Source organism: Prionailurus bengalensis, chromosome E1, assembly GCF_016509475.1.
Source record: "Prionailurus bengalensis isolate Pbe53 chromosome E1, Fcat_Pben_1.1_paternal_pri, whole genome shotgun sequence".
Taxonomy (NCBI): domain Eukaryota; kingdom Metazoa; phylum Chordata; class Mammalia; order Carnivora; family Felidae; genus Prionailurus; species Prionailurus bengalensis.
The window spans coordinates 39,901,362-40,038,328 of record NC_057347.1 but is presented as its reverse complement, the minus strand read 5'-3'; the positions used below and the strand labels follow the sequence as shown (position 1 = coordinate 40,038,328).

The window sequence follows — 136,967 nt, the reverse complement described above, 5'->3', positions numbered from 1 at the left end:
CTGCGCTTCTCTCCCTGGGCACCTCCCCTTCTCCCTTATCTGGTTACTCTGATTTCTCAGCTTCTCTGCTAAAAAGAAAAGACGATTCAATAAAGTTTCCTGCCTTTCTGCATATGTATTTTTGACTCTGGCCTGATTTCTGAGGGCAGGACCTGCCGAGGCCCTGATTTGGGGTGACAGGTGGGCGGGTACCGTTGGGCCAAGTGGCTTACCCCAACAAGGCCTGGCCCAGGCAGCTCCCAGCTGGGCAGGACACGAGGCACCTGGGCCAACCATCAGGGCACAGACACGGGGGAAATGGGTGGCTCATGGGCCACGGTGCTCAGCAAACACGGACAAATGCAACAAACTGGAGACACGCGAGGCCACGTGAGCCAGTTCAACACCCTATAGGCTAGAAGGTGGCAACCGGACACTAATAGAGTCAGGGGACGGGGAGATTCGGGAAAGAGGTCCAGAGGGCTCTGGGGAGGGCTTCGAGGGCCAGTGTTCCCTTGCAGAGAAACAGAAGGGGCAGGAGACACTGGGGCTGGTTTGGGGAGGAGACCCAGGACAGTTACCCCAAGCCCAACCTGCTGCCTCCCCCCTTTCTGCAAGGCGTTTCCTTTTAAGATGATGGACATCCGGACCTGCAGTTCCCCTCTACCCACTCCAAGGTCCTGCCATGCCAACCCGCTCAATGAATTGGCCGCATGACTCAATGGGTGACCTCAATCTGAGCTGACTTTCCTCCCCAATTCCCCTCTGCACTCCTGTGTCCCCACCTCTCTCCATGTCACAGCTCTGATTTGCAGCCTCCTCTTGCTGGGCGCGCTCCTTACATGGAGTCTGGTCCTCTGGATTCTGGCATGAGCATGCTTCTCTTTATTCTTCCAACCCTCCCCTTGGCTCATCTGGGACATGTCCACGGTCACGATTGCCAATACGTTCTGATGGCACTCCAGTGAAGCCCCTCTCCTCTAGTCCAGACCCTCATGCCCGCTGCGTCCTCTAAACCACTGTCCGAAGGAGCACCCTTCATGCTCCCAGATCTGTGTCATCCTGGTCCCCCATCCCAGAGGCTCCGGAGGCCCAAGTCAGGAGCCCAGGAGTCACCTTGGCCTGCTCTCTCCCTGACTGCCCTCCCAAGTCCATCCTGTGGATGCTGGTAGCTTGTGATGTCCTCACAGCCGGCCTCCCTGGCCTCCCTGCCTCCAGTTTGAGCTTCCCCTGCATCCTTGCTCCACACTCAATTGGGGATGATTCCTGGGAATGGGAAGTCTTCCTCCTGGCCTAGTGATGCTTCCGTGGCTCCCCTGGCCACTGAAGAAAACCTGGACTCCTCCCTGGCAGAGGCTGCCACTGTCTGGCCTCTTCCTGCCTGTCTCTGGCCCTGAATTCTACAATCGCCCCCTCTCACACCTTGAGGTCCTGTTATTGCAAACTGGTCTTGGTGACCCAGTCATGTGACTGGGAGCCTTGGGCCCTTGTTCAATGAATGACCTCAGTCTGTGGTGACCTTCCTCCTCGCTTTCCCTCTGCGTCCCCACATTTGTGTTATTGGAAGCTACCAGGTGTTTCTTTTCTGCGTTTATTTATTTTTGCAGCGGGGGAGGGGCAGAGAAAGAGGGGAAGGGGGGGCAGACGATCCGAAGCAGGCTCCACGCCGACAGCAGAGAGCCCTCTGTGGGGCTCGACCCCGCAAACCGCGAGATCGTGACCTGAGCCGAAGTCAGACACTTAACTAAACTGAGCCACCCGCGTGTCCTGAGACTACCGGGTTTTTATTCACCGTTCAGACTGAGATGCACACCCCCTCCCCTGTGGCACCCGGACAGTGTGGGGTGCATTTAGGTGTGTGTGTGTCTGCGCCTGCCTAGCCCGGTGTTGACCACGTGCTTGGGAGGGTGGGGCTGCCTTTCTCTCCCTGGACCAGCCTACCTACCGCTGGGGCACTGCTGTGGGCTCAGGTGGCTGGCTTAGTCCTACAAACATCACTCACATGCGGCCCACCCAGCTGACTAAGCCAGAGCATTCCAGATTCCTCCCCTCTCCCCCCACCACTGCAGAACGGGCTGGACTTAATTCTAGCTCACATGCCCAGGTCCGTGTGGTCCACGTGGAGCCATGAAATGAGCTGGACCCTGGGCCTGGTGGGGGCTCTGGTCGGGGACCCTTTCACCCAGGCGTCAGGGAGGCCATCGAAGCCGGACTCACACAAGGGCCTCTGTGGCCCTGTCGGGAGTCCCAGGGAAGCCAGACAGGGAAGCCCAGGAGGGGCCGTCAAAGCCAACCCAGGAGCCTTTCTGAACCGGGAGAAGGTGGTCACCTCGGTAGTGTGGTGTGCGGGCTGGGAATCCGCCCTTTCCATCCAGGACTCAGTTTTTCCCCCCTGTCATCTGTAGGGGGCGGCCATTTGAGGGAGGGCAGCTTTGAGGGAGGCCTGCAGGGTTGGTATTTCCCTCCCCCAGTTCGCTAGGTGCCCACGCCCACCCCAGGCCCACACCCCTGCTTCCCAGGGCTGCGGTCACGAGCGTGTGGCTAATCACATGTGAATGCCAGAGGTGCCAAATCAGACGGGGTAAAAACAAAGGGGAAAGCGACCGTGTGTCTAGTGCCTGACTCTTTACGGAGCTCCTTTGCATTATTTCATTTTTGTCACAATCCCATGCGTCGGCACCATCGTGCCCATTTTACACGTCTAAAGACTGAGGCCCAGGCTGCTGAAGTGACCTGCCTATCGACAGAGCTGGCATCCATGTTCCAATGTGCTTTCCGAGACTGTGGTTGGCCTTTTGTCAAAGTCAAGCGTTCGGCTCCGGGCCTCTAGGGAAAGAAACGAGGCTCTCTTCTAAGCCCCAATGCTTAGGGGATAGAGGCGGCAACCATGCGATGCTCCTGTGGCGTCCCGTGCCTCAGAGCTAGTCAGGCTCCCGAGGCAAGCACCTCCATACGGTAGGTGCTGCACAAAGTTGGCTAATTTCTGTGCTGCCTCTGTGCCCTCTTCCTCCTCACCCTCGGCAAAAGTGCCTCCCTCTCTTTCAGGCTCCGCCCCATGGACGGGGCAGTCAACTTCTGCCCTCCCTGATGGGGGTGCGTGTCCTGTCTGGGCCCTGCAGGGGGCAGGCTCACCCCAGAAAGCAGATCAGTTCCTCTCGGCCACCTGCTGGGACCCAGGGCGGAGGGACAGAGCCCTAGACCTGATCCTACCTGGGTCCGGTGTCCACACCAGGCCTTGGCCAGTCCCCGGCCTCGTGTTGGGCAGCTGGGCACCCTGGTGAACGGGGCACGGCTGAGCCCCGAGACTCCTCGGGTGCCTGTTGTCTTTCTGTTTGGGGTGGTAACCTTTGAGGGTCCACAAAAGACTCAGAGTGTGAGATGAAGGTGCCTGGGGCTTTCTGGGAAGGGGAGGCTCACGGTCCCTCCTAAGGGGAGCTTGAGGGAAGAGAAGGGAGGGATGTCACGCGAAGGCTGTGGTCAACGGCGTGTGATGATGCGCTGTTCCGGCTTTCCCGAGTCAGCCGCTGGGGCCCTTCCTCTCTCGCTGCCTGGGTCAGCGTGCATCTCGGGGCTGCCTGGGGACCTGCCTCCTATTGGATGGTGTTCCTGGGGCTTAGTGGCTGGAGTGGGGCAGGGTATGCGAGTGGCACGCCTTTGAGCAGCTCCTCTGGGGGGTCCAGCACGAGCCGAGCACACATCAGACTCCATTCTGCAGAGTTTGGGAAGGATCAGGTTGCTGGGTGGGTCCTCAGACCCACACAGGCCCCTGTTGCGGGTGGGGAGGGGGGCGGGGGAGTTGGCCAAGAGCTGGTATTCACTCTTCTGGCCCATTTTTATGAACGGCCGTGATGACTCTGTGGCTTCTTTCAACCAAGGATCTCAGCCTAGTTTGCAAGCGGAATCCACAGTATAAAGCCGAGTTAATTACAATCTGGAGCCCACAGTGCTTTGCAGACACGCTGTTGTCAGTAGGAAGTACTGAGACCGAGTGCACACCAGGCCCTGTAAATGCGGACGATGGAACTCAATTAAACAGGGCGTTTGGGAAATTTGCTTTGTAGTTCAGTTAAGTGGTACCTGAATCCAGTGGACGCGGGAGGCTGAGGTACCGCTTCTTTCTCCCACTGGGCCTGGCTCCGCGTCTCCCACAAACCACAGGTTCTCCAGGCACTTGAGGGAAAGCAGTGACAGCTCTGGAATTTTCCATAAAAGCTGGGTGGGGGGAGTTAGGGGCTGAGTGGATCCGAGCAGGAGGCCCTGGACTCTTCCAGATGGGAGCTGTCAGCCGACGCAGCTGTGCAGGAAGAGCTGGCTGTAGGTGAGGGAAGTGGGTCCTGGGATGCAGGAACAGAGCCTGGTGACAGAGAACTGTGGAGAGGTATGGCCGCGGACTGGGGTCGGGGTGGCTCTCTGGGCCTCCCCCAAAGCAAGGGTAGTTTGGAGCAGAATCCAGAAGCCCCGGGCGATTGCCAAATGACACCCGAGGGGGAGAGGAAGTACCTTTGTGTTTTGGGGGGAATGAGAGTTCTGAGGGAGTTCTGGAGCTGGTGAGGTGGGGGTTTCAAGTCCTGATCTGGGTGGGGCCCAGGCCCAGTGGGGATTCGGGGCCATACAAGGAGCAGCATGCTGGGAAGCCATGTCCCCGGGAGCCCGGTAGAGGCCTGGGTCCTCAGGAGGAGCCACTTCCCGGAGCCGTGGCCTACTCGTCAGCTCTCCTGAGGTCCCAGGGCATGGGCTCCTGGTCCTATGGAGGGGCAGCCGGGGAGTGGGGAGAGACAACCTCCCCCATGTTCAATCAGTGTGTGTCCAGACTGTCCTGAGCCTGGCTAGGGCCGGATGGCAGCCTTGCCCAGTTAATGTGGAACCACAGACAGACAGTGAATGATTTCAAGTACAAGTATGTCCCAATATCGTATGCAGTTTTGTTTGCTAATAAAATCTGGCAGCCCTGCCCTTAGCCGGTCTGGGAACAGCTCTGAGTCTCTTCCAGTCAAGACTAAAAAAGGCGCAACGTTTCTCTGATTCTTTGGATAAATCGAATTGGTGGCTCAAAATGTCTTAATTGAAAGATTCCCCCCCTCCCATAATGCTTCCGTCAACTTCGTGTACCTGTTACTGCACGTCTGTACTAGAATCTCACAGCTGGCAGCAGAGTTGGCCTGGGGTTTTGATGTGGTTATTTGGCACAGAAATTTCTGGGAGGGGCCGGGAATCCCGGGTGCTTTGCCGCTGGAGTAAATTGAAAAAGCAGTTGTGTGGGGGGAAGAAATGGAGGTCAGTGTGGGTGTCCCCGTTTCTGGGTGGGTGGGTGGGGTCTAAAAAGGTGAAGACTTTGGATCAGCATGTCCTAGGTGCCTCTTAGAGTGAGAAATTCTGCAGGACCCGTGTGTATGGGTGTCAAAGATCAAACAGGTACCAGGGAAACCAGGAAGCTCAAGCTTAAGCTGAGAGAGAGAGAGAGAGAGAGAGAGAGACAGAGACAGAGACAGAGAGAGATTGTATTTCTTGAGTGACCTTTTTCCTTTTGTGCCCTTTTGTGGAGACCTGGCTTCCCCATGGTCCATGGTCTGCTTCCTCCAATGACTTTGGGGCTCCATGTGATGGCGGAGGCTGGCTTCTAACTATAGCACCAGCACCGAGAAACAGGAAAAGAGGGACCCTGCTTTCCTCCTCGGGCCCACTGTGACAGGCCGTTCCCAGTCCCTTCTATGTTGAAGGGAATGATCAGCTGGGCAGCAGACTCATGCTTGATTTCTTGGGTCTTCGCCCACGGAGAACCTTGGCTTTCAGATGGAAGCTCATTTGAGAACAGATACCCCTTCTTCTTCTTCTTCTTCTTCTTCTTCAACCAAAAAAGGATCCACAAACCCAGTGGCTGATTTTGAACTTGGTGGCCTTCCAAGGTGGGCTTGGGAAAAGCCAGGACATTTTATGTTCCTACAGCAGCACCTCCCCTCCTCCCCTTGACCCTGAAGCTGGGGCCATGGTGGGCAGAGAGCATCCTGTCAGCTCTGTAGCCCTAAAGCCAGCACCGGTGCTGGCAGGAAGTGGGGTAGCTTTTGGAAGGTGCTAGCTTCTCGTCAGAGGCCAGAGGGTCCTGGTCTAGGGGGCTCCTGCTGCTCTTTGATCAGCTGTCTTTCTTGCACAGCTGGGCTGCATCCCATGAAACCAGGGTGAGTGATTTGAGCCCCTGGATACAGCATTTGGTTGGAGCTTAGGCTATATGGGTTCTAAGAACAGTTTTGATCTCTCAAATCTGTGACACCAGTTCCTGTTCATCAAGCATGTTTACTTCTCACAATCCTGTGACTGTGGTTCCTCCTGGAAAAACTGAGGCTCAGAGTGGCTGAGTAGCTTCAACTACCCAGGTCTGCCTGAGTTCAGGCCCCAGGCCCCTGTGGGCCAGCCTGAGACCCTCTGAGCCCCTTCTTTGGCAAAGCCGTGTCCCTGGCTCAGTTGGCCAGAGACGTCATTTCAGCCTGGACGTGCTGGGGTGTCGGCTCAACATCCTGGTGACTCTGTACCTCCAAATGGGGGCTTCTGGGGAACAGCCCCAGGAGGTGGGTTCATGTGGCCTCTGCCTACCAGGGCAGGCCCCGAGGAAGCCCATGCCTTTGCTCTGGTGGAGGCGTGGAAGCAAAGGGTGGCCTGAGGTCCAAGAGGGTTTGCAAAAACAAAAACAAAAAAACAACAAGAAAACTCAATCATGTCATAAGCTGGAATCTCTGTAACTCCTCTCCATTCTTTTATCCTCCAGGCTAGTGGCAAAGAAGCAGGATGGTGGCTGTGGGCGGTGGTGAATGAGTCACGGACACGTGCAGGTGACTCCTGGCCCCCTCCACAGGAAATGCCTAGGCCTCAAATCCTATAATGTCTGAGATGGAAGAGGGCCTCAAGCTTGCCTTGTCTGGGCACTTCCTGTTCAGGTTGGGGCTCTGGGGCCCGGAATGGACGGGGGTCACTTGGGAAGTTTGGGGCAGAGCTTGGCTTGGAGTCCAGGCCCCTGACCCTTAGCCCAGTGTATTGTATTGTATTGTATTGTATTGTATTGTATTTATTTATTTTTGTAAAGTTTATTTATTTATTTTGAGGAGAGAGAGAGAAAGCAAGAGAGCAGGAGCAGGGGAAGGGCAGAGAGAAGGAGAGAGAGAATACCAAGCAGGCTCCACACCATCAATGCAGAGCCCAATATAGGGCTTGAGCTCATGAACCACGAGATCATGACCTGAGCTGAAACCAAGAGTCAGACGCTTAACCGACTGAGCCACCCAGGCGCTCCTTTAGATTAATGTTAGAAAGAATGGTCTTGAAATGGACTCTATTTTGAAATAAAACCTGATGAATGGGCACTCCTGGTTTACTTGATGCCGAACAGGGGGGATTTTCTCTAAGGCTGGGGCGCCATGGGGAGTGGGGTGGGCAGATCCCTGGGGCTGTGTTGGGAGACGAGTGGCTCTGTGAGTCCTGGGTTCTCTTCCCTGATGCAGGCAGTGCATCTGTTCCGCATGGGCCTCACTTCCATCCTGTCATGGCCCGGCTTCTAGGTGGAAGAGAGCAGAGCAATTCCTCCCGTGAAGCCCCCTCCACACTTCCCTCCGAGGGGTGGCCTTGCAGTTTGCAACATGGAGAAAGACAGAGGACCAAGCGCGACCAAAAGCCCTTCTCTGACCCGCTTGTCACCCGCTTCAGGAGAGGTACGTGCCTCTCCTCATAGCCTGGGAGACACCTGCCTGGACTCTGGCCCTTGGCGGCCACCCTGATGCACAGGCTGGGAGCGATGGGAACAGAGCATCAGACACCTGCCCACTCGGTTGCCCTGAAGGAAACCTGGAATCATCTTCAGATATGGATCGTTCAGCGGAGGGGTGAAAAAACCCAGAAACTTCAGATGCTTGGCAGCCAGAGGCCCCGGAGAAGAGCCGTGCCAGGCCTTGGAAGGGCTGCCCTTGGAAGAGCACGCTGTGTCCCACATAAGGTAAGTTGAAGCATGGGTGCTTTAGGGACTTGCCTGAGTGGGCCCCACAGTGACAGCCAGACTCTGCGTGAGTTGTCCTAGAAATCAGAGGGGGGCATTTATGGGAGGTCTGTTCAGAGCCCCTGTCCTGATGGTCAGTGGTTGTCAACTGGGGAGGGGGTTTGGCCTCCCAGGGGATATTTGGCAGTGTCTGGGGATATCTCAGATTGCCACAACTGGGGGAGGGGGTTGCTACTGGCATCTGGTGATAGAATCCAGGGACGCTGCTGACATTTTACGATGTACCGGAAGCCTCCCCGCCCATAAGGAATTATGTAGTCTACGATGTCAGTGCTGAGGTTGAGAAACCCCAGGGACAGCCCCATCCTAGCCTCTGCTGGAAGACGGGGCTGCTGTGAGGACCTGGTTCCGTGGAATCCAGAGCTCTGGGGGCCTAATGTCCCCCTTTCCGCTCCCGGTGGGGGGGGGGGCACTGTCAGGCACCCTGTCGAGGTGTCTGCCAAAGTGGGTGAGGCATGGGCATCACAGCCAACCCTCCTGAGTAATTTCGGAGAGAAGCTTATAAAGCGTTTTAAGAGGTTGCTAAATTACAACTTCAGTATCACATAAATGCTTCCATAAACGCCAGCCTTGCAAACCAAGTCTGTGTGGGAGAAGAGTGAGCGGGTCGCCTGAGCCTTGGGAAATCCCACTTTGTGAGGCGGCAGACGGAGTTTACTTTTGGTGGTTAAATTCTCAGGTGCTCCTCCCAGCTTGCTTAATTATCTGGCGGTGCTTTGTTTATTCTCATTTTTTCCTTCCCTGTCCAACGCGTCTGCATTGACCATCTCCTGTCGTCTGCACTGAGCCGTCTCTCAGGGCCTAGGGGGACGGTGGAGGCTGCCCAGGGTCCTGATTCTACTCTCCCAGGTTCAGAGACCTGCGGGTCACAAAGGACACTGCCCTCCAGGGCAGCCCCTTGGAGGGCTCACACGCGCGATCCTTTGCCGGCCACAGCCACAAACCATCATCAAAGACTGTCCTGTGTAAGCAGTGTTTCTAGAGCGCACAGGGGTTTTCAAAATACCCTTACCTCTGTTCTCGACTCTTCTCATATCTGTGGGAAGCAGGCAGGGCAGGCTGATGACCTGCACTGTCCTGATGAGGACACTGAAGTACACCACAGTCATGTGCTCACATCGCAGGACCGATTATCCGCAGAGCCATCATTTGGACCTAGGTCTCTGGGTCCCAGATTCTGGGTGCCTGCACTTGACCTTGGTTGTGTGAGAGAAGCGGCGGGAACACAGGAGTACAGGATTTGGGGTCTGGGAGACCTGGTCTCCGTTCCAAGCTCTGTCACTCGCTGCCATGTCACCATCGGTGCCATGGAGACAGGACCGGCTGCCTCCCAGGATTGTTGTGTGGTGTAAATGAAGTGACTACGGGTCCTGAACACAGCAGCTCCGGGAATTGTCCTTCCCTTTTAGCCGTCCCAGGGGCCCAGGCGCAGGGGAGCACCTGTGAGGCCGGGGAAGTGGACAGGGGGTGACAAGCGGACAGACTGGGCTGCTCCGGGGAAGGCACGCAGAGAGAGCAGGAACCAAATGTCATTTGTGAGGCCACTCCCGATTTATGGGATCTGGTGCAAAGACTTTGAAGACGCAATAAAATTCATATTCTGACAGGAAATGACAACACACGAGAGTCCTGACTTAGCAAACAAAATTCAAATTTTTTTTTTTTTTAATTTTTTACAAGCTAAGGAATTCTGGATGGGTAGCAAAAAAATCACATTCTGATGAGATTAGCTTTCTGGAATAGGAATAGGCTTTCCCAAGAGAAACACGCCAACACCCCATGGAGACTGTATATAAACACCCCAGAGAGGCCTTGAGAGTCTAGAACCTGAGCTCCTTGCTTCACTGTGACCTGCCTCTGCTAGGATCATGGCCACCCAGGTCTGCTCCCCGGTCTTCTCCTCTGGGTCTGTCAAGGGCCTGTGTGGCACGGCAGGCGGCATCTCTCGGGTGTCCTCCGTCCGCTCTGTGGGCTCCTGCAGGGTCCCCAGTCTTGCTGGTGCTGTGGGGTCTGCCTCCTCCATCAGGCTGGGCCTCTCCAGCCTCGGGAGCTGCTTGCCCGGCTCCTACCTGGCCGCTGGCTGCTACCCCTCTGGCTTTGTTGGGAGCGGGGGCTGGTTCTGCGAAGGCGCCTTCAATGGCAACGAGAAGGAGACCATGCAGTTCCTGAACGACCGCCTGGCCAGCTACCTGGAGAAGGTGCGCCAGCTGGAGCGGGAGAACGCGGAGCTGGAGACCAGGATCCGGGAGTGGTATGAGTCTCAGATCCCGTACATCTGCCCAGACTACCAGTCGTATTTCAAGACCATCGAGGACCTCCAGCAGAAGGTAATGGGGACCTGGCCCCTCCCCAGCATCCCCAGCCCTGGGTGGGAGTGGGGTGGTGGTGGGGTGGGGAAGGTCCTGTCTCATTCCAAGGGACTACAGACGGATGAGAATTCTTAGGACCTCTTAGGGAATTCTCTGTTCAGGGCAAGATTTTCTCTGGGGGTTCTGGTTTTCTGGGGTGGGGGCGGGGGGGAGAGACCCAGACCTCTCTGTGAGTCTCTTGCTAAGTGCATCTATGCCAGCCATCCCTCTCCTCCCCTGGCTGTCTTAGCTATAGGAAGGGCAATAACATGTACCCAGCCTCTACCAAATGCAGGCACAGCGCCTGATGCTTTCCCATCTGTTAGATTACTTGTTCCTCACCTTGGAGAGATGGGTGTTACCGGGCCCATTTAACAGAGGCAGAAGTTAAGTATCCGGGAGGTTCAGCGAACTTGCCCGAGATCGCACAGCCTGTGAGTGGGAGATGCAGAATCTGAATCCGGGTTGGCTTGGATCTTTGCACCTCAGCCTGAGGCCTCCCGCCGTGCCGTTCTGGGGCCTACTTCTAGTGATGCCCTTCCTGGGACTGATGCTCTTTCCATGTCTGGGCTCAGGGCTCAGGACTCGGGGCTGGGCGTGCTGAAGGTGCCGGTGGTACTTAGAAGCATGCCTTCTGTGAGCTGGGCCTTTCCTAGCTCCCGGGACGCCCCTTGTTCCCCAGATCCTGCTGACCAAGGCTGAGAACGCCAGGCTAGTCCTGCAGATTGACAACGCCAAGCTGGCTGCCGACGACTTCCGGACCAAGTGAGTGGGCCTCATCGGGGAAGGTCCGTTGTGCCTTCCTTCGCCTCTGCCCCCCGGCCATGGGAGCTGGGGAGGTGGGAGTGAGGCCAGACCGAACCGTAAGTGGGAATACGGCACAGGCCCTGGATCCCTTCCGGGTCAAAGGAAAGGCCCAGCGTGCTGCTGACCCCAAATCAGCCACCGCAGCTGACGGAGGGCGGGGGACCCTGCCTGTGCGTGGCTCCTTCGCTGCAGACCCAGCAGGGTTGTGTGTGTGTGTGTGCAGGTACGAGACGGAGCTGTCCATGCGGCAGCTGGTGGAGGCCGACACCAACGGCCTGCGCAGGATCCTGGACGAGCTGACCCTGTGCAAGGCCGACCTGGAGGCCCAGGTGGAGTCCCTGAAGGAGGAGCTGCTGTGTCTCAAGAAGAACCACGAGGAGGTGAGGCTCGTGTCGTGCGACTTTCCGGAGTTTCCCACCCGGCAGGGAGCCCCCGGTGACCCTTGGGGCTAACAACTGTGACAGCTACCCCCCCAGGAGCTCCGGCTGACATTTGTTGACATCACACTGTGTGCCCGGAGCTGTTTGAAACACTTTGCATTTTGTTCTCGCTTCATTTCGTCCTCACAATGATCCCATTTTACGGATGAGAAAAGCGAGGCACGGAGGGGTTCAGTCACGTGCCTAAGGTCACACAGATCCCACACTCCTGCCCATGACACTAGATCTCCCTCTGGATGCTAGCGCCTGATAACATTTATTCTATTTGCCTGACGTTTGCCTCATGTCACCCTACCCTCCCAAATCCCCAGAGGAGGCAGGTGTATGCCCGTGAGGCGACCGAGGCTCAGAGAAGTTGATATGCTAACGTTACCCAGCCGGCAGCTGCGGGAGGAGGGTTTGAACCCAGCCACTGGAACCCTCAATCCGGCACCCTTTTCCCAACCGTGTGCCATCCTGCCTCCCCTCTGCAGGAAGTCAACACACTCCGTTGCCAACTCGGGGACCGACTGAACGTGGAGGTGGATGCCGCCCCCCCGGTGGATCTCAACAAGATTCTGGATGATATGAGATGCCAGTATGAGGCCCTGGTGGAGAATAACCGTCGAGACGTGGAGGCCTGGTTCAACACCCAGGTGGGGCTGGGGCCGCTGGGCTGGGGCGGCAGGGGGCGGGCACCAGCTCCCGGGGCAGGGGGTTCCCCTTTAAAGTAGCTTCACTTGGTCTGACCATGCTCTGGGCCCTCAGACCGAGGAGCTGAACCAGCAGGTGATGTCCAGCTCGGAGCAGCTGCAGTGTTGCCAGACGGAGATCATCGAGCTGAGACGCACGGTCAGCGCCCTGGAGATCGAGCTGCAGGCCCAGCACAGCATGGTGGGTGGCTTCTGCCCCAGCCACTGGCCACAGCTCCTGGCAAAGCCCTGACCCCCCCAGCCTCAGCGTGCGGGCTCATGATGGGGCGTGATCACACAGGATATGCACATACCCAGGGCTACAGGGTCTCTGGTTGGGACTCCCTTCCACTGGCAGCTCTTCCTCTTTCCCCTTCCAGAGGAACTCCCTGGAATCCACCCTGGCGGAGACCGAGGCGCGCTACAGCTCCCAGCTGGCCCAGATGCAGTGCCTGATCAGCAACGTGGAGTCCCAGCTGGCCGAGATCCGCTGTGACCTGGAGCGGCAGAACCAGGAGTACCAGGTGCTGCTGGACGTCAAGGCCCGGCTGGAGTCGGAGATCGCCACCTACCGCCGCCTGCTGGAGGGCGAGGACTGCAAGTGAGTGGCTGTGAGCCCCAGAGAGCCAGGCGTGGGGACAGGGCTCCCGGGGCCCAGCCCTCAGTGCCTCAGAGAGGGTGTCAGTCTGCAGTGGGTGACTGCGATTGATCCAAAACCTCTCCCTTGAGATCCCTTCTTGTCCCAGCTTGGTCATTACAGGGGCACAAACCGCACCCCCCTCCCCCCCACAGTGCCTTCCCACCATGGTGCTTAGCTGGGAGTTCCTCGTCTTCCCCCCTGCAGCCCTTGGGGGGTTTCAGAGGCACCGAAGCCATCGGTTGTTGTCATCCTAAACCTGTACTCTATCCCCTAAATCCGCTTAACATGAATCTCAGTCCCAGGCCCCGATGCCAAATGCACTCTGATATGATTTCATTTCCTCAGGCTGCCTGCCCACCCTTGTGCCACGGAATGCAAGCCTTCCGTTAGGGTACCTTACGTCTCGACTGTGCCCTGTGCTCCGGCTGTGCCCTGCGGCCCGGCTCCCCAGGTCAGCACCCAGATCCGCACCATCACCGAGGAGATCAGAGACGGGAAGGTCGTCTCCTCCAGGGAGCACCTGCAGCCCTGCCCACTGTAGCCAGCCCCCCGGAGGGACACCCCTGTGGCTCCTGGCTCTAAATGACCCCCCCTCCATTCCCTAGAGGGGCTCCCCGCTCAGCAGATTTTTTTTCTACCAAAATGACTTCTTATATTGTGTTTCTGGACTTAACTGCTTTTATGCAAAACTAGGTTCCCCTGGAATTCTACCCAATAAAGTGTGTTCTCTTGGCATTGCAAACGTGACTCTGTCTATTCTTATGAGGTTAGTTAGTGGGGATGTTTGGTCAAGGGTCACAGTAAAGTTGTGGGCTTTGGTTTCACGTCTGTCTTCTCTGGGTCTGAGTGGTAGGAAGTGACAGGGTGATTAAAGATATTTAATAACGGGGACACCTCATGCCCTGGCTCATGAAAACAGACACCCACCCAATCCAGACAGGCACAGCCATTACCCACAGCTTCAGCCCTGCCCATGGCTACCCACCTGGTGGCCCTGCAAAGGCTCCCAAGCCAGCCCTCCTTGGTCACCCTGCCTGGATCTGGTGGTCCCTGTCCTTCCCTTTAGCTTCTCCTCCTTAGTCCAGCTTCCACCGACCTGTTGGCCCACCCTCAGGCCTAATACTGGTGCCAGTTTGGGAGAGGGACCAACCAGGGAGAGGCAAATGGCAGACAGCCAGCCTGGGCAGACCACTTCGGGGAGGGGAGCTGGAAGATGAAGGCAGGAGGGCCAGGTGAGCCTCTGTCCCCAGACCTGGATACAGGGCTGAATGAAGGGCAACAGGAACAGTGAAGTGTGGGGGGTGAAACACAGAGCAGGTGGGAGGGAACCTCTCTGTGGGGCAGAGGTCAGAGTGCCCCAAAGTCTACTGGCTGAGCTCTGCCCTTCCGGGCATCCAGCCTAATGGTGCCGGGCCCTGGACGCCACTCTGGTCAGAGACGCATGGCCTGTGAGAAGTCGGAGGGCCCCATGTCTTCTTTGCCCCCCTGATTTATTCTTTAGTTGAGAAGACAGGCCCAGAGTGGACAGTGACTTTCCTTAGGCCACACAGCAGTGAGTGGCAGAGAAGAGGCCATCGTCCAGCTATTCTGATTCTGACTCTGGTCCTCTTCCCAGCGCATAGTGTCTCTTCCCACCTCCACCCAACCGGAATCATTGCTACCTACTGGTCAGGCCCCGCTTCCCCCGGTACTCCATGCTCCTGCTCTGGGGGCTGATGTCTGCCACTCCCTGCTCTGGCCTGAGGCTCTGGAGACGGTGGGCCGCAGGGTGTGCACAGAGCACATCCCAGCCCTGCTTGCTGGTGTGTGGAGACGGCCAGGGAGCGGGAGGTGGACTGAGCCCTCTGTTCTGGCCACCGCTCGAGCTGCCCTGCTATTGCAGGCAGACAGACCACACCGGGTTGTGTATCCTGGCAAATAATCACACTGTCAGCGCCTCACTCTGTCATACAGCGTGTCCCCTTTATGTGCGCCCTCTACAGCTTATGGGGTGCACTCACAGCCTTGTCTCAGGCACTCAGACTGCCCTGTGTGGCTGTAGGTGCTTTCTTTTCTTCTTTTTGTAAAGTTTATTTGTTTATTTTGAGAGAGAGAGAGAGAGAGAGAGAGAGAACACGAGTGGGTGAGGGACAGAGAGAGAGAGAGAGAGGGAGAGACAGAATCCCAAGCAGTCTCCACCCTCAGTGAAGGGCCTAATGCGGGCTCAATCCCCCAACCACATGATCATGACCTGAGCGGAAATCAAGAGTCAGTCACTGGGGCACCTGGGGGGCTCAGTCGGTTAAGCGTCCGACTTTGGCTCAGGTCATGATCTCACGATTGGTGAATTCGAGCCCCGTGTTGGGCTTTGTGCTGACAGCTCAGAGCCTGGGGCCTGCTTCGGATTCTGTGTCTCTGTCTCTCTCTGCCCCTCCCCTGCTCACGCTCTGTCTCTCTCTCTCTCTCTCTCTCTCTCTCAAAATTAAACATTAAAAAAAAAAAAGAGTCAGTCGCTTAACTGACTGAGCCACTGTAGGCACTTTCTTTATGTAGCGTTGTCTAGCTGTTTATGACATTTCAGAGCATCAGGGCGCCTGGGTGGTTCAGTCCAAGAGTGTAACACAGAGATACTGCTGAGTTTCCAGCTGCCAGCCTGTCCTATGGATCTCAGATTTGCAAGCCTCTCCACAACTACGTGAGTCCATATATATATATATATATATACATTTTTTTTTTCTTTCCATCCTATTGGTTCTGTTTCTCTGGAGAAACCTGACTGATAACACCCGTTAAGCGTCGGACTTGGACTCAGGTCATTATCTCGAGTTGGTGGGTTCAAGCCCTGCGTTGGGCTCGGTGCTGACAGCTCAGAGCCTGGAGCCTACTTCGTATTCTGTGTCTCCCTCTCTCTCTGCTCCTCCCCCGCTTGGGCTCTGTCTCTTTCTCTCTCTCTCCAAAATAAATAAACATTAAAAAAATTAAAAAAAAGAAAGAAATTGCAGAGTATCTGCACTGGTTAAGGAACCCCTCCTATCCTCGACCTCACACCCACACTTAACTGGGTTCCAGTTTAAATCACTAACTGCTGTGGAAACCAGAACTCAGCACTTTTGCTCAGCACTGCTGGGGACCGGCACCGGCACAGTAAAGGGCAGACAGGACACCCTTGCAGGCCTTTTGACTCCTATGTCATTGCTCTTTTTTGACACCAAGGGAGAGATGATATCACACATTACATTTTATCAAATTCCTCCAGAGTGAACATAATCCTTTATTTCAAGGTGGTTCTCATCTTGTTTATACTTGCAGAGCTGCTATCTGGCTATCTTTCTCATGCTCCAATCAATTAATCAACCAACACCTCATGCATGAAAAAAGTGCTAATGCAGGGGAACATCCAGGGAGAAGAGGGGGTGCGGGGGAAGCAGCTGGATCAAACGGTGGGTCACGGGCCCTCCAGTCCTCAAGAAGCTGATGGTCCAGCTGGGGAGACAGCCGCCTGCGCTCCATGCAGCACCAGGCATGGCGGGTGTGGGTGTGGGGCAGGCTCTCGGGTTCTCAGGATGGGGAGAGGTCATTGAGAGCTGGGGGCTTAGGGGAGATTTGGAATTAATGGAAGCTTTGAAGGATGGGCAGAGCCGGAAGGAGGAGGGCAAAGGTATTTTAAAGTATGGCCAAGTGCACCCACGGCACGTTCTGGGGACAGCACAGACCCTACCTTGGCGGGGTGCACAGGTCCTGTCCGAAAAGTAATTAGGATACTTACTAACAAGATTGGTTCTTGCTGATAAGGCGTTCTAGGTCATGATTTCGTTTTAGTAAAAAGAATGCTGAGGAAGAATGGAAATAGAGCAGAATGACTTAGAGGCTACTTCATAGCTTTAAAAATATTACTTATATGTCTTATAAAATTATCTAAAAAAACGTATCAAGAATTTTTAGCCGCAGAATAGGCTTATGGGCCTGTCTCCCTTTGGCAGAATGGCTTTTGGCCCAGAGAACACTTTGTTAGTGTTAGTGTTAGTGTTAGCTCCCTACACAGAGCTGCCCAATCTCTGAGCCTCAGTTTTCCCGTCTATAACAGTACGGATAGTAAGTCTGACTTTGGAAGTGTTTTTTTCCCTCCCAGCTCCCTACCCACTTTTTTCCCCCTCCCTTCCTTATCCCCCCTGCCCCCCTTTTTAATGTTCCTTTTCTCTCAAAATCCTTTCCTTTCTTTCTCACTTAGCACAACTTACCATGGGCCAAGCATTCATTCACTCATTCATTCATTCATTCATTCTTCCTTTCATTTATTCTTTCATTCTGAGACATCTGGGATCCTAGCTCCATGCTTGAACTATAGAGATTTCAAAAGAAGGAGGAGGTCTGTCCTTGCCCCCAAAACAGTCTCCCTGGGAAGACACGGCTCAAACACGAGACAATTGGAGGGTATCAGTGAAGGGAGGGCCAGCAGATCAACCACGAGTCACTGCCATGGGCGTTCAGAGCCAGGAGGGCAAAGCTGGGCTGGAGCGGGGTAGGCTTCTGAAACATTCCAAGTCTCAGTTTACTCATCTCCTAAATGGGGGATACTGGCGATGCCAATCTCTTGAGACTGTTGTGAGCAATGAACGAGAGAATGCTTGGAGAGAGCTCAGCATGGGGCCTGGCAGGAACTAAGTGCCATCAGCCTTGCCTTTAACAGGGCTGTGTCGGGGAGGCAAACCCGTTCCGGGCAGCACAGGTGTGGAGCCCTTTCTAGGAACCCATGTGACCGCCCCCCCCCCCCCCCCCCCCCCCTGCAAGGGTCACAGGTATAAACAGCGTGGGGCTTCCCAGGCCTTTGTTGCTGTGGCTTCTCTGGGCCCTGTGGATCCAGGATGGCCCTTGAGCCCAGAGCACAGGAGGCTTAGCAAGGCTGGGGTGGAGCCCTGTGCTCACATGGATGGGAGATCCGAACACCAGAGGAGGCTCATCCAGGCTCTTAGCTCAGCCGCGTCCTTTGCACTGAGGCATGGATTTCCAGGGAGGAGAAGGTGAGGCAGCCAACTGGCCCTGGAACTGTGCTGGGCGGGTGCTGGTCACACCAGGCTCCTGGGTGTGGGAAGGGCATGGTGACTCATGAGAGTTCTATATCTGAGGGCCCCCAAACGCACGCACCTGGCCTATGGGATGGTGGCCTAGGTGCTCAGAGCCCATCTACACTCCCTAGTGACAGCTTCTTAGCGTTGTCAGTCTGAGCACAGCAAGACTCCGCCCATCACAGCGGTTGGCGTTCCCGAGCACTTCCCGTGAGCAGGTGCTGTTTCTGCTTTTTAATCCTCAGAGCAGCCCTAGGAAGTAGGTGTTGTTATCTTCTTGCCACTTTACAGAGGAGGAAACAGAGAGAGGTGGGGAGAAATTCAAGCACACGGTTGGTACATGTTGGGACTGGGATTGGAACCCGCAGAGTTCACATGCTTCTGAGCTGCTTCTCCTGGGACACCAGAGGCTATTGGTCATCCCCTTGTGGAGCCCACACTATTCGTTCTTTCTGTCCTTTGCAGAGCCCAGCCGTACCTGGCAGCCCGGGAAGGGTTCCCAGCAGAGGCAGAGGCGGGTGGTGTGGTGGAGAGGGCATCTTGGCTCTGACGGTCACTAGGTGGTGGCACTTTGGCAAGCTCTTATCATCCCTGGGTCTTGGGTTCCTCAGCTCTGAGGTGGGGATGACAAGCCTGGGCTCACAGGGCAACATGGGGGTGAAGCGAGACCATGTACCGGGAAGGCTGCTGGCGCTCAGCTCACGGCCGTTCTCCCGATGGGAAGGTGAAACATGTCTCCAGAAGAGTCGGCAGGGCCCCGAACTACAGGGCAGACTGGAAGGCAAATCCCACAGGGCTCCGCCTGCCCTCTGGCTCGGCTCCCAGACCCTCTCCCAGGCCTCACTTGCTTGGCAGATGGGACGTTCTGGAAAAATACACTCCACCCCTAGTCAAGCTTTCTGGACATCAGTTCAGAAAGCTCCTGCAGCAGAGATAAAACTCTGAAGATCCGACTGTGTCTTCTGACGAGGTCTGTGAATCATGTCTCCATTCTCCCCCTCAGTCCCGAGGCAGCCAGAAAGAAAGGCTTCTCCACTTTTTGGCCGGGGTGTGGGAAGACATACCTTCCTACACATGGTAAGTGTGACCATGGACAGGCGCTCAGTAGGCTGACCTCTAGTTGTTTTGGCTGATGGTAGGGCTATACAACTGGCCATATTTCCTGGTGAGGGAGGGAGTGGGGGTCTCACCCCAAGGCTCTGCTCTGTCTGGGGTGACCAACTCTCCCATTTTGCAGGGGACTGACGGGTTCTCAGAGATATGGGGCTTTTAGTACTAAATCGAGAACAGTCCTGAGGAAACTGGGATAGTTGGTCACCATTGCCACATTTCTGGGCCATTCTAGAGCCTTCTGTGTCTCCTTGGGCACGAGGTCTTTGTTCCTGCAACAGCCGGGCTTGCTTTTCCAACATCCAGGGGCCAACCCAGAGGCCTCCTCTACTTCCTTGGGCCCATAAAAGGAGATAATGCTGGAGAAAGTCAAGATCGTGGCTGTGGGTTCCCACACCTCCTAAGGCGGAGGCTGATGAGGTCTGGGCTCGGATGACAGGCCCCTTTGAAGAACTGACGGATACTTGGTGTTCCCGGCAACACGGGGCGGAGGAGACGTCTCGTCGTGGCCACCAGTTCAACGGGGCTCCCGATTTACGAGGCCGGAAAACGTTCACGGGAAGCTAAATAACAGGGTAATGAGGGGTTCTTCTAGAAAGTGGTATTAACTTTAATGAGGAGAAAACCCTTTGTAAAGGCCAACGCCCACTGGGGCAGAGATATAAACGCGGGGTGAAGGGCTGCTTGTCCACACTGGGGGGGCGCCTGGCCTCGAAGACCGATCGCTCGTGTCTGGGCGGCTGAGGTCAATGGCTTCCAAGTGCCTGAAGGCCAGCTTCTCTTCGGGGTCTCTCAAGGGCCCGGGAGGGGCCGGCGGGGGCTCCGCTCGCGTGTCCGCAATGTACTCCAGTGGCTCCTGCAAGCTCCCCAGCCTCTCCCCCGGGGCCCGGAGCTTCTCTGCGTGCTCCGTGGGGCTGGGCCGGAGCGGCTGCAGGGCGGCCAGCTGCCTGCCCGCTCTCTGCCTCCCGTACGGAGGCTTTGCCACCAGCTCCAGCGTGGGCGGGGGCTGGTTCGGGGAAGGCGTCCTCGCCGGCAGCGAGAAGGAGACCATGCAGTCCCTGAATGACCGCCTGGCCAGCTACCTGGAGAAGGTGCGCCAGCTGGAGCGGGACAACGCCAGCCTGGAGAGCCGCATCCGGGAGTGGTGTGAGCAGCAGGTGCCCTACCTGTGCCCCGACTACCAGTCCTACTTCCGGACCATCGAGGAGCTCCAGAAGAAGGTGAGACGTCCAGAGTGGCTTTGGCTGCCCGGGAGTCTGCTGTCACCAGCACTGGACGGGGAAGCCAGCGCAGCTGTGGCGGTAGCCCTGCTCCCACGGGGTACTTGAGAGAGGTCGCAGGGCATGTTCACATCTGTGGCCTCATTTGCTCCTCCCCGTCATCTGATGAGAGAGGTATCGTTAGCCCATTTTACAGAAGAGAACAACTGAAGCCGAGGCTGGTTAAGTGACTTATTCTGGGTGGTCCAGCGGGCAGTTGGTGGAGCCAGAGTTTGAACGCAGGCTCTGTGAACTGACGGACTGTGTAACCTTTGCTAGCACGGCCTACCTCTTTGAGTTTTAATTTCTTCTTCTTTTTTTTTTTTTTTTTTTTTTTTTAAGGTGAGGGGCTTGGACTTGATTTGTTTGGTGCACATCAGGTTTTCTATAAAGAACTCAGGGAAGAAAGGGCCCGTCAGATGTTTCCTTCTTGCCCAGCCCACATCCCCTGAAAGTCCCAGCTGCTTCCTGGGAGGGACCATTTGTGACCAAGGAATCACAGAGTACGCTGTTGTTCATGACCCGCCCTGAGCTCCCAGTGGTCTGGAGACAGGAAGACAAGAGGCAGCCACCACGCCAGTCTTTGCTGGAGCCTTTCCCCATCTGCCCCTGTCCAAGCCAGGTTACGGGTCTCAGAGGCTGCCGAGGCTTCCTTCTCTGACCCCCTCTGCGTGCCCGTAATAAGCCTTCAAGGAGCCTCAGCTGCCCGGAGTCCCGGGATGGCTGACTCCCTCCAGAGGTGGCCCTTGGCAGCTTTGGGGAGCTCCAGCTGACAGAATGTCCTTCCTTGCCCTGATGTCACTTCTCTATTGCCCCAGACCCTGTGCACCAAGGCAGAGAACGCCAGGCTCGTGGTGCAGATCGACAACGCCAAGCTGGCCGCAGACGACTTCAGAACCAAGTGAGTGTTCTGCTGGCTCCTCAGCTGGGGGCTGGTAGAAATGGACATGGGTGAGGCCAGGACTCAGGGTTTTGGCGGCACTAAAGTCGCTGAGGCATTAAGATGGGACACACAGAACCAGGCCAGCCTGGGGTGGGATCTGACTTGGACATAAAAGGAGACGTAGCTTCAGGCACCCTGTTATGCGCCTGCCAGGTACGAGACGGAGCTGTCCATGCGGCAGCTGGTGGAGTCAGACATGAACGGCCTGCGCAGGATCCTGGACGATCTGACCCTGTGCAAGGCCGACCTGGAGGCCCAGGTGGAGTCCCTGAAGGAGGAGCTGCTATGCCTCAAGAAGAACCACGAGGAGGTGAGCACAGGGGAGGAGGTGGGCAGGTGGGCATGGGGAAGAACGTGCACATCGGGAGCAGGTAGGCACAGGGGAGGAGGGTGAGCGAGGCAGCCAGCTGGGAAAGTTAGTGCTGACCCTGATCTGTGCCACAGGAAGTGAACTCACTTCGGTGCCAGCTTGGTGACCGGCTCAATGTCGAGGTGGACGCTGCCCCGCCTGTTGACCTGAACCGTGTTCTGGATGAGATGAGATGCCAGTATGAGACCCTGGTGGAGAATAACCGCCGTGATGCTGAAGAATGGTTCAACACCCAGGTACGTGCCTGGAAACAGTCAGTGCAACGGAGACACAAGGTGGGTCAAACAGAATTGACCTTGGGGCTCTGAACGAAGAAGCTGAGTCTGAGCCCCAGCTCTGTTTCGACCTCACTATGCACGTTGGGCAGGTTGCTGTCCTCTAAGCAATAATGTCCTCAGGGACGTTACTGAAATGGGGATGAAATGAAGGGGATGGACTGGTGTTCTGGAAGGTCCTTCTTGGCTCATGATTCTGTGTGGCCTCTGTAGACCTCTTCATGAAGCTGAGTCCCGACGTTCCTGACCAGGTCCTATGTGTGTATGTTTCAGACGGAGGAGCTGAACCAGCAGGTGGTGTCCAGCTCGGAGCAGCTGCAGTCCTGCCAGGCGGAGATCATCGAGCTGAGACGCACGGTCAACGCCCTGGAGATCGAGCTGCAGGCCCAGCAGAGCATGGTGAGCCCGGGCCTTGAGCAAGGCTGCTGGGGGACCAAACCCAGCAGCACATGAGCCCCCTGGGCTTCCATGCTCTGAACACACAGGCAGGCTCCAGGGGTTCAAGGTCTTAAGCATCAGGGACTTTCTGTGTAGAGGGAATGAGGTCCTAGCCCCCATTCACAAATGTCCCAGAGGTAAAACACAGGAGACCTATAGCAACCGACATGTCCTGGCAGCAGCTCTTGTAGATTCATTCTGAGCAATTGTCAGTTACTCGGAGGTGTTGTTAATAGGGGAGCTACTCTCCAGATCAGGGGGGCTACGGGGGCTCATTGGCTACCTCAAATGAGATGCCCAGTGGTGGTGCATCCTGGCTCAAAGTGATTCCCTGCTCCTTCTTGGACCTCCCACCTTTGTCTTCCCTCCCCAATCCTTGTCCTCACAGAGAGATGCTTTGGAATCCACCCTGGCGGAGACCGAGGCACGCTACAGCTCCCAGCTGGCCCAGATGCAGTGCCTGATCAGCAACGTGGAGGCCCAGTTGGCTGAGATCCGGGCTGACCTGGAGCGGCAGAACCAGGAGTACCAGGTGCTGCTGGACGTGCGGGCCCGGCTGGAGGGCGAGATCAACACATACCGGGGCCTGCTGGAGAGCGAGGACTGCAAGTGAGTGGCGCCGCAGGCTCCCCCGTCTTCCGAATGCGGTCTGCAAAATCTGGGGAGACGGCACGGTGCCTGGGAAGGGCCCGGTATTTGGAGGCAGGAGCCCTGGGGCTTTAGTTCTGGTCTTATTATAAACTCATCACGTGACCCTGGCAAGTCCTTTTTCTCTCTGGGACTCTGTCTCCCCATTGATAAAACCGGGGGGTAGGACTAGGTGATTTTTAAGGTGCTCTGAGTTACTGAAAACAGGAACTGGGAAATCATAGTAATCGGAACTTTTTCTTCCTCTTAGGCTGCCCTGTAACCCGTGTGCTCCTGACCACTCGCCTTCCAAGGCCTGCCTCCCCTGTCTTCCTGCGGCCCCCTGTGGTCCGGGCGCTGTCCGCACAACCTGCAGCCCCCGCCCCATCTGTGTGCCCTGCCCGGGGGGCCGGTTCTGAGAGTGACTGGCCATTGTCTCCAGGGCTTAGGCTTGGCCTCTTTTCAACCCTAACCCTAAAACCCAATCCCCTCTCTCTGTGCGGAGCCCAGGGCCCTGGGGCCTGGCCCTGAGCGGTCTCACTGCAAATACATGCCTCAAAGTCTCTCAAAGCCTGTCATTAAGGCTGGTCACCCCCGAAAGCCTCAACTCCTCATCATTTCAATGGGTGCCAGCCAGGCTCTGTGTTCTCAGGCTGCCTCCTGGGTCAGGTTTTCCTTCTGGGCGCTCTTTTAGTGGGTTCTGAAATACAATAGAGGGCTTGTGTGGGCAGAATAATAAAGTGCATTTGCTTTGGCTCTCGACGCCTGACTGGCACCACGTTGGTATCGTTGTTTTGTGTCTCTGCTGGGTGAAGAGGGCTGACCCCTGGGCTGACAAATAGGGCTGTTTGACCATGTATGACCCTGGGGATGACAGGGCCCCTGTGACCCTGTTTGGGGTGGATAAGGGTGTACAGTGGGGTTTCTTGCTCAGCTGCTCTGCCTTCCTGATGAAGAAGATGCTTCTCCAAGGTTCTGATGTGGTGACCCGTGTTACCAGCCCCTTCCCACTACCCTTCTTAGTCTATTCAGGAGACTACATCCCAGAGGAGGGAGGATAAAGCCAAGGCCAGTGCGGTGTGAAGCATCTTAGGCTGCTTTTCATTTCATGTCTGGCGTTCTCATAAGAGCAGCAACATGTAAATCCCGCACCCAGGGGACTTTCGTTTCTTTCTTCCGCTGCAGAACTTTCCCACAGCCCCCCCGGTCCAGCAAGCACCCTAAAAACCCACACCCCATTAAAAGCAGGAGATGGGAGAGTGAGCCCGCCTTTGTGACTTCCACCCACGATTTAGAGATTCTTGTCCATAAGAGGCTCATCATGTGCTGTGTGCCTTTGGAACCTGTTACCACACGCAGCACCTTTGGGCCTCAGAGCATTTCCGCATGGCAGTGGGCCCTCCCAGCATCTTGGCCCAAAGGCTCTCATTTATGTCCAGACCAGGTAAATTCCAAGCTCCGTGGATCCCAATGGGAAATGGAGACGAAGGTAAAACTTTCTCAGGCAGAAAGGAAGGCCGGTTTCTCCAGACAGCCCTGTGCTATTCATAAGATGCCAACAGCACCACTATGAAATGTTAGCGACGTTTAGAGAGTTGTAATAGCACGGGAGGTGGAGAACTGATTGGGGAAAGATGCTGACGAAGGTGGGCCTGAGACCCCCACCTCTTAAGAGGGCCTGGTATAATTCATCCTGATTCTACTTCAGAGTTATCCCCTCTTTTTTTTAAATTTTTTAAAAAATATTTGTTTCAGAGAGAGAGAGAGAGAGAGAGAGCAGGGGAGGGGCAGAGAGAGAGGGAGACACAGAATCTGAAGCAGGCTCCAGGCTCTGAGCTGTCAGCACAGAGCCCGATGTGGGGCCTGAACTCACAAACTGTGAATCATGGCCTGAGCTGAAGTCAGATGCTCAACCGACTGAGCCACCCAGGTGCCCCTAGAGTCGCCCCTTTCTAACCCCCTGTAAAGGAGGGCCCGGGGCTTTGGTGTCTCCCAGCCCCCTGACTCCTGGAATCCTGACCACCCCCATGTTGGCCTTCTTGGAACACCTTGGCTGCTTTTGTTGAGGCTCAGCCCCCCGAAGAGGCTGATGGTCCCGTGATCATTCAGTTTATTCAACACGTCTTTACTGGGTGCCTCCCTGGGCTGGACAGTGTGTCAGGTGCCAGGAGCAGGACTGACCCTCGTCAGAGGGAGGCCTTGGGATGGGAAAGCAAGGGCACCCACTCCCTGCCTCAGTGGCAGGATGAGGCCCGGCGAAGGGGCCTTGGCGTTAGTGTGATGAAATTGGGCTCTGAACGTGGAGTCAGACTGACCTGGGGTTCATATCCCGACCCCGCCACTTACCGCCAGTGGGAGCTTTGGCACAGGGCAGCCCCTTGCCGAGCCTCAGTTTCCTCATCAGTAAAACAGAGGCCACGACACTTACTGTACTATAAGGTCCGTCCTGCTTTGCCGAGCCTTTGCCGGGCCTTGGAAAACGGCTCGTGTTGTTGACTGTCTATGCTAGCTGGAGGCCTGGATCGCTGTGAGGGTGGGCGTCTACATTCTCCCTGCCCGGAGTTTCATTTCTGAGCTTTTGTTCCAAGCAGCAACGCCTAGCAGCCGAGGTGGAGAGGCAGATCCATGACTTATTATTTTTTCTGACTCGGAAGAAAGTCGGGCATAGGGGAGCCACAGTTAGCAAGCAATGCGTGGGCGCTGTCTCGAGCGCACAGGCTCCAGGTAACTCCGTTTACCATCAGCCACACGTCCTCTTTAGGACATTCCTTGTGGTACAAACCCCTTCCAAACCCATCTGAATTCCCCTCCCCAGATGGAGAGAACCAGATCCTGCGTAGCCTTGCCACTTACTATTATTTATTTATTCCTTATTATTAGTTACTTCAACTTTGAATATAATGCTGAATCCATTAGGTCAGAGATTCTCAACGTTGGCCGCACATTGCAATGACCTGGGGGGCATAAGGGATGTGTGGTCTGACCCCCAGCTATCCTGACTTAGTTGGTCTGGGATATGGCCTGGTGTTGGGATATTAGAAAGCTCCCCGAGTGGGGCGCCTGGGTGGCGCAGTCGGTTAAGCGTCCGACTTCAGCCAGGTCACGATCTCGCGGTCCGTGAGTTCGAGCCCCGCGTCAGGCTCTGGGCTGATGGCTCGGAGCCTGGAGCCTGTTTCCGATTCTGTGTCTCCCTCTCTCTCTGCCCCTCCCCCGTTCATGCTCTGTCTCTCTCTGTCCCAAAAATAAATAAACGTTAAAAAAAAAAAATTAAAAAAAAAAAAACAACAAAAAAAAGAAAGCTCCCCGAGTGATTCTGGGGTGCAGCCAGGATTGAGGGCTCCTCCATTAACGGGAGGGCCTTTTGGCAAAGCAGTTGGGAGCTCAGGGCAGCTCTGACGTCACCCTGAGGGCTAGCGGATTCCTGAACTGTACTTTTTTGACTATTCCTCAGCTCCGACTTTACTCTCTCCTTTAATTTCAAACACCCGCACTGAAGTTTAAATTTCAGTTCCCATAGTTTTAATTTCAAAGAGTTATGTTTTTGCTGTTCTCTGTTCCTCTTCCATAACACTGTCTCAAGACTGCCATTTTTATCCCTGAGGTTATTAAAAAACATACACACACGTACGTATGTATTAATAGATTGTCTTAAATTCTGCCTTGCCTCAGTCTCCCCCAGTTTCCTCTTCAGCAATTTGTTTGTTGGCTTGTTTTGTTTTGTCTCTCTTTGCGATGCTGGAAACTTCTCTCAAACGTCTGGTGATCCTTCCGCTTATATTTGAAGACATGACACTAAAAAGCTGATGGAAAGTGCTGTGTGTATGGGCGGGTTGGCAAACCGGCTTTTTTTTTTTTTAAGTTTATATATTTATTTTGAGAGAGAGAGGCAGAGAAAGAGAGAGAGAGAGAGAGAGGCAGAGGGAGACGGAGGGAGAGAATCCGAAGCAGGCTCCGCACAGTCAGCGGAGAGCCCAATGTGGGGCTTGAACCCATGAACGGTGAGATCATGACCAAAACTGGGTCAGAGGTCCAAGCAACTGAGCCACCCAGGTGCCCCCAAACTGGCTTGTTGGATGGTAGAGCTACCTAAATTCAGCTTTTATAATCTTTTGTCTGGAATCATTCTGGTTTTTCAAAGAATGGAGACAGTCTTGGGCCAGACCCCTGCATGCATCCCACCTACCTTTATTTATTTATTTTTTTAATGTTTATTTATTTTTGAGAGAGAGCGAGCAAGAGTGTGAGCAGTGGAGGGGCAGAGACAGAGGGAGAGCTCTGTCAGCACAGAGCCCGACGCGGGGCTCGATCTTACAAACAGTGAGATCGTGACCCGAGCTGAAATCAAGAGTCAGACGCTTAACTGACTAAACCACCCAGGCGCCCCCAGGAATTGCATTTCTAACATGTTCCTGAGCGATGCTGATGCTGCTGGTCTGGAGGCCACATTTTGAGAGCCACTGCTATACTTTATTACAATAATAATTTTTTACAGTTTTTCTGGATGAGGATTAAGTGGGCAAATTAATGCCAAGCACCCAGCACAGCGCCTGGTATTTGCATAGATTCAATAAATGCTAGTTATGATTTTGAAGACTGGTCCAATGCGCCTCATTCCATTTGGTTGGTATCGCCATCATACCTCCTCCCATCTGATGCTACTGTCTTCTCTAAATAGCTCATCCAGACAAAGGACCTGGAATTGATGGTTGGTGCAGGAATTCTAGCTGAGAGATGATTTAGTCTAACCCTTTCGATATGCATGAGGAAATGGAAACCCAGAGAGGTAAAGCAATTTTCCCGAGGTCACACAGTAAATTAGAAGGTAACATCTCTATCTTTTTTTTAAAAACTCAAGAATTCTAGGGGCGCCTGGGTGGCGCAGTTGGTTAAGCGTCCGACTTCAGCCAGGTCACGATCTCGCGGTCCGTGAGTTCGAGCCCCGCGTCAGGCTCTGGGCTGATGGCTCAGAGCCTGGAGCCTGTTTCCGATTCTGTGTCTCCCTCTCTCTCTGCCCCTCCCCCGTTCATGCTCTGTCTCTCCTGTCCCAAAAATAAATAAACGTTGAAAAAAAAATTTAAAAACTCAAGAATTCTTCTTTTTATTTGAAGACTTTTTAAAACCGAATTGTCAGCCTTGTTTCTTGCCTTCCTCCCATAGACCAAAGCCGTTCTTGCCTATTTATTGGTGCGTATTGCAGCCAGATCACTGGCTCTATGTAGCATTCTCGATCTTGACTTCTCTCAAGCAACAGATTTCAGGGAACAGGGCTGAGTGGCATTTTCCCTTCCCTACCCTTTCGCCAATACTTCTAGAAATATATGAAAGAAAAAGACAAGCACTCACACCCCAGTGTTATATTGAGGATTAATGAATAAAAAGTGGCCATGTAACACCCATAGGTTAAACGTGAAGTGTCTGAGCCCACGGGTATCGCAGGCAGGACAGGAAACCACTGGTCTTGCCTGTCGCTTTCTTAAGGAATACCCGAGGCTTCTATAATTGGAGACGCCTGCTCCAGTCCCCTGGCTTAGCTCACACCAGGGCCGCAGGGTGCCACTTCTCCAGGGAGCTGATTCACACTGCCTCCCATCTCTGAGGTCCCGCGGGGAGCCCTGCGTTGTAGAAAGCGAAAGTAGAGCCTGTTCCAGCCTGTCCACCCCTGTCCTTTTAACAGTCATGAACTCTCGACATCTCTGTCTATGGGGGCGGTGATTCACGAAGGGAAGATCCAGAGATGCTCAAGATAGAGCGTCTGCCCCACCGGGATGATCACGACACTTTCCCGAGAGCGGGATCCCCACGTCTCTCTTTCTTAGTAGCATCCAGCTGAAAAGATGCCCCTGATTCTTAGGCTTTCTGTCTGGGTCTCAGGTTCTGTCTGGATCTCTCTTCCCTGAGATCACTTCTCCCCCTAGGTAGGGCGGTGATGCAGCTTTAGAAGGCTCTGAGGTTCTGTTTCCCAGCTCCTTCGATTTATAGCACTGCCAGTATCGGTGAAACTTCTGGCACCCACACATTTCCTCCTTAAGGGGCAGGCCTCTTCCCACAGGGAATGCTCTCATTAAAAGGAAGAGCTACCCCACGGAACTGCGGCCCTTTCTCAGGGCCCGAGCGGGCGGGGGCGCAGCGGGCATTGGCGGCACAGGGCCAGGTGCTGTGGTGTCCGGGTGGCCCCGCCCGGGTAATGAGGGCCCAAGCCCACAGCCGATCCTTTGAAGATGTGTCCTGAAGCTCTCCCCTGGTGATCAATGACAGGAGCCCAGAGTCCTGCTTTAGCCAAATGACTAGCTTAGCCTCTTTTACAAGGAAAGGAGTTCCTTTTTGGAAACCAAATTATAAATTAATTAGCAGCTTCCTCTGGGGCTGTGTATAAACATCCACACCACCCCATGGTGACTTTCTAGCGTGAGCCCCCTCATTCCAGGGGTATAAAAAGGCCCGAGCAGGATGGGGTCTGTGGACACCGACAATCCAGGTAGCTGTCGCTGCAAAGGGGCCTCCCTGACATGGTATCCAACTGCTCACCAGCTTCCATCAAGAGCTGCCCGCGGCCCCCCTCTGTCTGCTCCAGCAGCATGAGCTGCCGGCCCGAGCTGTGCCTCGGTTACGTCTGCCAGCCCATGACATACGTGCCTTCTGTCTGCACGCCCACCACCTACCGGCCAGCCAGCTGCCTCTCCAAGACCTACCTATCCAGCTCCTGCTGGCCCAGCAGCTGCCGGCCAGCCAGTGGTATCGCCAGTTCCATGGGCACCTGCAGCTGGTACTGTGAAGGGACGTTCAATGGCAACGAGAAGGAGACCATGCAGTTCCTGAACGACCGCCTGGCCAACTACCTGGAGAAGGTGCGCCAGCTGGAGCGGGAGAACGCGGAGCTGGAGAGCAAGATCCAAGAGGCCTGCCAGTCTCAAGTGCCCACCCTGTGTCCTGACTACCAGTCTTATTTCAGGACCATCGAGGAGCTCCAGCAGAAGGTGAGGGCAAACGGTGAAAGGACTCACCGGGAAGGCAACCGGAAGGCCTGGAGCTCCAGAGTTGAATCTCATTAGCTTATTAAGCCTCATTCAGGGGAAAGAGACTTCCCCAGGGCATAGGACTGTCTCACAGTTTGAGGGCTCAGCTAGAGTCCTTAACATGGAAAGAGGTCTGGGATCTAGACTCAGTTCTACCACTTTGTGGCTTTGGGAGGGGGGCCTTCCCTTCCCTAGGCCCCAGTGTCCTCATCGGTAAACTGGTTGTAGTAATGGTTCGCACCTAAGGGGTCTGTCCAGAGGATTCCATGAGTTGATGCACGTGAAGTGTTTAACACAGCCTCTGGCACACGGTGAGTTTTTAGTCAATGTTAGCGCTTGTTAAGGATCTGCCTGTTTCACGAAGGACTTCGGACTTAACGACGTTTCCTTCCACGTTGTTCACTGCGACCAAAGTGGGGCGTTTGGATTTATGAAGAACCTAGGGGCTTCAAATATAAATCCTAGTAGTTCTCCAAGGACTAGCAGTTCACCAAATATTCCCCAGAGTCCCAGAGAAGAGGGGCTCCTGCAGGGATGGTCACCAGGCTGCTGAGTCCCTTCAGCCACCAGCTTTTCCTCTGGGCTCTTTTTCCTTCTTATTCTGAACGCACCCCCTCTTGTGCCTTGGCCCCCAGGTTCTGTGCACCAAGGCAGAGAACGCCAGGATGGTCGTGCACATCGATAACGCCAAGCTGGCCGCCGATGACTTTAGGACCAAGTGAGTCTGGCCCGGGGATGGTGGGGTACCCCCTCTCCCCCCCCCACCTCCCCGCACATCTTTGGGGGCAGCTCTCCGTGAGTTTCAGGGAGGGTTGGAAAAGTGCCAGTAGCTGCGGGTCTTCCCTGAGTGCTGTATTCAGTTTCAGCCCTCGGTTGCTGACCCTGTCCCTGTGCAGGTACGAGACGGAACTGGCCATGCGGCAGCTGGTGGAGGCCGACACCAACGGCCTGCGCAGGATCCTGGACGAGCTGACCCTGTGCAAGGCCGACCTGGAGGCCCAGGTGGAGTCCCTGAAGGAGGAGCTGCTGTGCCTCAAGAAGAACCACGAGGAGGTGAGCCCTAAAATCAAGCTGACGTGGCCCCGGGAAGCGGAATGGGAAGCACGTGAGGTTTTGGGTTGGACAGACTTGGGTTGAAATTCCCAGGCTTGCTGTGTGCTGTTTCTGTGACTTGCCCAACTCACTGAACCTTTCTGAGCCTCCTCACCTGTAAAACGGAGCAGCGCGATGACACGGGGCTACTGCAAGCATTCCATGAGGTCATGGGTGTGAAACACCCGTCACTTGCTCCCTGCTCAGAAATGCAAGCAACCTTCTCTTCTGCATTTCCTGGTCTTGTGTGACTGCCAGATGCTTGTGTTTTTCTCATGAGAATCACTTTCTGGGGGCAGAGTGGTGCCTGAGGCCCAGAGGGGGTTGTGTTCCAGAGCTCACATGGAATGGCCTGTCCCTCTCCGGAAGGCTCGGCCGCTGGGGCTCTTCCAAGGGAGAGTCAACTGCAGTGTTTTTCTTTCTTCTGACCCCATCCTGTCCTTCTTTGCTCCTGTTTGCATATAATATACTTAATCCAAAATCCATCGGTCGACACTTTATTTTCTGACCTTCCTCCTCATCTCCGGCACGTCCGCGGAGGGAGATCGCTCCCGCCTGGGCACCTGTGTGCTGCATAGACCACCGGACCTCTGGTGCCACGCCCCCCACCCTCCACCTTCTCTGCGTTGACTCTCAACCTCTTGAGTTGGGATTTGAAAGAGCAAGTGCCTCTGAATCCTGGCTGGGTTTCCTTAGGCTTAAATGCAAAGTAACAATCAGTCACCATGTACTCACTGGGTGCCCTAAGGTGCCTGACTCATCCTACTTAAATCAGAGAACTGGGAACGGCACCAAGAGGCCACTAATGAGGCATTATCGCACACTCGGGCAGCTTCTGAGACAACTTTCTCTCTTTGGCAGCCAAGCCTGGGGAGGCGTCTGCTCTCACTCAGGCCTTGAACCAAGTGAAGCCAGGCTCCTGTTGTCCTCCCTCCCAGACGAACACAGGCCGGGAGGGTGGCTGGGAATACGGGGGCATGGGTTTCCCATTCTGGCCCGAGGAGATCAGACAAACCCTGGCATTGATCTTGGCTTCTGCCAAAGTGACAGGAAGTGTGATGGAGCCCTGCCGCCATCATGGGAACATCCGGTCGGAGCTGGAAGACCACAAGCTTCCGCAGAGTGGACGGCAAGCCTCAAGGGGCCCCTCTAACATAGACATCCTAGCATCTTTCGTCCCACCATTTTGTGTCTCCCTGGGGTGGTGAGTGGGATCACGTGACCTCACACTCGTGCCTTTTCAGGAAGTCAGTGCCCTCCGGTGCCAGCTGGGGGACCGCCTTAATATCGAGGTCGACGCTGCACCGCCCGTGGACCTGAACAGGATGCTGGAGGAGATGCGGTGTCAGTATGAGACTGTGGTGGAGACCAACCTCAGGGACGTGGAGGAATGGTTCAACATGCAGGTGGGCCTCTCGCAGGTGGGCCGGCCTCCCTAGGGTCCCTGAGAAGGCTCTCCTGCCCTTCTCCTGTCTCCCCCTTTGCAGATGGAGGAGCTCAATCAGCAGGTGGCCACGAGCTCCGAGCAGCTTCAGAGCTACCAGTCGGACATCATCGATCTGAGACGAACGGTCAACACGCTGGAGATCGAGCTGCAGGCCCAGCACAGCCTGGTGGGTGCCGCCGGGTGGTCTCTGGATCCCAGGCGGCAAATGCGCTTAGGTGCCGGCATCCAGGCGGGGGGAGGGGGCCCCGATTCAGCCACCACGGACGTTTGCCCAGCTGACCTCTCCTAGGCTGAGGTTGCTCCCAAGACCCATCCCAGAGATCAAAGGGGCTTGTCTCAACCCTGACATGGGTTAGGTGGACAACTGTCAAACACAACTCCCCAGGAAGGCGTGTTCTCTGCTTGGTCTGAACCTTCTAAACGCAGGCTTCCTACTGGAGTTTTAAAAACTCCCCATGCTTAGTTCCTCTCTGGATGAGTGAAATCAGAGTCTCTGGAGGTGGGGGCCGGGCACAAGGATCTTTTAAAGGCGCTCATGTGACTTCAAAGCACAGCCAGGGCTGAAGGCCACAGATCTTGACGATGCTGTCGGGGAGGAGCCTGGGGAACCTCAGATCCAAAGTCTGAAGCCAGACCGAGGCTGAAGAAGGAATAAGGGGTTTAGGGTCACGGGGACCTGGGTTCACATCCCAGTCTGTTACCTGCCAGCTGCTTAAGCTTGAACAAGTCATTCAACCTTCCTGGGCCTCAGTTTCCACAGTGACTTAGGTAGGGAGGGGGTCATTCCCAACCCCAAAGAGAGACCTGGCTTTTCTTGGTTCTTTCTGAACCAGGAGAATAGGTCTGCTCCTCAGCTACTGTGTCTTTCCTTTTGCCGTAGAGGGACTCTCTCGAAAACACCCTGGCGGAGACCGAGGCGCGCTACAGCTCCCAGCTGGCCCAGATGCAGTGCCTGATCAGCAACGTGGAGGCCCAGCTGGCCGAGATCCGCTGTGACCTGGAGCGGCAGAACCAGGAGTACCAGGTGCTGCTGGACGTGCGGGCCCGGCTGGAGGGCGAGATCAACACGTACCGGGGCCTGCTGGAGAGCGAGGACTGCAAGTGAGTGGGCCCAGCTGAGGCTGTACACATGGGTGCAAACATGGGTTTGGAGAAGGCTATAGGAGGCTCTAGGAGAAGGCTACAAGGGCTTACCCAGGAGATAGAGCCCTGTCGTGATTAAGAAGCAGTTAGGAAGCTGGTATGGTCCAAAGAAAGTCAGGCAGGTGTTCATGCTGCCATCCCAAACCTGGCCCACTGGAGGCCACTGTGTTCCTTCCCAAGTCAGCAAACTCCTTCCAAGGGCTTCCCATGTACCCGGTGCCATTAGGGATGTGGAGACAGATGATGACGAGGCATCTGCTCTCAGGTTGTTTCTGTCTGGTTAGGGAGACGGGCAACTGGAGATCATACTTGGGGGAAAGATTTTTCTGCACTCGAGAGGACCGATAGGTGGCTTAATGTGATTGGGCTATGGCGGGAAGGAAGGAAGACACAAGAGGGCAGTGGGGCCCGTTCATGGGGAACCATAAAGGCCATGCTGGGGAGGGAGGACCTTATTTAATAGGCAGTGGGATGCCCTCATTTTTTGTTTTGTTTTGTTTTGTTTTGAGGAGGAAATGATAGAGTTTGCTTAACGGCCTATCTCCCCAGTGAGATGGCAATCATCTAGAACTCAGAGATCGTAGAAACTATTTTTATCTCCTGCGCCTGGCATGTAGTAGATGCTTAGTAAATGTTTCCTGAGTGAGTCAGTGAAAGCTCAAAGCTGTTCTTCAGGAAGACGGCACAGGTGGTTGCAGGAAGTAGAGGGAAGAGGGTCCAGGCAGGGAAACTGTCCAGGAGATCCTGGTCATGTGAGCAGTGGGGAGAGTCGGAATCCGGGTGGGGCAGGCACTCAGCAAGGCCTGGCGGTCACCTGGGCACAGGATACCTCGGGCCCGTGGACACCTGCTGGGCTGATTACTGTTGTAGACAGTTTCTTTTTTTTGTTTAAAAAGATTTGTTTAAACATTTTATCTTATGTTTTGAGAAACAGAGAGAGACAGAGCATGAGCAGGGGAGAGGCAGAGAGAGAGGGAGACACAGGATTGGAAACAGGCTCCAGGTTCTGACCTGTCAGCACAGAGCCCGACGTGGGGCTTGAACCCATGAACTGTGAGATCATGACCTGAGCTGAAGTCGGATGCTCAACTGACTGAGCCACCCAGGCGCTCCTTGTAGGCGGTTTCTTGGTCCACGTTCAGCTTTGCTTGTCTGTCATTCAGTTTCACCCTCTGGGGCAAGGGTTGCAAAATCAAATGCTTTTCAAGGAACAGGGTGCTGATGCACATGTGTGACGTGGGTCACGGTGGGACTCTGGGGAACCAAAGAGCGATGTCTACTCCGGCGAGGGCGCCACCCCTGATGAGGACCATTTCTACCGTGTGAGAGGCACATCCAGTATGGTTGGATCTTCTGATTGCTCACGAGAAACTGGGAATCTAGATGTCTTTTAAATGTTAAATTCTTCTGATTTTTAAACATTTTCAACAAATGAGAAAAGAATATGGTGCTGGCCACACAAAACATATTTCAGGCTGGATATGGTCCCTGGGCTCCCTGTCCAGTTTCTGGGCTGTTTGGTTCCCATCTACTGTCCAGGCTGTGGTTTCTGGTTTTGAGCCCACACCTGTCGGTCTCTGAGATCATCCTTTCTCCTTTTGCCATGTCTTCCTTCTGTTTTAATTACTGAGTTCACCTTATCCAACACATTCTTATTAAGTGCCTGCTCCAGGCCAGGTATGCAGGATGTGCATGCATACACGGCTGCTGACCTCACTGTTTAATAGGGAGACAGACCGTAACAGGACAATAACACATCACTCTGGGAGGGGGCACACGGTACCGTTGGGGGATTTGACACAGAGAGATCATGGACGGCTTCAAGGAGGATGTGACAGTTGAGTTGAAGGAAGCTGCTCTCCATCCTGGCCCAAATGGGAGCCACCGAACGTTTTAGGCAGGGAGTGGCATACTTATATGCCTGTGGAAGATCACTCTGGCCACGAAGCTGACAGTGGTTAGGAGGGGCCGGGGTGGGGCTGGGGAGGCCAGTTAAGGGTTACACAGGCAAAGATGACGGAGGTGGGATTTGGGAAGCCGAGTGGAGAAGGTGAGCAGCGGGTGAGTTTGCGAGGCATCTGGGGGCAGAGCCACGCACTAGTTGCTGCCTTGGGCTTTTCTCTAATCCTGCCCCCTGTGCCTGTCTTCCGCAGGTTGCCCTGTAACCCGTGCTCCACTCCCTCCTGTCCCCCTTGTGCACCTTCCCCCAGCGTGCCCCGCACCATCTGTGTGCCGCGCACCGTCTGCGTGCCTTGTGTGCCCTGTCCTCAGGTGCGCTACTGAAAGTCCCTCAGGGTCGGTGGATCCTGGACAGACCGGAGCTGGGAGGCTGGAGCCTCCTCAGGCGGAGTCTGACCCCCATTCAGTGGTCAGCAAGGAAGCCCTCCAGCTGGGAGGTGGGCTGTGTGCTACATGCTCGGATCTGCAGGGGGCGCCCCGGGCCCCCACGTCTTGGAAAACTGCCTCTCACTTCCACAGCCAGACTGTTCTCTTGGCTGATGTTTCTGGTTGTCTGTGCTGCCTCAAGGGCACGTGCTGTTAGTAAACTGGCGAATAAAGCCTCATCCAGTGGCCCTGCAAACGCATCTTTCTCTATTTGTCACCTTTGCTGCTGTATCCACCAGCCAGTTCTACTCAGTTGGGCTCAAGAGGAAAGTGGCCAAATTCTATACTTATTTTTGGGCCTCGTCTGTTTCCACGGAGGCTTGGGAGGCATTCGCTAGAAAGGCCCGCATGCCATAAGCCAGTTAGAGCCAGGCAATCTGTCCAGAGCCAAGTCATAAAGGAATAAAGAGAAGAGGGAGATAATTATGCCTGAAACCTACGCCAAACTACTGTAATTGAGAAGAATACTGTTATGACCCCACCTCCCCACCTCATTACAGCTGTTACAATGGGATCATTCATTCATTCATTCAAAAAGTCTTCACTAATGGCCTACTTACATGTAGATACCCCCAGGGTCATCCCCCGGATACTTCCTTAGTGCCCCATTTAAACATTGCAACAACTTGTGAAAAAAGGTACCATTATTTCTCCCCTTTGTAAATGAGGAAGCTGAGAGCCAGAGAGGTTAAGAAACTTGCCCAAAGGTCATCCAACTAGTATGTAGTGGACCCAGGACTCAGTATAGGCTGTTAGGCCCCAGGGATAAATCAAGCAATTCGAATTCTGAGTCCTCGTATTTGCAAACTACAGCTCTGTGCAGGGAGGGGCTACCAAAAAAAAAAAATGCCAGTGATCCCCACTGTCCGGAAGCCTATGATTGGCGACGGAGCTGGGGCCAGTGTAAATAATAATAACCATGACTACCACTTCCTGAGCACATATGGTGCACGTGGTACCGTGCCGAGCACATTGTATAGACCGGCCTATGCGGCTTGCACAACCACCGTGTAAGGGAGGCCTCATGTCCATTTTAGAAATGGAAAACCGAGGAGTGCAGAATGGGTTAGTCAGTTGCCCAAAGTTACATGCAAGGACCAAAATTCGAACCCAGGTCCAGCTGTGTGCCCTGAAGCACTTATTCGAAGCACTCCACTACATGGCAAATTGCTACCTAGAAAGAGCACATGCTAACACAGGCTGGGACAAAGTACTGGCCTGGGGAGAGCAGGGAAGGCTTCCTGCAGCTGGTGGCATTTGAGATGGGCCTGAATGTCTACTGAGCAAAAAAGAGGTAGAGGCACGTGGGGCCTGCGTGGAAGCCAAGGTCTGGCTCCAGACGCCTTGAGTGGCCTTGCTGGCTAGAGCAGCGGGTCCCTGTGGAAGGTTGGTGGGAATAAATCTCATGTGGTAGGAAGGTGTCAGACCACGGGGAGGCCCCAGGTATCTCTGATGGAGCCTGGACTCCATCCAGAAAGCTGTGGGAGGGCTGCTGTAGGTTCTGAGCCCAAGGATGGCATGGCCGGAGTGGCCTTTTAGAAAGTTTCACCGAGGAGTATAAAAAAGATGGCTGAGGGGCAGGGACAGAGCTGATAACCAGTATGTGGAAGAAGCTAATGGGGCCTCAGCTCAGGCTGTGACAGTGGGAAGGAAAAAATTAGGGCTCAATCTGAGAGGCTCAGCAGAGGACCTGACTTGGCAAGACTGGCCATGGTGGATTAAGAGGAAAGGGCCAGAAACAGGAATCTTATACACCTTTCTGAACCTCAACTTCTAAACACACTGTTCTTCTTTAATGAGCTGAGGTGACGTTTCTATTAAAGATCTGCCCTCTGGACTTGCCAAGAAATGATGAGAAGTGAATTGGCTCCTGGAGCCGCCTGGGGCTCTCGGGACAGGATCCGGCATGCAGGCTTGGCAGGCGAGGCTGTGAGCCTGATGGGAGACACAAACACACTGCTTAGCCAGCTGTGGTTCCTGAGTGGGGAGGTGAGGGTAGCATTTCGGTGATCTGGAATGCCAAGAGAGAGGAGCTTCTGGCCATGTGGATATTCTCATAACTGAGTACAAACTGGCAATCCCTCTTAATTTCAGTCCCTGTGCAAATTTGTCTAGAATGTGCTTAGCTTGATAAACACAATAGACTGAACAGAACCAGATCTATGGTTCTAAAATCCTAGACCTGTTCTGTCTTGTCCAATATGGTAGCCACAGACTACATGTGGCTATTGAATTTTTAATGAAATAAAATTGAAAAATTCAGTTCCTCAATACACGAGCCACATTTCAAGTGCTCAGTACCTACATGTGGCTAGGGGTACCATACCAGAGTGCAGATGTAGAATATTTCCGTTATTCCAGAAAGTTCTATTCAACAACACTATCCTAAGCTATCAGAATCATAAGGAGCCTTCCAGATGATGTGGCCCAGCCTCTCCCATTTATGGATGGCGAGTCTAAGGCCCAGAGAGTTGGAAAGATGCACTCACCAACCAACAGGTGGGAATCAAAGTAAGTGCTCTCACGCCAAGCCTAGCGGGTCTCCTTGATGTTTTCTCCAAGCAGGAAGGTTTATTATTATTTCAGGCTAATAAATACTTTTCCTTTTGCCTTCTTTCCTGTCCCTAAGAACAGAGATATTTTCTCTGAGATGCTGAAACTCCTTCCCAGGACTGTAGTTCCCAATTAAAAAAATATCTGGAAACCACCAAATTCAGAATCTCCTTATCCTTGGAGGCTTTGGCTCAATAAGAGGACAGACTCAGGCTGTGGCCAGGAGCAATGACACAGGGGTTGTAGGCCAGGAGTCCAGGTCCCCTGGGCCCTTTGGGGACTTGTGCAGGCTCCTTTTCCCTCAGAGCATACTGTCCAATCCAACCTGGTTCCTCTTTCCACCTTGTGTGTCATCTGACTTGCCAGGACCTGTCTGACAACCCAAATGCCTATTAAAGCTTTTTATAGGATACCAAGCCCCAAGGCTCAGGCGCAGTTAGTGCTGCCCCCTCTGCTGGCCATGGATGGTCGCCATCCGCTGTGTTGGGATGATGCTTCCAAGCTAGAGAGGTTGACAGCTATCCTCCCTCCTGGTCCATCTCCACTTTGTGAGGGATGCAGAAGCCACGGATGTAGACGCTGGGGAATATTTCTGCCCACCAGCACCGGGACCGCCTGGAAAGTGGACCTCGTGTTACACATATGGGGATCCTCAGAGGAAGCCTGTCCTCATATCAAAGCATTTGGATTTCATTAACTCCACTTCACAGGAAAACTTAGGACCACATAAAGTAATAAAACCTCTGTCGTATTTGATGTTTGGGAGAAACTCCCACAGGTAGCAGGATCCTCCCTGAGTGGGGACTGGAAAAGGAAGAGGACATGTGTTTCAAAGATGAGACTCTCCCTGAGGCCATTAAGGAGACTGGTGCACAGCCTTGGGTCTGTCTCTCACTGTCCAAGGGCAAGGCCTCCTCCTGGGCGTGGGAGTGAGGGCCCACGGGGCAGAGCTGGGTTCGGGGAAGCTTGGCCAGAGGGTGACGGCTTCCAGAGAGAAAGGCCCAGCAGTCGGACACAGTGACTGGCAGAGTCACCAGGACAGCTCGTGGACTGAATGACACTGATCGGCACCCTCCCTATAATATTGGGAAGACTTCTCCAGTATGATCAAAAAAAGGATATGCTGAGCGGTAACTGGGAAGATCATTAACAATAAAATAATTCTCGTCTGGTGTTTCATAAATTGTAGCACATGAGTGTGATGATCTCAGTTTTGCTAAATAGAAATGTCCCACGATCGTTTGCATTCTATCCTTTTGAACAACTGGTCGAGGCAAATTTATTTCCAAATAGTCCCTGCCCCTTAGCCCTAAATAAGTAACCAAATACCCGGATGAGCCTCTTGCCATAATGGAAACAAGCCATCAGTGACTCCGGCTTCAAAAAACATCTGTAAACTGCAAGCTCCTCCCCCTTTGGAAAGGGGGGTAATTCTACCTCCTTCACCGCGTTACTGGCACAGAATGCATCTGAACTATCATGATATCTGGCATAGTATAAGTGCTCAATTAATGCCAATTAAAGAAAATCTGCTTTGGCTGGCACACAAGTTCCCCCCACTTCCCCGTTCTGACTTTCCCCCCAGTGACTTCGGCAGCTGAGTTACTTTCTGGAGACTTTGGACACCCAAGTTTCAGAAAGAACAGAAGTAGCAGCAGTAACGAGGCCACCACACCAACCACCCCCCCCCCCCCGCCCCTACCCGGGCAGCTTTTGTTTTGCTCTAAGGTTAAAGAGCATCTGGACGGACTGCCGGTCTCGGTCTAAATGTCTTGGGGCAGGGGACGGTGCAGTGTCCACTTCTGGAGTCCACCTGGGCAATGCCCTTCCCCTGCCCCAGCGCTCTAGCTCCAGGGCAGGCTAAGGGTCTCCCCACGTGCCGTGAGGGGTCCGATTCTCAGGCCTCATTCGTTGTGTCGTGTAGAGTGGGGTTAGCGAGCTGCAGCTCACAGGTCACACCCAGCTGCTGTCTGTTGGTGAATATACTTTCACCGGGACACAGCCACACTGTCTGCGTCTGCCCAGCGCTGCAACGGCGGAGACGAGAAGTTTAGCGCAAACAGCCTGTATGGCCTGCGAAGCACAAAATGTTTACCGCTTGGCCTTTTAACAGGACAGGTTTGGCGTAGAGGGAGAGAACGTGCTGGAGTCAGGAGCACCGGGCCGCAGTCCGGACCCTGTGGCTGACTTGCTCTGGGTCCCCAGGGAGCGCACAGCCCCTCTGGTCTCTGGTTGGGGCAGGAAGGGGCCGAAGCCACTCTAATTTTCCTTTAGTTCCAACACGTCGGCACCCCTCCGTTCTACTGCCCCGTCTCTCTGGGCGCCGGCGCTGAGACCAGAGGCCCCCGCGCTCGCCGAGCTCTACCTCTTCCAGGTGACTGTTGCATGTTCAAGGCCGTGCCCCTCCAGGGAGACGCCAGATGGTCGCTCGGGGAACAGAACTCAGCTTCTCCAAAGAGATGACATGAAACCTCCCTTTTAGCAACAGAGGGCACTGGCAAGGAGCACAGTTAGCCCTCTCTGATTTGAGGTGGGGGGGAGCTACTCATGGGGCCGGCCACTGCCTAAGGGCGGTTTCGCAGGACAGGCCTGGGTCCGGTTACCACCGGAACCGGCGGTGATCCAGCTACTGGTGGGCAGCGCGGAGGCCCAGCTGGCCGAGGAGCAGCCGAACTGGCAGTATCGGGTGCTGCTGGACGTCAAGGCCAGGCTGGAGGGCGAGATTACCACGTGCTGGAACCTTCTGGAGAGCAAGGACTGCGGGTACGTGTGAGGCTGAGGAGGGCCAGTGTTTGTAGCATCTCCAGGACGCTGATGTGTGTATTGTGACCATCCTACACCACACACCTGCCCAGAGCTCTTGAGTTCCTTCCTTCTCAGCCACGGGTGCCCCCCTGTCCCAGCGGACACTTGGGGTTCTGCTTCCTCAGGGTGCCCAACTGCTCTCATGCCTGGCCCTTAATTTTGGTTCTTTCCTTTTAGCCGGCGGCCTTGGGCCATGAGCAGGGTGAGGGAGAAGGAGGAATATCTGTGGCCGGAACATTTCTGATGTGCTGGGCATTTTGTCTTCCTTCACTGAATCCATGCAACATGATAAGGCCTGCCTTAAATTTTCTTTCTTTTCTTTCTTTCTTTCTTTCTTTCTTTCTTTCTTTCTTTCTTTCAGATATGCCACTTTGATTCCGTGTCTCCCCCTCTCTCTGTCCCTCCCCTGCTCATGCTCTGTCTCTCTCTGCCTCAAAAATAAATAAAAACAGGGGCACCTGGGTGGCTCAGTCGGTTAAGCGCCCGACTTTGGCTCAGGTCATGATCTCACCTTTTTGTTTTTGGGTTTTTGTTTGTGGGTTCGAGCCCCGCATCGGGCTCTGTGCTGACAGCTCAGAGCTTGGAGCCTGACTTCGGATTCTGTGTCTCCCCCTCTCTCTGCTCCTCCCCTGCTCATGCTCTGTCTCTCTCTGTCTCTCAATAATAAATAAACATCTAAAAAAAATTAAAAATAAATAAATAAAAACATTTCAAAAAAAAGGGGGCGCCTGGGTGGCTCATTCGGTTAAGCGCCCGACTTTGGCTCAGGTCATGATCTCACGGTTTGTGGGTTCGAGCCCCGCATCGGGCTCTGTGCTGACAGCTCAGAGCCTGGAGCCTGCTCCGGATTCTGTGTCTCCCCCGCTCTCTGCCCCTCCCCTGCTTATGCTCTGTCTCTGTCTCAAAAATAAATAAAAACATTTAAAAAAAATTAAAATAAAGATATGCCACTTTTCTTTAAAAAAAAAAAGTCTGACGGGACTCCCCTCAATCTCTATCAGGCCTAGTCAATTTTGCTTGTGCCATAGCTGAAGGAGTATGTGAGGGTTCTAGGGGCCCCAGTTTGTAATCGAGGAAACTGAGGCTCAGAGAATGATGGCAGCAAAGAACTCATGTGGCAGGAAAGTATTTGGAGTGTTGCATGTGGGAAGAGCACCTATGTGTGAACAGAAGACCCAGTCCTCTCTGATGAGCCCTGTTGTCTCTCTTCCTATGGATTTCAGCATTATTTTCCCTAAGACTTAATAGCAGGCCATGCAGTTAACATTACCGTCCTTGTTATTGTAGATGAAGATACGGGGCTCAAAGAACGTAATTGGCCCCGGGGCCTGAACTAGTAAGGCAGGAGGGCAGGGACTCAGGCCAAGTCTGTCTTTTCTTAGCTGCTGGGCTTGAGGATGGACGTCTCTGTGCATCTCGGTTGCAGAATGCCTTCAATCCACATGCCGCTCCCTCGGGCGACCCACAAGCGTGTCCCGTGACCTGCACCCCACAAGCCCCACACGGCACCTCCTCCTTGAGCCCACCCTGTGAGCCCAAGGCTGCCATGGTAGCAGCAGATCCCGTACACAGGGCAGTGGGGACCTTCCCGTCGCCGCACATGACAGACATGGGAAGCCAGAGACTCCCCCGTGGCTGACACCCACCTTACAGACGGCTCATCTCTGGGGTGGGGCGTCCCTGAGGCTCTGCGGCTTCTCACGACTTCCGCCTGTGTTTTGACGTTCAAGTTCTCTCAGCGGGGCCATTTTCCTTCTGCAGCACTTGGGGAGCTACATCTCTCTTCTGGTTCCTGGCCAATAAGTTAAAAGAATAAATTAATAAATGAAGTTGCCTGTTGTGTGTGTCTACTGTTGTCAGGTTATTTCACCGAGTTACAGTGGGCACCTGTGTGGTGTATTTTAAACTATGGCTGTGATCCATTGATGGTCTGTGAAGTCACTTTAGTGGATTTTGATCAGCTAGAGAGAGGGCGAGAGAGAGAGAGCAAGAGAGTGAGAGAAAGAGAGAACAGAATAGAAAATAATATGTATGTGTGTTTTGCACATGTATAGTTGCAAAATGTGCAGTGTAATTCTTACTTGGGTTGTGCTCAAGAGTTCAAGCCCATGGTCTGTTCCAGAGCTTGTATTTTCAGTGGGGAACCAGGGACCAGAAGAGCTGGCTGACTTGCTCTGGGCCACCTGGCTAGTGAGGGGCAGCGCTGGAAGCAGAGGCTGTCCAGAAATACCCCCTCCTTAAATGAAAACACAGCCCTAATCCTGCCTTGTCAGTCCTAGAAGGACGCTCTCCTGGGGTGCAGAAGGGGCCAAATAATTAGGTCCTGCCTTTTGGGTCACCTGTCCTCAGGCACTAAGTTCCATGGCCAGGACTTGGAGTATTCTGTCACTCTGATACTGGTCAAGAGTGCATAAAGGACTCCAGATTCCCTGTGGCTGGGTGGAGGATGGGTGGTTGAGAGGGGATTCAGCTCTACCTTGATAATAGCAAAAGGGATCTATGGGACATGAGTCTAGAAGACCCAACTCACAGCCTGCTTGTGGGGCACACAGACCTGTCCAATCTCATGGTTCTGGGAGGAAAGGGATCTTGTCTGACACCCTCTCCTTCTAGCTCCCATTTCCCTCTGTCTGCTGGATACCATACCCAGCCCCTGGGCTCCCAGGAGCTCCTTCCCAGATGCTAGGCCTAAGCCCTTGAATGCTTCTTTCCTTTCTGTGAATGCCCCTCCTCTGCAGGTGAGGGACATATTGGATGGGTGTCCATGTTGCCCAGGGGAGTGGCTCTACTCTCACAGGCTTCAACCACACACTAGATTCAACATTATGACCCTGGCCATCCCTTTATAGGTACCCGAAGAGTATGAGACTATACTCATACTCATATACTATACTATACTATACTATACTATACTATACTCATATACTCAAGGTATAAAGAGTACCTTTATAGGTACCTAAAGAATATGAGAAGGTGGATTCCTCACAGATTCCCCCTCCCCACCTCCCCCCAGCCCCCTGGTGGCTGGGTGCTCTTTCTCCCAGACCTCTGATGGCCGTGGGGAAGCTCTTGTGAACAAACTCCTTATTGATTCTGCCATGAAGTGTATGGAAAGTTCTGCTGAGTAGGATACATAAACACTGTACAAAGACAAACGCACGGGGGTGCAGGGAGCGTGGCTCGTTCAGAGAGGGCATGAAAGTTCTGCACCCCTCCCCACATATCTTGCCCTATGTGTCTCTTTATCAGGCTATTCTTCGTGTCCTTTATCATATCCTTGATGCTAAACTGGTAAACATGAATGTTTCCCTGAGTTCTGGGAGTCATTCCAGCAAATTATCAAACCTAAGGAAGGGGTCACGGGAACACTGAGTTATAGCCAGTCAGTCAGAAGGACAGGTGACAACCTGGAACTTACGATTGGTGTCTGAAGAAGGGCAGCCTTGTGGGACTGAGCCTTTACCTTGTGAGATCTGATGCTAAATCCAGGTGGGTAAACATAGGGATTAAATTGAACTCTAGGACACCCAGCTGGTGCCACAGAGAATTACTTGGTATCCGGAATAGACAGCTGCAAGGGAAAAGTGGATTCTGCTCTGGGGCCATCCGCAGGGTAATGGGTAATGGGGAGAAAGATGATAACATGTCTGAAGGCCTCAGAGTGAGTGTGGCACCACCTCCACAGGCCACTGTGGTGCCTTGTCACAAATGTCTCCCCTACTCTAAGGCAGGGACTGTGTCTTTTATAGACACGTTCCTAGTGTCTAGATGATGTCATGGTAGGAGGGAAACAACATTGATTAAGTGTATAAACTTTGTGGGTTATGGAGCTGGATCTAAGAAGCCTGATGGTAAAATCCTATCTAATTTGAATAAAAGTGTGCTTTTTCCATTCCTCAAAGCCTCAAGAGTTGCATACCTAGAATAGTAGATCATTTATTACTTATTATTATTATTTATTACTCTTCTTTTAAGAGTCTTCATGATTTTCTTGACCTATAGTTTTCTCTGGCACCACTTCCTAACACCCAGAGGACATGGCAGTATGAGGCTCCACACACAGGAGCTGTCTTCGACGTTTGCACCCCCTATATTATGTGATGGGCGAGGTTCCCTTACAGGGCACAAACCCTTGGATGCCTCACGCATCTTCCTGCAGCAGGAGCCACAGCATAGGAAAAGTAGGCTGTGGGCTAGGCACGATTCCTGGGGGCTAGTCTACAGGTCCACACCTTTCCCTCCCGCTGGTTGAGATGCATCCGTCTGTAACACCACCATGTTTGAAAACAGCATCCCAAGACCACAGCTCTGCCTTTCCATCTGCAGTAGGCTTCCTGCTTCTAGAGACTGGTATTTTTGAAGTCAGACTCAGTGAGAGAACTGTGTGCACACAGGGGAGAGAAGGAGGGCTACAGGCTTCTGTCTCTCACACTCCGTCTTCGCCACTTCTTGTCACTGACTCTGGCTCATGTTTGGTTACCAAGGGCCACAGGGACTCTTTTTAAAGGGTTGGGAAGAAAGGCAGTCTTAGATATGAGGGCAAGGATCTTCACCCCACCCTCACCTCCTTTGAGAAAAATGCAACTCAGTGGAACCAAGCAACTTTACAAAGAGACACGCAACATCAGTGTCATTATGCAAAACAGCACACTCGGCTGAAGCCCAAGCCAGGACCATGATGAAGCTTCAGTACAGAGGAGCATCACCCCGACATAGAAAGCCTCAGTGGTGATGTTATGCAGTAACAAGTGTTGTGTATTTTGAGATGGAGGAAATCATGAGTTTTAGCTAATGGAATGAATCCTGCCAGAGAATAAAGTCAAAAGATAGATTCGATTTAGCGGGTCAAAAGAAATGACTTTATAAGTCTAGTTCCCTGGTTTATAGAGAAGCTTGTTGCTATGTGATGAGACAGAGGAGAGTAACAAAGCAGTGTTTGAAGATGTAACCTATGCAGATCGCACCCAAAGGCCTCTGAAGGATGAGATGGGCTGGCCTGGTGAGGTCTTCTAATTATGATGTCTATAAAGAGTTATTCATTGATGAGCTCTGAGTAACCCTTAGGACAGAGCTGACCACTAGTTACCCTTCCTGGGAAACCCATTCTGAACAGAAGTCTCAGACTTCTGTATTTCTTCTTGATAGAACTCCAATAGTTTGTTTCATATATACAGATCTGGTCCCTATAGAGATGTCTATTCCGCTTTTGCTCAATGCTTAGAGCACTGGAAAATATTCATTTTCACGAAGATTTAGTTATAACCCCCATACTGACTCTGATAACTTAGTTTTACTCCATATTAGGTCCTTCTCAGTCCTAGGGGGCAATCTATCTCCTGCCACAAATTTTAAGAGAGAACTTTTGGGACCTTAGTAGTCAGCAGTCTTGGCTCTCTGATGCCAAGAGCTAGTGGGGTATGAGATGTAGCATAATAATTTTGGAGATGGAGATTTCTCCTGGGCATCCTTCTGCATGGTCCTTGGAGAAGCCTTGCCCTATTGTTCTGGTATCTCAACGTTTGCATTTTCTGAGACACAAAGAATAATATAGAATGTTAAATTCTTATTTTATCTCTTAATTTCAACTTCTTGTACAATTTCTAGACCTTATAATCCTTCTTAATTCTGGCAATGACACACTTATTCCCCTATTGGGGGGTGTGCAAGGTGAAGAGAACAAGAATGGGCTCTGGAGTTGAAAGAAACTGATATTAACAATAGGCTTTGCCACTTTATAAGGGGGTTGATCTTAGAAAAACAACTTCACGTCTCTGGTCCTCAATGTCTTTTCTTTCTTTTGTAAAGTTATGGTAAGAATATCCACCTTACAGGATGGTAGGAAGGATTAAACAATATTGTTGATAAGCCCCCTAACACATATGTTAAGTGCTCAGTAAAGAATTTTAGAATCAAGGAAGAAGGGCAGGAAAAACCACCATACTGACTCTGATAACTCAATGTCCATTGAGTTTCACAGCCTTGGAACGTAAAAAGATTATTGTTCATTTTTGCTTGTTTCTGGCTTATTGAGCTTATCTTTCCTGGTCCAGATCAGGCAAGGTTAAAGGTCACCCTTGTACTGATGATCTTTGCAGACAACCTATTTAAAACATCCATGGCTACCTAAGTTTGGGTTGCTTCCTGATGGACAGGAACTATGTCAGGCTTAACTAGTTGTATGACAGGGGCATGGCATAGTGCCTGGCACATGGGATGTGCCACCAGATGCATGTTGAATGAATGGACTTACCAAAGTCTTATTGCCCCTCAAAGTGAGTTTGAAAGGCAAAGAGAAGAAAGAAGAAATGTGAAGTTTTTGATAACCAAAACCCATAACATCTATCAGCCCCAAACCAGGCTCTTCCCTGGATAGAGAAGGCTGGTTTAGTCTTAACCCAGGTGGGCACCATTGTTCTCATAGGGTTTATCCTATGACCAACAGGACAGTCATGCCTTCAGTGTGGGCACATCAGCTCTAGTCAAGGTATGAACATCTGATGGCTAAAAGGATTTTGTTCTTTGAAAAATAATAAAAGTTTCTTACTTCCCATCAGCAGACAACCTGATATCAAAGAGCCAGGAGGCACCTCAAATTCATCAACATTCCTTTAATGAGGCGAGGAACTCTTAATGGTAAACCAACAGCTGAGTAACAGGATGACAGTACAACAGTAGGTAGAGAATCAAGGCGCTGAGGTCAAAGCATTGAGCCAACACCCACCTGGGATGGGGTATAAAAGGCCTAGCAGGGAAAGGGGTTGTCACACTCAGTGGCTCGGCCTTCACAGCTGCTCTGAAGCTCCTGTGCTACCTCAGCCCACACCATGACCTCCTGCTACATCAGCTCATCCCGCTGTCTGGGCAGCACTCAGATGCCCGAAGCTGCAAATGTCTGCGGTTCCTGCATTGACGTTGGGGGCCAGCCTGGGGCAGAGGCCAAGGCTGCCTCCCTGTGCCTGTCTGCCACCCTGGCACATGCCAACCGGGTGCGTGTGGGGACAACTCCTCTGGGCCGACCCAGCCTCTGTGTACCCTATAGCTGCCAAACCGCTTGCCCCTTGCCAGGGACCCGCGACATTCCCGGCAACATCGGAGTGTGTGGGAACTATGGAGAAGGCGCCCCGAACGGCCACGAGAAGGTGACCATGCAGTTCCTGAACGACCGCCTGGCCAACTACCTGGAGAAGGTGCGCCAGCTGGAGCGGGAGAATGCGGAGCTGGAGACCAAGATCCGAGAGTCGAGCAAATGCCACGAGTCCAGCGTGTGTCCAGACTACCAGTCGTACTTCCGGACCATCGAGGAGCTCCAGCAGAAGGTGAGGTCTGAAGTAGCCTGGGGTATGCTGGGTCTGAGGAAGGTGGAAGGGCATGGCAGTCAAAGGGCCATTGAAGACTCAAGGGTCTTTGTGTTCTTGGGTTCTCTTGAGCATAAGTATAGATGTCACCCATAGAGCTGGAGCCCAGAGTATGATGTTTTGTGCATGAAGTGTCTTCCTGGTTTTCCACAGATCCTGTGCAGCAAGGCTGAGAATACCAGGCTCATTATTCAAGTTGACAATGCTAAGCTGGCTGCCGATGACTTTAGAATCAAGTAAGTAGGGCTGGAAGAGGTCTCAGAGTGACTCCTTCCTCTACCCTAAGTCACAAAGGCCAACTACTTAATTGACTGAATTACTGTCCTGTTTCTTATTTCCTAAATTCTCCAAATAAAAATTTTTATTACAAACAACACTAATAGAAAGTGGCTGAGGAAAAACAAAACACATCAAATTCAGTATGTATGGTGTAGCCTAGAGTTATGCCTCCTTCATTTACTTCTCTAAAATGGAAGGTAAGGCTGCTTGAGCTCACTCATCAGGAGCAGAATAAGGTGATTTCAATAATAAACTGAGCAAGGACAGTCACTGAATTTCACATGTAAGTTAGAGGAACCATTTACAGATAGGTCAGGGTCCAAATTTATCTATGGGGACCTCAAATACCAGGCATTTCTACCAGACAAAGGTCAGAGATAGACAAGTAGCCCAACACAAGGAATAAGGGAGCAAATCATTGACCAGGTACCTGGATGTTGCTTAACCTAGTGGTGTGAGTCCTGTACTGGATCTTGAAATACATGATCTCATGCAAGCTAATTCATCTTTTGGAACCAAAGTTTCTTCAATGCCCAATGGTAAAAATGATACCTACTATGAATACCTTGCTAGACCATGAGCTGATTGAGTAGAGGGGTTGAGTCTAATTAATCTCTGAAGCCAGTGCTGAGCACAGTGAGCAAATGAGGTCCTAATTGGTGAAGGAAATGGAAACTGGGGGCAGCTGAAAGGGGCTGTCCTTGTCATCCTGCTGACCTTTCATCTCCTGTCCTGGAAGGCACGAGAGTGAGCTGTCCCTACGCCAGGTGGTGGAGGCAGACATGTGTGGGATGCACAAGCTCCTGGATGACCTGAGCCTGGCCAAGGCCGACCTGGAGGCCCAGCAGGAGTCCCTGAAGGAGGAGATGCTCTGCCTCAAGAGCAACCATGAGCAGGTCTGGGCTTGGGGCTGCAGACCCATGGGAGAGGGCACTGAGCAGAGAAGGGAGCACCGCCCACCCTGTGGCTGTAGGATTAGAAGCCAGGCTCAGTTGGCATCAGGATGAGGGGTTGATCTGGGTGTGGGAGTCAGGCTGACTCTGTAGGATGTAGCAGACGTAGTGGTGGGGGTGGGGGGGGGGTGGTTCCTTGTCTCTAAAGGTTTGCCTTGTGAATTTAGGAAGGCGACCCACTGGGATCTTCCCAGTGGATCCTGGACAAGATCTTTCACATCGTGCACAAGTGGGCTCACTCCTCATGCTGCTCGTCAGAGAAGGGGTTCAGGTGCCATCTGCTCTGTCCAAAGCCCTTTCCTCACTCAGAGTATTGGTCCTTCTGTGCCCACAGGAAGTCCACATCCTGAGGGGTCAGCTGGGAGACAAGCTCCAGATTAAGCTGGACGCGGAGCCCACCGTGGACCTGAGCAGGGTGCTGGATGAGATGCGGTGCCACTACGAGGCCATGATGCAGACTGGCCACAACGACGTGGAGCAGTGGTTCCAAGATCAGGTGAGGGTGCCTCCTCGGAGCAGGGAGGGCCCCCCAGCTTCCACCTGGGCAGGGGGGTGATGTGATATCTCTGTGCACTTGTGCTTCAGTCCGAGAGCATCAGCAAGCAAGACATGTCCTGCTCCGAGGAGCTGCAGTGCTGTCAGTCGGAGATCCTGGAGCTGAGGCGCACGGTGAACGCCCTGGAGGTGGAGCTTCAGGCCCAGCACAGCCTGGTACGATCCTCTGTCCTCACCGTGCTGCTGGTGCCACGGGCCACGGCCTGGCAGCAGCGTGTCTTAGAAGTCCCACTCATCAGTCCCACTAACAATCAGAACTCAGGGGCTGGGTCCCTCTCTCCCTGGGGGAGATGCCTCACCATCAAGGTTGGTCTTACCCCGAAAACCGGTTCCTTTAAAAAGTCAACTCCACTTCCTTTACAATAAAGGGTGGCGGTTCAGGCCCTCGTTCCACAAGACGTCACTGAGTGTCTACTTGGTCAGGTACTGGGAATACAGGGATGAACACTTCCTCCAGGTAGAATTTTGTGAAAAGTCGTGGTGATATGGGCAGCGATTTCTCCAGAGTTCTGGGCATGTCTATGACATGGTGAGGTTGGCCATGATTCCTACTGCTGAATTTTGGGACACCTCAGTCTCTTACCCGGTTATTTGCCACTACAGAAAGACTGTCTGCAGAACTCCCTGTGTGAGTCGGATGCACGCTTCGGCACCGAGCTGGCCCAGATGCAGATCCTGATCCGTGACGTGGAGGAGCAGCTGTCTGAGATCCGGGCTGACCTGGAGCGGCAGAACCAGGAGTACCAGGTGCTGCTGGATGTCAAGGCCCGGCTGGAGAGCGAGATTGCCACGTACCGGAAACTTCTGGAGAGTGAGGATTGCAAGTATGTGTGATCTAGGCACTCTTGGCCAATCATTTGCCCAATTCTTATGAGTTCCTTACGGTAACAGTAGTGTTGTCTACAAACCAGAAGGCAGTCTATGCTCCTGTTGAGTGACCTATTGCCCTTCCTCTTCTCACACTCTGCTTCATTGATGGAATATGAAGGGAGTGACCATCCATTAGGATCCATTGCCTGGTCTCCAGTGGGGCTGCTTGGCTAGCCATTCACTGCTGAGAGTAGAAACATGGCTGTATCTTGAACAGGCAATTTGAGTATAGATCCCAGCAGGTTTGTTGAACTCACTTTTGCTCTCTTTTTAATCTTTGTTTGTATTTTTTATCTTGTAGGCTAGAACCCGATTCTTGTCTAGAAAACCTTAATTCTGGATGACATTGTAGATAGAGATCCCTCAGTCTAGCACTAGGGGTGCACAATAGGGGGTCGATGACTAGGGCATCTGTTGGGTCCCCGTCCTGTAGTTTTAAAGAGGGGGACTCCTTCCTTGTGCTCTATCACACATCATTCATTTCCCATCCCTCACTTCATTCACCTTTTCTCTCTCTCCACAGACTCCCTTGCAATCCATGCTCCACCTCTGCTGCCTGTGTGACTCCCCCCTGTGCGCCTCGTCCAAGCTGTGCCCCCCGCACCACTTGCGGGCCTGGGTCGACCTGTGGAGTCAGCAGCGGGAGCCGATTCTGAGTGCCCGTGTACCAGCAAGGGTGGTTAGAGCAAGGGGATGCCTAAAGAGAAATGCTTGTTATACATCCAGAAAATATGGCTTCTAACTATTGCTGACTTTCTAAATGCAGAGCCTGTCCAAAGGCCACAAGATATCAGGAGAAGTGGAATCTTGGTCAGGAGGCTTCTTTCCCAGCTCCAGATTTTCACAGATTAGCTCCATGCTCTCAGTGGCCGGATCCCAGCCACCACTGGTGGGACTATCTACATTGGAGAGACTCAGGCATTGGATCAGATTGAAGAAGTATCATGGGGTGAGGATGGGGCAGGACCTGAAACTGCATTTGCATTTCAAGCACCAACTTTAGCTTGAAAAATTTCCAGTTTGTGGCCAGGAAAGTGAGAAACAAACTTCACTGTTTGGGCTCCCCCCCCCCCCCCACTCCCCGATGTACTGATTCTGTTTCTAACATCTGCAGCCCCAGATAATGGCCCCAGTGAGGGGGGCAATGAAACTAGATATGACATATGTGAACAATTCCTCATCCACTTCCTTCCTCCTGTCCTTCTGCCGCCCCACCTTGAAAGTGGCTTCATTTCCTCTCTAGTAAGGTGGGAGTTCCCTGTATCAGATCTGAGCTCTCTTCACTCAGAGTTCCTTTCTTTGACAAAGGACCAGGCTGGCCTCTTGCTATGTAAAGAGAACTTTTAGATTAAGAAATCTCTCTTCTCTAGAAATCTGGACTCTCATAACTATTGTCTGGCTATACTTCTCTCTTCATCTAACTTTACAGTAAAATTTGGACAATGACTTTATTTTTTTCTAGTAGTTTCTCCTGAAATATTAAACCATTGCTAAGCCTGATGATTTAGGGTGATGGAAAATGTATTATTACAATATTTTCAAAGTTTTTATTCTTATTTACCTTCTCTGCTCCCACCTCGTGTCTTCCCACCCTCTCCCTTCCTGACCACAATGCCACCACATGGCCAGTATGTTCCATTGGACATCCCTGAGACCGGATCCTGTTCTTCCTCCTTCCTGGAATGCTTCCCCTCTCTTTCTTGTTATTCAGGCCTCAGCAGAAATGTTACTGCTTCTGAGAGCTCTTGCTTGGCCATCAGTCCACATACTCAACAGCCTTGTCACTCTCTGTCTTGCTTATTGTCATCATCAACAGCTAAAATTGCCAGCTCTTCCATTGTTTCCTCACTGAAATGCTTACTGGAGATTAGCATTCGTGCACTGCTGCTTCCCTGGAGCCTAGCTCACTGCTTGGTACAGAGTAGATGCTTAATAAACATCTGTTGAAAGAATGAATGTGTCTTCCTGACTTTATCTCTGACTTGTTACAGGGCTTGAGAATCATCACTTGACTCAGCGTTTTCCCCTGCCATACAGTGAGGGTTATGTCATCTTTCCCACTCACATCCTAGATCTGTTATGGATTCTAGGATTAAGTGAGATGATAGAAATTTAAAAAGTCTGAAAAGGAGAAAGCACCATATTGACCTCATGCAGAGCCAGTGTCATATAATTAGGAGTGTGGGTGCTGAGCCAGACTGCCCACAATTTACCTGTGGCCTCAGGCTGTTTCCTCTGGGCAGCTAGAATTAGTTTCCTTTAGCAGCTACAGGCGATCAGAAATGAAATTGTGTACTTAATAACTTGTTTTCCAGAGCAAATTTGATTTGAGTATCTGCATTAGTTCAAAGAATGAGAAAATTTTGCTTCGGGGGTAGGAGGCAGAGCCTTCTTAGCAACTCCCTTATATTGAATCCATCCAAGAAGACAGGGCCCAGTTGTATGGGTGCTCTCGTTTCCTTTTTCCCCCTTTGGGTCCACCAGTGGTGACGTGATGTGCAAATGTACCTTACTGCCCTGGGCACTCAGTAATTCTAAGAGCCACTGTGATTCTTGTAGAACTTCATTTTGGAGGCTACGTTTTGGGAGGAGTGCAGATTATGCCTATTTGCAGTCCTGATTTCTGAATGTGGTTGATAGCTGCTTAAAAAAAAATAGCTCCTGTTAGCCTCCCTTCTCAGATCTTGTGCCATCATACGAGAAAGGGCAATATGGGGAAATGAAATCACTTCACCCACCCATGTCAGAGTAAGACTGGGATGGCTTAAGGCAGCTTCATCCTCATGGGGACAAAATGCTTCTTGGCATTTAGGAGCTACAACTTCCAGTGTTGAATGTGGTCTTGGTGGTGAGGGGTGACTTGCAGGAAGAACTTCTCATGATAACAAGGCACCATCTTGCCTGATGTTGATTGACTGGCTTGGGTTGGGGGCAGGAACAGGAGTCTTTCCAGAAACTGGCTTGGTTTCTGTCCATGATTTGAGCTAGAAAGCTTCCTCTGCAACCTTGGCTTTTTCTGAGAAGCAAAATGAATGAGATGGGGCCTGTTGTGTTGGGGCCCACCTTTGGAGCACTGCCTTTTAGAAAGACCGAGGCTCCTGCTTCTGGCCAACTTTAAGTCCCCTGACTCTGTGTCTGGTGCATTTCTTTGCTTCTCGTGAACAGCAACATCTACGTCAAACACGGAACCTGCTTTGCTCTCTTCCTCTTTGATGGTTAAACATTTGAATAGAACTGCACAATTTTTAAATTGAGGTTTAAAAAAATTTTTTTTTAATGTTTATTTTTGAGAGAGAGAGAGAGAGAGAGAGCACGAGCAGAAGGGCAGAGAGAGAGGGAGACACCGAATCCAAAGCAGATTCCAGGCTCTGAGCTGTCAGCACAGAGCCCGACTTAAGGCTCAAACTCATGAACCGTGAGATTATGACCTGAGCCAAGGTTGGATGCTTAACCGACTGATCCACCCAGGTGCCCCCAAATGGAATTTTATATAGTGGTAGCTTCCTCCTGCCTGATGTTAAGTGCTGCCGCTTCTTCCTGAGAAGCTAATACCACTCTCTAGCATTCTTACATGGTAGGCATTGTAACTGCTTTTAAAACATGAAGTAGTAAAGCTCACAGAGGTTAAATAGCTTGTCTAAAGATATGAGTTGGCAAGTGGCTGAGCCAGGACTCAGACCTAGATTGCCTGGCTACAAAGCAACTCTCATTATATCACTTACGTATTTATCCTCTGTTCCTTTGAGTGATTGAGCTGCCTTTTAAAGAGAGACCCTTCCTCCTCAAAAAACTAAAAATAGAATTATCATGTGATTCAGTAATTCCACTACTGGGTATTCACCCAAAGAAAATGAAAACACTGATTTGAAAAGATATATGCACCCCTAAGTTTATCGCAACATTATTTACCATAGCCAAGACATGGAAGCAGCCTAAATGTCCATCGATAGATGAATGGATGGAGATATTCCATATACAATGGAATATTGTTCAGTCATAAAAAGATTGAAATCTTTTTATTGCCATTTGCAACAACATGGATGGACCTAAAGGGTATAATGCTAAGTGAACTAAATCAGTCAGAGAAAGACAAATACTGTATGACTTCATTCATATGTGGAATTTAAGAAACAAAACAGATGAACAAAGGAAAAAAAAGACAAAAAATCAGACCCTTAAATACAGAGAATAAACCAGTGGTTGCCAGAAGGGAGATAGATGGGGGGGGGGGGTGAAATAGAGGCGATTAAGAGTACACTTATCATGATGAGCACTGAGTACTCTAAGAATTGTTGGATCACTATATTGTACACCTGAAACTAATATTACACCGTATGTTAACTATACTTGAATAAAAATACAAAATAGGAAGACCCTGAAATGTGAGACTTGGATGTCCCTATTTTTCACACTCAGGGTCACTGACAGTGTAATTTGGAAAGGGTCGCTGAAATCATGTCATTTGCTTGATCAATTTAGTACAAACTTTACTGGACAGTGTATTGCCAGTTCCTGAACCAGCTAGTCTGCCCCCAGCTCACTGCTAACTCCTCCTGAATGCCTTGTCTGTGTTGAACATTTCATGGGTCAATGTCAGTATCTGAGAAGGGACAGACGATGACTTTCGAGGGGAGAGTACATCATTAGCAGAGAAGGACTAATACCAGTACAACCAAAACGACTGATGCTGTCATTAAATAATTCTATTCTTTTCCCAAAAGGACATGAGTTAAACACATAATTCAGTGTGATCTACTTTTGAATGCTCTGTAGGACTTTTCATAGAAATACATTCCTAGATGAAAACATGTCAACCTGATTTTGATTTGATTTAAGACTACAGGGTTTAGAAGTCAAGGATTTTCTATCATTGGAACAACAAGCTATTGTTTGGTTTCATATCACGTTTGTTCATTCATTCATTCATTCATTCAACACACACTTTGCTGAGCATCACCATGCACTAGGCACTGTGGAGGGTAAAACTGGGTATGATTTGCTCCATAGCTGAGCTCATTTGGTTCTTTCTTTCATGTTTACATTGACTGGGTATTTTGTGTGAGTCAGATGCCATGTTGGAAATTACAGAGATGAACAAGATAGTCAAGCAACTGAGCCACCCAGGTGCCCCCAGAGATGAACAAGACAAAAGTAAGTCAAAATCCTTGCTTGCAAGGGTCTTCTGCATAAGCCAACAACAAAGCACACTACCAGGACGTAAACTGAGGATTCAGTATGAGTGGAAGCTTTCACTTAAAGACAGCTCTTGAGCTGAAAAATATGAACTCCCAGGGATGGACTTGACCTTCAGAATGTTTCAGAATTAGGGTATTTAATAATGGATTGTCAATGTGCAAAATAAAGCAGAGTTGTCAATATTTCCCTATTTTTATTGCATAAAATCTGTGAAGTGGGCCAAGTAAGTAATTCTATAATGACTTATTCAGAATTTCATATTTTCCCGACTTCCTAAATCATCTACTCTACAAGTTTCTACAATTGCATTTTCCTCCTTTTCATTCAGCACACCTTTGCCCCAGGACTGTCTCCAGCCAGATCAGGGAGAGATTTATTAGCATCACATCCACAAGATGTGGTCCCCTGAGAAGCTCAGAGGAATGGACTCCTACATTGAGGGGAAATCCACAAATTTTGGGGGCACAGAACAAAGGAGATGGCTCCTAATCCAGTGCCTCAGGGACCTCATCAGCCAGAATCAAAGATGAGGCTGTGGGGCTGTGGAGAGCTGAACTCTGGGACAGGGCACATCTGAACCCAACTGGTTCAGCACAAAAGACATAGACCCCTGAAAGGGGAAATGGAGCCCAAGTATGTCCAAACTCTCACAAAATACCAAGCATTTTTATTTTTGTTTGTAGAAGGTCTTCTTTAAAAAGGCCCAGCTTACAGAAATTATACACATAGAACACACATCCTGCAAAAACTTGAAACAGAAGTGAAGGCTACACTAAGCCAATAGCCCTCCTCCACAAATTAGTTTCCATATGTATACAAGGGAAGGGGGGGCGGGTATTGTGAGGTTCTAACAGACGATTCTCACTGTATTTCTCACTGTACACCGGGGCCCTTCTAGTAGCTATAGCCCAAGCAGCACTCAGTGATTTGGGAGAGGGATGGCAGAGTAGAAGGCAGGGAAGAGGGTTTTGAGTCTCACGAGTCCAAGCCCTGAGCTGACCAGAGAATGGACTTGGATGAGCTGAGTAAGGGGATATGTCCTGTCCTCTGGTTAGAGGAAGGCACGCTGGGATCAGGAAATGAAAAGGAGGGGAAGGGAAGAGAATTTAGATGCTGGTGGGTCCTGCTTGCCCTACCCCTTCTCCTGGGCTGGGATACAGAGTCAAGGGCAGGAGGATAATAGGTTCAGAATGTAGGAGCAGAGGGCATATGTCCTCCCTTTCCCAGGTAGAATGTGGAGAGGCACCAAGACCCCAGGGGAGTCTGGACAGAAGGTCCTGAGAAAAAAATCATAGGCTATCCTGAGACCTGGGATCCTCAGGAGGACCACGTGGGTCCTCCTGCCCAGTTCTCGGCTGCCAGAGCTCCCCAGTGGGTCTCTGTGGCCGTGTGGATGGAGGCAAATGCCAAGGGCTGAGCTCTGCCCACCTCCTGTCTCCCAACATCCTGGAGGAAAGGCCTTTGGCACTTGGGGTGACCCCTTGGAAAGGGGTCCTCAAGATGACTGAGATTAAGGTTCTGCTACCTGGTGTAGTGTGGGATGAAGATTAAAAGTACAATTTGGTTTAAGTATAAGAAAATAAAGGTATATATTTTTCACACCTGACTTTATGGTCTGAGATTCATTTTCGCTATAAATGTAATCTCACATATGTCCCTCTTTGGGTAAATATAAAAAGTAGCATACTGGGTATCTTGTTGTGCATTTTGCCTTTTCTTCACTGAAAATTCCATTGTAGTTGTCATTTCTATGTTAGTATATATCTATGTCTACGTCTATATCTATGACTACGTCTAGATCTAGATCTGTGTCTATATCTACCTTAGTATCTGTGATGGCTACAAGCTTTTCACTATATTCATGCACTACAATTCGTTTAACCAGGCTTCTTTTGGTAGGCGTTTCATTTTCTCTTCAGTCTGCTATGACTCCCCAGATATTGCCATAAATATTCTTATTATCCTTGTACGCGTGTAAGTGCGTCTGTGGGATAAATTCCCGGAAGTGGAATTATTGGGTCACGGGGTAGGTGCAATTGTCATTTGCATGGATATTGCTAAACTGCCTTGAAGAGGCTGCATGTTTCACCCCCCCACCCCAACAGTGTTTGACGATGCCTGTTTTCTTCCACCTTGCCAACATTGTGCCAGTAGCCTTTTTGATCTTTGTTAATTTAACTTAAATAGGTACAAAATGGTAATTTAATAAGCATTTTTGAATTGTAAATGGTGTGAGCATCTAGACCCATGATTAAAAGCCACTTGAAAAAAAAACAGCCAACACTTATTTAGTGTTTACTGTGCCACGTGCTGGCCATTATTTTCAATGATTTACAGAGATCAAATTCTTTAATGGTTAAAACAAATCTGTGGGCTAGGTGCTATTACTGCCTCCGTTTTGCATGTGCAGAAACCACAGCACAGTGAGGTCAAGTCATCGGGCCAAGTTTTCACAGCTAGTAAATCGTGGAACCAGAATCTGAATCCAGGCAGGCTGACCCCAGGGTTCTTGGCCTTGACCATGCTACTATGCTGCATTAAAGGGCTTTGTCATGGGCCCAGGTAGGACATAAATAAGGGCAAATGTGCTGCCCTAGAATGTGAATAAGGGAAGCCTGCCATCAACGCAGGAGGGAGAAGAGAATGACAGACAATTATTTTGTCAGCTAGTCTCTGATGAGCCGGAGACCTGGGACAGAAATAAAGCCGACTGATAATAATAAACACATTTAAAATCAGACTAAAGATTCCCAAGTAATCATATTATTAAATGCCACTTACTAAAGAAGACCTCAGCAGTGTTGCCTCTATTTCAAAGTCTCTCAAGCTGGACATTTGAGATCACAAAGCTCCCTTAGGGTGTCCTTTCTGGAAGCCCCGTCTCCTGGCCCAGAGTGTCTGAGGGTGTCACAGGCACAGCTGTGCCAGGATGGACCACCTGTTGTGGTTTGCCAACTTCTTCTGGGTGCACACAGTGCACACTGCGTGGGGACAGCACCTGCTTCCTTAGACAACTTCAGAGTCACCCTTTTGCAACAGATAAGGTAGCTGTAGATCAGACCCCAACCCCATGGGCTGCTCCGAGTTCACTGCTTTCTCTTTCACTCTGAGTTGCCTCAGTAGGTCCCATCACCATGGCATTGAATGGTGCTGTTCCAGACCCAGTGTCCTACCCCCCACCTTGAAGACGGACTCAACTCCAAAACTTTTACTCCTAAAGAGAGATGAGGTGGCCCCTGTGAATGAAGGAGGGGCTGCAGGACTTCCTCCCTCTTCACCCCTCAGCGCCGGGACCTCCCTTCATGAAGTCTGGCTCTCACGTTGTTCTTTGGGGCCAGTGACTCTTTACAGGGAGCGAAGGAGGCGGTCTGGGGTGTCAAGAATGGGCTCCTCCTCAGTGACACAGCGGAGTGCATCTCAAACATCTGCCTCATGCTTTCCACTTACTGCCAGTTCTCTGATAGGGAAGAAATTGGGTGAACTCACTTCTCTACAGAGTCACAGGCGGGCATCAGTGTCATGCAAAACACCTTGCTGAGCCCAAGCCAGGGCTTTACAGAGAGGTGTCAGGGCGTCAAAACTTCAGCTGCGGAGCCTAAGAAGTAACAAATCGCGGGTGTTCTGAGATGGGAGGAACCATAATTTTAGCTGATGGAACAAATCCTCCCAGGGGGTAGGGTCAAAACATGGAGCCTATTTAGCAAATCAAAGGAAACAGTTTTAATGGTCCAATTCTCTGGATTATAGTGATGCGCTGTGATGAGGCAAGAGGGAACTAAAGGGGTGTTTGAAGATGGAATATATGCAGATTGCACCCAGAGGCCTCTGAAGGATGGGATGGTTTGGCCTCGTGAGGTCTCCTAATTTATGGTGTTTGTAAGGGGATTATTCATTGGTGACCTCAGGATAACTGGCACTGACCCTAGAGTGGGTTTTCTTTTGGGGAAGAATTCCAGATCCCTTTATTTCTCTTTGAGAGAATTCTAAGAGTCCAGGTTTCACCAATACTCAACATCCTCCCATTTGGTTTTCTCGGGGCTGCTTGTTCTTGAATTTTGCTTAGAGAAGAGACCTACTTATACTTTTCTGGGGTCTTCCTCCATTAGATCTCCCTCAGTCCTTCGGTCCCAACACTCCGCAGGGGTACCTCCTGAGCCGGTTGCCTTGGTCCCTTGGCTCTAACGAAAATCTCTGGGATTTGAGGTCTATTTTAGACTCTTGATTTTTGAGTATAATTTTTCTATGTGCATTTTGTTGTTCTCCCTGCTCTATGTCTAACTATCCTTCTTTGCTGGAACACAAGGACCCTCAGATATTTTATTTCTTTTCATGTCAGCTTCTCGTCCAACTACTAAACCTTCTGCATCCCCCTGAGCAACAACACAGGCAGTACACAGGTCGTTCTAACTGGGGGTCATGGTGGGTTGGAAAGAGAATGAATGGGCTTTGCAGACCAAATCGAGCCCTTGCCAATTTATTTCTCTGTGAATCGGAAGATGGACTTTAGTTACCTCAGCTGCACACTGAGGCCACCAAGAGATACATCACAGGTAGTAAGGATTCAATAGGAAAGAACACCTAATAATAATAGCAATATATACCTACGTCCCCATAAATTTTGGTTTTTAAACTTTTGTTTTAATTTTTTTTTCAATGTTTTTTATTTATTTTGGGGACAGAGAGAGACAGAGCATGAACGGGGGAGGGGCAGAGAGAGAGGGAGACACAGAATCGGAAACAGGCTCCAGGCTCTGAGCCATCAGCCCAGAGCCCGACGCGGGGCTCGAACTCACGGACCGCGAGATCGTGACCTGGCTGAAGTCGGACGCTTAACCGACTGCGCCACCCAGGCGCCCCTGGTTTTTAAACTTTTGAGATACCCCTTGAGCTCTGGGCCCAGTTCCCTTTTCTGCATCAAATAAGGGTTTTTATTTTGTTTTATTTTTATCAGTAGCTTCTCTCTAGATACATCCTTGATCAGGACCATGGATCCTCTGTCTTTCACTAACCCCCATTGATCTATGGTTCTCATTCAAGTTAAAGATGTCCTGAGATTTCTGGGGAACTGTTTTTTCCTGAGGAATAGGGACCCCTGCATGTTCAAGAATTGGCACACTGCCTGAGTTCAAGGGAATGTTCAGGAAACATGCTCAACAAGTGAATGACTGAAAGCTGATTCTGACTAGTCAACCAAAACTTAGCCAGCACTAATGTTTCGGGATGCATTGATGCTTTAAAGCTTCTCAAGAAGAGTATGTAGTGTAAAGGATAGAAGAGAGAAGAAAGGGGACCTCACAATAATCAATATCTGTAGACTTCCCAGTTTTATAAAGTGGTGTTTTCTCTTCAGAGGAAACGCTGGGTGAGTCTAAATGCTGGTGATGGATTCACTGTCCCTCCTGCCATACAGATCACTGACTGAAAGATTCAATCCTTGAGTGTGGCTATATCCACAGACAGACTGGCTCAGTCCAGCAAGAGGGCATCTGGAAGTTGAATTAACTGCTGGTGATTGTTGAGTAGAAATATACATCTTTGATCTTTCATCAACCGACAACCTGATATCAAACAGCAAGGGGCATGTCAAATTCATCAACATTCCTTTAATGCGGCGAGGAACTCTTAATGGTAAACCAACAGCTGAGTAACAGGATGACAGTACAACAGTAGGTAGAGAATCAAGGCGCTGAGGTCAAAGCATTGAGCCAACACCCACCTGGGATGGGGTATAAAAGGCCTAGCAGGGAAAGGGGTTGTCACACTCAGTGGCTCGGCCTTCACAGCTGCTCTGAAGCTCCTGTGCTACCTCAGCCCACACCATGACCTCCTGCTACATCAGCTCATCCCGCTGTCTGGGCAGCACTCAGATGCCCGAAGCTGCAAATGTCTGCGGTTCCTGCATTGACGTTGGGGGCCAGCCCGGGGCAGAGGCCAAGGCTGCCTCCCTGTGCCTCTCCGCCACCCTGGCACATGCCAACAGGATGCCTGTGGGGACAACTCCTCTGGGCCGACCCAGCCTCTGTGTGCCCTACAGCTGCCAAACCGCTTGCCCCTTGCCAGGGACCCGCGACATTCCCGGCAACATCGGAGTGTGTGAGAACTATGGGGAAGGTGCCCCGAACGGCCACGAGAAGGTGACCATGCAGTTCCTGAACGACCGCCTGGCCAACTACCTGGAGAAGGTGCGTCAGCTGGAGCGGGAGAATGCGGAGCTGGAGACCAAGATCCGAGAGTCGAGCAAATGCCATGAGTCCAGCGTGTGTCCAGACTACCAGTCGTACTTCCGGACCATCGAGGAGCTCCAGCAGAAGGTGAGGTCTGAAGTAGCCTGGGGTATGCTGGGTCTGAAGAAGGTGGAAGGGCATGGCAGTCAAAGGGCCATTGAAGACTCAAGGGTCTTTGTGTTCTTGGGTTCTCTTGAGCATGAGCGTAGATGTCACCCATAGAGCTGGAGCCCAGAGTATGATGTTTTGTGCATAAAGTGTCTTCCTGGTTTTCCACAGATCCTGTGCAGCAAGGCTGAGAATACCAGGCTGGTAACTCAAATTGACAATGCTAAGCTGGCTGCCGATGACTTTAGAATCAAGTAAGTAGGGCTGGAAGAAGGCTCAGAGTGACTCCTGTTTTATTTCTAGGTGCCCATCATGGTACTGGCCCAAAGTAGATGTTAAAAAGTGGTTACTGACTAGAACCTAGAAATGGTTGAAAGTGAACAAAAGCATTGAAACAAAATGAGGAAGAATCATCTAGATGGGTCAGGTCCTATGTCATTTTCTCCCCATCTAGAAGATAAGAAGGTTTTGTGTTATAGCCAGAAACAAAATCAAATCATTGCAAGAATAAATTTTCAGTTCATTGGTCATTGACAGATTCACTGACTCTTCGCTAAATTTATGAGTGGGAAGAATTGTCACTATAGCTTTTTGGTATCAAGAGTTGCAATTGAATGAATGAGAAAGGCATAAAAATCATCTGAAATAATTAATCCAAGGGGCAAACTAGAAAACTGTAGGTCCAGAAGGCTTACTTTCAAGCTATTCTTTTTCCTAGCGAAATGACTCCTTTATAGCAGAATGAATACTGCGTTAATTTGACCACTTAGGGTGAATCCATGTATCTACTATTAACCAAGATATACAATCCTGGATACTCCATTTATTCTCTCTGAGCCACAGTTTCCCATGTAGTTCTATCCAGTGGGCATAATGATATTTCTTCCAACAATGAGTTCTGTAGGTACAGGATCCAACACAGTGAATGTTGATTAACCAAGGAAATGAGGATCCTAGTTGGTGAAGGAAATGGAAACTGGGGGCAGCTGAAAGGGGCTGTCCTTGTCATCCTGCTGACCTTTCATCTCCTGTCCTGGAAGGCACGAGAGTGAGCTGTCCCTACGCCAGGTGGTGGAGGCGGACATGTGTGGGATGCACAAGCTCCTGGATGACCTGAGCCTGGCCAAGGCCGACCTGGAGGCCCAGCAGGAGTCCCTGAAGGAGGAGATACTCTGCCTCAAGAGCAACCACGAGCAGGTCTGGGCTTGGGGCTGCAGACCCATGGGAGAGGGCACTGAGCAGAGAAGGGAGCACCGCCCACCCTGTGGCTGTAGGATTTCTAATCCGCCAGGCTCAGTTGGCATCAGGCTGAGGGGTTGATCTGGGTGTGGGAGTCAGGCTGACTCTGTAGGACGTAGCAGAGGTGGTGGGGCCGGTGGAGGGGTTCCTTGTCTCTAAAGGTTTGCCTTGTGAATTTAGGAAGGCGACCCACTGGGCTCTTCCCAGTGGATCCTGGACAAGATCTTTCACATCGTGCACAAGTGGGCTCACTCCTCATGCTGCTCGTCAGAGAAGGGGTTCAGGTGCCATCTGCTCTGTCCAAAGCCCTTTCCTCACTCAGAGTATTGGTCCTTCTGTGCCCACAGGAAGTCCACATCCTGAGGGGCCAGCTGGGGGACAAGCTCCAGATTAAGCTGGACGCGGAGCCCACCGTGGACCTGAGCAGGGTGCTGGATGAGATGCGGTGCCACTACGAGGCCATGATGCAGACCGGCCGCAACGATGTGGAGCAGTGGTTCCAAGATCAGGTGAGGGTGCCGCCTCGGAGCAGGGAGGGCCTCCCGGCTTCCACCTGGGCAGGGAGGTGATGTGATGTCTGTGTGCACTTGTGCTTCAGTCCGAGAGCATCAGCAAGCAGGACATGTCCTGCTCCAAGGAGCTGCAATGCTGTCAGTCGGAGATCCTGGAGCTGAGGCGCACGGTGAACGCCCTGGAGGTGGAGCTTCAGGCCCAGCACAGCCTGGTACGGTCTTCTGCCCTCACCGTGCTGCTGGTGCCACGGGCCACGGCCTGGCAGCAGCGTGTCTTAGAAGTCCCACTCATCAGTCCCACTAACAATCAGAACTCAGGGGCTGGGTCCCTCTCTCCTCGGGGGAGATGCCTCGCCATCAAGGTTGGTTTGACCCCCAAAACTGGTTCTTTAAAAAGCCAACTCCACTTCCTTTACAATAAAGGGTGGCGATTCAGGCCCTCGTTCCACAAGACGTCACTGAGTGTCTACTTGGTCAGGTACTGGGAATACAGGGATGAACACTTCCTCCAGGTAGAATTTTGTGAAAAGTCGTGGTGATATGGGCAGCGATTTCTCCAGAGTTCTGGGCATGTCTATGACATGGTGAGGTTGGCCATGATTCCTACTGCTGAATTTTGGGACACCTCAGTCTCTTACCCGGTTATTTGCCACTACAGAAGGACTGTCTGCAGAACTCCCTGTGTGAGTCGGATGCACGCTTTGGCACCGAGCTGGCCCAGATGCAGATCCTGATCCGCGACGTGGAGGAGCAGCTGTCTGAGATCCGGGCTGACCTGGAGCGGCAGAACCAGGAGTACCAGGTGCTGCTGGATGTCAAGGCCCGGCTGGAGAGCGAGATTGCCACGTACCGGAAACTTCTGGAGAGCGAGGATTGCAAGTACGTGTGATAGAGTCAATTTCTCACCGAGACACATACCTGACTATAAAGCAGTTCCTCACAGATAACTGACATGGTTGTGGAAGGAGATATCAGCATGGAGAGCAAGCCTCCCTGTCCACACTGGCTTAGTGATGTGCTCAACTCTCCTGGGGTATGTGGATTGCACTGTGGATTGACTGTTACATAAATGATAGCTGGTTCCTAAGCCAAGTCCCCCTAGAGGACTCTTGGACACGGAGAGACACAGATAGCACTGGAAGAGGAACTACTCACACAGATTTCATTGCATTCTGTGACTTGGTGGCAGACTTGTCTTTTGTCCATTTTGGTCTTGCCTCTTCCGTGCATCACTGAGACATCTTTGTACTCCCTGTGTCTAACTCTTTCTCTCTCTCTCTCTCTCTCTCTCACTGCAGACTCCCCATCAATCCCTGCTCTACGGCTGCTGCCTGTGTCCTTCATCCAAGCTGTGTCCCAGCCACCTGCCCTCTCTAAGCAAGTGGCCTCGGCGCTGAGAAGTGATTCTGAAGGTCTGAGTGCTGGTGCAGGAGGTCAAGGCTGGTTGTACCCAGGCTAGGATTGCCTTCACCTGCTCATTAGCCTTCCTTCCAGGAAGACTGAACTCACTGGAGGCATGTTCACTGAATCAGAGCATAACAGAAACTTCTAAGCCATGGCTCCCTGTGTGTCCCCACACTGCATCCGCCCCTGCCCCCCCCCCCCCCCCCCGCCATCCAATGCTATCATTGTCTTTCACTTAAGCTATCATTTGATCCCAGTACCTCTTCTGGGATTTGCCTTCTAGTCCCATGCTTCAGAGTCTCCTAAGATGTAATTGGGTTCCTGTATGAAACGGTCAATAAATCTCTTTCCTGTATTAAGTGCTACGTTTCTCGTGCTTGGCAATGTATATGGTGTGATAAACAACTCTGGCCCTCAAGACCTTGGGTGATCTTTGGCCCCGACATGTCTTGTCACTGCCAGGATCTTCCACTGGGGCACTGGGGTCTTAGCCTCTGGATGAAGGCCCTTTGCTGACATTCGATTTACCTTGCCCATCGATCTCTATGGGCTGGTGAAAGGAAGACATGTTGGTTGCCAAGGTTGAATTCCTTCAGAACAGCTCAGAACTAACATGTCCCTGCCGTGCTTTTGGCATCTTTAGCGTCTTGGTATTTTGTCCAAGAGCAAAATCACACAACTTAGAGTTCTCATCTAGCCAAAGGGAGGTCATGCTGAGAACTGCCCTGGCCAGGTTGCCAAGTTTTTATTTTTTATTTTTCTCTCATTCAAACTGGCTCCTGTGTGGAGGCACGGAATTACTACCTCCTCTCTTAGCTTGGGTACTCAGGACAGTTGTCTGGGTCCTGGGCATATTTCCCTCCCAAGAGAGGTGTCCTTGTCTATTTGCTGTTGCCTTTGGAGTGCTGAAGGTGAGGAGCACAGTAGGGATGAGTCTGCCTCTTGGACATGGCTCTGACCCAGGCCCAGGTGGGTCACAGTCAGACATGGTGGAAGACCACCCAAGAGATGATGTGCCTTCTTTGCTGTGCTACTCAATTTAGCTTCTGGAATGTGCCGAGCATGCCCAGAAGAATGAAGCTCTCAGGTTTCGGCTCACCTGCGGAACCTGGTCCCAAGATCAATGCAAATTCGGATCTTCTGCCTAGTAGCACAGTATGGTGGGAAGGGCACTTGCTCTGGAGTTGGGCAGATCTGGGCTCAAATGCCACCCTTTGTGACACCAGTTAAGTGAAGTCGCCGGGCCATGACACTCTCTTGAGACTTACTCTTCAGTTGTAAGGTTAGAAAGATTCTATTTTCCTTCACTGTTGCTGAGGGACAATCCATACAATGCTCCTGGCACAGAGAAGGTGGATATTGGTTTATGGGGCTCCCTGGGAACCAGCAGGGATAATCTTTCCCTCTTAGAAGGAAAGAGGGACTAAGGAGGTGGTAGCAAAACCCATTAGCAGTATCAGGGGCCATGTATTTCTGAGTTGGTGGCCTAGAAGTTTGACCACCCTCCTTGTCCACTTATAAGCAATAATAAATAAATAATAAAATCAATCACTGTTGTTATCAGAGCTTCGTTTTTCACTCCAAGTGTCCTAACCAACATTAAAAAAAAAGCATTCTTTGGGCTGTCAGAGGACAAAAATGTCCAAACGTCCAGTGGGCTCTGTGGGCTTTCTTCTAACAAATACCTCACAAGAATCGTATGTTTTAAGGAGTAGCCATAGGTTTTCATGCAACAGCGCCATGAAAATCGGGCCTTGTCCCCCTGCTAGCCTGACCAGGCTAAGTGTGGGACTCCCGAAGCTCCTGGGTGTGGCAAGAAAGGCAATTCAGAGGCAGGATGGGTACTGCAGGCAAGGGAGGCTGGCAGGTGTCTACCCAGCCTGGCCCAGGGCACCTGGACATGGAGGTTTTACCCTCATCCGTAATTATGGCCTGAGGGCTCAGGGCGCCCTCTGGTGCCCAAACCCGGGCACTCACAGAGTGACTCCCATCTCTGCACCTTCCCCTCGGCGGCGCTCTGGCCCCTACATCTCCCTATCCTCCCAGATTGGACCGACAGCCTAGATGCACTATTAGGCTTTGCTGTGGTCACAATAATTTCAACCAGGTTGACTGATTATTTTTCTTCCCCTGAGACTCTGACTTGGGACCGGATCCGGTTCTGAGCCACCTGGTAAAGTACTGAGCCCATTGGTTTTCGGATTACCACCCCTGCACTACCAGTGTGCTGGTTTGTAATATTTCCTTCCAGGCTTCACCTATGACACCAGGCAGGCCTCTGCAGGCCCCTGTACTCATTGTCTGTTTTGTTTCGTTTGTTTGTTTTTCACTCAAATGCCATTTCTCCCAAATGCCAGGAAAGTGGAAGGAGTAAGGGTGGCCCGCTGCCGTCCTCAGGGGCAGATGCTGCCGTCACTGAGCGAGCTCGGGGGAAGGGCCCACACTTCTGCTCCCGCTGTTTAACCCGGAAGCCAAGGATATCGAGGTGGAATTCTGGACTTCCGGGACAGGAGCATTTTTTATTTAGGCACCAATTTTCGTGTGTTGTGGTCCACGATGTATGATACCTAAGGCTCCACCTCGTCACACCCGCATCATCCTCCTTACAAAGAACAAAATCAAATTCGCCCCTTCTGAGGACCACTTATAATAATCTTCACGAGCTCATCTTGTTGTCTTTGTCTTTCTCCACCTAATTTAGTGTTTCTCAACTTTTTTCTCATCCATGCCTTCTCATTTGACACATATTAGAAAAAATCCCTCTGGGGCTCCTGGGTGGCTCAGTCGGTTGAGCGTCCGACTTTGGCTCAGGTCATGATCTCACAGTTCATGAGTTCGAGCCTCACATCCAGCTCTGTGCTGACAGCTCGGAGCCTGGAGCCTGTTTCGGATTCTGTGTCTCCCTCTCTCTGACCCTCCCCCACTCATGCTCTGTCTCTCTCTGTCTTTCAAAAATGAATAAATGTTTAAAAAAAAATCCCTCACTTTGGGGTGCCTGGGTGGTTCAGGTGCTTAAGTGTCTGACTTCTGCTCAGGTCATGACCTTGTGGTTCTCAAATTTGAGCCTGACATCGGGCTGTCTGCTGTCAGTGCAGAGCCCTCTTTGGGTCCTCTTCTCCCTCTCTCCCTGCCCCTCCTCCACTTGTGTTCTCTCTCTCTCTCAAAAATAAACATTTTTTCCAAAGATAAGCGTTAAAAAAAGAAATCTCTCACTTGTCACTTAATGTTGTTTTAGCTTTCAAAAATATAAATACGGAACTCAATCATGGCCAAAAGCTCATTTCGAATACAGGTTGTATTTGTTTTTAAGTGACACTCCCTCTAGCCAAATGATCTTCCTTGCCACCTCCCCTCTAGTGGGGGCGGGGGGAGGAGGGAACCCTCCTTTTGAGAATTGCTGCCCTGTTCAGGTATGAGCCTCTGGGCTAACTCAACAGCCCTACCTGCTTGCCAGGTGTAAGAAGAAAACTTAGTGGCTCAGGAGAGTTTCTCAGTGAGTTCAAGCAATTCAAGTCTTGGATCTCCTGGTGGACAGTCCCACTTGGCTATATTTCAGATTCTCCAAACTTCAATTCAGCCTCTCCCCCTTGAGCCTACTCTTTGCCTTGACTTCCTGGCTCCCTTTCCCAGCACATTATTGTTCCAGGAGCCCAGGGACCGCAAGAGCACTTTTGGTGTCCCTCCTTCCTTTGACCCCCATATACAGCAAATCACTCAACCTCGTGGACTCTTTCGTCAGAATCTTCTTATAACACCTCTGCCTCCTATCTCTTCCTACCTGTCGGCACTGCTGGGGGCGGGATTTGGATTCCATCATGTGCTGCCTGGGGTCTCCTAAGAGCCTTCTCCTCTTCTGTCTGCCCTGTCTCTTCTGTGCCACCTTTATGCCGCACACACCACCAGCCTTTCACTCTCTTGCTTAATGGTTCCGGAGTGTGCATTTTGTATCAGGCGCTGCAGTACTTACTAGAGAGCCCACAAAATCAAGATTCAGCGTTCCCATCACATGGGTGCTTACTGGGTACTACTTTTCCTAAACTGCTACTTTGGTCATCTCTCTTGTCTGCCCAAAACTTTCCAGAGGACTCTGTTCTGTCTCCCCATATATTTCTAGCTCTTTGGACGAGGGTGCAGCCCAGAGGAGAACGGCACCTGTTTGTTGCATGAACGGAGTGGATGGAATGGGTGTCTGGGCTCCTGGCTGGGAGCCGCAGCTTGGGCTTGAGCGTCTGGCCGACCTGAGCTAATGTTTCACGGACTTCCTCTTCTACTTTTGTGAGCTCAGACAGGTTACCTAACCACTCTGAGCTTTTTCTTATTCTACAGTGGTACATTGGTAACTACTTTTCAGTGTGGTTGAAAGGATTAAGGCACCAGGTACAATACGGTGTAGCACATAGTAGGTGGTCAAATGTGATAGTTCGTATCAACTCTGGATATATAGGGGTGTGTGTGTGTGTGTGTGAGAGAGAGAGAGAGAGAGAGAGAGAGAGAGAGATGAAATCCTGTGTAAGTGCCAAGCCAGAATCCCAGCACCTAGTAATGTTAAAGTGTATCACTTCACTTGACCTTCATCTGTCCTCTACAGACATTGTTTCATGTGGGCTTACCCACTGGTTTAACAAACACTGTATGGGTTTCCCCTTTTGTCCCTCCCTTCTCCAGTCTTAGATGTCCTTGCAAAACAAACCTCTATGAAGAAGAGTAAACCAGGAAGAAAGCAAACAGAACTTGCTTATTATATTGAGGAAAACATATGCTCACGTATCTGAAATGTGCCCCAACATCGGTGCACAAATGTTCCGCAAAAATACCATTTTGCTACATTGTGCTTCGTTTACATAGGATGACAACCACCATGAGGCTCCTCTTTCCCGGAGAGCAGAAGTCCTGTTCTCAAAGTGTGCTCCCCAGATCCCCAGAGTCAGTATCACCCGGGAACTTGTTAGCAATGCAGACTCTCGTGCCTGACTCCAAACCTACTGAATCAGAAACTCTGGCGCGGAGCCTGGCAATCTGCATTTTTGCAAGCCCGCTGGATGATTCTGATGTGGCCTAAAGTTTGAGAATCACCTGCGTAGAAGTTACGAAGATATAAGGCGACCACATTTTTAGCGTAAATGAGCACACATTTCAGTTTCATAGGGTTTAAAAATGCGGTTTGACTCTGCAAGGTGTACGTTTTTGTGTCATTCAAGGTGGTTTCTTTCCAGGAGGGCCTCTGTTGGCTGCACACTAACATTCCCAAGCTTGCACCCCTGCTTCTCCAGAGCCCACCACACGTGTCTCTGCTTGAGTGTGTACCTGTGCTTACCTCTTTTTTTCTAGAAAATCCTCTCTCTCCTTCCTCTGCCTGTCCAAATCTTAACCTATCTTTGAAGCTCCAGATAAAGTCTCTTTGATGTCCGCCCCTCACCCCAGCTCTCCCTGTGACTTCTCTTTCTTCTGAGTGACATGACCTATTTCTCCTTCTGCTCTGCGATTTTTGCGATGGGAATTTGTCTGATTCAGCCCTGAGGTCCTCATGGTGCCTTGAGAGGGCTTTGAATATTGGAGCGTATATGAATACTGGATCCCTCGGAGTAGCTCACTGGGACAAGTTCACGGATTCACCCTGCCTTGGTGAATACTGCCCATATCTCTACAAGGAGTAGTTAAGAGGGAGTGTCCTCATGGGTCTCGCTGATCGTATATGGGACCGGCTGGTGGCTGGGTGGGTATCATGGTTGAAGAGTTGGTGGCACCAGCACACTCCACACAAGATTCCTGGGCAAGAAAATTTGCTGGGCCATCTGCTGGCAGCCTCTTAATTCCAGCTCATCCAAAATTCCATTCTAGAGCCTTCACTTAAGAGTGGTAGAGACTCCATGGAATGTATTCAGAGGGATGTACTCCGGATGGTGAGGGGGATCAGAACCATTTGTCATAAAGAGCTGTAGGTCAGCCATTGTGGCAGAATGATTGGATTTATCCTGCATGGGACACCATGGATAGAGCTGGAAAGTAAATTAAAGGACAGACTCTTTGACTTACTTGCTAACATACCTCCAGCATCCAGCATCAGAGCCTGTCTGGCAGAGAATGGGTACTCACTCAATATTTGTTGAATGAATGAAGGAAGAAACGAAAGCAATGGACATAAATAGCACGGAGGTAGATAGGTTTCTGCATAAAGGACTTTCTAATAGTCCCCTATATTGTAAGCCCCTGAAGACAAAGCTGGCTGCTATTTATCTCTTGACCCCAGTATCTTGCACAAAGCCTGGGAAACTGTGGGACACAGGGGCCCAGTTGGCCAATGATGGGATAGACCTTCTGGAGAGTGGTGGACTGGATGCTGAGTTGGGAGGTTATCAGAAGGGATTCAATGCCAAACGCCCCTAGACTAGAGGACTTTGAGATCCCTTTCGGCTCAGATTCCATGTTTTAGAGCCACCTAAAACACGTACTGCTGCTTCAAGGGCCCTCCTGGTGAATGCATTCATCTTCAGAATGGGGTCAAAGCGTCTTCATTAGCATAGCCTGGAAGCTGGCAGGCTGCCCTTTTCCAGGGCTTACTGAACAACCGGCCACTGACTTACTTAGGAATAGAGGAGGCCATAAACCTTCTGATGCTCTGAGTGTGTCTGAAGATTAAGGAAATTTAAATTTATTCTAGAGTCTGCTAAGTAATGGACAATCAAGGTACGTGCATTTCTTTGAAATGTACGAAGTTTCAAAAGATGAAAGATCAAAGTTCTTGAGTGTGTATCTTCTTAAACAAGGTGAAGAGGGAGTCAGTCGGTGGGATGACCAGTGTCTTACAAGGGAAGATGCCAGAAAAGAGGGGGAGGTGCCTGAGAACAGACACCATAAAGTGCTAATCACTGCCCGCCTTAATTAGTCTATAGACTCTAATACACAAAAACATAATTTTATTTCTTGGGATCACAGATTACCCCATTTCATTCATGATTTTTTTTTCCACTTCCAAAACTACTTATCTGTTTCACGCCTGCACAGGGAAAGTTTTAATTCCCACATCAGTTTGATAGGTTGTATTTTCATCTTAATTCAGTTTAAAATACTTTAATTTCTCATTTGATGTCTCCCTTGACCCATGGGTAATTAAAAAGTGTCTATTCAGTTTCCAAACACCAAAATCAATTTGGAAGTTAGGTTTCTTTTTCATTGTTCTGGCCCGGTGTTGTTCTGTAATGTTTATACAGGAAACTTTCATCTCTCTTCTGTTACTTTGCTTCGAAAGGAGTGTGGATATTTATTTTCCCTCATATTTGAGGAGAGTCAGCTTCCAGGGGCAGATTCCTACCTTTGATTTACCTTTACCTGAAGACTATATATGGGATGGTCCTGGCATTCAAGGCTTCCCACAACCTGGACTAAATGCAACTTTCCAGTGCCGGCAAATGTGTGTTCATGATAAGCATCAGCATAGCTAGACTATTTTCCATTTCCCAGACTTGTTTGATTCTGTTCATGTTGGTGTCTATGAGAGATGCTGTCTCCCTCAACCCCTCCTGGAAACCATTATCAGAAACACAGTTTAAATGTTCCCTGTTCCATGAAGTCTTTCTGGTCACTCAGTGTTTTCTCTTCCTAAAATCTATGCAACTTTTTTTTTTTTTAACACCCTCTCTTATTGTTAAGGTCATTTACTTTCCTATTCCCCTTACTAAAAATCTAACCCCTTCCCTCCAAGCAAGCTAAGCCATGTCCCACCTTGGACACTCCATACACATCCGCTGAAACAAACTAATTGTGATTTGATTTTCTTTCCTCAATGTGCCTGATTACTATCTCAGACTTTGCCATGATGGGAACATTTGGAGGCAGGAAAAGAATATAGAATGGGAGAGACTTTGGGGGGATATTGGGAGTCTCTGGGTCTTGATGATCTCACAGAGATAAGCTGACTGAGGGGAAAGGGACATAAACCACAGAATGCGGGCCACTTGGAGAAGACCTCGTTTTCTCTGTATTCTAGGACCCTGCAGTGAGGGGGAAGCTTCCTGTGTGGGTGAAGGCCTCTTTCATGAGCTCATTAACTCTTTATGAGAGACAAAATCACTGACTAATAGAGTGATTGTATGAGAATCAATATAAATATTAATGAGGAAAATGCCTATTTTCTTGCACCAACACCCACTACAAGCCTATATAAGTTCTGGAGGAGAAGGAAGGCTTCATCTTCAAGCAAATTCAACTGCGGGCAAAGCACGAGCCTGGCCTATACACCATGACTTCTACTCATTGTGATTCTCTCCTCAGTGGACAGGTTTCAGAGCCCACGGCTGCCTCCCTGTGCCTCTCCGCCACCCTGGCACATGCCAACCGGGTGCGTGTGGGGGCAACGCCTCTGGGCCGACCCAGCCTCTGTGTGCCCTACAGCTGCCAAACCACTTGCCCCTTGCCAGGGACCCGCGACATTCCCGGCAACATCGGAGTGTGTGAGAACTACGGGGAAGGCGCCCCGATTGGCCACGAGAAGGTGACCATGCAGTTCCTGAACGACCGCCTGGCCAACTACCTGGAGAAGGTGCGCCAGCTGGAGCGGGAGAACGCAGAGCTGGAGAGCAAGATCCGAGAGTCGAGCAAATGCCACGAGTCCAGCGTGTGTCCAGACTACCAGTCGTACTTCCGGACCATCGAGGAGCTCCAGCAGAAGGTGAGGTCTGTGGTGCTCCAGGTCAGGGGTTGGTAAACTATGGCCCCATTTGGCCTACTGACTGATTTTGTAAATAAAGTTTTATTGGTACACAGCCATGCTCATTCATTAATGCATTGTATATGGCTGCTTTTGTGCTATAATGGCAGAGTTGAGTAGTTGTGACAGAGATTCATGGCCTTCAAAGCCTTAAATATTTACTGTTTTGCCCTTTACAGAAAAAGATTACTGATACTTGCACAGAATTTTGAGGGCCTGGATTGATAGTGGAAACAGCCATAGCTGAAATTTCTTTTTCTTTCTTTCTTTCTTTCTTTCTTTCTTTCTTTCTTTCTTTCTTTCTCTCTCTTTCTTTCTTTCTTTTTCTCTCTCTCTCTCTTTCTTTCTTCTTTTTTCTTTCTCTTTCTTTCTTTCTTTCTCTCTTTCTTTCTTTCTTCTTTTTTATTTCTTTCTTTCTTCCTTTTTCTTTCTTTCTTGTTGATTGTGGGAAGAGAATCTCTTGAGTGGAGGTGAATGGGAACATGTAAAAGATGAGATGTAGGATTTGGCTCTCCAGGATTTATGTTTACTTAGTCTCAGTCCTTACAAATCTAACATTGTAGTTGCAAAATCAGTGCAATGTAATTTCTGGCATGGCACAAGGTAGAATGTTGTAATGTCCTTCATGAGCCAGTATATGGCCATTCAGTAGCATTGGTCTCTTCTGCATATCTGCTGTCCCCTTTGTAGGTCAATGCAATGCTTCTTAAGAGCCTACATCTTAGTTTTGGAGATGGGAAGACAAAGAATGTCATAACAGGGGCCACAAAACCTGGCTAGATTCACAGAAGACCTTTGGGGAGGTTGGCCAACCAACATGAGGGACTTCTTATTAAGAACAGGTTCCCTGGGGCGCCTGGGTGGCTCAGTCGGTTAAGCGTCTGGCGTTGGCTCAGGTCACGATCTTGCAGTTTGTGGGTTTGAGCCCCGTGTCGGGCTTTGTGCTGACAGCTCAGAGCCTGGAGCCTGCTTTGGATTCTGTGTCTCCCTCTCTCTGCCCCTTCCCCACTCATGCTCTGTCTCTCTCTGTCTCTCAAAAATAAATAAACATTTGAAAATTATGTATAGGAAAAAAGAACAGGTCCCCCTTTATGTAAACCTTTCATATCCAGCCCATTGTTCCGTGGCCTAGATTTCAGATCTTGTTTATATCAGGGGAAGCATCACAGCTGGAGAAATAAAATTGAGTCTCTGTCAAATGTTCGGTTTGCTACTCCTTTCTATCTCCCAGTTCCTTTGGCCGTACGCCTTCTGCCTCTGCCAAGCATCTTCTTGCACACCACCCCCCGTCCTGCACCACACCAGGATCTCTTACGTGTTGGGAGTTTGCGCTGTCCCAAGGTGATGCTGTGAATCTTAGCCAATGGAACGTCTTTTGACCGGAGGCCATTGATGGTTCTGGAGGTAGTGAATTACTGAGCCTGCTTTCTCTCCCCAGATCCTGTGCATCAAATCTGAGAACAACAGGCTGGTTGTGCAAATAGACAACGCCAAACTGGCTGCAGATGACTTCAGAACCAAGTGAGTTGGGGTAGGGCACGCAGAGGGAGGAGCCAGGGGCCTCCCTGACTTCTTCGGTCTTGTGATGCAGCCGGCGTCAGAGATGTAATTGACCAAGATCCCAGACCGACAGTTACAGCAGGAGAAAACACAGAGCCTTATGCCTGAGACTTTGAAAGAACACCCACCCTGCTCCTCAGTTGTTTCGCTTTTACAGTTCACAACTGTTGAGAAGGCATCATCCACTTGCTGCTACTGTTGCAAGAACCTGGGGAGGCAGGCAGAGCAGCGGTGGCCTCATCTTTGTGAGGATACAGTAGCTCAGGGCCCTGAAGCGACCTGCCTGAAGTCACGTGGCTCCTGAGTGCTAGAACTGGAGCTTGGCCCCGCATTCCCTACCCCGAGGCCATTTCCTACCAAATTCTGATGCCTCCGGGAGGATGTTTCCACACTGCAGCCCGACCAATTTGTAAGCACTAGTAACTCATGACAGAAATCATGCTTCAGTCTACGATGGGAGGCATGTGAAGATCAAAAGGTTTATGTCACCTGAGAAGGTCCAACCTGGGAATAGGAAGGGGCATTGTGTTTTACTGTCTTTTTTTTTTTTTTTTTTCAGGGCCCTGTAGAAGTCTCACTCCTCTGGAGCTAAAGAAAGCCTTTTCCATCCTCCTATTTTGGCATTTGGCTTCTAATCCGAGAGAGAACCCAGGTTCTGTCTCAGTAGGGGACGGGGACGAGGAGGGTCTGCAGGGGTCACCTGGCGTGACAACTGCCTGGTGTGATTCGGCTGCCTCCCCTTTGGCCACCAGCCCACCCTGGCACTCTCAGGACCGGCCACTCTGCCAGGCTTGTCCTAGGTGCTCAGGGTCACATGCATGGGGAACACCCATTGCTGGCCGGGCTGGGCGTGTAGCCACATAGGAAATGTCGACTGCCAGTGTCCTGGGGCCCCTCTGCTCTCTAACCTCGATTTCTGTACGTGCCCTGCTAAAGGTACCAGAAGGAGCACTCCCTCTGCCAGCTGGGGGAGGCCGATGTCTGCGGCCTGCGCAGGGCCCTGGACGACCTCACACTCGCCAAGTGTGACCTGGAGGCGCAGCTGGAGTCCCTGAAGGAGGAGCTGCTCTGCCTGAAGAAGAACCACGAGCAGGTGCATGGCCTTTTGCATGAGACTTTCTGGGGGGGGGCGGGTTTCACGCTCATTTGGGGGAAGAAATGAAGCTCTTCGTCCTGCTCAGGATGGAAGTTCTGCAGGCTCTGCCTCATGGTTAAGCCTCACGAGCTATGGAGGTGAGCTCCTGCTTTGGTGGGGGCCCGCTCTTCCTCCGCAGCCTCTGCGAGTTGTGGGGCTGGTGCCGTAGGTGACTCTCCCTCGGAGGGACACAGGGAAATCACTGGGCGGGGGGCGGGGGCGGGGGACAGGAAGTGGGGGACGAGGCTTTGGGTGGAGGGCAGTGGGGGAGTCCCACGAATGGGATGTCCTCCTCCTGTGCCCACAGGAAGTCCACATCCTGAGGGGCCAGCTGGGGGACAAGCTCCAGATTAAGCTGGACGCGGAGCCCACCGTGGACCTGAGCAGGGTGCTGGACGAGATGCGGTGCCACTACGAGGCCATGATGCAGACCGGCCGCAACGATGTGGAGCAGTGGTTCCGAGATCAGGTGAGGGCGCCGCCTAGGAGCAGGGAGGGCCCCCCGGTTTCCACCTGGGCAGGGGGGTGATGTGATGTCTCTGTGCCCTTGTGCTTCAGTCCGAGAGCATCAGCAAGCAGGACATGTCCTGCTCTGAGGAGCTGCAGTGCTGCCAGTCGGAGATCCTGGAGCTGAGGCGCACGGTGAACGCCCTGGAGGTGGAGCTTCAGGCCCAGCACACGCTGGTGAGCCCCTCTGTACGCCTGGCAGACCCGGCTTGGCTCTCACGCCCAAGGGCACTTCCGGGTCAGGACGTGCCTCCCTTGAATACAGACCAGGACACGGCTCAAACCTTGACTTTCTCATAGATATGGAGGCTGAGGGCATGAACATTCACCCAGGGGAGGGAGGCTCTGCAAGCTTCTCCTGAGGGTCTCCAGTGATGAGCAACAGCACGATGTTCGTTCTTCCAGCTGACGGCCTGCTAACGGGACCCAGAATGTTCTCTGGGCCTGGGCAGTGCCTTGGGGTGTCAAGGTCTTATTGAAGAGGCTGAGGGCTGCGTTCCGTGACTTCCCACCTGCTCCCCCTTTCGTGTTACAGAAGGACTGTCTGCAGAACTCCCTGTGTGAGTCGGATGCACGCTTCGGCACCGAGCTGGCCCAGATGCAGATCCTGATCCGCGACGTGGAGGAGCAGCTGTCTGAGATCCGGGCTGACCTGGAGCGGCAGAACCAGGAGTACCAGGTGCTGCTGGACGTCAAGGCCCGGCTGGAGGGCGAGATCAACACGTACCGGAAACTTCTGGAGAGCGAGGATCGCAAGTACGTGCCCTGACGTTCGTGTCAATGTCGGGTGTGAAAGCAGAGACCTCTCATGGGAGTGATTTGAAAGGAGGAGCGGCATTGCCGACCACATCTCTGGGGACAGACTTGGTACCCGGTAAACCTGGTGAGCTGCCTGGATGCGGAGGAGGGCCCGTGGGAACTTTTCGGCTCACGCCTTCCATTTTGCTGACCACGTTCCCAGATGCCAGTCACTGCCACGGGGGAGGGGGAGAGGTGCTGACATACTGGAGAGCTCAGTGCATTTAGGTTTTGCTAAACTCCCTGGAGGGAAGTATTCCGGTAACAGGGAATCTTCATACTCAACGTTAAAATATATTGCTAAGGGCACTTGCAGCCATTGTCTCATTTTGTCCTTCCATTGCACTGTGAGAAAGGTAAGGGGGCTACACACTCCCCTTTAAGCAATAAAGGACAAGGCTACGGGCTGTGTGTAAATCTGGAGGGCAGCTGACGCCCAGCCTGCTCTCGCCCGGCCAGCCTTTCTGCCTTTCTCCGCCGTGTTCCTTCGCCTGTGGCAGGAAGCTCAGGTTTTGCACGTGGCCCCCTGAGCTCCCGTCCCAGCTCCACAGCGGGCTCCAACCACATCACTACCCTGTCTTTAGGCCTGGCAGGACCTCTGAGTTCTAAAATCCCCTTTGGCGTTTCTGATGCTAAAGCGCATACTTTTTGTCTTTCATGCCCCGACTCACGCCAATGTTTGAAACACCTTTTCTTTCTCCGCAGGCTGCCTTGCAACCCTTGTGCAACCCCGGCCTCCAGGACGCCCTGCCCGGCCCCTGTGGCCTCTGGGCCCTGCTCTCCCTGCCTTTCCGGGCCTCCTCCTCCTCGGGCCTCCTGTGCCTCCCGCTCATCGTCTCGATGCTGACGTTCCCCTCAGCTTGAGGGATCGGGGGATGGGGAATGTCTGCAGCCCCGCCGGAACCCCTTCTGCGGGCCTGCCCCCTCCCCCAGCCCCTACCCTCCCGGGTCTTGCCCCCTCAGCCTGGCCCGGCTGCAGACTGACGACGCCAGGCAGCGCTTCTCTGCTGATGGGCTGTCCGGTCCGGCGGCTCAGCCCTCGCCCCTGGATTTGTGCTTCCTCTCTCCTCTCTTCTGTGGCCTCACAGTCTGAGATGTGGTAGGGAAACTTTTTGCTAATAAACTTGAGTTCCGCAGCATGAAGAGCCCAGGGCCTGTGGCCAAGGTCTCCATGCCGTGCCAAGAGGTGTCCCGGAGCCCGCTGATGGAAGCAGGGGCTGGGGCTCCCTCCCTCACCGGAGGGCTTCTGGGAGATGGCAAAGCCAGCAAGGACCGCAGCAAGGACTGCGGCAGAATGGCACAGTTGAGAGACACCCAGCTGTATCTGGGTATCTAAAGCCTGATTCACAGAGCTTTAAAATACACACAACAGGGGCGCCTGGGTGGCGCAGTCGGTTAAGCGTCCGACTTCAGCCAGGTCACAATCTCACAGTCCGTGAGTTCGAGCCCCGCGTCAGGCTCTGGGCTGATGGCTCAGAGCCTGGAGCCTGTTTCCGATTCTGTGTCTCCTTCTCTCTCTGCCCCTCCCCCGTTCATGCTCTGTCTCTCTCTGTCCCCAAAATAAATAAACGTTGAAAAAAAAAATTAAAAAAAAAAATAAAATACACACAACAGATCTCGCCCCTCGCCTTCCACCTCTTGTCAGGATGAAGCCTCTGGTCCTTGTGCAAAGGAAAAGCTCAGGTTCGAGGTTCTGCCCAGACCCCCTAGAAGACTCCATTTAAAGTTAGCTTTTGTGCTCACATGCCCATGGGGAGCATGCCCTCGGTGAGGCTTTATGGATCTTGGGATGCAGCGTCCCACACAAACCCTGCAAAGAGGGGAGTGGCGGGTGGCTGAATCAAGACTTGAACTCTGGTTTCTTTGAATTAGGCCCAAACCCTGCACTCTGAAAGCTTTGAAAGGAAAAAGATTAAACACGAGGGCATTTAGGGTGGCGGATCTAAGAGTGGAGTCCCCCAGTTTACTTGGGGACTTTTAGGAAAGGCAAATTTTTGGACCCCACCTCAGACTTTCTGAATAAGCAGTCCAGTTTGTTGAGCCTTCCAGATGATTGTGTACTCAAATTTGAGAACCACTGGGTTAGGGGGTTTATTTTGGGACTGAGCCCCCTACAGGCCAGATATATCCCAGGAGGAGTTGGCTACAGGCTCCTGATAGAGCCCATGTGTGAGGAAGGCTTCAGCCGATCAAGATCGTGACTTTCCCCCCCATGCTGTGAAATGCTGAATGTGTTAAATGATGGCAATTTCTGAGCCTATTAGGCTATCAGTTGAGAAAAGGCCAAACTGGCCCATCCAAGCTCCCCCACAGGTTCCACCAGAAAGCCCTTGGGCAGCTGCCTGGCTTGGGTCTTCTGGGCAGTAGACACATGAACCAGAAGCTCCATGTTTAGGCAGCCATGGCCGGGAACAGCGTGTCTCCAGAAAGCAGTGTCAGAGCTGGCCAAAGTTGGGAAGCAGTGAGCTCCCCATCACTGGAGGCATTCAAACAGGGCCCTTACAGCCGACTTGTGGGGACGTTGAGAGGTTACTCAGGTATCTGATGGGGCTGGATGAGATGGTTGCAGAGGGTCTTCTAGCCCCAAATTCTATGACTTCCTGCGGTCTAGGTCTTATTCATCAGTGAGATTATAGATGTTAAAGTGGAGCTGGTTCTTATCTTCCCTCTGCTGCCTGAGCAATTTGCATCAGAGTAGGCTGTTGAGAAATTTACAAAGTCCAGCCCATCTCAGTGCAGAAGGGACCACAGTCCCAAGCCCCAAGGACCGAGAGATCTTAAGCCAGGGGCTGGTTGGTGTGCCTCCAACTGCTGTCAAGTCCAGAATCCTACCTGTTGGCCACTGTCTGTGTGGACAGGACTGATTTGCCTGGGAGGCATCAGGACTTCCATCATAGGGAATCTGGAAGGGTCAGAGGGGGTCACACCCTTTCCTCCCCTCCCCTCTACTGGGCCTCTGCTCTTTCTCCCAAGTTGTACAGCATACAGGTGACACATCTTTGAGGGTAGGTCCCAATAAGAAAAAAAACCAGTCTTGATAAGTCTTAATTTAGCACCTGGCCCAAATGCCTTCACCACTTCCTTTGTACTTAAATAGCTCCTTTCATCCAATAAGTTCAAAGCTGTCTAACAAAATAAACCCACTTATTCCTGCATCAAGACAGGGTAGGTAAGCATTGTTCTTCCCTTTTAAGGAGAGGGAGAGGAGGTGAGTCATTGAGGGACTGAGTGGTTGAGGGATTCGTCAGGTGACATGAAATGAGTCAGTGATGCCCCAGGTAATTGACCTGTGTTTGTTAAGTTCACATCCCTGTCATTTATAATTAAAAGATGAGCTTTGATGAGACATTGTTGGTGTGTGTGTGTATGTGGTGTGTATGTGTGTGTGAAGTGGTTTGGGTTCCTGGGAACAAATACTGGGTGGAGGGATCACTATGCTTGGGGAAGTGTGAAGAGCTTCCCTGGAGACCAAACAGTCCCTCGTTACCACCATCACCACCACCACCAGCACTGAAGCTCACATTCATCCAGCTCTTTCCATGAGCCGCACACCGATCTAAGTTACAGATGCATTTAAGCATATAGACTCATATAATCCCCATTTTGGAGTGACAAACCATGGCTTAGAGAGGGTAAGTAACATGCCCAGGGTCACACAGCTGGTAGGCGGTGAAGCCAGGATTCAGATCCAAGCAGTCTACCTCCAGCAATTGTGCTGCTAACCCCTGTGCTTCACGGAAGCCAAGTTTCTGGTTGGGTTGTGTCTGCAGGATGACAGAACCATAATCACCCCATTGTCTCGATTCCTTTTCCTTGAGGGAAACGAGAGAGTGTTTACGCTAGAGGAGCCACTGTTGAGAATTTCTGCCACAAAGGGCTGTGCAAGAGATAAAAGGGGCAGCGCATTTCAAAATAGCCTGAGAACCCTGGCAATTGTAATGACTGGGAATCACTAAAGAAGGTCAACTCACCCCCTGCCATTGCTACTGTCTACTGGGGAAGAAGAGAAGAGAACACTTCTGTCTACTGGGGAAGAAGAGAAGAGAAACAGGCAAACTTGCTTGTACGTCTGTTGCTTTACCACCATTAAAGGTCACTTTCACCCAGGCTGTCCAATTTGAAATCCCCCAAACTCCTGGGAGATGCAGAGCAGGCTCCACAGTCCGCATTTTGCAGGGAGAGAAGTTCGGGGTTAGGGAGGGAAATGAGCCAAGGAGTCTCACAGGTGGTCTCTCACTCAAGCCCACCACCTGGCCCTGCACCCAACTGCGAAGGGCTTTGCTAGTGGTACATCTGCATAAAACTGCCCGTTCGGACCCACTGTCTGATGTTGGGGTGAGGTGGGTCACAGGGATCTTACAAGACCTGGGAGTTTCCCCAGGGAGAATTTTCTTGGTGTTTACTCCCATCCTACAGCGTCCTCACCCAACCCCATTTCAGACAGAGTGCTTCTGGGCTTCGGCTGTCCCCTGGCCTTCTCCAGCCCAGGCTCCCCATTTATGCTGGATTTTGTACCGAAAGTCTCTTGCTTGCCTCTCCCTTATCCCTGCCTGGTTGCCGGATCCCAAACACATGCCTCAGTCATCCACACGGGCCCCCAAAGGTCCCCCGCCGAGATGCCTGTGCCCTGCAGTAGATGCCTCTCGTCCCCTGGGTGGCAGACTTGTGTTGTGCTCACCAGTAGGTTCACACATCACCTCCATTTCCCTCCACGAATCTCAGGCCCTTTGACACTTCCTCTTTCACTTGCTTGCTTTAGCATTGCCTCTCTTCTTTCTGTGTCCTTAGAAACCACTTCCACTTGCTTGGAAACTCACCCCAAAGTCATGGAGCCTCTGTGGGGGCAGGCACACCACTCAACTGTGGTCTCCCAAGCAACAAGAACCACATATCAAAAAAACCCTAATGACCAGGCCCAGTGGAAGAAAGGGTCTTAAAGGGATTAGGGTTCGATTGAGGCCACTTGTTTGAATTCTACTTCTGAGTCGCCTCACTACCAAGTCTCCTTCGGGATACAGATAAATAACCTGAAATGGCCTCATTCCTCCTCTTGGGGCAGAGAATCAGAAAATGGTCCAAATGGCCCAACCGGAGGTTGGGGCAGGAACAGGTATGGGAAGAACTGGAGGGAGAAGGAAGAAACTCTTGGAGGGAAGGGCCCAATTATATCTCCTACATTAAAGTTCGTTGTGGGCCTGCCTGTCTGCTCCGCAGGACCGAGGGCTCACAGAGGACGGTACCGTGTCATCTCCCCACTGTCCCCGCGTCCCCATCCTCAGTTCTGGGGCTGTGCCAGGCACTTGGCAGATGTTCAGTAAATGACAGCCGCCCTTGATGTCGTATATGCAGTCTCTTAGTTACGTTAAATACACACATATTTCCAGATACATCCATCTCACACCTCTTAAATATCTCATCTCCTTACTTTCTTGTTGCTTTTGATATATTTTGGGGGGACCCATATTAGCCTGAATTGCTCACAAAAACACAATCCTTTACCAGAGCTATGATTCTTCTGTTTCAAGGTAGCCCCGTGCCCAGCACGGAGAAGCCGCGCGATAAATGTTTTGAATAAAATTTATCTAAATAAAGAAAGTGGGGTTGATAGTCCCTTGACCACTCAATTTCTCTTTGAATGAATACAATTTGCGGATATTTCAATTAGGAAATCAAGACAGTACACGAAGTCTGCTCCCAACCTGTGTGAAGTCTTGAAGACCTTACAACGCCCACGTCCCCTTTCCCCACTAGTTCAAAAAGCAAATTCACCCAAGCCTACTGATATTTTGAAAACACTGCAAGACAGAGGCTAGATTTACAAGGGACGGCAACATTATGTCCACTCACCTGTCACTCCATCTGTGGCCCCGGCCATTTCACCTGTGGGGCAACCAGCAGGGGAAAAAAGGAATCTCCGCTTGTAACCTGTACTTTCCTGCATCTCTCTGTGGCTGCCAATTGGCTGTGACCCGAAGCCAGTACAGGTATAATCTCCTCTGCTCCTTTCTCCGTTTCTCCTGTCCACACTCCGTACTCATTCAGGAACAGGTAACGTTGTCCCCTTTTGACCTTATGCTGCCTGGTATAGGCAACGCTGTATTTCTTAGCCAAAAACAAATCTCAGACTGCATCATGGAGGTGATGCTCTGGTCTGGGCACCTTGGAAAATGTCACTGCTTTTGGAGGCCTCAGAGGCTGTGGTCCCGTGTCTGTAGATCTTTCCTGAATCATCTCGATTTATATCACGCAGGACTCTCGGCAGGGTGGGCCAGTCTTCTGACCGTAGATTTGGGTTGCATTGGCTACTTCTCAGCTTTGTACTCTCCGGGATCACTCACTGGAAGGTGGGCTAGCTTTGTCTGAGCAGCATGAGCCTGTGTGGTTCCGAGGATTCTTCTGGTTTTCTCCTTGCCTCTTCTGTGTGTTCTTATCTCTTATTCAACATCGTGCTCTCAGTTTCCATTCCTCTGATCTCTTGGCACTCTATGCAAATTCTAGTTTTGGTGTTTTTGTTTTTGTTGTTGTTGTTGTTGTCGTCGACCCAATTCTTGAATCTTCTCGTACTTACAAGCTAAACCCTCTTCTTGGACTAAAGCCCCCATGAGGCTGCACTGGTCAATCAATGGATGCGACCAAAAAGCTTGAAGAGGTGCTGCCATTGGTCTGTGCTCAGGCGCAAGTCTCCGTGGATAGGGAGGGAGGCAGGATTGGGGAACAGCTTCAGGCTGGAAAGCCAGGGCTCTGGAGCAGGCTGACAAGAGTCAGGAAGCAGGAGGCCTGTGCTGTGCCCTATGGGTAAATGTTCATCAGTCTGATTGATAGGCGTTTCCATCTGTCCCAAGCCCAGCCGAAGCGAGAAAGGAGCTCCTTACACCTAGACTTGCATCCTGCCTCTGGAAAGTCTCTGTAATGCCTGCCTCAGGACCCACCTATTTCTGCCCCTTTAATTGCCTTGGAGGAAAACAAAGAAATTTTGGTTTTATTATAAGTCCGGGGCTTCTTTGTAGTGTGGTGGGACTTTCCGTCAGAATAGCATTATAATAAGCGGCAAAATAATGACCTTGGAGGGGGTAGATGAAGGACCTTTTATCTGAGACCCAAGCGCCATGCCACATGAATCTCATCATGAAAGCTTGCTGGGGGGAAGGACTCCAATAACCTGTCAATAAAACTGCCACTCTGGCTGGCAGCCAAAGCCACAGTGGAAGTTGAGATGCTGCTACCCAAGATGCGGGTGGTACCCCCATGGTGCCTATAATTACGCAACCTTTATATAGTCAGAACTTTGGCCACCCCCTTCCTCAGACCTTCTGGTGCCTTCCCTCAGCTCCCAAATCAACCCTGCATGACTCCAAACTTGCTTTGCCAAATCTTCTCCTTCTTCTATGCCTGAGCAGTTTCTGTCTTGGTGCCCAAGTCTTTGGACTGAATGACACCACCACGGAGCCCTCCTTGGTACCTTTTAATGCTTGGTTCTCAAACCAGATTGTGTGTAACCCAGTAAGGCCGGAGATGGGAGCCCAGGACAGGATGGGTGTATGTTGATTTTGCTCAGAGGATGGGGCCAAACCTTAGAAAGTTTAACTGGAAATTGTAAAACTGTTTGTTTGTTTGTTTTTAATGTTAAAGCCCACATAGGTATACGATGGAATATAAAGCCTATTCACATGAGGTTTTAAGATGAACTTCAAAGTTTTCATGCTTGAGGAGGCTCCTTCAGATGCTCTCTTGACTTTCTCGATTATCTGCTCACCTTAGTCTAATACAATGGACATTTCGATGGTAAGGTGTCATAAGAAATGTCTTTTTCCTGTCCACGTCTGCCTGAGATGCTTTTTCTGGGTAGTTTAAATACACGTATATGGGTCTCTCAGCCCTCCTTCCAAATGATCTCTTCCTCCAGAGCCTTCCCTGTTCTTAAGCTAATTGTCAGAGCCTCTTCCTTTAAAAATTCCTCTACAGTCCCTGCACATGATATATAGGAGGCATTCCCCAAAAAGCTGCCCATTCTTTTCAGCCATGACCGGACTCAGTCCTTATCCACCCCAAGGCTTCCAAGGCTTGGGATGCTGCAGCATAGAAGAATTCTTCTCTGAAAGCAGATAGAAAGGGAGTTCACTGCAACTTCTGCTTTGACTCAATCCCAGTCCCTCCCTAGAAATGCCAGGTGGGCCAGGAAATGAGTCTGAATATGGGTTTACAGGATCACACAAGACAGAGGAATGTCATTGGATGGACCAACTCCCTATTAACAAGGGCAGATACCTGCACCAGACTGTGTGGCCTCTTTCAAGATCTACCACAAAACTCTGACTTTATGGGTATACCTCCTGAAGAGGAGTCCTGACTTAGCAAGAAGCCCAAGTAAAGAATTTTATGGGATAAGGGACTCTTCTGAGGAAGGCAAATAACAGACTGACTGAGGGAAGGGCATTTGAAAACCAGTGAAGACATAGAAAGAAAAAAGACATTACATACCACGTCCACACCCTCTGCGGAGGGAATATAAGTGCTTCCCAGAGGAAGGAAATCCACAAGCTCCCTGGAGAACTTGGACTCTGTGTTCAGCCAGGTGTCTTGCTCCCTCCAGCACCATGCCTTACAACTGCTGCCTTCCCAACCTGAGCTTTCGCTCCACCTGCTCCTCCCGGCCTTGCGTGCCCCCCAGCTGCCACACCTGTACCCTGCCCGGGGCCTGCAACATCCCCGCCAACGTGGGCAACTGCGGCTGGTTCTGCGAGGGCTCCTTCAATGGCAACGAGAAGGAGACCATGCAGTTCCTGAACGACCGCCTGGCCAGCTACCTGGAGAAGGTGCGCCAGCTGGAGCGGGAGAACGCGGAGCTGGAGACCAGGATCCGGGAACGGTGCCAGCAGCAGGAGCCCTTCGTGTGCCCCAGCTACCAGTCCTACTTCCGGACCATCGAGGAGCTCCAGCAGAAGGTGAAGGTCTTTGCTGTTATCTCTGAGCAAGAGGAGTTTGCTGTGATTCTCAGTCTGTAGTAGAGCAGTGTGTCTGTCTCTTGCTTCTATGTGACCGTGATTCTTGCTTCCCCCTTTATCTTTGAAATAGCTTTCGAAGCCATTTTAAAGAAGTTTCTGGTTTCATCCTTATTTTCAGTCCTCACTAAGCAGCCTCTCATTCTCCAGGTCCTGTGCACCAAGTCTGAGAACGCAAGGTTGGTGGTGCAGATTGACAATGCTAAGCTGGCCGCAGATGATTTCAGAACCAAGTAAGTTGTTCAGAATTCACACTGGTGTCCACCCCTTTTGTTTAACCTCTGGTTAAAGGAAAGGGATTTCCATAGCTTTACCGAGCAGCAGTTCCCATCCATTGGTGGTGAGACATTCTACAGAGATTGAGGGGAATCAAGCAAAGGAATCACAAAAATAGATGAGGACTCAGATCAATCTGCTTATTTTTGGATCAATATTTGTTCTGGACTGAGCCTCCAGAACCCTCTGTCTCCTGGGTCTACTCATTGCAGAAAGTGGGAAGACTAAGCGAATGGGGTTATCAAAGATCATTCCTGTGAGTCTTGAATGTTTGCTGGTTACTGCTCTGACCTTGTCCTTGTGCAGGTACGAGACGGAGCTCGGCTTGCGGCAGCTGGTGGAGTCGGACATCAACGGCCTGCGCAGGATCCTGGATGAGCTGACTCTGTGCAAGGCTGACCTGGAGGCCCAGGTGGAGTCCCTGAAGGAGGAGCTGCTGAGCCTCAAGAAGAACCACGAGGAGGTGAGACTGGAAATGAGAAATGAAGAAACCTGGTTCAGCCTCAGGTTGACTTGAGTGATTTGGGGTGGCAGAATGCAGAACACGAGGTTGAGGTTGACTTTATAATTTTCCTTTAAAGACACCAAAACTTCATGATGTGTGAAAAAATGGAGAGATGAAACCTCTCCATGTTTCCAGAGAAGATGTACTTTCACTCAAAACTGGTGCATCATGGGAATTTCCCAGTGCTCCCCCATTGGCTTGTGATTGGTTACTGAGTTGCAGAAAGAGTCTCAGCATTGCTTTATTCATGCTGTGCAGTCATTTCTCTCCCCAAAGGTCACCAAATCAAGCCGGTGAATCTGAGGCTCCACTCTTCCAAAGTCTTGGTGAAAAATGAGCCAAGGCTCCTCCTTTTCTCTCCTGGAGGGGTCACGCCATCATCTTATTTGCTGGCCAGAATTGTTTGCTACACGATCTGAAATTGTATGGCCAATTCTTTGCATTATGAAGTCTTATGCAAACAATCTGGAAACTGGGAAAGTTAGGCATTAGTCCATCTTTTGGTGGCATCTGAGAAAATCCTTGGGAATTCTTTTTGAATCCAAGTACAGGGCACAGTCCTGTGAGGAGGGAGCTGTTCCACATGGAGCACAGAGCACCTTGCCTTGAGCTGTCACAGACTGCTCCACTCAAGGTCTCTTTCCCAAGGAAATAGACTAACGGGGCTTCAACAAGCAAAGTCCATTCTTCATTGAGGAGAGTCACTCTTGCCTTTTCTGCATCCACAGGAAGTCAACACCCTGCGCTGCCAGATCGGAGACCGCCTCAACGTGGAGGTGGACGCGGCCCCCACCGTGGACCTGAACCGCGTGCTCAACGAGACCAGGAGCCAATATGAGGCCCTGGTGGAGACCAACCGCAGGGACGTGGAGGAATGGTTCACCACCCAGGTGGGCATCTCAGCACGCGGCCGCCCGGGCCCCTCGGCCCCTCGCGGCCCTTGAGGCAGGGTCTCACCCTGTCTCGTCCCCTGTGCTGTTTCAGACCGAGGAGCTGAACAAGCAGGTGGTGTCCAGCTCGGAGCAGCTGCAGTCCTATCAGGCAGAGATCATCGAGCTGAGACGCACGGTCAACGCCCTGGAGATTGAGCTGCAGGCCCAGCACAACCTGGTGGGTGTCGCTCGGGGTGTTGCCCACCCTCTCCTCACCTGGTGAAGCCCATGACTTCTCTGGAATCCCACGGAGTCGCCCCCTGAGAAGAGGCTCTGTGACATTCCGTATGTTCCCCACACAGAGGGACTCCCTGGAGAACACGTTGACGGAGACCGAGGCGCGCTACAGCTCCCAGCTGAGCCAGGTGCAGTACATGATCACCAACGTGGAGTCCCAGCTGGCTGAGATCCGGAGTGACCTGGAGCGGCAGAACCAGGAGTACCAGGTGCTGCTGGACGTGCGGGCCCGGCTGGAGTGCGAGATCAACACGTACCGGGGCCTGCTGGAGAGCGAGGACTGCAAGTGAGTGGCCAGCTGGAGGGATCCGATGAAGCCATGCTTACAGGAGCATGGTTCTCATTTGACCCCGGGCAAAGAACACACACTTTCAAAAGGAAATCATGCCTCCACCCCAGGCATGATCAAACAGAACTCAGAAAACACAGTATGGCCATCATTCAAAACACAGGGAAGCACTAGCTGTTTGAGGCACACACTGAAATTGTACAGCCAATTCTTTGCATTCTTCTGTGATCACACAGATACGAGATGTATGCGATTGCTCACACGTTACAAGACCGTATTGCGCAGAGGGAGCATTTGCATACACTACCTTATCTGACCTTGCAGTTGCCGCCAAGCAGGTTGGATCAGGATTCTCCCCATTCTGTAGGTGAAGAGAAGCTAAAGTGACTTTCCCAAGATCGCTAGCTAGGAATGGACAGTGTGGGGAGTCAAAGGTTCTGGAGTTTCTGTCTAGCGCTTTAGGCACTGTATGGTGGGAAGACCAGGAGGGGTCTGATAGGAAGCTTTGCGGCAGGGAAGCTTGTGGCCTTCTCTGTTATAGGTCAGGCCAAATCCCACAGGCAATTCCACTCTTGGGGTCTCTCTTGTGTGTACCACGAGCCCCCCTCAATTCACCTTTCCACATGGTTCTTTTTCTCCAGGCTGCCCTGCAACCCTTGTGCCACAACAAATGCGTGCGGATCCGCCGGGTCCTGCGTCTCTAATTCCTGCGCCCCCTGCACGCCCTGTGTCCCCCGCCCACGCTGTGGGCCCTGCAACTCCTTCATGCGCTAGAGCCCAGGGGCTACCAGAGGAGCAAGGAGGCCGGGCCCACGGTTCCAGAGCTTTGACCCGGCACTGGTTCATTCGAGAAAAAAGGGCAGAAAACACAGTTTATGTGGCTGGAGCTGCCCCAGTAAGGCAGCCACGAAACTCACCCCACCTACTGCAGATCATTCCTTGCCCACCCTTTCCTTCATGGAGGTGTGTTCTTTCGTCACTTGCCCAGAGAATCCTCGCAAGTGCCAGGGCCTTCCCTTGTAACCTGCTAATAAACTTGATTTCCCTGGCAAAGCAGACACCTTTCTCATTGGTATTCATTTGTTTCACCGCGCCCATCACTTGAGCACTCTATAAAAAGCCACTTGAAAGTCAGGCTACATAATGGCCTGACTCTTGGATACCAGAGCCGTTCTCTGCCTGGCGGGCAGACGGCTGGCCCGGCGCCCTGGACGCCTGGGTGAGGCAGACTGGCAAGAGGGAGGGCAGGGCAGCTGCCATGAGGTGGCCCCCACCTCCCCTTTACCATTCTTGGATGTTCCCCACTCTCCTGTAGAGACTTGGATGTCTTCCAGAGCTGATTGCATCTAAATCCGAAGTGCAGAGGCAGGAGTGGGGGCTAAAAAGAGGCTCTGGAAAGTTCATCTTTTCTCAGCAGGAGGCTTCAGGTCCAGTGCTGTATGATCTGGGGGCTGGTGGCTGGAGCGTTCCAAGCAGCCTCAGGGACACCCAGCAAAGGAATGCTCTGGCCTGCCTGCCTGCCGTGTTCAGGACATCCCCCTCCTGCATAGGTGGGTCATTATCAGCCTGGGCTCCAGCAGCTCACTTCCCCTCCCAGCTCTGGGGCTTAGAGACCTCCTCACTCTTCATCTGAGACTTCTGCCTTTCTCAATCCAGCACCTGTTGAATACTTACCCTGTACACACCCTGGATGGTGGGGAAGGGAGAGACATACGGAGAAAGACATTTAAAAAAAAACATTTATTCATTTTTAGAGAGAGAGAGAGAGAGCATGAGCAGGAGAGGTGCAGAGAGAGAGAGAGGGAGACACAGAATCTGAAGCAGACTCCAGGCTCTGAGCTGTCAACACAGAGCCAGACTTGGGCTCAAACTCACGAACCACGAGATCATGACCTGAGCTGAAGTCAGACGCTTAACCAACTGAGCCACCCAGGTGCCCCAACAACTTGTTTAAAGGGATAAAACTAGTCCCTAAGTAGTGCTATTATAAGGCATTATCCCCAAACACCGAGCACGCAAGCTTGTGCTGCAAACAAAACTCCGAGTACTGGAAGTGACATCAGTGTTCATCAAGAAAGGCTTGAACTTGAATCTTTAACTTGAAAGAAGAGCCACGGAAATGCTAAACACTGACTTGCTAAAACCCCAGAGGACCATTTTGACATGAAAGGATCAGAGACCACTCAGGTTTCTATCTTTTCCCACAAACCTTCCCATCACACCAGGCTTTCTGAGGCAGATATTGGGTCCCACTTTGGTGAAACACAATCTTGTGTACTGGAATAACCAAGTGTATTGAAATTACATATATATTTGACAAAGGAACTATTTATTGTTTCTACCACAATTGTCCCCTTGACTCTTATTTTTAAAGCGCAAATTCCAGGGTGGATTCAGACTTGCACACCTTGCTTCTGGTTTGTGAGAAGCGTCTGACCTGGAATCCCGTTCCTGATGTGGTCCCCTACCTTGGATTTCCTCCAAATCCAAGGTCAACCTCAGTTCAGAGGCCCTCCCTGATTTTGCTTGTTCCTTTATTCCGCATCCTGTGTACATATATTATTTTACAATAATGGAAAAGTAATGCTACTAGCTGCTGCGGGAGGAATGACTGCCCCCTTTCTCTGCAAAGATGCCCATGTTGCTTCCTGGAACCTGGGAGTATGTTAGGTAGCCTCCAGAGGGAGATTAAAGGTGCAGATAGAACTAAAGCTGTTAATCAGCTGACCTTAAAATGGAGAGATTATGCTGGATTATCCAGTGGGCCCAATGAATCCCACAGAATTCCTTCAAAGTAGAAGCGGGAGGCAGAAGACAGTGAGAGGGAGAGGGAGATATGACTGAGGACACATGTCAGAGCCATGTGATACAAGGACTGGACCCTTCACTGCAGGCTCTGAAGATGGAGAAAGGGGACCATGGGCCAAGGGAATTAGGTAGCTCCTAGATGCTGGAAAAGAAAAGGAAAAGGATCCTTCCTTGGAGCCTCCGGAAAGGAACATAGCCCTGCCAACATCTTGATTTTTTTTTTTTCATTGTGGATAAAATACATATATATAACATAAAATTGACCATTTTACCTATCTGTTTTAGCATTTAATTCAGGGACATTAAGTACATCCACATTATTGTCCATCAATCAGCCCTATCCATCTCCAGAACTTTTTCATCTTCCCGACTGAAACTCTGTCCCCATCAAACTCTCTAACCCCTCCACCTCAAGCCCCTAGTAACCTCTATTCCCCTTTCTGTCTGTATGAATCTGACTATTCTAGGTACCTCATATAAGTGGAATCATACAGCATTCATTCTTTTGTGTGTGTGTCTGACTTATTTCACTTGGTATAATGTTTTCAAGGCTGATCCATGTTGTAGCATGTATCAGAATTTTGTTCTTTTTAAAGGTTAGATAATATCCAATTGTATGTATCACATTTTGCTTGCCCATTCATCCATGGATGCGTATTTTGGCTATTGTAACTAATGCTGCTGTGAACACTGGTGTGTATATATATATGTACACATATACATATACATGTATATATATTATACACATATATTATATATAATATATATTTTATATATGTTATATATATTAAAATGTGTCATATATATAATATATATGTATATATATTATATATATATATATATATATTCAAGTCCATGCTTTTGTTTCTTTTATGTATGTACCTAGAAGTGGAATTCCTGGATCACATGGCAATTCTATGTTCAATTGTTTGAGGCCATGCCATTTAGCATTCCTGCCAGCAATGCGCAATTACTCCACATCCTTGCCAACACTTTTTAAATTCTGGGGTTTTTTTTTGTTTTTGGTTTTGCCAATGGCCATCCTAGTGGGTGTGAAGTGGTACCTCACTGTGGTTTTGATGTGCATTTTCCTAATTATTAGTGATGCTGAAGCATCTTTTCATGTGTTTGTTGACCATTTGCATGTTTTTGGCGAAATGTCTATTCAAGTCTTCTGACCATTTTTTTTTTAATTGGGTCATTTAGTTTTGTTGTTGTTGAGTTGTAGGAGCTTTTTATGCATTCTGGATATTAATTCCTTATTAGGAATATAATTTGCAGATATTTTCTTCCATTCTGTGGATTGCCTTTTCATTCTCTTGATAGTGAAATTTAAAAGCTTTTAAATTTTCTGGAGTTTATTTTACCTATTTTTTCTTTGGTTATCTGTGCTTTTGGTGCCATGGCCAGGAAATGATTGCCAAACCCAAAGTCATGCAATTTTCCTCTATGGTTTCTTCTAAGAGTTTTATAATGTTAGCTCTTACATTCAGGTCTATCATCCATTTGGGGTTCATTTTTGCATATGGTGTGAGGTAAGGGTCTAGCTCCATTCTTTGCCTGTGAGTATCCAGTTTTTTCAGCACCATTTGTTGAAAAGGCTGTCGGTTTTCCCATTTATTTGTATCTTCTTGATTTTCTTTTGGTAATGTTTTGCAGTTTTCACATACAAATCTTTTGCCTCCTTGGTTACATTTATTCCTAAGTATTTTATTCTTGTTGATGTTACTGTAATTAAAAAAATTTTTTTTACTCCCAGTGAGAGTAAGACTTTGATTTTAGACCTATGTTAGGCTTTTGACCTATAGAAGTTTAAGATAATATATTTGTATTGGTTTAAGCCAGTAAATTTGTGGTGATTTGTGATGGTAGCAATAAGGAACTAATATGGTGAACATCTTTTGAATATCAGCTATGGGTTAGGCAAAACACTACGAACTAATCTTAATCTTTATAAAATGCTTCAAATTAAACCCATTTTAACAGATGAGGAAATTGAACTTTGGAAACTTGCTCAAATCACAGTTGGTTATTAGCATTTATGATATTTGAACCAGGTTCTATTTATAGGTGCACATGACACCACTATAGAATATGAAGAATGATTTAAAAATCAGCAGAATGAATACACCCAGGTCAATGATATTCTTCAAAATTGTTCCCTACATAAAGATTCCAACTTAATTTTGGCAAGTCTCTTTAAGAATTAACTTTTGAGGACAGCTGGGTGGCTCAGTCAGTTGAGCTTCCGACTCTTGCTTTTGGCTTAATTCATGATCCCAGGGTCACGGATCAAGCCCCATGTTGGGGTCTGCACTGAGCTTGGAGCCTGCTTGGGATGCTCTCTCTCTCTCTCTCTCTCTCTCTCTCTCTCTGCCCTTCCCTCACCTTGTGCATTCTCTAAAAAAACCCAAAAAGTTTGCTTTTGAATCAATTATAAGCCACATATGGAGGTTTTTTCCTTTTTAAAGCTTTATTCATTTATTTTTGAGAGAGATAGAGAGATAGAGAGCATAAGCAGGGGAGGGGCAGAAAGAGAGGGAGAGAGAGAGAATCCCAAGTAGGTTCTGCACTGTCAGTGCAGAGCCCTACGTGGGGCTCTATCCCACGAATCATAAGATCATGACCTGAACTGAAATTAAGAGTCAGACACTTAATGGACTGGGTCACCTAGGTGCCCTGGTGTTGTTATTGTTGTTTTAATTATCTAAGTTGATTGTTTATCTTTTTCACAAGGTTTCTTGTTGAATGGCTTCCAAAAAATCAAATCCATCCTTAAAAGACAAAGGTTTGCTATCAACAAACTGGATGTTAAAAAGATACATACATTGCCAAAACATAAAGCTCCAAACATGATTTGAACAGAGAGGCCATCATTAGAACAAAGGAAGATTCTGGCCAGAGGCAAAGCTTTTTGGATCTGCAAATTCTGTCATGTTCTTTCAAAACAAATCTCAATCCTTAGAGTTAAACCTTAATTTTGTAAATAAATGTGCTCTACCTCCCATGTGGCTTTTAAATTGTTGGCAAGTACTCTGTCATCATCATCACACATGAGGACAGTGGTTCTAAACCTTGGTGGTGCTTTGAAATCACCTGGGGTACTAAACAAGTGTTGAAGACTGAGTTTGTCCTTAGAAAGCTTGATTTAATTGGTCTGGGGCACAGCCTGGCCACTAGGAGTTTTAGAATCTCTACTGGGGGTTCTAATGAGCAAGGTCGTGACCCACTTGCCAAAACCAGGGTTTTGGTTCTCCCTTATCCTCTCATCTACTCTGTGTCCTTGGACGAGACACATAGCTTCTCTGAGCCTCAGTTTCCTTAAAGTGGAGGTAGCAATCTCTACTCTACCTGCTTTACACACTTGCCAAGAAGATCATGGAAGATTGTGTTCATGGAAACACTTTGCAAGCCAGACATTTTTATCAGGGTTATTATTTTGATTATTGATGACTTAACACATAGACAAGCTTCTTAAGAATAGAGAACCTAGTCATTTTTGTTGTTGTTGTTTCCTGCCCAACGGTAGAATTTGTATACCATCCTATTGTCTTTCACACCATTGTTTCTTTCTTTAAGTCCCCCACCTAGCTCTGCACCTGGTGTACGTGCTTTATTCAGCATTATCTGATGCTCTTTGTCTCCAGACCCATCTTCTGATGGGCCCCAAGGCCCTTCTCATTTGGCATGCCCAGTGCTCTTTGGTGACCTGTTTTATTGGCTCTTGGCTGTCCTGGTCTGAACTCTTAGCCCACTGGGAATATCATCCTCAGAGACTTGACCCAACTCCAAGCTTGTGTCCTGAATATTTTTGCTGGTTCTTTTCCTGTTTCCTGGAAAATTTTGTATTTGCTATGGATAAGCTAAGGCACTTTTTTGCATCCTTATATCTGGGGTCAAAGTCATTCACTGAGTTCTTTGAGGCCTGAGGCTACTGTCAGTGTCTGCAGGAAGAGCAGGATGGTCCAGGAACGCATAGCATTTTTCTCTGTAAAAGCCCATTTCATTACTTCCAGGAGGCATGCCTCATCACAAGCTTGTGGGATTTGTCACTTTTTAACCTCCAGTTTACTAAGAAGCAAAGCAATATGCAGGAAGCCTAGGTGTGTCTTGCCATCCATGCTCAGAGCTGGCATTGGAATTCATGAGCTCACCTCTTTGTTTTCTTCTAGTTCTCGTGTTTTGTCACACCCTGGCCAGTGTCTCATCTCTCTACCTCACAGTAAGGGCCCAGCAGACTCAAGTCTACTTACTTGTATCATTTTGAACAAGTTCACTTCTTTTCAGATTATTTATCGCTGATATATGGTGACAATAATGGCATTGAAACATTCATAGCTTGGGGTGAGGGTAGAATACCATACGTGAAGTGTTCTAGTAGACTACCCGATGAGGAAATGACATATTGATACTCATTACTTTCCTGCCTCACCATTTGCACCTCAGTTTTCTTCTCCATAAATTCAGGTCTTTCTAGCTTTAGAATTCTTTGATTCTTAGAAAATAGATCTTACTTCTGAGAGGTGAACTTTTACAGGGCTAAAAGTTCAGGGTGAGGCAAAAAGCCTGTCTCTCAGATTCTAAATAACCTTAGGTCCTGCCATTGTGCATTTTGATTTGTTTAGATGCTAAGAAGAGGCAGTGTAATCTCCAATCTGGATGTATCAATCAGTAATGTAAAAGGACAACCATTTCCCTGTGGAGAAAAGTAATAAGTGTAACTTGGTTTTGGTTCAAGAGGGTACCATAAAAAGTAGCTGAGGGAAAGGTCTGCTTGGGCAGACAAGGCTTTGGAGGACTGATGGGGTTGGGAAAGGGTTGGGAATAGGGTCCCAGAGGGAATCAGAAGCAAAAATGATAAAGAGAGGGGCAATGGGAAGAAAGGAATCTAAGATTTTCTTCCCCTTAAAAAATCAGAGAAATTTCTGTGCCAAAGGTTTGCATTGTGTTTAGGTATTTGGGCTCAAGAGTTAGACAATGAATTGTTTAAATCCCAACTCTGCCACTTACTATTTGTGTCTTGGGAAAATTCCGAGCCTTCCCTAAGCTGTTAATTTATCCGTAAAATGGGAATAATTTTATAGACCGATATTATAGGGTTGTTGAGAGGGTCAAATAAGAAATGTGCCATAACACTTAGCACCTAGCTTGTTTGGCACAGAATAAGTACTCATGAAGTGGTAAGTAACATCATCAGTATCACCAAAACCACTGTCATCATTATTATGGATGATAGCACAGAAATGCAAGGCTGGGGAAATCTCAGAAAATGAGTAGAGCCCATTTCAATGCCAATACAAGAAAGGAGGCTTTGGTGGCAATACAATCTCCATGTAGAGAACTTGTCTTCTCAAAAACCACCCCAGACAAGATAACCAAACCCACAAGATCAGTAACCTAGCAGAGAATGTAGGCACAGTGTGCCCTCTGCCAACTTCCTATTCTGGCTACCAAGTCAATGTTAAAATTTGTATTTTTGTTGATTAATTCATGAATTTAGTTCTATGTCCCTAGTGTTTGCAAGGTAGGTGAATGAGGTATTATCACCATTGGATTGGCCTGGGCAATGTACCCATGTGTCTGCTCAACAGAATTGAATTTTCAAAAAATTCTACGTCTGGGCCATCTGGCCAACACTAGGAAGGATAAAAGTTAAAGAATCACTGGTCTCACCCCCAACCATATTCACACACAATACATTACTTAAATTTTATAACAGAACTATGAGGTGGGCAGCATTATTCCTACTTAAATTTAAGTGATGAAGAAAACAAGAGTGAAAAAGGGGAACTCACTTCTTGGAGCTCATCTCATCAGTAAGAATGTGAACTCAGGTGGTTTAGCTCCAAGTGTGTGCTTTTCTGTTACCTTGATACTGCCTTTGAAATCTGGACACATCCTTCATAAATGACTCATATTGTGTTCCACAAATAACTTTTTGGGACTTCTGTCTGAACCGTGATTTTGTTTCTGTGTGGAATAAAGGACAGAGTGACAAGGAACAGAAGGTGAGATGAGGAGGGCTACTTCGTTAAGATTCTTTATTGGGCAATAGGGAGACTCCCAGGAATTTGGAAGGGTCCAAGGGTATCTGACCCCACAGGTGATAGAGAGGCACCCACTCATCAGGGATGGTGTCCACTTCTTAGGGACGACAGAGTGAAAGTGCGTTCTCATGGGCGTTGTGACTGGTTTTGGGAGCATCTCAGGTTGGCAGAGTCACAACTCTAGGGACGTATGATGCTCTCACAAAGAGGAATAAGTCTAGGAACGAGGAGAAAGAAATATCCAGAGACTTTGAGATAAGGTCACCATGCACACAAAGATAACTCTGAGCTCCTCATTCTGGTTTTTCCATTCTTCTTGAGTCTGAAGTATTATGCTTCAAATTTATGCTTCAACATTGCCACTTGAACTCTCTTTATGGAATAGTCCAGGCATAATTTTCCTTCTAGATATTTCTTCTTCTCATCTTTAGGAAGATTGTTGCTTCAGTACAGTTTTGTAAACTTTTTGTATAAAGGGCCAGAGACTAAATATTTTAGGCTTTGCAAACCATATGGTCCCTATTACAACTATTCAATTCTGCCATTGTAGAACAAAATCAGCCATAGACAATACCTAAATAAATGAACATGGCTGTGCCAATAAAACTATATTTAGAAAGAAAGGCAGGAGGCAGAACTTGGTCTGTGGGCCCTAGTTTGCTGATATCTGCTTCAGGGCTATTCCCACCCATCCAGCCAGTTTTACTTCCTAGCCATGAACACTCCATTGTTTTCAATCTCCATGTATTGATAAATTTCCACAGCCCCAATTAATATTCTCATAAGTAGGGCCCAGGTTTCTTGCAACTAATACAGGACAAACTCCTGCTATGAAGTCAAGTTGAACCAAACACTGAACCATGGGTAGGACTGGGAAAAGAGAGCCCCTTGGAAGACTGTTCACTCCAGACTCTCTTTCCAGGGAATCTAGTGGCATAACCTCATGGGTGAGGAGTTCCAAACAACTCCACCCCATGTCCCTGGCTGTCCTACCCTCTGAGTAATGGAGAGAGCCATTTGGGGTTGTGATGATTCTGTCTCCTTTGAAGCCATCTGATGAAATTCTGATTTCACCAACCACTAGCACCCATGAGGAACCTGGTGTGACACAAGCTAAATGGAATAATTTTATGGGTTGAGGAGACTCTTTGCAGGCATCTAACTAGCATATTTTGGAGAAAAAATTAGCTGAAGCATTAGGAAGGGAAATTATGCTGTATGCCACCCCCCACCCACCATTAAGAGTATAAAAGGACCATGGAGGAAGGAGAAACTCAAACCTCACCACATCCACCTAGATTAGCTTACTTGCTCTCCATCACCTCTCCCTGCACCATGCCTTACAACTGCTGCCTTCCCAACCTGAGCTGCCGCTCCACCTGCTGCTCCCGGCCCTGCGTGCCCCCCAGCTGCCACACCTGTACCCTGCCCGGGGCCTGCAACATCCCCGCCAACGTGGGCAACTGCGGCTGGTTCTGCGAGGGCTCCTTCAATGGCAGCGAGAAGGAGACCATGCAGTTCCTGAACGACCGCCTGGCCAGCTACCTGGAGAAGGTGCGCCAGCTGGAGCGGGAGAACGCGGAGCTGGAGACCAGGATCCGGGAGTGGTGCCAGCAGCAGGTGCCCTTCGTGTGCCCCAGCTACCAGTCCTACTTCCGGACCATCGAGGAGCTCCAGCAGAAGGTGAGGGGGGTGCCATGTGGGGGCACAGCAGCAGCTGACTGTCTTTGAACAATAAGACATTCTCAAGTTCAAGTGGCCCTCACAGTAGAATCTTGTTTTCAGATTCTGTGTGCCAAGTCTGAGAATGCCAGGCTGGTGGTGCAGATCGACAACGCCAAGTTGGCCTCTGATGACTTCAGAACCAAGTAGGTTGAGACTTTTAGGCTAGGTGACCCCTAAGGTCCTTATGGCTCTCTCATGGCCCTGTGGGACTAACATTTCCTGGAAGGGGAGAGGCAGCCATTTTTCCCTTTTGATTTCTCTTCTCAAGCCTGGCTTTATCTAAAACTGGTTTCAAACAGAGATCCAGACTCATATGCTGTGTGCACTTCAGCCTATATTGCTATCTCTGGAAGGCCTTCTTAAATCCCCAAATTCAGAGATTGAAAGAGACTGTTCTATGGGGAGTGGTGGTATATTAACCAACAAAATTGAGAGGAAAATGAGAGACTCCAACTCATGAGTTCTTGTGGGGACCTTCTGGTGTTAGGGTGAGTCAGGGGCCTCTCCAATCTATTTGTGCAGAGCTTGAGGGAAACATGGAAGAAAAGGGGGAGAAAACTGTACCAGCTCAAAGAGATGGAGGCCAGTCCATGCACACAAGACACAGAACAGGGGACCGGCCTCTTTCCTGCCTCATCCTTTCTGATCTGTGTGTGCAGGTACGAGACGGAGCTGGGCTTGAGGCAGCTAGTGGAGTCGGACATCAACGGCCTGCGCAGGATCCTGGACGAGCTGACTCTGTGCAAGTCTGACCTGGAGGCCCAGGTGGAGTCCCTGAGGGAGGAGCTGCTGAGCCTCAAGAAGAACCACGAGGAGGTGAGAGGAAAAGGAAAAAAAAAGTAGGTTTCAGATCCAAGCCTTTAGCATCAGCAACCAGGAGGCAAGTGCCATCAGGCTTCTTGAGCTGGGACTCTTCTCTGAAGAACTCAAGAGTCTTCAGAGAATGATGATACTATACCCATAGCATGTAGGGAGGTGGGTTGCTTATTCTCCAGCAACTGGGTGAGGTTGGGCAGGTGTTGGAGATGCTGAGAAAAGGCATCCATTTATTGAGCCCTGCTCGCTGCTGCTCACTGTTAGTTTTTAAATTTGGTGGTAGAGATGGAGGGAAAAAAATAACTAAGACATGTTCCCTCTCTTCAACGGGCTCCCAGTGGTCTAGGCAGATGGCTATGTACAAACGATGGTAGAATACGGGCAGAAGAAAGTAATTCCATATGAGAAGTATGAGCAACATATGCAGGGAATAGTCCAGTCTACCTGGAAGGAGACAGGGAATGTTCTCAGAGACATGTCATGGGAAGGACGAGGCTTTCACACTTGGATGTTTCAATCTGGGGGAAGAGACTGAGCAAAGACACAGAGTGGAAGAGCAGGTATATTAGAGTTTGGCACATGGATTGATATGGCTGGGCATGCATTACTATAGGGGTGAGTTGGGAAATGAGGTAGGATTTGCACAGGCCAGGGAGTTTGGACTTGAGTCTTATTGGAAATGTGAGCTTCTTTCAGTTTTTTTGGGAAATATATTGATGTGATCCCTATTTGGGTCTAATCCTACATCGTATCTGTGTCAATCTTTGGGAATGATCAGGATATACATTTTTGGCAGGGTTGTTCTCACTGTCCTACAGTAGGAAGATATACAGCAGATCCATTTCTGTGGTTCATTTCTTCCTCTTCTTCCCTCAGGAAGTCAACACCCTGCGCTGCCAGATCGGAGACCGCCTCAACGTGGAGGTGGACGCGGCCCCCACCGTGGACCTGAACCGCGTGCTCAACGAGACCAGGAGCCAATATGAGGCCCTGGTGGAGACCAACCGCAGGGACGTGGAGGAATGGTTCACCACCCAGGTGGGCATCTCAGCACGCGGCCGCCCGGGCCCCTCGGCCCCTCGCGGCCCTTGAGGCAGGGTCTCACCCTGTCTCGTCCCCTGTGCTGTTTCAGACAGAGGAGCTGAACAAGCAAGTGGTGTCCAGTGCGGAGCAGCTGCAGTCCTGCCAGGTGGAGATCATTGAGCTGAGACGCACGGTCAATGCCCTGGAGATCGAGCTGCAGGCCCAGCACAACCTGGTGGGTGTCGCTCGGGGTGCTGCCCACCCTCTCCTCACCTGGTGAAGCCTGTGACTTCTCTGGAATCCCATGGAGTCGCCCCCTGAGAAGCGGCTCTGTGACATTCTGTATGTTCCCCTCACAGAGGGACTCCCTGGAGAACACGCTGACGGAGACCGAGGCGCGCTACAGCGCCCAGCTGGGCCAGGTGCAGTGCATGATCACCAACGTGGAGTCCCAGCTGGCCGAGATCCGCTGTGACCTGGAGCGGCAGAACCAGGAGTACCAGGTGCTGCTGGACGTCAAGGCCCGGCTGGAGTGCGAGATCAACACGTACCGGGGCCTGCTGGAGAGCGAGGATTGCAAGTGAGTGCGAGGCAAAGAACTCTGGAGGACATGTGGTGGGACTACAAGATATTGTGAGCATACACATGGTGGCCACGTTTTCAACTCACAGAACAACATGCATGTATAGAGTCCATGATGTGACAGTTAAGCAGAAAAGGAAGGTCAGTGGTGAAGGGCATACATCCCCTGCATCAGGGAGCTAATGATAGAGAAGCGGTGGTGGACAGATTGTTGCAACAATAACTGTTGGGTAAGACAGCGTGTATTGTTTTCAGGAGAGCTCAAGAGCATAACATATTTTTCAAAAGGCCAATTTCCACCTCAGCACATGGCATTCTGGGATGGGGAGAAGGATTCGATGGCAATCAAATTTGATTCCAACTATTTCCAACCACTGAGAATTCATGGGTTGTCTCATTAGGCACCTTAGGGCTCTCTCCACAATCATCCCCAATCCGCTCTAAACCTCTGTGTCCTTCCAGGCTTCCCTGCAACCCATGTGCTACCACCAACGCTTGTGGCAATTCCTGCGGGTCCTGTGGTGCCTCTCAAACGCGTTGCTCTTAATTTAAGAACTTTCACCCTCTTTGAAGACAACAATGAAGCCACTCTGATCAAGCAAAGGAAAGGTCCTCGGATCTTGCCTTCTTTGGAGCCTAGCCATGCCAAATATGATATCTCTAGACATGAAAATGCCTTCCAGATTCAACAAGCAAAGGCACACATGGTTAACTTCCAATGTCTGGGAAATCCCTTTCTGTTGAAGTTCGAGTGTCTTTGTTTCTGAAGATGTCCAGCTCCATGGTATCTGAGCTCCAGGTATTACTTTTAGGGCATTTCCTGTATGTATTGTGTTTCCTGTTTTTCTTGCTTCTTTGGTATTCTCTGGAATGCAAGGAAGCTACTTCATTTACTTCCCAATAAACTTCATTTCTCTGGCATAGTAAATGTGTTTCTCATTCATATTTATGCACTGTAAAGTACCTGTTGTGGCTATTTCATAAAAACGTCCCTTTGTTAGGATGAAATGGGTTAAATGACTAACCCCAGCCATTATGCTCCACTGGTAAATACTGCTGGAGGGGGGAGGGACTGTTCTCCTGGGAAGCTCCTGCCAAGGGGCGACCATGAAGGAAACCTGGCCTCCAACACTCATGCCCCTCTTTCCTTGGCTGCAGGGTCCTTGGCAATACTGAGTCCTCCCCAGATCTGACTGCTATTTCTCACGGTCATCCTCATCATTCAGGGGTTGATTTTCTGTTCCCCTTTCTCGTAAACTGCCTAAAGACCAGCTTCTGTAGAAACTGCTCAAAGAGCAGCTACCCTCTCCTTTCAACCTGTCAACTGTACCTGCATCCCCACTGTAGATTACCTGCCTTTCCCTGAAGACGTGCCTTCAATGATTTCCATAAACCAGCACACTCTGGGTTCTCTCGTTATATCTCCTGCTACCCATTTTCCAGCTCCTGATTAGCCTGCCTTCTCCTTTCTGTCCCAATTGGAGGAAATGCCTAGATCCTCAGCTGTGTTTTTTTCTCCTCCATCCCTGTTCAGGAAGAACTAGCACCTCTATGCTGACAACTCCGAATCTTGCTCTCATTTTAGTTCAAGTCCCAGGTCTTTAGTTGCCCATAGGACAGTTTCACTTGATACTAGGCTGCCACATCACATTTAATTGGACTGAAACTTATCTTCATCAAACTGGTTCCTCTTGTTACCCACTTGTTACACACAACACTTCTTAATCTAAAGACCCTTTAAATGCAGGTAAGCGCATCTTCCCACCTTCCCCTCTTTTCAAGTTCCCTCTTTCCTCTAGGTCTTCTCTCCTATCTACAATGTTCTTATGTAACTTCTGTATCATTTTATTTCTTATAATTTCAAGAAAGACCAGTGCTCATTGTCTCCCCCAACAGACATGAACACTACCTCCCACGTGATTCATATCTGAATTATTAGAGCTCTCAATTCTCTTGGTCACTGTGTCAAGTCTTCATTCGATTTGACCCTATCTAACCTACACAACTGCAACCAACCATCTGTTGTGTATGCTCCATGTGGAGCACTGAGAATACACAAATAAATGAGCCCTGGTCCTGGCCCACGGCATGTTCACAGTCTAGAATGGACAAGACAAAGAGACAACCCTTATGCAGACAAACATCCATGTGGCCCAAGAAAGGTGTAAGTAAAGAATGATACATTTCTGACCTGTGAGAGAAAAACTATATGATTTCAGGAATTATTTCTATAGTTTAAGTGTGAGAGAGTGGTAAAAAGAGAGAGGAGGTAGCGCTCAATCAGAGCTTTGAAAACCCAAATATTCTGTTCATATGAATACTGTCTGCCTATCCTTCAAGAGAGACAGTATCATCACCCAGTTATAGCCCAGTGTAAACCACGGAATACTGTATGTGGAATAAAGGAACAGTAACACTAATGAGGATTCATGAGAAGGTTATTAAAACTTAATATACTTCCCTTGTTCCAACTTCAGTCAACGATTACTGTATGATATTAGCATAATTCTGAAATGAAGTTTGATGGGGTATGTTTGGACAGATGAGTATATGCAGGTCTGACAAGAGGGAAAGTTTTCCCAAACATGACCTTTGCCTGGAAAGGAGAAGAGGAAGCAGGAAATGTGTCTAGAGCTTGGCAGACCAATTTCTAACTGGAGCAAAGCATAAATATAGTGGCTGATGATGAAACTGCAAAGTAGTCATGGAGCACTATATCTGGCAGTGCTTTTCATGGTTATCTGTGAGATTTATTTGTAAGGAAGTTTGGGATATGATCTATAGAGAGCTATGTATAAGGTGGGTTGTGATGAGTCCTAGAAGTTGGTGAGATTGGGTGGAAAAGAAGGAAGAATCATTGGGAGGCTGGTGAGAGACAACAGGACTGAGATGGGGGTGGTGGTTGGGGAGCCAAGGGTGGGGTGGATTTCAGAGGCACAGCCTGGGATGTGGAAGCAAATTGGGGGTAGAGGAACAATGGAAAGGGAAGGAAGGAAACTAGTACTGATTGAATACCTGCTTTGGGTCAACATGAGAGACATTTTTTGAGCCTGAGAAAATGAAACACCAGTGGGGCTCCAGTGGAGAAGGCTGGAAGAGAATGACTGGATTTGGGAGAGACGTCAGAGAGTTACCTAAACAGAGATGATCAGTTAGAACCATAGGAGTTGTTAAGACTGTCAAGGGGATGATGTTACACTATGGACAACCTTGGGAACCACTGGTAGAAATGACAGAGTGGTCTCAGGCTCTCCAAAATCCCTGACGTGAGGTTCCTTCTTGATTTGGCCCAGTCCCCAAGGAGAGAGGTGATATCTGGTTAAAAGCAGTTGGGAGTGGGAAGCTGAAGCAACACAGAAGTCAAAAAAGGGGTGCCTGGATGGCTCAGTTGGTTAAGCGTCTGACTTTGGCTCAGGTCATGGTCTCACGGTTCATGAGTTGAGCCCTTCATCGGGCTCTGTACTGACAGCTCAGAGCCTGGACCCTGCTTCAGATTCTGTGTCTCCCTCTCTCTCTGCCCCCCACCACCCCCTGCTCACATTCCATCTCTCTCTTTCAAAAAATAAATACACATTAAAAATTAAAAAAAAAAAGAAGTCAGAAGAAATTGGGGTTTTGATGAGGGAATGGTCAATGGCATCCTTCTCATGAATCCTCATTAGTGTTATGGTTCCTTATTTATTCCACTTACAGTATTCTATGGTTTACACTAGGCTTCAATTAGGTGAAGATATTGTCTCTCTTGAAGGGAGAGAAAGAGGAGAATTCAGACAAGTCAGTGGACATAGTAATAGGGAGATCACTGGTGACCATAGAGAGAGTAGGGTCTATAGGTTGCTGAGGAAAGAAGTCATAGTTCAGTGACTTTCACATCTTTTTCAAGTTACCAACTTAATAGTGAACTTAACACAAAAGTTCAACACAATGTATTCATACTAAACATGAAGCTTACTTTGCTTTATCTTCTGTGTACACTTTTAAGTGTTTATTTTTGAGAGAGAGAGAAAGAGATGGGGGGGGGGAGAGAGAGAGAGAACAAGTGGGGGAGGAGCAGAGAGAGAGAGAGAGAGAGGGAGACACAAAATCTGTACAGGCTCCAGGCTCTGAGCAGTCAGTGCTGAGCCTGACACAACATGGGCTCAAACCCATGATCATGACCTGAGCCGAAGTTAGAGGTGTAACTGAATGAGCCATCCAGGTGCCCCCTCTGTGGAACTCTCAAAATGTTTTAGCACCTGCTCTTCCCTTTGGTATGCAGAGCAGTCACATAAACAGGTGTTCATTCCTTCTCTGAGTGGTTCCTGAATCCAGCTTTCGCAGATTAGCACCATTAAGTTATGTTGTCTTGGATTTTTTTTCACATTCTTCTTGACTTCTCTATTCTAGACTGGATAGAGTTAAAAACATACTGATGAGCTTTGCATTTTTATGATTTGGCTTGGTCCCTTAAAGACCTCCAAACTCCATTCCCACTGGGAGTCGAAGACTGAGTGTAAGGGACAGAACAGCAGTTCTGGAGAGGATTTGAGTGATGGGCTCTGAATCCTATTTCGGGGTGCATTTTGATCAGCCCATATTAGCATTGACCTAGCTCATTCTGCATATCCTCCTCTGTTTGTTCCTCATTGAAAATCTAGTTTGAACATCTTCCCAAAGCCAAACCTGTTGGTTTAATTCCTGGATCACCATGACAATTGCTCCCTTCAATGTGGTAAGACCGAGTGGTTGATAAACTGGCAATAGATACTTTTATGGAATAGTCTATGGAAGCCCTATATCTTGTTCTTATAAGCAGCTCTAACTGGGGCTGGCCCAGCAGGGTGGGATAGGGTTGGTAATGAACAGTGTTTCTGCTTTTCGGATTTTCCAGTGAATAACTCTTCATCCCTTAGGCAAACATCAGTATCTTGGTTTATGTGTGCCCAGCGATGGCACTCCTGGTCTCTTCTTGCCATTTGTCTACATTAAAATAGAATTAATCTGTAAGTGGCTCAGTATGTTACTTTGCATTTCCCAAGTAATGCAATTTATATTTCTCGTGGTGAGAATTTCAAGTGCCAGTACCTGGCCATCAGAGAAGATGGTTTTGGGAAGGAGGAGGGAGGCTTCCTAATACCTTTAAAGTTCTGCCATGGGAAGATGGTCTCAGTAGATCTGCCCTGAAACTACTCTGGTTGAGTGCCTCCGGTGGGTTGGCATGTGATCTCTCCCACGGATATAGTCTTGGCTTCCATAATAAATAGTATCTTTTAACCTCAAGTGCAATTTTCTCACATCTGGAGACCAGAAGCCTTACTGTGGCGTCTGCCACAATTACACAGGCAGGTCTAAAACTTTTTTGTTTGTTAGGATTTGATCTGCTCATCATGTTTATTGAAGGGTCATTAACTAGAGACAATGACATTGCTTATGTAAAGGGAAGGATTCAAGCACACAGTAAGTGGAATAAATAAAAAACAACTGCCTTCCAGAAATCTTGGGAGATAAAACTTGGCTCTTTTCTAAATAAACCCAAGTCCTCTCAACTATTATAATCTAATTACCATGTAGCTATGCAGAAATCATGGTTATTTTTGCTCAAGAGGTGGGAGTAGTCATGTTTTCTAAACTCTGCCCTCCACTTTTGAAGATACAGGGTACTTATCTCTGGGTCATTTTGTTCTGAGGCAGAAGCTGCCATCATGGTTTAGGAATCCCTGCAGACATATTTATCAATCCAGAATACAGCATCTCTCCTATTCTTTAAAAAAGTGCCATTGTCTCGGTTTTCCTCTTTGGAATGTTGGGAAATAGAAGAAGGAGCGAAACAGAAAAGCTGATGAATCTGATGAAAGCTATTTGCTTTATGTTATTGGTACTGATTTTAAACTAGCACGCCCGTCCGATCTCTCTCTAAATGTAGAGATTCAGGCAGGAGAGGCAGAGAGTTGTGGATTGTGAACGTGGGTAAGGATGTCAGTGTCTTCAAAGCATTACCTTCTGGGAGACTGCACACTTACTCCAAATTCGCTGCCCTTTATGGGAGCAGATCTGAAGCTTCATGTTGGCAATGACTTTCAGAATCACCCAAGAAAGAGTACATTATTATTTTACAGTCCCGATGTGTTTCTGACGCATTAAAGATGCTACCAAATTCTGTTGCTTATCCCACTTACTAGGCTTGGTTCCAAATGATATCCGGTGAGTTTCAAAAAGAGACACACTCTCAGGAGATGAAGATTTGTCTTCAATGAGGCTAACCAAAAGAAAGTGTCCCAGAGTGTGAGGTCAGCTTTGTAGAAGAGGTGATGTGAGCGGTGGCTATACAGGAGGAATGAGCACATAGCTTCCAGAAGGAATTGCTTTAAGGTGTCTCTGTCCTATTTTGAGTGCTGATAGATGAAACGTAAAATCCTCAGAGTTCATATCTCCATCTGGAATAGCACCGGGGCAGAAATATATTGATGGTCAAAGATGCTACTAAGCATGTCATGGCGTGGTGGTTTTTCAGGATCACATCCTTGGGAGAACTGGGCTCAGATGTTTCTCTGTCAAATCAACCAAAGGTTTCTTTTTTTTTTTTTTTCAAGCTTTTAGCAGGTATTACACTTTCTCATTTACCAGACTTCCTTCCATTAGAATGGAAAGGACCTTTGGTTCTTTGATGGAGAACAGGCTTTTGTTTCTTGGCCCGCTCTAATCTAGGAGGGGATAGTGCCGGGTAGTGATTGAGCTTCACTGAACTCAATCCACTTGCGCATTATTGCAAGTCAGTAGTGAGGAGACTGGAAGAGACAATTGGTGTGATGGAGAGAGCGTGCCTGTTGGAGTCAGAGAGGTTTGGGGTTGAATGCTGGCTCACAGTGTGGGAGCCCTGGGACCATAGGCAACCTCTCAGAGGCTTGGGGTCCTCCTCTACAAACCCTGCAGGGTTTTGTGAGGCCGGAAGGAAATAATGCATATGAGGTGCATCGAACAGTGGTCCTCAGGAATCCGGTGCCATTCTGATAACACTCCTGTTGTGTGTAAGCACACAATACATTCTTCATGCAGGGTGGGTACTCCCAAGTTGTTTGTTTCCTTAACGTTGCTGACCACTGAGTAACAGTAGAAATGGAGTCTGGTGGTGGGTGGAGGGGCTTCCTGCAGCTCCTCTAAGGAGAGCAGAGAGTTGCCTCCAACTGGTCCGCATGCAAGGGCAAAGGGCTGTTGAACAGGATGGCCTCACAGGTCTGCTCTGATCTCAGCTTCCAGGATTCCCTACTGAACAGTCCAGTTTCCAGGCAGGCTTCCTTAAGTGGCTTTCCTCACAGAGCCCTCACTGAATGGGGGCTGGATGAGGCACAAATGTTTCCTCCTTTAGGAGAAAGAGGCACAGAAGTGCCTCCATCTCTGGGGGACAGGGGACAGCTGTCACTCTAACTCAAAACCCTATGAATAAGCGCTGCTGTTGACAAGGTCATGGGTTGGTCACTTTGAAGGTCTTACTTAACCAACCAGCATAATTGGCGAGGAGTCCTGACTTAGCAGGAAGCCAGAGTAAAACGTTTTATGAGGTGAAGGACTCATGTGAGGTGGCTAAATAACAAGTGGAAAAATGGGTAAATAGGGTAAAAGGTGGGTAATGCTGCATGTGGTCACCACACCCACTGCTGACAGAATATAAAGCTCTGGACAGGACCAGGGCTTACACCAGAGAGAGGAATCAGCCTTTGGAACTGACCTTCAGAGCTCTGCTGAAAAGCCCTCCAGCACCATGCCTTACAACTTCTGCCTTCCCAACCTGAGCTGCCGCTCCACCTGCTGCTCCCGGCCCTGCGTGCCCCCCAGCTGCCACACCTGTACCCTGCCCGGGGCCTGCAACATCCCCGCCAACGTGGGCAACTGCGGCTGGTTCTGCGAGGGCTCCTTCAATGGCAGCGAGAAGGAGACCATGCAGTTCCTGAATGACCGCCTGGCCAGCTACCTGGAGAAGGTGCGCCAGCTGGAGCGGGAGAACGCGGAGCTGGAGACCAGGATCCGGGAGTGGTGCCAGCAGCAGGTGCCCTTCGTGTGCCCCAGCTACCAGTCCTACTTCCGGACCATCGAGGAGCTCCAGCAGAAGGTGAGGGGGTGGGCACCACACTGCCGACTTAGTTAACTGTTTAATTTTTTTGAATGTGTTTTTATTTGTGTGAGAGAGACAGAGATACAGAGTGTGAGCAGGGAGGGGCAGAGAGAGAGGGAGACACAGAATCTGAAGCAGGCTCCAGGCTCTGAGCTGTCAGCACAGAGCCCGACGCGGGGCTCGAACTCACAAGCCGTGAGATCATGACCTGAGCCCAAGTCGGAAGCTCAACCAGCTGAGCCACCCAGGCGCCCCAGGTTAACTATTTATTTAAATTTAACGCACCAACTTCTTAATGGATCTAAGGCTGTTCAAAGCTACACCAATAAAGACATTGACTTCATTGGCTTAGGTAGGACATCTTAGGAAATCTGTTTGGGAAGCTCTATAGGAAGGATGCAGACTGGGGTAGGATAAGGCATCAGACAGGTAAGATGTTTCTTACCTAAAACCAGAGCATCTGATTTTTTAGTTCTATTATGATATCCTGGTCTTGTTTTTAGGCCTATAAGCCTGTAGGCTTAAAAAAGCATGCACCTGAATTAGTTCAGCTAGGAATTTCCTGAGTAGATCCTCAAATATTTAAAGCCTTTCAAAGCTGTAGCAAGAGACTACGTCCATAGCAAAGCAAAAGAGCTGTTGACCCCATTAGCCTCACTAATATACACAGGCCCTGTACCATCCACTAGAGCAAGCATGCATGTGAGAATTCAGGGTCAGAAATGCAGGAGCAGAAGTGGGAATAAGTATAGAGTCAGCATAGAGAGAGAGAGACAATACATGCTGTAGGTCAGGGAGGGCTTCCCACAAGAGGAATATCTGAGTAGGCTTTGATGGATGAATAGTTTATATCCAGTTGGACAAGCCTTTGATTCTCCAAGGAGATTGACTGGTCACTGCTCAGTAGTGCTGGCAAAAGTGAATGCCAGAAAAGGGGCCATGCAATTTGAAGATCATGTATTCATTTGCCCATATTTACTGAACACAAGGCACAGTGCTTGAGTGGGGGATAAAGTTCAGAGTAAGATAGTCTAGTCTCTTTCCTTCAGGAGCTCGCAGTCTACTAGGGGAGACAGACATGGAAACACATGGTGAGAAGTGTAACTGGCTACGTGCAAAGTACTGTGGGCATGCACGGGGGATGTGACCCCCTGTGGGAGCTGGGGGCGGGGTGGAGGGGGAATGTGGGTCATTCAAGGGGTCTTGCTGGGTGGGCAAGGACATCCCAGGGCATTCCAGATAGAGAGAGCTTTGTACAAAAGCATGGAAAAGGGTAATGTGAAGGGGAGTGGAAAGAGGTCAGCAGGGCTGGAGTAAAGGGGTGTAAGGGTAGGAAAACCACCCTGTCCTGGTTTGGCTGGGATTCTTCTGGGCTTAGCCTTCCAAGAGCCCCCTATTTCTTTGTTTCTTTCTTTTTTTTTTTAACACTTATTTATTTTTTAGAGACAGAGACAGAGCATGAGCAGGGGAGGGGCAGAGAGAAAGGGAGACACAGAATCCTAAGCAGGCTCCAGGCTCCAAGGCATCAGCGCAGAGCCTGACATGGGGCTCGAACTCACGAACTGCGAGATCATGACCTGACCCGAAGACAGACACCTAACCCACTGAGCCACCCAGGCGCCCCAAGAACCCCCTATTTCTAAGCAAACTGGGACACAGGTCACCCTAAGTGAGGCTCATTACCCAGTCTGGTCAATTCCTGCAAGAAGCCAGAGGCAGACCAAGGAGAGGAAGAATTAATGACTAAGGGCACATTTCCCCCTGACTGTTTTAGTTTTGAAATGAACAGTGCTATTAATTGGTTCATCTTCCTTTTATTCCCAAACTGAAAATCTGAAAAGACTGAAAGCTATTTGGAAAGAATGTGTGCTTGGAAAAAAAAAAAAAAAAGCTTTTCACTTTAAGGCACAGGCGTTCCTTCTCAGTATAACTCATTTCATAATGAATCCTGTCCCCAGATCCTGTGCAGCAAGTCTGAGAACGCCAGGCTGGTGGTGCAGATCGATAATGCCAAACTGGCTGCGGATGACTTCAGAACCAAGTAAGGTTTTTCTGAGGATCAGAGCACTCTAGTAACACACAGGCTGACTTATGACCTGATGAACTCTGTCCTGGGTGCGAGCAAGCAGATGTCTGGGGTGACACTGGGAGGATTCTTGCATTGGGTTCGCCAGGTTAAATGTCAGTTTCCTCACTGAATGCAAGAATGTTGCATTTTAAGCCTCCTTTTAAGGAGTGCAAGAAACCACCCACTCATTCTCTTTTTCAGCTTAATATGTGGGCCCAGGTTAAAAGTGAATTTCACACCTGTTTCTTAGTGTAGGTTCACCACTATCAGCCCGTCAGAAAAAAGTTACTAAATCACAAAAATAGGCAGCAAAATCCATTTCAGCGAATGACTTTTTTCTAGGTGTGATCTTTACAATCATAAGAATCCTTTGCATGTTTAAGGGACTTTATAGCTTACAATGTAATTGTAATTATTATGCCATTTCTACATCTTTGGACCAACCTGTGAAGTGTTAGTTTGGTTTCCATTGTATAGATGAAGAAGTCCAGGCTCAGAGACATTAAGGAATCTATCCATGGTTCTGATTTCTAATTCAATGCTTTCATTACATCAGTTTGCTTTCAAGGTGGTTGGAAAGGATGGTAAGACAATCTATATAACAGGCTTATGAAGTTCACCAACTCACTGAAAGAGACAAGAAGACAAGGCCTAATCCATAGCAGCCTGTACATGGGGGTTCTTAGAACAAATGCAGTTAATATCAGATTAAGACTGTACATAGGCCCCCAACCAATCCCTTCCCTGTGGGTCTCAGGGAAGAAATAAGTCTTTTTTTCATTCAGCATGGTAGCATGTTTTTCCCTTCCAAAAAACTTTCTAGAAATTCAAAAACTTGCAAAATGTAATTAATTCGACTGGGCCAGCCAAGTAAAGCCCTGGAAAAAAGTCTTTTTTTTTTTTTTTTTTTTTTTTTTTTTACTCCCTTTGACCTTTTTGCATGTGTGCAGGTATGAGACGGAGATGGGCTTGCGGCAGCTGGTGGAGTCAGACATCAACGGCCTGCGCAGGATCCTGGATGAGCTGACTCTGTGCAAGTCCGATCTGGAGGCCCAGGTGGAGTCCCTGAAGGAGGAGCTGCTGAGCCTCAAGCAGAACCATGAGCAGGTGAGGGAGTCCCAGCCCCCATCATCCCAAATGGAGCACTCCATACCTCCCCCGAGCAGGATAAGGTCGGTCTTTACTAAGCGCCTCAGAACTAACACAACAGTTTGCTGCTTGCTCAAAACCCTCTTGGGGGAATTTTCAGGGACTGGCTCATAAGCTTACCTCTTTTACCTAAAAGAATGTGGTCAGCTGACCTTTTTTCCCTTGGAGCCAGATATACGGCCAAAAGTCCACACAAAGATATTTAAAGTACTTTCTACTGTTTGACAAGTTCTATTAGCTTTTGAAGGTGACAAATGAAGGACTAAGACTGGAAGAAGACAGCAAACTCCCTCACGTTATAGGTCACCTAGATACTAGAACCCAGTGGGTGGATGGATGGATGGGTGGATGGATGGGGGGGTGGATGGATGGATGGGTGCGTGGGTGGGTGGGTGGATGAATGGGAAAAATGAGAGAGATGAAATAATGGTTGATTGAGACCTCATGGTTGAATGTAATAGAGGATGTCAGATGCATGTATCAAACATTAGAGTTTTAAAAATATAATGTATTGTCAAGTTGGCTAACGTGGAAGAGGAAACTATGTATACACTATATAATGGCAGAAGACCAGGAAATAAATGGGAGGAGTTATGCCTGGTTTCTCTGTATTGATGTAGCAATAATTATAAACCAGTTACCATACCAGGCTTATCACTGAGCAAAGGGAAAATCAGAAATGATTGAATCCTGGATTGGGAAGAAATATTAGCAATCACTTTTTCAAGCAGCCTCATCATGCAGATGAGAAGACACTCAGGTAAGAGGCCTGTATCACACAGAAGTAACTCAGCTGGTTCTACATCAGCTGGGCCTCAACTCATATTTCCTAAATTCATTGCAATCTTCTTCCCATCATATTGAACTTGCTCAAAGAGAGTTTATTGACAGACTTTTTTTCCTGAGTTCATTCCTCTCCCTTCTCCTTCAGGAAGTCAACACCCTGCGCTGCCAGATCGGAGACCGCCTCAACGTGGAGGTGGACGCGGCCCCCACCGTGGACCTGAACCGCGTGCTCAACGAGACCAGGAGCCAATATGAGGCCCTGGTGGAGACCAACCGCAGGGACGTGGAGGAATGGTTCACCACCCAGGTGGGCATCTCAGCACGCGGCCGCCCGGGCCCCTCGGCCCCTCGCGGCCCTTGAGGCAGGGTCTCACCCTGTCTCGTCCCCTGTGCTGTTTCAGACCGAGGAGCTGAACAAGCAAGTGGTGTCCAGTGCGGAGCAGCTGCAGTCCTGCCAGGCGGAGATCATCGAGCTGAGACGCACGGTCAACGCCCTGGAGATCGAGCTGCAGGCCCAGCACAACCTGGTGGGTGTCGCTCGGGGTGCTGCCCACCCTCTCCTCACCTGGTGAAGCCTGTGACTTCTCTGGAGTCCCATGGCGATGCCCCGAGAAGCGGCTCTGTGACATTCCGTATGTTCCCCTCACAGAGGGACTCCCTGGAGAACACGCTGACGGAGACCGAGGCGCGCTACAGCTCCCAGCTGGGCCAGGTGCAGTGCATGATCACCAACGTGGAGTCCCAGCTGGCCGAGATCCGCTGTGACCTGGAGCGGCAGAACCAGGAGTACCAGGTGCTGCTGGACGTCAAGGCCCGGCTGGAGTGCGAGATCAACACGTACCGGGGCCTGCTGGAGAGCGAGGATTGCAAGTGAGTGGCCAGCAGACATCATCCCTGCAAGGCACATGTATGGTTCCACTCAAGGACAAAACAGAGAATTTTTGGGTTAAGTTTCAGAGGCCAGCATGTCTGTAGAGATCAGAGGTTTCTGTTACAATAGTGTACCGTAGAGGGAATTTTTTGTTGTCATTGCCTGGCCGAAAGGTATTTTCTTTTCCAAAAGATACTCAGGAGACTTGACTGTTTCTCCAGCTGGTGAGCTTTTGGAGGCTGATGGGTAAATAAAGCCTTCTACCTTCACGGCTGGCCTGTCACAGCAAAAGGGAAAACAAAACTCAACAACCATCACATGTATTTGAGCAGCCCTTTCAGATTTAAACCATACTTTCAAATCCACTATTTCATTGATCCTTGTTGGAATCATCCGAGGCAGGCGGAGTGGGGACAGTATAGCCAACTCACATATGAGCATGACACAGTGTTTTCATGAACACATTCTGTGTGGTAGGTATTACCAATCCCATCTTACAGGCAGGGAGACTGAGGCTCAGAGGGGTGAAGGGACTTCCCCATAGCTCCAGGGTTATAGAATGAGGGCTGGAATCCCACCCTCAGTCTTCTTTGCTCTTCCCTGACACTGTCTCAGAGCTTTGTAGAAGAACAGTCTGAACAAGGCTTGGCTTCCTAAGATGTCAGAGAATGGCTTCTGCTTTTTCTGTCTCCTTGGGTTGACCTCCCTCCTTTTTAAAAATGATCCCTCTCATGCTGATGAGCTATTAATTCTGTCTCCCAGGCTTCCCTGCAACCCCTGCGCCACGACCAATGCGTGTGACAAGCCCATCGGGCCCTGCGTCACCAATCCCTGCGCCCCGTGTGGCCCACGCTCCCGCTGTGGGCCCTGCAACACCTTTGGGTGCTAGATATCCAGGGGCCAGCAAGAGGATTGCATGAAGACAGAGGGGCCATCGATTGCCCAGCCCTGCTTCTCTGACGAGCATCAGCCACAGGAGCCAGCCCCAGGCATCCCTATAAATCACGATCTGGAAGGAGAGCAAGCACCCAGGTGTGGCCCGGCACTAAGCCCAGCCCACCTGACCCTCATCATTCAAGGCTGCTCTCTTGTAGTTATGCTGTGACCTGATGGTCTGCCAGGTCTGGGCTGTGAAGGTGTCGTACGACGTGTGTTGTGGTTCTCTCTGTTGCTTTGACCTTCCTTGCAGTTCCCCGAATCCCTTTGTAAATCTAATAAACTTTCCTCTTGCAAAGCAGTGATGGTTCTCATTTGTATTCATTCTTTCCAAAGTGTTCACTCTATGTGTACGTGCTTCTTATAAAACCACTTGAAAGCACAGGAGGACTGTGTCATTAATCCTCTCCCCAAAGGGCTTCATCACCATTAATTAACATTCATTAGGTGCAGTGAGCCCAGCGTCCGCTTGGGCCAGCTGGAAACCAGTAGGACCACTAAGTCAACAGGATTCATCTGAATATGGTGTATATTCACTATGGGAGCTGACTCAATAATGCACAGTGGTTAACATTTCTAGAAAGTTCCCCTTTTTCTTTTCTAAGTGCCTGCAAGAAGAAGGACAGGAGCTAACATTTATTGGACACTGAGCAAGTACCAGGAACTACACAACTCATTTTCTTCTGCACCCAGTAAGGAGCCCAGAAATGACAGTTATGCTGGTGCCCTGCTCCTGCTGGTGCCTCCTGATGTCCGGCCACGGTTGATGGTTCCCACAGTTGTGCGTGCTGAGTCCATGCAAGCCAACTGTCCCATCTTGGGCTAACGTGCTAGTTATGTAATCTCTCCTTGAGATGCAGCTGACACTATGTCCTGCTGCTAGGATGATGGCTGCTCCAGTGTTGGTCATAAACTCTTGTCTTAACACACTTAGCTTCCTTAGTGTCTGCTCCGGTGTCGTTGATTTCACTGGTGCTGCTGGAGCTCCCTTATCCAGACCTCAGGCGTGGCCCTGGACAATGACAGAGTGACCCTCCACGCTGTGCTCAGAATGTCCCAGATCCAGCTGGTGTACTTCAGCCTCTCATCCTTCCTTCCCAGAAGCCACCTGCATGTGTGCTATGAATACACTTCTGCACTCTATGCAATCAGTTCTCCGTATGTGCTGGGACCACCACTCACCCATGGGTACCAGCAGCTGCCTTTATCAGGGACAGGTGCCTCCCAGACACCCAGTCCTCTGCCTTGCGAGTGAGAGCTCCAATGTTTCAGCGCAGTAAATACACTTTCTCTTACCGCTCAGTGTGTAAAGCATCAAACAAAACGTTGTCTCTATGTTAGTCAAGGCTGTCAATGGGAGGACTAGGTCTGGGGGAGGCTGTCCTGAATCTTGGTCTCTGCCACAGTGATTTCTTTGGTGAAGAAGAGAAAGGAGTTCAAGGAAATCACTCTGTCCCAGGACAAAGCCAGATTGATTTCTGAGCTGTCTGGGTGGGTTTCAGTGCTACTCACCTCATATGTGGGGCAAGACACATGCGCTGAAGTCCCCTGCCGGTGAGCTGTGTCTTGCCACCTGGTGAAACAAGGCACTGCTGCTATTTCTTATTTTAAATTGCTAATTATGAAGTATTTCAAACATCTGAAAATACAAAAAAAAAACAATAAGACACCTATAAATCCACAACCAAGATTTGATAGATGTAACCTTGTGCTGTATTTACACCATTGCTATGTGTGTGTTTTGTTTGTTTGGTTTAGTTTTTGGGAAAAAAAGGTTACAAGTCGACCTCGAACTGATCCGTTACCCATTCTTCTCTCCCTCTGTCCCCCTGGAGGTAAATTCCATTCTAAATTTGGTGATATATTATTCTCCAATTTAAACACTTCTAAAAATTATACGTAGGGTATCCATGTACAGTGTGTGTGTGTGTGTGTGTGTGTGTGTGTGTGTGTGAATTAGCAGTTTAAATTAGAAAATACAAGTGGTATAAAGCTTGCCATCAATTTTCCCCATTCAACATTACGTGTCTGAGATTTATCTGTGTTAATACACATTATTCTTATAATTTATTTTAACTTCTTTGTAGTATTTCATAATGAAACAGATCATGTTTTTATTTACTTATTCCACTGCTAAAGGACAGTTAGGGTGTTTCTTCCTTTCTTTAATCATTAGAAACAGTGTTGCAAGAACATCCTTGTCAACATCTCTCTTTATGTACCTGTGTGAGTCGTTCTCCAGAGCCGTGGTTCTCAAAGTGTGGTCCTGGGAACCTGGGAAGCTGTCAGAAATGCAAATTCTTCAGTCCTACCCCAGACTTACTAACTCCAAAACTCCGGGGGTAGGGCCCAGCAATCTGTTTTGTTTTGTTTATTTTTTCTTTGTTTTGTTTTACAACTTGGTAAAAACGTTTGGGTATACATCCAAAGGAAATGAAATCACTGTCTCAAAGCGATAACCGCACCCCCATGTTCAACACAGCATTGCTCACAAAAGCCATAAGCGGAAACAAATGTCTGTAGACACAGATAACTGTAATATATATACAGATTATACACACACACACACACACACACACAATAGAAGGGGAAAAAAGAAGGCAATCTTGTCATTTGTGTTCAAAGTGGATAAACTTGGAGGACATTATGCTAAGTGAAATAAGCCAGACATAGAAAGTCAAATACTGCATGGCCTATTTTTTGTTAACATTTAAAAAAAAATAAAAAAAACCCTTTGTCTATTTGAGTATAGCTGACACACAATGTTGCATTCATTTATGCATTCTCTCTCTTACATGTGAAATCTAAAGAAGCTGAACTCATAAAAACAGAGAGTAGAAAGGTGGTTGCCAGGGACCAGGGGTGTGATGGAAATGGAGAGCTGTTGGTCAAAGTGTACAAAGTTTCAGTTATACGGGATGAGTACGTCTTAGAGCTCTAATGTACAGTGTGGTGATGATAGTTAATAATACTGTATTGTATTTTGGGGAATTTTCTAAGAAGAAAAATCCTAAATTAAATCTTCCCAGCATGCATGCGTGCACCTGCAACCCCCCAAACACACACACACCCGAAGGTGACCCAGTAGAGGTGATGAATACGTCGTTTAGCTGGATTGTGGTGATCCTTCCACAATGTATGTGTATGTATATAAAAGCATCAAATTGTACACCCAGCAATCTGTTTTCACTCGCAAATTTGTGCAGTGCCAACAGATACAAATACTGCCAATAAATGTGGGTATGATGGCATCGTGTTGTTATAGCTTGTAGTTTTCTTATTCTTAGTGAAATTAAACCTTTAAAGAATCTTTTGATTGGCCGTTTGGGTTTCTTATCAACTCAATAAATTCAACTCAATGATCATGGAATGCCCACGATGACCTAAAACTGTCCTGGGTGTCAGGACAGGGGAGTGAAAGAAACTAAGACCTGCTCTCAAGGAACTTACGTTCAGACAAACATGACTATGTCAAGTGGTAAGTGCTAAGAAGCAAAACAAAGCTGGGTGCTGTAGACTGTGCCCCCCAAATCCTCATGTTGAAATCCTAGCTCCCATTGTGACAGTATTGGGAAGTGGGGGCCTTTAGGAGCTGATTAGTCCTGAGGATAGAGCCTCATGAATGGGGTTGGAGCCCTTATAAACAGAGACCCCAGAGGGCTCCCTCACCTCTCCTGCTATGAGAATACTGCTGTCTATGAACCAGGAAGCGGGCCCTCACTGAACACTGAGTGTGCAGGAGCCTTGATCTTGGGCTTCCCAGCCTCTCGACTGTGACAGATAGATTTCTATTGTTTATAAGCTGCCCAGTCTTTGGTAACCTGCAATAGCAGCCTGGATGGACTAAGACACTGGGGACAGTGTCAAGGGGACAGAGAAGGATGGGGGAAGAAGCCTTTCAGGTAGGGTGGTCAGGGCACTGAACGTCTGACAGAAAAATAGGGTTTAGTCTATTGCATTGAATTTTACTACTGACACACTTGGATTTATTTTTAAAATCTTATTTTGTGCTTGCTATCAATTGTGATTTCTTTCTTAGCTTATTGTTTTCCCCTTTCCTGAGATCTATCAGCTTGATCTTGTTTTCTTTGTTGATGCTTATTAATTTTTAAATGTGCAGACATAGTGCTAATTTTAACTAATCTCTCTCTTCTTGCATATGAAACAAGGTGCAAAGAAGTTTTGATTTATGTTCTTTATTTTTTAAGTTCTGCCTTAAAAAAAAATTTTTTTTAATGTTTGTTTATTTTTGAGACAGAGAGAGAGACAGAGCGTGAGCGGGGGAGGGACAGAGAGAGAGGGAGACACAGAATATGAAGCAGGCTCCAGGCTCCGAGCTGTCAGCCCAGAGCCCAATGAGGGGCTTGGACTCACGAACTGTGAGATCATGACCTGAGCTGAAGTCGGACGCTTAACCGACTGAGCCAGCCGGATGCCCCTAGTTCTGCCTTGTTTTTGCACTCAAAAATTTGGTCATGGGGCTCCTGGGTGGCGCAGTCGGTTAAGCGTCCGACTTCAGCCAGGTCACGATCTCGCGGTCCGTGAGTTCGAGCCCCGCGTCAGGCTCTGGGCTGATGGCTCAGAGCCTGGAGCCTGTTTCCGATTCTGTGTCTCCCTCTCTCTCTGCCCCTCCCCCGTTCATGCTCTGTCTCTCTCTGTCCCAAAAATAAATAAAAAAAAAACGTTAAAAAAAAGAATTTGGTCATTGTTACTATTATTTTTAGATTTTCCTGTATGTTTACTGGGTTGTTTGCTTCCAATCCTTTTTTCACTTTCTTCCTCCTTTCTGGTTTTAATTTCTTGTTTTCTGAAATGCATTCTTTGGTAGTTCCTACAGTACCTGTGATAAGTTCTCCCAGTTGCTGTCTGAAAATGTCTCTTCTTAGTGGTCCCTCCTGAACGATGGTGTAGTTCAGTGTAGAGTTCCAGAAGGGTGGCTATTTTCCTCCGGTCTTTTCAAGATTATCATACCATTGTCTTTCGCATTTTGTTGCTGATGCTAAAAAGCATATTACCCATCTAAGTGTGGTTCCATGTTGGTAATCCTTTTATTTACTTCCCCCTCTCTTTGTTTCTAAGATTGCTTCTTGGTCTTGAAGTGTTGTGTGGCTTCACTATAGTTTGTCTAGGGGTGGGTCTGGTTTTGTTTTCCTAATTAGGATTGATGTGCTTCTTGAATTGATTCATGCTTTTCAGAACCAGTGGAACATTCTCAGCCATTGTGTTGTTTGTGTATTACTTCTGTCTTATTCGATTTTCCACGTCTGAGTTCCTTTTTAAAAGATAGCTTTATTGAAGTATAATTCATATTATGTAAAATATAATTCATATGCCACAAAATTCCCCTGTATGAAGTTTACAATTCAGTGCTTTTCATTGTAGTCATAGAGTTGTATAGCCATTATTACAATTTTAGAACATTTCATCACCTCAAATAGATACCGTGTACCCACTACCCAGAAGTCATTCCCTAGGACACCCCACCTCAAATTAGGCAACCACGATGGTGTCTATAGGGTCGCCTAGCTTAGGCATTGCATGTGGATAGAATCGTAAAATCTGTGGTGTTTTTGGACTGGCTTCTTTTACATAATGTTTTAAATTTAGAGACCAAATAAAAGTTCAGCTTTTTAAAAAAATCTTTCTGTGACAATGAGCATACTTTTTTCTTTCTCTTTTTCTTTTTCTTTTTCTTTTTCTTTTTCTTTTTCTTTTTCTTTTTCTAGATCACGTTTTCACTAAGGGTACAGTCCCTTGAGAGATATGGGTTTTTCCTGTTGTCTGAGCTCCAACTCTCTCATATAGACTGAAGGTCTTGTCCCTTGTCCCTCATTTCTAATTCACTGTTTTTCAACCTAGCCTCTTCACAAACTCTCTGTGTGACCTTAAGCAAATCACTTCCTCTTTGGGGTTAACGTTTTCCCATTTGTAACATAGTTGGGTGAGATGACCACTTGAGCCCTTGGTGGCTCCAACATTCTAAGATTCTAGGCTTTATCTGACTCAGACATGATTTCCAGAAGAGAAATTTCACAATCCTTTATTTGTGTGGGAAGTCCATTCTTAGAGTGTGGCTCAGTGTGAGGTGATTCTAATGCATGATCTTGGACTATGGACTGGCAGTAAATTGGCAGAACATTTTTCCAGGGGTTGTTCTTTTGGCATTCTCTTTGCCTGAAGCTCATACCCACACCTCAGTCACTTTTGAACTACAGATTGTTTGATCCCATAGGAAGCTTGGTGTCCTTTCCTCACTTCCTAATAGCTCCCCTTCAGAATTGGCAAAGTCAGCAGTTATCACAAGGGTGACAGTGAAAATTGTGACAAAACTTTTATTTCCGGAACAACAAACTCAAGTGTAATTTAGTGATTATATTGGAATAGGAGACTTACTTGGGTCTTTTTACGACTCTTTACTTCTTTAGAACACTTACAAGAATTTCCTTTTGGATTTTTTCGTGTAAATTTTATTCCTTTTGCTTGTGTAGGAGGAATAGGTATGTTTTCAAAAAATTTGGAGAGAACAAAAAAGTACAGAGAAGGGCGGGGGAAGCATTCATAACCCTACCATTTAAAAGCATCCAGTGTCATCATTATAGTGTGGTTCTTTTTATCTCTCAGTTGTCCCCATTGTTAAAATCATGTACATTAATTTTGTTATGACTGTGTGTTATTTTGGGTAACTATACTGCTCTTTAGTAGGGTCACTATTTGTGGTTCTAAGTTGTTTCAACCAATGGGATATAATTATATCTAAGTTGTTCCAAACTATTGAAACAAAATTGTATCATCAATTTAGAAATAATGATTGAAATCAGGATGGCAATAAGGAACCTTAATATCACTGAGTTGTATCATTTCCATATTCACCCTTTATTCTTCTTCAACATGGCATATCTATGGGTAACAAGTGTGTTTTTTCTGTTTTTTTTTTATTGTCTTTGATATCTGCCCCTAAGTAGTTGACTGATCATATTGGTTGTGAAATTATTCAACATTTCTGCAGTCTGCTGATGGGGGCTGGGAATCCATGGGGATTAGCAGATTTGGCTTCTAATTATATGATCCTAAGTAAGCCATTTCTCCATTCTGAGCCTCAGTTCCCTCATTTATAGAATGAGAGGCTTGGAGAAGATGATCATGATGATCTCTGATCTCAGTCTTTTTCCAAGATTTTCTCCCTCTCTGACAATTTTGGCTTTTGGGATTTACATTAGGAAGTGGAAGGGAGGATCAGAAAAGCCAAATGCAAAGCAGCCTGGTTTTGGATCTGCAGCTATAGCTGAATCGTGGACTCTTGCTGTGAGCATGTCCCTGAGTTCTGCTGTCTTCCGCTAGAACAGCAGTAAGGAGCCTTTCTCTTCACCTAGGCACACAACTGAATTCTTTCCTCATAGCTTCTCTTTAAGATACCAAATAAGTCTCGTCTTATGCCTTGAAAAAAAACCCCAGAAATTGTGTTATATTCATGAGCATTTCTGATTGCTTGTGCTTCTTGGGTAGATGTTCCTAAATCATCAACTATGATGAATCATCAAATCCAAACAAGCTTGACACCTTTAAACTACTTAAAGCACACTCTAATTATTGTAGAAAGTTTGTATTGGTAAGACCAAAGCTCACAATCTTTATAATCAGGTGTACAAACGGACTGTGGCAGGACTTCTTTAAACAATGGACATCTCACCTCTGGGTTATTTAAAATCTTGATTGCCTAAAGTTCAGTGTGGAGGTACTTGAAGAACACAGGTACTGTTTACAGTAAACACACTCATGTGACCATGGAAAGGTCCTGGCAACTTGTTGGCCAATGTATCCAAGACCCTTTCCATGATTCTGATCTTATAGGGTCCCTTTGCCACACTTGACACTTTTGACCTTCACCTCCACTTTGAAGCTCTCCTCCCTAACCTTCTCTGATGCCATGAACTGGCTCTCTTCATTTTCTCCAACCATTTCCCCATTTCTTTATGACTCTTTTTCCTCCTCCTGCTCTTAGGTTGGGGAATCCCCAAAGTTTGGTCCTCAAGCCCTTGTTGCTCTTCTCTTCGTACATTCTCTCTTGGTTTATTTCTCCAGCTTTCACATCTTCACTAGGCTCATACCTGCCATGAATTCTAGCTTTGTTACTCCAAGGACCTGATGAACATTTTCCTGTATAGATTCCACCAGTCCTTCCAGTATAGCTGATCAAGAATGAAACTATATCACTGCTCTCCTTAGAACCTTCAATGGCTTCCTATTGACCTCCTGAGGAAGCCTAAGCTCCTCAAGGAGGTATACAAGGTCCTTCATATGAAAGTCTTTCCATGCCTTCAGGGAACTCAAGTAGAGAGAGAGAGAGAGAGAGAGAGAGAGAAGAATGTAGGTCGTGACAATGCCATGTGCTCAAGGTGAGACGAGAACTCACAGAGGAGGAAGAAATAATCTGTCAGAAGTTAGGGAAAGAGCTAGGTCATTTATATCTAAACAACATGAGATGATGGACAGAGTTTACTTCTCCTCTACCCTCATCTATCACTCCCTGACTTACATGGTGCTTCCTGAGCTTCTCTCGGTTCCTCTGTTGCAGAACCTCCTAACCTTACTGAGGTGAATGGATTGGAGGGTCCATGGTACTCATGCTCTGAATCCTTGGAGTGGCTGGCCAAGGCAGCCCAGTCACTGCTCCAGTGAGCCACAAAGTGTGATCATTTCCTATATAAGCTTTTGTGTGAAAAATGGGAAGCATGCCTGAATACAATGTGCACTTGCACCAAAAAGCCTTACTAGACCCCCCACTCCGCCTGGTAAGGTCCTCTTGCTCGTCCTAGAGCCGCTGGGGCTTGCCCTGTCACAGATGTATCCTGCACCCAGCTGGTGTGCATCCTCCACCAGATTGTAGGCTTGCCTCTCTCGCTCACCGTGCCTGCTCAGTTCCTGGCACCTGAAGGGCTCAGTTAAATGTCTGCTAAAGGAAGTGGGCTAGCTCATCCTTGATGAGCAAAACAGTCTGTGTTCTTCTCAAATATTTCGCTTGCCAAATTTTGGGTTCATTCTTTATCCTCTCCCACATCTCACCTTTCTAAATGATTGCTGGTTAAAAAAAAAATGTCTTCTTTGAGAATGATTCTTAACACCATTTCTTCTTTTATGCTTCCTCTGCAGACACCTAAATGAAGCCCCACCTCACCGCTGGCCTGGATTACTGCAGTCGCCTCCTTGCTGGCCCCTCTGCCTCCAGCCTTACCTTCATTTTGCTAAAAAAGATAAATGTTTGCTAAATATTTCCTAAAACATCTCCCTCCAGGACAGTCTAAGCTCTTTAGCTTTGCCATAGAGAACTTCTACCATATGGCCTCGACCTCCCCATACAGCTTTATTTTCTACAACCTCCCTACACACCTCTTCCCTCCCAGCCACTAGTCTCATTGACTGTGTGTGTCACACCTGCCCGCTGTGTGTGCACGCCATTCTTCCACCTGCAGGGCCCATATTTCTCCTCTGCCTCTCAGAAGCCTTGCGCCCCAGCACATATATGCTCCTGGGAACTTCCCATCCTGGCAGTGCCCTCTTGCCCATTTCCTCAATCTCTCACTTATCACTTACCATCTCCTGCCTTAGATTATGATTCCACATTCATTCCTCATCCACTCAACGCACATCCATTGAGTGTCTACTGAGTACCATGCACTTAAAGATGAGGATTCAGAGAATTAGACTCTGCTGCTGCCTTCAGGGAACTCAGATACAGAGATAGATGAGCACAGAAGTTGTGCACTGCCATGCTTAAAGTGAGATGAGACCTCACAGAGGAGGAAGAAATTATCTGTCTGAAAAAGTTAGGGAAGGAGATAGTTCATTTGTATTTAAGCAGCATGGAGTGATGAACAGAGATCACTGTTCTCTGTGTTGGAATCCTGGCTTGACAACACATTACCTCCTACCCTCTATGCCTCCATTTACCCACCTGTAAAATGGGAATAATATCATGTACCTTGTAGGGTCATGGTGAGGCATGAATAAGATCATGTTTGTGAAAAGGGCTTAGCACCAAGGTGAGCCTGTACAGGTGCTCAACAAGTGTGAGCTCCTTCTGGCAGCTCTGGCCAACCTTCCCTTCCTTATAGTGCCCCGGACATACTGTTATCCTGGTGACTGTTATTTGGTTGATTTATATTATCATGGAAATTTCTGCCATATCAAGAAACAGAGCCACTGGGAGCCAGGCTATTTTAAGTATTCCAGAAGGGATCTACTCCCCTCTCTGAGAACCATGAATTTGGCATTTGGCATTTGGCATTTGGAAATTTGACCTGGCAAAAGATACACGGGCAAGAACTGTGCTTTCGCATCTTAGCAAGAAGAGCTGGGGGCTCTCCAAGGAGTCCGGGCCATCAAGCCAGGAGGCAAAGCGCAATAGTGTCCCCGGACCTGCCCCACCCCACTAATGAAGCCCAGGGCATTCATGAGCCCAGCTCTTTGAAGCCACTCTATGAAGCTCATACTTCATTGATGCACAGCATGGCAGAGGAGTCCTGACTTAGCGAGAAGCCCAAGTAAAGTCTTTTACGAGGTGAGGGACTCTTCTGAGGAAACATAACAAACCGGGGGGAAGGGCTTTTGACAATCACCAAATGAGTAAGAAAAAAAGGGAGGCCTTCCATGTCCACACCCTCTGTGGAAGGGGTATAAATGCTCCCCAGGGGCAGGAGACCCATAGCTCTGTGGCTTGGAGAACTTGAACTCCGTGTTCAGCCGGGCGTCTCGCTCCCTCCTTCCTGCACCATGCCTTACAACTGCTGCCTTCCCAACCTGAGCTGCCGCTCCACCTGCTGCTCCCGGCCCTGCGTGCCCCCCAGCTGCCACACCTGTACCCTGCCCGGGGCCTGCAACATCCCCGCCAACGTGGGCAACTGCGGCTGGTTCTGCGAGGGCTCCTTCAATGGCAGCGAGAAGGAGACCATGCAGTTCCTGAACGACCGCCTGGCCAGCTACCTGGAGAAGGTGCGCCAGCTGGAGCGGGAGAACGCGGAGCTGGAGACCAGGATCCGGGAGTGGTGCCAGCAGCAGGTGCCCTTCGTGTGCCCCAGCTACCAGTCCTACTTCCGGACCATCGAGGAGCTCCAGCAGAAGGTGAGGGGGTGGGCACCACATGGCCTCCAGCCGGAATGGTAGGGAGGGAATCTGCGGTCTGATTAAGAAACAATACAGGTTCTCAGTTGATGTCCGGCTTTTCCATTTTGTTTTCTTGAGGGCCCATTTTATACGAGGCTCAGGACTGTTAGGCCTCAATATTTGCATAGTGCAAGTCTATGTGAAGGTAGCAGCACTTTGCATAAATAAGCTGTAATTAAAGCCGCCTCCAAATGCTTCTGTGCATTTGCCAAGCTCCAGATTTATTACCCTGAGGTAAAAGAAAAGCACCGAACCCAAGAAGGAAGCTGAGGAAGCAGAACCTTTTGTAAGAATTGGACCATTTTCTCTCTCCCTCATCTGGACTTTTGACTACTCTGACTTCTTGCTGCTGTCCTCTTCTGGGTACTTAATTACCCGAATTATTATCCTGACCTGGATGCTTCTGGACTTCTCCTGGTGTTCCGTGTTCAGTGAGGGCATAAAATGGTTAGCTAAAATCAGAAAGGGTAGAAACCTCCTAGGAGGAAATCGTGCAAAGCCAGCCAGGATGGCTGGGAGGGCATGGCTGCTTCCCTGACCCAGTGCCTCCAGTGGCCAGTTACGCATTCATTTTCCCCAGCCGACTGGACGTTTCTTGAGGGTGGATCCAGTGTTGACTCATTTTTGTATCTTCGGTTCCTAGAACAGTGCCAGATTTATGATGGGTTTTTAAAAGTAAATGTTAAGGGCACCTAGGTGGCTCAGTCAGTCGAGTGTCCGACTTTGGCTCAGGTCATGATCTCATGGCTTGTGAGTTCAAGCCTCACACAGGGCTCTCTGCTGTCAGCACTGAGCCTGCTTCAGATCCTCTGTCCCCCTCTCTCTGTCCCTCCCCGACTCGTGCTATCTCTCTGTCTATATGTATCTCAAAAAAATGTTAGTTATTATTATTATCAGACTCTCAGTATTGTTTACTAGGAAAGAAAAAGATTACTTAGCTACTGATACTTTTCTCGCATATTCCAGTATTCTTTTTTCAAATTTGATTTGTCAAATATTTACCGAGCACCTATTGTGCATGGACAGCATTTAATAATCTTATATATGATCCAGTGTGATTTCTCATTCTGTCCCTTCCATGTGAGTGCATCAGCAGGAATTGGTGTTGGTTAGAAATAACCAAGCTTATCCTAGATTGTTTTGGGTCTTCTAGATCTTGTGCAGCAAGGCAGAGAACGCCAGGCTGGTGGTGCAGATTGACAATGCCAAGCTGGCCTCAGATGACTTCAGGACCAAGTGAGTGGACGAGTGGGGTGTCCCCTCTCTCCTCTTGCCCCTTAGCTGGTCCTCAACACTGACAAAGCTTTTCCCTAGACGTTTCCCCCAGGATCCACAGAGCCACTGCTCAGCAGAGCTCAGAGCTCTCATCTCTAGATGCAGACCCCTCCTCCAAGCTTCTCTGTAAGGTGACATCCCTCCAATCTAGGAGAGAAGTCAGGCATCCCTCCGTCTCCCGCCATTGCTCTGCTCTGCACAGAATGCAATCAGGAGAATGTGAGAGGTGAATTAATTTCGGAAATTTCACAGTGTATCAACTTTTATTGCCTAAGTCTACTGGCTCTTTATTTATCCAAAAAAAAACCCAAAAAACAAAAAACAAAACCAAAAACCGATTCCCAGAGCATTTTCCTCTAGGAGCTACTGCTCAGTGTTAAAAACCTGAATGAGAGACAAGCCTATAGAAACCATAAGCCCCAAACTTCCAGTTGTCTGACAGACTGAACGAAACCAGAGTCAGGGCCAGGCCTATTCCCGTCTGGCGGGTCCCTGATGCCCCTGTACCACAGGTACGAGACGGAGCTGGGCTTGCGGCAGCTGGTGGAGTCGGACATCAACGGCCTGCGCAGGATCCTGGACGAGCTGACCCTGTGCAAGTCTGACCTGGAGGCCCAGGTGGAGTCCCTGAAGGAGGAGCTGCTGACCCTCAAGCAGAACCACGAGCAGGTGAGGTTCCCCAAAGAGCAACAGGCTGAAACTCGCCAAAGCCTGTTTCCAACTGCTGTGGGGTGTGGGAGAGGCTCTACGTGCTGAGGAATCTGTCTTCCAAACAAAAGGATTTGTAGAGAATGAGCAATTGAAAACCTGTGATATGAGAGTAGGATGTTTCTGCCAGAGGCGGGGGTGAGAGTGAAGGAAGTTGGCAAGCCCAGTAATGAGGAAAGACCAACAACCAGGCAGTGCCCACAGCTTCCTCCACTCCCAGCCTCCTCCGCTCTGCGGGGATGCAGAGATCTTGTATCCCAGTTCCCCATTAAGCACCTGCAGAGGCCAGGATGGCTACCCAGCAGAGAGGACTCAGCTGGAAACAAAACCACCTCTCCTCCTTCTCCTCCAGAGCTTTCTCTGCTAGTCAGTGCTGTCTGGAGAAAATGCTGAGCAAAATGCTGTCACTTCTTGGTCAGTTGTGTGATAAAGGAGACAGACATTTCGTGCAAACTTTAAATACCAGAACAATGTAAATAGCGATGGTTAATAGTAATCAAGAGCTTATTGTGTGCCAAACATTGTGCTAAGTGTTTTAGAACTCCAGAGGTAGTTCTCATTTTGTAGATGGAAAGCTTGAGACTCCTAGAAGCTTCTAGAAGCCATATAATAAGTGGTAGAGATGGCCCTCAACTCAAGCTTGATAACCACCTAAGCCCAAGTACCAAGTTATGTTGGCTTTATGAAGAGATAGCAGGGAAATGAATGGATACTTATTTCCTTCAGCAGAATCTAGCTTGATAGAATCACCAAACCACCAGTTAGGTCTATTCCATCCCAGATGGGAGATTTTGAAGTAAGCACTCTTTATTTCCTCTTTAGTAGGACTCTATCCTTTTTATTAGCCATGGTTAAGAATCAAACCTAAGAGGCTGTGTGGTGTATGAGCAAAAACACTGAACTGGGTGCTTGGGGTCCACAGTGTACACGGTGGTCTCTCATATCTCAGCTTGGAGGCTGAATCGCTGCTCTAAATGAGGAGGTGTAGCCCGAATATGGGGGTGGAAAGTGGTCCTAGGGGTGAAATACTTTGCCAAGTGGAATACACGGATTAGGTACTGATTACAGAACCCAGTTATGAGAGGATCTGGTGGCACAGAGCTGCTGAAAGCTGAAGAATGATCACAAGCTGACCTGCTCTCTTAGAAGAGAGCACCAGAACCCTTTGTGATTCTTTCCATCTTCCCCTTCCTCTTTTAGGAAGTCAACACCCTGCGCTGCCAGATCGGAGACCGCCTCAACGTGGAGGTGGACGCGGCCCCCACCGTGGACCTGAACCGCGTGCTCAACGAGACCAGGAGCCAATATGAGGCCCTGGTGGAGACCAACCGCAGGGACGTGGAGGAATGGTTCACCACCCAGGTGGGCATCTCAGCACGCGGCCGCCCGGGCCCCTCGGCCCCTCGCGGCCCTTGAGGCAGGGTCTCACCCTGTCTCGTCCCCTGTGCTGTTTCAGACCGAGGAACTGAACAAGCAAGTGGTGTCCAGTGCGGAGCAGCTGCAGTCCTGCCAGGCGGAGATCATCGAGCTGAGACGCACAGTCAACGCCCTGGAGATCGAGCTGCAGGCCCAGCACAACCTGGTGGGTGTCGCTCGGGGTGCTGCCCACCCTCTCCTCACCTGGTGAAGCCCGTGACTTCTCTGGAATCCCACGGAGTCGCTCCCTGAGAAGTGGCTCTGTGACATTCCGTATGTTCCCCACACAGAGGGACTCCCTGGAGAACACGCTGACGGAGACCGAGGCGCGCTACAGCTCCCAGCTGGGCCAGGTGCAGTGCATGATCACCAACGTGGAGTCCCAGCTGGCCGAGATCCGCTGTGACCTGGAGCGGCAGAACCAGGAGTACCAGGTGCTGCTGGACGTCAAGGCCCGGCTGGAGTGTGAGATCAACACGTACCGGGGCCTGCTGGAGAGCGAGGATTGCAAGTGAGTGGGAAGCTAGTACTATTTCCCTTGGGGGTGCATGAGGTTGCGTGGGGATGAGAAATCATCCTGATGGAGACAAATTTATAATTTCAAGCTTTTGGTTGGAGGCAGTGTGAGGAAGTGCTATATTCTTACACAGAGTGCATTTAGTATCTTCCTATGTCTTCAGCTCATTTCCCTCTAATTTGCCCCCATGATCTTCTCTCTCTAGGCTCCCCTGCAACCCATGTGCCACAACCAATGCATGTGACAAACCCATTGGGCCTTGCGTCACCAATCCTTGTGTCCAACGTGCTCGGTGCGGGCCTTGCAACACCTTTGTGCGTTAGAAGCCCCGGTGCCAGCAGGAGGAGAAGGGTTTCAAAGTCACATGTCAACTCTACTTCATGCAAGCATCTCCTATGGTGACCACAATTTGGACAAAGGAAAAATTTCTACCAGCACCAGCTTCTAAGCGTCAACTCTACCTTCTACTGATTTGCCTGGCTTGATCCTTTAGATGGCAAAGTCTGTACCAGTTCGTTCCGTCTTCTGAGCACATAGAGAAATCTACAACAGAATCGTGCAATATCTATTATCACGACGACACACTCGTGTAACAAGTTATGCTTGAACAAATACTTACCTAAATGTGATTTCAAAATAATTACATGAAAGAATGATGGAGCTGATGGGCAGGCTACAAAACTGAACATAATTGGAAAAAAATCTTCCTTGTCACTCTTTTGCTCTTTGGAGATGCTATAGTACGGGTCCCTTATTAACTTCCTAATAAACTCTTATTCTGGCACAAACCTAATAATTGACCTTTTTTGTTCATTCATTCACCAGTTGGGTGTCTTGTATCAATAAAAAGTGACTGGTTTTCTCTCATCAGATGAAGGGGTCATGTGACTTCCTTCAAAGGAAAAGTCTCCAGACATCACCCACCTATTGATGTGAATTTCGGGTATGGGCAGAAGGTGATGGGGAAAAACTGGTGAATCCACATGACGGTATCTACAAACATTTTCTGTCTAGCTCTTCAGAGGGAATTCCACAGAAATGGTACATCATCAGGAGGAAGTGAATCTCGAGAGGAAGCCCATACCTCTTGGCAACATGAAAATACTGAACCTAGAAAAAGACTGGAGAAAATATAATCAGCCAACAATTATCTTCTCTATTTCTATCTTTGTGTATTAGAGAGGTTTTCTTTATAACCATCCAAATCAAGTTATGGTGATTTTTATACCTATGGATTTTATAATAACTATTTAAAAATGCAGAAATACATTGTACTTAGGTTCAGAATATCAAGTCAGTTTATTATAGATTATCAAACCACAATGTTATAAAAAGACTTATTTTCAGAGGCACTTGGTGGCTCAGTTGGTTAAGCCCATTTTGGGCTCCATGACTGGGCATGAAGCCTACTTGAAAAAAAAAAGAGTTATTTAATTACATTCCTTTCACCAAAGTATTGTTATTATTATTATTATTTAATGTTTATTTATTTTTGAGAGAGAGAGCATAAGTGGGGAAGGGCAGATAGAGAGGGAGACCCAGAGTCCAAAGCAGGCTCCAGGCTCTGAACTATCAGCACAGAGCCCGACATGGGGCTCGAACTCAAAAACAGTGAGATCATGACGTGAGCCAAAGTCAGACACCCAACTGACTGAGCCACCCAGGTGCCCCACCAAAGTATTATTAATGTTAATATTATTTTTCATATTATTAAATCATGGTATTTTGGGGAGGGCAAATGTTATACCCATTTAATAATCACAACAAATATAATTGCAAAAGTTTTATCACAGATTACATATTCCTTTAAAAGTTTTTGTTAAGGGGGGCCTGGGTGGCTCAATCCAACTCTTGATTTCAGCTCAGGTCATAATTTCACAGTTCATGAGATTGAGCCCCACATTGGGCTCTGTGCTGACAGTGCGGAGCCTGCTTGGGATTGTCTCTCTTCCTCTCTCTGTCCCTCATTCCCCCCCAAAATAAACAAACTTGAAAAAAATTTTCATTAGTAGCATACAGTGTAAGTTTTGTAACACACATAATATTTTGTGGCATATTTACATATGATAAAATCCATAAAAATAATATATAAGGATAAGTAAACACATTATAGGTGTGTGCTCAGCATTTTTCTGGTAGGAGTGTAAGATGAAATATTGTGAAACCCACCAAGTAGTGAGCCCTGAACCTCCCAGACCCCCTGTGCTCTGTATAGACAGAGATGTCACTTCAACCCCACCTAAAGTTGTAGGTGGAAACTCTTTGGGATGCCTCATGTGTGACTAAGTAGTTGAAACTAAGACCATTTTGTTTCCATCAAAAAGACTCTTCCTTTTTGAAGTGAGAGAACAGCCTGACATTTACACATGTATACCTTTCTTGACATATCAGTTCACCTAAGATATCCACCTTGTGTGAAATCGTGGGTCTGAAGCACCATGGCCCCCTCTCCCAAGGTTGTTCTGGGCTGTCAGGACACAGCAAGTGCCTATAAGTCACCCCACTGGAGTCCCAGATTCACAGAGAGCCTCTGGGCTTCATTCTTCCCCCTAACTGTCTCCTTTCCCTACGGGGGCTGCGGGTCCCAGGCAGTTGTTCTGCCCCTCAGTAAGACTGCAGTCAAGACCCCAGGCTTCCCCAAAGGGCCTGAAAGGCATGGAAAAGCTGAGACTTCACTTGAGCTTGGCACCACTCACTGTAGCTCCCATGACTCTTCTGGCCCCAGGTTCTTCCTGTCCTTTGTGACAAGGAGAAATCAGTAATGGTTCCTAGTCCATACCGTACTCAAATCTGACTCTGCTCTTTACCAGCTCTGGCCCTTGGGCAAGTCCCTCCCCTTCTCCAAGCTTCATGCCTCCTCCCAGCACTCCCAGATGCAATTTAGAAAATGTGAACTCAAAGTAAGTGCAAAACCATCTGCAAAGTGCTATGTAGAGGCAAGTGGTTATTCTCTGGTCCAACTGACTCCATTGGTTTGAACTGTTGATCCGATGGCCACAATATTAAGTTGAAGAAAGTGACTCTGAAACTAGAGTTTGTGGGCTGGATCCCTGCTCTGCTCTTTAATAGCAGTTTGACCTTGCAAATAACATCAACACGAAGCTCCCCAGTTTCCTCATCTTTAAGGGGGCAGCGATAATAGTGTGTTTTCACAGGATGATCTTGAGGATGGGTGGAGTGAGTACACAGAAGCACACGGGCCTGTGCCTAGTAGAAGTAATCTGGGCTATTGTGAGTCACAGAGTGGCTGCCCTTGCGGTGCAGACAGGAAGAGGTGATCTCAGGTAGTGCTCGAGGAAGGCTTTTGGGTCCCAGGCAGAAACTGCACAGTGCATAGAAAGTAGCAGGTGAAGATTCATCATGCTGGATGCTGAAGAGACTTGTGGTTTTTGTTTGTATGTTATGATTCCAAAGGAGATTTTTTTTTTAAAGTGTGCCTAAGTATTAGAAAAACTCTTGGGAGGTCTTCAGACTTTCAAAAGCCATGGAAGTGTTGGGGGTGGTCCAAGCCTATATCTCTGAGAAGAAAAGGGAAGTCCAGCTAATAGCTGGGGTAAAATTGAAGAGAAAATTGCACTAAGGTATTATAAATCTATCTTATATACATATGTGCACATACCAGATACATGCATACACACTGTATATGTACCCACATATATAAACTGTGTGCATATATGTATATATACATATTATATATTATATCATTACATATTAATATACATTACATATAATGTAGTTAATATAAATACGTAACTAATAATATATTAATCTATTCTACATATATTTATTTATTTAGAATTGCTTTAAAAAAGTTTATTTATTTTGAGAGAGAGAGAGAGAGAGAGAGATAGCACGTGTGCATGAGTCTGAGGGGCAGAGAGAGAGGGAGAGAGAGAGAATCCCAAGCAGGCTCCACACTGTCAGTGTGGAGCCCGATGGAAGGCTCCAACTTACAAGTCATGAGATCATGACCTGAGCTGAAACCAAGAGTTGGATGCTTAACCAACTGAGCTACCCAGGCGGCCCTAACCTATTATATATTTAGACACACACACAATATGTAGGTAGAAAATACGAGAGCACAGCAGAGGGTAGAGGATCCAGTGGCCATGAGAAGTGGCCAGATCTGCTAGGCTGGATGGGCGGGGAGTGCCTGGGATTCACCCTCCACTTTCTGTCCCCTCCTCCACACTCCGGAATCCTGGGACTACTCTATTGTCCTGTGAGGTGGGCAGGAGCTCTGTCTACCCTGGAGTGTGCCTTCCCTGCTCAGTTGCCCGAAATGGCAGTGTGCTTCAGATGGTGGAGGATTGTGGCTGGTTTATGCTGTATTTCAGTGAGCCCTGGAGCTCCAATTCCATCCATTTTTATTTGTATGCAGTTGGCATTGTCTTTCCATCCCACATTCAGTGGTGTCTCCACTTACCAATGTTAGCAAAGAACACAAACAACAATCAAGTGAGGGAACCAAGGCCCAGCTCAGGTCAAGAGTATTCTCTTGTTTTCCAACAAGATTCCTACTTAAAATTTTTTTTAATGTTTATTTATTTGTTTTTGAGAGAGAGAGAGAGAGAGCACAAGTGGAACAGGGGCAGAGACAGAGGGGGGCAGAGAATTCCAAGCAGGCTCCACACTGTCAGTCAGCACAGAGCCCAACTCGGGGCTTGAACTCATAAATTGTGAGATCATGACCTGAGCTGAAATCAAGAGTTGGACATCCAACTGACCGGGACACCCAGGCACCCCTGATTTCCACTTTTCTATTTCTTTTAATGTCTTTTTTTTTGAGAGAGTGTGGAAAAGCCAGCAGGGGATGGGCAGAGAGAGAGAGAGAGTAGGGGACAGAGGACCCAAAGTGGGCTCTGTGCTGATGGCAGAGGAATGCAGGCCTCAAACTCATGAGCCGTGAGACCATGACTTGAGCTGGAGTCAGATGCT

The 136,967-nt window shown here is 49.3% G+C and overlaps 11 protein-coding genes across 13 annotated transcripts in view; all 11 read left to right on the top strand.

The window, feature by feature from the left end:
- KRT13 (keratin 13) overlaps positions 1-118 on the top strand; it is a 4,671-nt gene extending 4,553 nt beyond the window's left edge. Inside the window, exon 8 of the mRNA XM_043584461.1 lies at positions 1-118. This exon is cut by the window's left edge and continues 203 nt beyond it. The gene's annotated coding sequence lies outside the window, so the exon portion shown is untranslated.
- A 4,099-nt stretch (positions 119-4,217) lies between these two features.
- On the top strand, positions 4,218-13,662 carry KRT36 (keratin 36). The gene is made up of 9 exons (XM_043584441.1): positions 4,218-4,357; positions 7,524-7,954; positions 8,694-10,341; positions 11,045-11,127; positions 11,393-11,549; positions 12,083-12,244; positions 12,357-12,482; positions 12,661-12,881; positions 13,266-13,662. Exons 3-9 carry the CDS (start codon positions 9,883-9,885, stop codon positions 13,459-13,461), a joined length of 1,404 nt encoding a protein of 467 aa, XP_043440376.1. The 5' UTR covers positions 4,218-4,357; positions 7,524-7,954; positions 8,694-9,882; the 3' UTR covers positions 13,462-13,662.
- Positions 13,663-15,476: 1,814 nt separating this feature from the next.
- KRT35 (keratin 35) lies at positions 15,477-23,759 on the top strand. The gene is made up of 9 exons (XM_043584442.1): positions 15,477-15,594; positions 18,966-19,039; positions 19,512-20,292; positions 21,150-21,232; positions 21,428-21,584; positions 21,719-21,880; positions 22,193-22,318; positions 22,746-22,966; positions 23,256-23,759. Exons 3-9 carry the CDS (start codon positions 19,822-19,824, stop codon positions 23,401-23,403), a joined length of 1,368 nt encoding a protein of 455 aa, XP_043440377.1. The 5' UTR covers positions 15,477-15,594; positions 18,966-19,039; positions 19,512-19,821; the 3' UTR covers positions 23,404-23,759.
- Positions 23,760-28,111: 4,352 nt separating this feature from the next.
- Positions 28,112-36,260, top strand: KRT32 (keratin 32). Its single transcript, XM_043584443.1, has 7 exons — positions 28,112-29,958; positions 30,633-30,715; positions 30,894-31,050; positions 32,334-32,495; positions 32,577-32,702; positions 33,417-33,637; positions 35,833-36,260. Exons 1-7 carry the CDS (start codon positions 29,491-29,493, stop codon positions 35,960-35,962), a joined length of 1,347 nt encoding a protein of 448 aa, XP_043440378.1. The 5' UTR covers positions 28,112-29,490; the 3' UTR covers positions 35,963-36,260.
- Positions 36,261-48,021: 11,761 nt separating this feature from the next.
- LOC122485570 (keratin, type I cuticular Ha8-like) lies at positions 48,022-53,386 on the top strand. The gene is made up of 7 exons (XM_043584453.1): positions 48,022-48,738; positions 48,931-49,013; positions 49,796-49,952; positions 50,344-50,505; positions 50,595-50,720; positions 51,168-51,388; positions 51,958-53,386. The coding sequence occupies exons 1-7, from the start codon at positions 48,247-48,249 to the stop codon at positions 52,088-52,090; spliced, it is 1,374 nt and encodes a 457-aa protein (XP_043440388.1). The 5' UTR covers positions 48,022-48,246; the 3' UTR covers positions 52,091-53,386.
- An 8,107-nt stretch (positions 53,387-61,493) lies between these two features.
- On the top strand, positions 61,494-66,472 carry LOC122485564 (keratin, type I cuticular Ha8-like). Of its 2 annotated transcripts, XM_043584445.1 has the most exons (6): positions 61,494-62,941; positions 63,134-63,216; positions 64,003-64,159; positions 64,549-64,710; positions 64,800-64,925; positions 65,372-66,472. In XM_043584445.1, the coding sequence occupies exons 1-6, from the start codon at positions 62,450-62,452 to the stop codon at positions 65,600-65,602; spliced, it is 1,251 nt and encodes a 416-aa protein (XP_043440380.1). In that variant the 5' UTR covers positions 61,494-62,449; the 3' UTR covers positions 65,603-66,472. The 2 variants fall into 2 exon arrangements, with proteins under 2 accessions (XP_043440380.1, XP_043440379.1); XM_043584444.1 differs by having other exon boundaries at positions 64,800-65,489.
- Positions 66,473-69,271: 2,799 nt separating this feature from the next.
- Positions 69,272-80,004, top strand: LOC122485565 (keratin, type I cuticular Ha8-like). The gene is made up of 7 exons (XM_043584447.1): positions 69,272-74,782; positions 76,260-76,342; positions 77,318-77,474; positions 77,824-77,985; positions 78,075-78,200; positions 78,559-78,779; positions 79,527-80,004. The coding sequence occupies exons 1-7, from the start codon at positions 74,354-74,356 to the stop codon at positions 79,666-79,668; spliced, it is 1,320 nt and encodes a 439-aa protein (XP_043440382.1). The 5' UTR covers positions 69,272-74,353; the 3' UTR covers positions 79,669-80,004.
- Positions 80,005-87,134: 7,130 nt separating this feature from the next.
- On the top strand, positions 87,135-91,117 carry LOC122485567 (keratin, type I cuticular Ha1). The gene is made up of 7 exons (XM_043584449.1): positions 87,135-87,763; positions 87,971-88,053; positions 88,403-88,559; positions 89,330-89,491; positions 89,586-89,711; positions 89,836-90,056; positions 90,701-91,117. Exons 1-7 carry the CDS (start codon positions 87,416-87,418, stop codon positions 90,831-90,833), a joined length of 1,230 nt encoding a protein of 409 aa, XP_043440384.1. The 5' UTR covers positions 87,135-87,415; the 3' UTR covers positions 90,834-91,117.
- A 9,064-nt stretch (positions 91,118-100,181) lies between these two features.
- KRT34 (keratin 34) lies at positions 100,182-103,988 on the top strand. 2 transcript variants are annotated; one of them, XM_043584452.1, is made up of 7 exons: positions 100,214-100,597; positions 100,700-100,782; positions 101,299-101,455; positions 102,332-102,493; positions 102,588-102,713; positions 102,838-103,058; positions 103,523-103,988. In XM_043584452.1, exons 1-7 carry the CDS (start codon positions 100,250-100,252, stop codon positions 103,605-103,607), a joined length of 1,182 nt encoding a protein of 393 aa, XP_043440387.1. In that variant the 5' UTR covers positions 100,214-100,249; the 3' UTR covers positions 103,608-103,988. The 2 variants fall into 2 exon arrangements, with proteins under 2 accessions (XP_043440386.1, XP_043440387.1); XM_043584451.1 differs by lacking the exon at positions 102,588-102,713 and having other exon boundaries at positions 100,182-100,597; positions 102,868-103,058.
- A 6,723-nt stretch (positions 103,989-110,711) lies between these two features.
- Positions 110,712-117,257, top strand: LOC122485568 (keratin, type I cuticular Ha3-II). The gene is made up of 7 exons (XM_043584450.1): positions 110,712-111,143; positions 113,105-113,187; positions 114,165-114,321; positions 115,295-115,456; positions 115,551-115,676; positions 115,799-116,019; positions 116,783-117,257. Exons 1-7 carry the CDS (start codon positions 110,796-110,798, stop codon positions 116,907-116,909), a joined length of 1,224 nt encoding a protein of 407 aa, XP_043440385.1. The 5' UTR covers positions 110,712-110,795; the 3' UTR covers positions 116,910-117,257.
- A 10,390-nt stretch (positions 117,258-127,647) lies between these two features.
- LOC122485566 (keratin, type I cuticular Ha3-I) lies at positions 127,648-132,822 on the top strand. The gene is made up of 7 exons (XM_043584448.1): positions 127,648-128,071; positions 129,267-129,349; positions 129,901-130,057; positions 131,297-131,458; positions 131,553-131,678; positions 131,803-132,023; positions 132,235-132,822. Exons 1-7 carry the CDS (start codon positions 127,724-127,726, stop codon positions 132,350-132,352), a joined length of 1,215 nt encoding a protein of 404 aa, XP_043440383.1. The 5' UTR covers positions 127,648-127,723; the 3' UTR covers positions 132,353-132,822.
- The last annotated feature ends 4,145 nt before the right edge of the window (positions 132,823-136,967 follow it).

Coding starts and splice junctions, on each gene's coding strand:
- KRT32 (XM_043584443.1), top strand. CDS start 29,491: ATGGTATCCAACTGCTCACCAGCTTCCATCAAGAGCTGCCCGCGGCCC. Junction 30,716..30,893: donor GCCGATGACTTTAGGACCAA/GTGAGTCTGGCC, acceptor GTCCCTGTGCAG/GTACGAGACGGAACTGGCCA. Junction 32,703..33,416: donor TGCAGGCCCAGCACAGCCTG/GTGGGTGCCGCC, acceptor CTTTTGCCGTAG/AGGGACTCTCTCGAAAACAC.
- KRT34 (XM_043584452.1), top strand. CDS start 100,250: ATGCCTTACAACTGCTGCCTTCCCAACCTGAGCTGCCGCTCCACCTGC. Junction 100,598..100,699: donor TCGAGGAGCTCCAGCAGAAG/GTGAGGGGGGTG, acceptor TCTTGTTTTCAG/ATTCTGTGTGCCAAGTCTGA. Junction 102,494..102,587: donor AGGAATGGTTCACCACCCAG/GTGGGCATCTCA, acceptor GTGCTGTTTCAG/ACAGAGGAGCTGAACAAGCA.
- KRT36 (XM_043584441.1), top strand. CDS start 9,883: ATGGCCACCCAGGTCTGCTCCCCGGTCTTCTCCTCTGGGTCTGTCAAG. Junction 10,342..11,044: donor TCGAGGACCTCCAGCAGAAG/GTAATGGGGACC, acceptor CTTGTTCCCCAG/ATCCTGCTGACCAAGGCTGA. Junction 12,245..12,356: donor AGGCCTGGTTCAACACCCAG/GTGGGGCTGGGG, acceptor CTGGGCCCTCAG/ACCGAGGAGCTGAACCAGCA.
- LOC122485566 (XM_043584448.1), top strand. CDS start 127,724: ATGCCTTACAACTGCTGCCTTCCCAACCTGAGCTGCCGCTCCACCTGC. Junction 130,058..131,296: donor TCAAGCAGAACCACGAGCAG/GTGAGGTTCCCC, acceptor TTCCTCTTTTAG/GAAGTCAACACCCTGCGCTG. Junction 131,459..131,552: donor AGGAATGGTTCACCACCCAG/GTGGGCATCTCA, acceptor GTGCTGTTTCAG/ACCGAGGAACTGAACAAGCA.
- LOC122485567 (XM_043584449.1), top strand. CDS start 87,416: ATGCCTTACAACTGCTGCCTTCCCAACCTGAGCTTTCGCTCCACCTGC. Junction 89,492..89,585: donor AGGAATGGTTCACCACCCAG/GTGGGCATCTCA, acceptor GTGCTGTTTCAG/ACCGAGGAGCTGAACAAGCA. Junction 89,712..89,835: donor TGCAGGCCCAGCACAACCTG/GTGGGTGTCGCT, acceptor TTCCCCACACAG/AGGGACTCCCTGGAGAACAC.
- LOC122485565 (XM_043584447.1), top strand. CDS start 74,354: ATGACTTCTACTCATTGTGATTCTCTCCTCAGTGGACAGGTTTCAGAG. Junction 76,343..77,317: donor GCAGATGACTTCAGAACCAA/GTGAGTTGGGGT, acceptor GCCCTGCTAAAG/GTACCAGAAGGAGCACTCCC. Junction 77,986..78,074: donor AGCAGTGGTTCCGAGATCAG/GTGAGGGCGCCG, acceptor CTTGTGCTTCAG/TCCGAGAGCATCAGCAAGCA.
- LOC122485568 (XM_043584450.1), top strand. CDS start 110,796: ATGCCTTACAACTTCTGCCTTCCCAACCTGAGCTGCCGCTCCACCTGC. Junction 113,188..114,164: donor GCGGATGACTTCAGAACCAA/GTAAGGTTTTTC, acceptor GCATGTGTGCAG/GTATGAGACGGAGATGGGCT. Junction 115,677..115,798: donor TGCAGGCCCAGCACAACCTG/GTGGGTGTCGCT, acceptor TTCCCCTCACAG/AGGGACTCCCTGGAGAACAC.
- LOC122485564 (XM_043584444.1), top strand. CDS start 62,450: ATGACCTCCTGCTACATCAGCTCATCCCGCTGTCTGGGCAGCACTCAG. Junction 62,942..63,133: donor TCGAGGAGCTCCAGCAGAAG/GTGAGGTCTGAA, acceptor GGTTTTCCACAG/ATCCTGTGCAGCAAGGCTGA. Junction 63,217..64,002: donor GCCGATGACTTTAGAATCAA/GTAAGTAGGGCT, acceptor CTGTCCTGGAAG/GCACGAGAGTGAGCTGTCCC.
- LOC122485570 (XM_043584453.1), top strand. CDS start 48,247: ATGACCTCCTGCTACATCAGCTCATCCCGCTGTCTGGGCAGCACTCAG. Junction 48,739..48,930: donor TCGAGGAGCTCCAGCAGAAG/GTGAGGTCTGAA, acceptor GGTTTTCCACAG/ATCCTGTGCAGCAAGGCTGA. Junction 51,389..51,957: donor CTGGAGAGTGAGGATTGCAA/GTATGTGTGATC, acceptor CTCTCTCCACAG/ACTCCCTTGCAATCCATGCT.
- KRT35 (XM_043584442.1), top strand. CDS start 19,822: ATGGCTTCCAAGTGCCTGAAGGCCAGCTTCTCTTCGGGGTCTCTCAAG. Junction 20,293..21,149: donor TCGAGGAGCTCCAGAAGAAG/GTGAGACGTCCA, acceptor CTATTGCCCCAG/ACCCTGTGCACCAAGGCAGA. Junction 21,881..22,192: donor AAGAATGGTTCAACACCCAG/GTACGTGCCTGG, acceptor TGTATGTTTCAG/ACGGAGGAGCTGAACCAGCA.